We start from the raw sequence: 142,066 nt of genomic DNA, 5'->3' as shown, positions 1-142,066 counted from the left end.
TAATTCACACACACACACACACACACACACACACAAAACAAACAAACAAACAAACAAACAAAAAACAAAAACTAAACTATGTAATATTTTTACGTGAGTTCACCCTCTCAAGAATTATAGGAATCATGATCTTTTGGTATCTCCCATAACTTCTGTCATAATGGTTATCCCATTTAAAGGTCTCTAACTCATAGTATGGTATTTATCAATTGGCAATGTAGTACCTTATATTTATATAATGGTACTTTAACATTCAGTATTTCATTTGTTTCTGGTTATGGCCTCTTGAGTTAGAGATAATAGCTCCCAGTTACGTAGGAGGAGATTGATTTGAAGAAGATAAGTAACTGCCCCAAAGAGAAAAAACACACAAATTTATATGTCTGGACTTTGGGGTGACCTGAAGAGCAGGTGGACAGATGGCTGCTACCCCCAACAGCTGTTTGTGATGTTCATTTCCCCTGCTGTTGGGGAGGTGAGCAATGAAAGGCTGGCTTCGAAGGCTGGCATTCTCAGCCACAGCTAAGCTCACCTTGAACAGGATGTCAGCAAATGAACATGATTTTACTAATCTTCAGGTTTACAGTAAACCGGAAGAACTGACCTCTTCTTTTTATGGGAAGGCATGTGACCTGAGCTTGAGTAAGAGCCGGGGGAGGGGAGCAGAGCCTTCTGGCAAACCAGCATTGCATTTCCCCATCATTGCAACACTCTTTGGAGCAGAGGCTGGTTTTAGGGTGCTGGCTGGACACCTGAGAAGGAATGTGGTGCATCTCTACCACACGTGAGAGCCTGGACTGTGTGCATCTCTACCACACGTGAGAGCCCCTTGCATGAACCTTGTATTGCATCAGGAGCATCCTATTTGCATGAAAGATTCTTTCCAACAGCTCAGGCTGTGGTGCTCAGCCCCAGCTGCACATTAGCACCACCCAGGGAGCCTTGAAACCACAGGTCAACTGGGTCAGGGTCCCTGGTAGGGGAGGCCCAGGTAACACCAATGTGTGGCTGGGCTTGAGACTATTGGTGTGAAGTACCTGCCTCAGGTTATCCACAGGGGATCACCCTAAACCTGTGAGATCAAATTTGTGTAGTTATTGTCTTGTTTTCCCAGGCTCTGACAATCACCTTTCTCCTTGCAAGGAAGTAGAAACCTCACCTTTGATGAGGGGAGGGTCCACCTCATCAGAGAGTAGTGCAGGTCACAGCAAACCAGACCCTCCCCGGATTCAGACTCTAAGAACACCACGTCTAATGTTTGTTAACCTTTTTTGTGCAGTCAACTGCTTGGATCAGCATGTTCAGAAGTCCCCGGAGAGTGTTGCTTTGATCTGGGAGCGAGATGAACCCGGAACTGAAGTGAGGATCACCTACAGGTACTGTGTGCTCCCTCACGGCAGGCATCTCGGTGCCCCCCCCGCGCCCCCAAGGGTCTCCTGGGCCTCTGTGTCTGCTGTAGACACTGGCACCAGGTGCCTCTGCTGAACTGCTTTCCAGAATTGCCCAGTTTGGAGGAGGCCTGGCTTTCCTATTCACTTGGCAATGCTCGTTGTCTTCAGATTCCCATAGAAGGAACTGGTTCTTTGGGAACAATGATGATGAATGTTCAGGGCATTGGGGAGGCTGTTGGCACAGTTCTGTGAGTGTGTGTCTGGTTCTGGGCAGGTGTCCTGATTGTCTGAATATGAAGGAACATTGGGCATGTTCTTGCATCCCAGGAAGAATAAGCATGAACGCAAGCTGAATGAAATACACGCTGACATAATTATTATAATTACTCTCAGTGCACTTATAAGAGTGGGACCAAAAATAAAATCAAGTCTTTTAAAGAGGGGATACACCTGACATTTGTATTCTTTGACTCCTTAAATTCTTCACATATTCTAAGTGCCAAGCACCCTTCTGGATATTGTGTGTGTGTTGAGGAGTTTGAACAAACCTGCTGTCCAGGAAGAGTACTGGCCTCCTGACAGAGCTGCCTCCTGTGGGGACAGCCTTGCCTGGGGTCTTTGTCCGTCACTGCAGGGCACTGGGTCTCCTTTGCCCGGGAGTAAATCTCCTTTTGCTAAAGCCTGGAGGTCCCTCAGGTTCCCTGTACAGTACTGTCTCAGACCCATGATGAATCTAGTTGTGTGTCCTTTACAGCCACCCCCACTCCCCATCAAGGAGTGATGAGCACGATGATGCTCCTGGTGGGTGTCTTACAGCTTTTTATGTGCAATCATTCAGCACATTTCATCATGTGCCACTGTACCACACAGTCCCCAAGCACAGAGCGGTGTGGCTGGGCGGTCTGAGGAGTGTAAGGTTCGAGGCAGAGGAAACGGGAGTCTGGGACCAAGGCATGTTAAAGGAGGAAGTTTATTCCGCACTAGCGAGCGAGATTCATTACGGAGGAGGGTAGAAAAACCAGGATTAGAGGAGAAGGAGGAGGAGAAGGACCCAGCCGCACCGCCTCCCAGACTGGGGAGACAGCAACATGTGCAGCAGTGAACACGCCTTTTGAGGGGAGGAACAGGAAGGGGTGCGGCCCAGGGCATTTGGCACGCGCTGATAGGTGATTCAATGTCTCGGGGATGTCCCAGCCCCAGACGCGGTTACGTCATACTCCGCCCACCAGTTGGGGGAAGGGAGGATCTATCAAGGAGGTTACATTTAAGCTGAGGTCTGTTGATGAGAAGAAGCAGCCATGCCCAACTGGCATGGCTCAGTGGTCACAGCATGAACCAGGAGGTCACGGTTTGATTCCTGGTCAGGGCACATGCTCGGGTTGTGGGATCGATCCCCAGTCAGGGGCATGCAGGAGGCAGCCAATGGATGATTCTCTCTCATCATTGATGTTTCTATTTCTCTCCCTCTCCCTTCCTCTCTGAAATCAATAAAAATATTTTCTAAAAAAGAAGAAGCAGCCATGAGAAGAATGGGGCAAGAACTTCCCAGGCCAATTCAGAACACTGGGGGTCCTTATTCAGCGTAGGTCCCCGGGAACAGAAAGAAGGTGCTTGTGGCTGGGGTGATGGGATGAGGAAATGTGGTGGGAGGAAGGTTCAGAGAAGCAGGTCCTGACCCAGGGGCCTGAGAACAGCAGTTCCTCTCCTGCCACTCGGGTGACTGAGCAGGGGGGCGGGGGGGGGGCGGGCACTGGGCACCTCTAGTTTCCTGTTTGTTTCTTGAACTTGGGATATATCACCAAGATGGTAAAATTTGCCAAAAATGATAAAACTACTCATGTTGACCTTTGGGTGCAGCAAACTGACATTTGTTAATCTGCAGCTTCCAGTGGGCACTGCCCTATGCATCATCTCCTGTTTTTGCCAAGACCCTCAGCAGCCACAGCCCCTCATGGCCTTTCCAGCCTCTGCATCGACCTGTCTCCCACGGGCCGAGCTGAGAGCCTAAACAGATAAACCTCAGGCCCCATCGGACAACTGAGGCAGGTCCCAGGACACCTGAACACACTAGAGATTAGAGAGTGCTGCTCCAATAGACAGAATGGCTTCACTGTTCTTTACCATTATTGGCCCATCTTGAGTGATGTGTGATTCGTTAGTAAAAAGAGCAAGGCTCTATGGGTGGGGGTGGAGGAGCCTACCATCTGGATGCTGGAGATAAAGTGGTTCAGCCACAGACTGAATTCCTTCCATCGCTGCCTCAGGCATGCCTGGATCCTGGGGCAGGGGGCAGGTGGGCGATGGGTCACATCTTGCTGGGCATCGCCTGTGCACACACCGAGTGGGTGTCAGCAGCGTTCGACAGTCTGAGAGCTGGACTCAGCCTGGCCTTTGGAGATGTGTGGTTAATTGTAAACCTCGGGGAATTTTCAGGACTGCAGCCAGCGTGTTAAAGCTGAGGATAACTTTAGTTCCACTTCACCAAAGTAACCTTGGGCAAGCGGCAAACTTATAAGTGCAGGCCAACTATTCTCTCCAAAAATATGGAGATTTAGCCCAGAACAGCTTTATGTACTTTAGCTATCTTAGCACCAGATGGCTATTACTATTTACTGTTTGAGTAAAAAGTGTACGTACAGGTTGTCTAAAAGTGCAGCTAGTTTTTGAGAGACTTGGGTTATTGTTTTCCTGGTCATTTTTGACACAAGGTTTTCTTTCTGTCCCCTCAGAGTAAAGCCACCTAGACCCTGGTGCTGGCTGTCCTGCCAGCGTAAAAACTGCCACTAAAATAAAGTGCTCTCCTGTTCGGTGTTCCCCGTGGTGGCACCCAGATGACCCAGGATGGCCACAAGCCCAAAGATCAAGTTCTTCTCTAGATTCATAGCCTGGGCCCTTAAGGAAACACCTGGGGGTTGCTGGTGGCAGTGCAGTTTCTTGGGGACCATGCCCACCTAGCCGGTCTCAAGCCTGGGCGAATGTCTCATTCCTCAGGTGCCCAAAGCCTCTCACTCCTGGGTCTGCTGAATTTTTTGGACGAGGCACATTTCTGAAGAATCATTGTAGAGTTTGTTAACAAACCAACAGCTTCTGCCCCAATAACTATTGGCAACACCTTTATCCCACTCACAAGAATTACCACTGTTTTCCATATGTATAGGCAGACATACATGTGCATGCCCACAGGTATGTGAGTGTACACACACTACATGTACTTGCACATATACATTTTAAACATGCTCATTCTCCATTCTCCAAGTATATTTTTGTTTTTGTTGTTATTGTTAATCCTCACCCAAGGATATTTTTCCCATTTTTTTTTTTTTTTTTTTAGAGAGAGTAGAAGGGGAGAGAGAGAGAGAGAGAGAGAGAGAGAGAGAGAGAGAGAGAGATAGATGTGAGAGAGACATCGATTGGTTGCCTCCTTCACACACCCAGACTGGGGCTGGGGATTGAACCTGCAACCCAGGTACATGCCCTTGACTGGGAATAGAACCATGACCCTTGGTGCCTGGGCTGACACTCAACCACTGAGACACATCGGCCAGGACTCCAGGTGTTTTTATAAGCACCTCTTATAAGTTTTTATAAGCTGCTCTTCGTGTCAAATGATCTGTCCTGGAAACATTCTCCAGGTTTCAGGCACAGCCTCCTGCTCTGTTAGTGATTACTTAGCTGTTGCCTTCAACTGTCTACTATTCTGAAGACTGGTTGTATTTGTAACATTATCTCCCTCGGGTGGGAGAGGCCTGGCAGGTCAGCTTTGGGAACCGACCTGCCAGGAGTCCCCGTGTCCTAATCCTGCCCCCACCCCTCCTGCCCAACAGGCCCTGCTTTCTGGGACACCGGCTGGCACCAGTTCCGAGGCATACCCTGCCGATGGGCCGAGGCTGCAGGAGGGGGTGCTTCTCAGCAGTGCAGTAGGCCTGAGCTGCCATCTGCCTCTGGTAGGAGAGCCTCTCTGGCTGTGGTTTTTCGCGCTCCCTCCTGGAGAAGTATAGTGCTCGTGTCACTTCTGAAGTGAAGGGGCAGGAAGGCTTTGCTTGGCAGGGATCAGCCTGGGATAGTCCGCACACATCTCTCCCTCTCCCAGGAAAGAGGGCAGCCTGTGACCTGAGGCTGGAGCAAGGGCCAGAGGGCCACCCAGGCCCGTTTCAGATGTTGTTCAGAAATGGCCCGAGGACACTGTTCTCGCCTATGGACCAGCAGGACTGCAAACCCCTCTTGCACTGCCCGAGGCTGGCCACAGGAGCTCTCCAGCCTGTGCCTATTTTACACGATTGCCCTTCACCTGTAGTTCTGGTTGGCAGATTTCAGAGGCCCTGGGGGATGGGGATGTGGAGAAACACAGATCCGTTTTCTTCAGGGCAGTGGTGTTGGGGTCTCAGGTAGATTCAGACCCATGATGTGCGTGGGTGCCCAGAAACAGGAGAGAGCAGTCTGTGGGTGCCACGCTGAGAGTATTTACCAAAGCTTTTAAGCAGCTCATCTTTTGCCTGAGGTTCTTTATTTTTATTTTTTAACATATTTTTATTGATTTCAGAGAGGCAGGGAGAGGGAGAGAGAGAGAGAAACATCAATGATGAGAGAGACCACTGATTGGCTGCCTCCTGCATGCCTCACACTGGGGATCAAGCCTGAAACCCAGGCATGTGACCAGAATCGAACCTGGGACCCTTCAATCTGCAGGCCAATGCTCTATCCACTGAGCCAAACCAGCGAGGGCAGCCTGAGATTCTTTAAAGAGGGCTCTGAACTTGAACCCGAGTCCAGATGTGACCCTTGTAATTAAGCTGTAACAGGTTTTAACACTGTGGACCACAGCATCCTCATCTGTCACACAGGGATTAGAGACCAGTCCCGTTCCAATGCTAGTGGGTGTGGGGCAGTGCATGGTGTCATGCCCAGTGTTGTAAAACACAGAGTAGCAGAGCTGGGCATCTATGCTGCTCCAGGCAGGGCAGCCGGCGTCCTCTGGTGTGTGTGTGTGTCCCTCCCCCACAGACGTCCGTTCCCCCCCCCCCACCCCGCCCCCTGCCGTAGAGCTGAGTGTAGTTTTCACTGCGAGTCAAGCCCTTGGAGAGGAAGATTTCTGTGGTTGTTCCATTGGGGCCTTTTATTGGGGAGGGCCTCTCCACAGTGAGGAGCTGGGGGGCATCGGGCCCTCCACCCTGCCTGCCTCAGAGCTCAGGTGCCCGGGGATGGCTTTCTCCCTGGCTGTGCTGGGCCAGGCATTGGGCACCATCGAGACTTGATGCAGCCCAGTGCCTAAGGTGGGGAGGGCCCAGGAATAAAGATGGGGCCTGGCCCTGTGGAGCGCCCCTCTGTCCGAGGCAGCTAGACCAGCACACATGGGCAGAGGGAGCGGACGGGCTTACAGCCTAGAGGCACCTCCCCCAGAGGCTGGTTTGTGACCTTCCTGGGTGTCTTCAAACTTGGCCACTTATTAAGGTCACAGAAGTGGCCGGTCCTTGTGGGCGCCAGGGCAAGGAAGCAGGAAGTCTCACCATGATTGAGAAGGCTCTGGGGAAGTCCTGTGGAGGGTTGGGTTTTGGGAGGCAGAGGAAAGCGAGGCGTGATGGTGGAGGCAGAGTGGGTAGTGATACGCAAGCACACTGTTGGATGAGGCAGCCAGCGTGGGTGGAGATGGGAGGCCTGTGTTTCGCGCACTCTGTCCCCTGGCTGTGTGTGTGAGACCTTAAGCCAGTGGTCGGCAAACTGTGGCTCACGAGCCACATGCGGCTAATGAGTTTGAATAATTAGTTTGCCGACCATTGGACTAGACTAAATGTTACTGTGTAGTTGGAAGCTGTGAGGATTAGGCAATTGTGGCATATTGTGTGCAAAGAGGTAAAGGGTAGTATATGACAGTGGTCGGCAAACTCATTAGTCAACAGAGCGGTAAACCGCGGCTTGTGAGCCACATGTGGCTTGCAAGCCGCAGTTTGCCGACCACTGCCTTAAGCAAATCACTCCAGCTTTTTGACCCCCAGTTTTCTCATCTGGAAAATGGAAACACACTTCTCCTCCATTAGGTGGCTGAGTGTTAGCAGGACATGGGGGATCAAAGCCCAGAACAGTATCTGGGAGGATGAGGATCCATTTTAGCTGTAGGTTGATGCCAGTTGAAGGGAGGTCAGCAGAGGGTTTCAGATTTGACAATGGGGAGGGGACAGGGTGGCCCTATGGCTGCTGGAGCAGGAGAACAATCAGGTCCGCTAACAGGCTTCCCCTCCACCTTCTCCTGTGCCTGACCCTTGCACCTTGCTCTTCTTCTCACCCCCAAATAATTACTTCAGTAAGCAGATCCTTTATTAAAATATTGGGGCAATTGAGGGGAGGATCATAAACTGGCATAATGAGGTTGATGGGTGTGGTGATTGGTCACTTGTCACACAGGTCAAAGTTGATGTGTTCAATGGGCTCCCCTGGGTAGGGCAGAGAGGCCAGTGGCTTCCGTCCATGTGGTGTCCCAGCTTCTAGCACGAGAGGAAGAAACCCGTAGAAACCCGGTGTTCCTTGGATCCTGCTGGTTTTAAAGACTTTCCTTAAGACTTTGGCTCCTGGTGTTGAAGTGGAAGTGTTTTGAACCTTTCTGAACATAACCACTTATTTTTCTTTGTCCCTCCTTTGGGCAAGCTAAGGCCCCTGGAGTTTCATATTTAGAATGACCCACACCAAGAGTCTGTCTGCATGTCCTGGGAAACCTCCTCGAGGGACTTTCTGAGCAGTGGGAGAGGCTCACTTGGGGGGAGCACACATCCTTTGGAACTGGATGCTTGCTTCTGTGAACCCCCTTCTTCCATCCGGTGGTGTTGGGGGTTGGTTGGGCTGTGGGACGTGAAGGTGCACAGCCTGGTGAGGGGAGAATGCAGACTCTGGGGGTGCGGGTGGGGGCTGGTGCCAGCCTTTGCGGGGAGGGGGTGGGGGGAAGATTGCCTGTGCTCCAGGGTGGGTGGGGAAGGGCACAGGCTGTGCTGCAGCTGGCACTGGGAGCTAAGGCTTCCAGGACAGTGCTCTGTTGTTCCTGTTCGTGTGTCCCCTCTGCTTCTGGAGGCTCAAGACAGTGGGGTTAGCTGTGCTGTGGGCCTCACTGTGGGTCACACCACCATGCCCTGTTCCTGGTCCCCATCAGGACCTGCCCGGGACCAGGGCCACCAGGAACAAATCTGGGGAAGGCTGCAGTAAAAATCTCACAGCCAGGCTGGGAATAGGGCAGCCCAGCCCTTAGTCCTCCTGTAGTCATGGCTGACCCATTGGCCTGGGGCAGCCCCTGGTCAACTGTGTAGGAGCTCACACTGATGATCTCAGTTCATATTCATGGTGGCCCTTAGTTTTAAAGCCCAGGACCTGACACCCAATGAGCTTCAGGAAATCTCAAGCTCATCTAGCTAGAAGGGTCAGAAGTAGGGTTTGAACTCAGCCTTGCCTGGCTCGTTGGCTGTGCTGAGGAACCCGAGTCTCCCAAGGAGCACTAACTTGGTGACAGGCTCCAAGGCCTGTGTACAGAGCCCGAACCTGCTATGTGCAGATAAAATGCCCTTTCACTGATCAGGGCGATGTGTTCTAGATGTTGTCCTCCCCTTCTCCCTCCCCGCCCCTCCAGGAGAAGCAGACACACATGAAGTGTTAATACCAGCTCAGCAGGAGGGGACTCATCACCAGTACCAGGGGCTCCAGGTAGCTGGGAGGAGGGACAAGGCATAGTGTATGGAGGAGGCTGGGCTGTGGAGTCCTGGTGCTACAGTGGGACAGGGAGGAGTAGAAAGCACACATGCTCAAGTGGCATTGCACTTCAGGGTACTTTGGAGGCAAGGGGGCATCACTGCGGGCACCCGAGGAAGGGACAGTGGGTGGGTGCTGCATGCTCCTCAGGACAGGTGCTGTCCCTCTCTCGCTCCTCGCCATTCTTTCTCCTGGCCCTCCCTATGGCTATCTTGGATCCCATCTGCTGTGGTAACAGCAGGGGTGGGTGAGAGGCTTGACAATTTTCTGTCAACAAACCCAGTTAAACTTCCCCTTAGAAATTTGGAGCGAGGTTTCTGGACCACTGTCACATGAGAGGATCCGCATGCTCCCTGTCTGGGCTGCCACAGCCCCTTTCTCGCTGCTGATTCTTCTTGGAAGGTGGCTTGGGGGGAAGCCTTGATCGAGTTTATGCAGTGTGGGCATGGAATTTAGAAAAGAGTGTAAGGGTCTTGCTGATGCAAACATTTTCAGAAGTTCCCTGTGGTCTCCAAACATCAAGCCAGAGCTTGAGTGATGTGTCTGTTTGGCAGGATCTAAAGCAGTGTGATCCAGTCCAGGTGTGCCTGAGTCTTCTGGGAAGTTTCTAACAACACAACACCCAGACCCTGCTTGGGCCCTGAGCCAGGATCTCCTGGTGGGGCCTGGGGATTCGCATGTGCAAATGCATCTCTGGTCACATGGCGAGAAAGTATTTGTCAGGATTTAGTTGCAGAAAAGGGAAGTCAATTGCCACTCTTTTAAGCAGAAACAGAATTTATACCAGGTGCTTACAAACCCACCAAGGAGCAGCCTCTGGCAGACTCCAGCCCTTCCCTCTGGGGCAATCAGAATGGACTCACGAGACCCACAGACACTGCCAAGCTTTCAAACACATTGTTATGGCTTTGGTCTAAGGGTCAGGAAACCACAATTATTGCTGGCTCAGTTGCCTCTTGCAGCCAGTGGAACCTCTCCAGGCAAAGCCCAGCATCTCCTGATCACACTGGGTGGCAGCAAGACAGCAGCCCACCATGCAACTGCTCCTGCATGCAGCTCCCTGGGGCAACCCGAGGCACCTGCACACCTAGATGTGAGGCATCTGAGGTGGCGGATGCACCCCTGGGAGGCTGGCCTGGATGTGGAGAGAATGCCATGGCAGTTGCAGGCAGGGTGGGTTTGTGGACCCAATTCCAACTGATGCCTGGGTGGTTGATTTTACAGTGTGGACTGGGCCTGTACCTGCTCCGGTCCCAGGCTGCTTGGCTGGGGCCTGGTCATCCCTCCTCCCAGTGCAAGTGACAAGAATCTCTGAACCCCTCCTTTGTGCACCACAGCTGTTCAAGTTCTGTTCTAACTACTACGCTCCAGGCTTTACCTGTAACTAAGGCTTCCACCAGGGTGGGCCAGTCACGATTTATACTTGTTGTAGGTGCATTGGCTATTTTCCAAAAGGATTGTTTTTTTTCCTCACATTACAACACCCATTATTTTTCTAACCCTTACAACTAAATTATGGATAGTTTTCCTGTCTAATGTTTCACATGAGGAAGTCTTGGTCATGTTAGCAGCTGGTGCAAATGAGGGCACTTTTGTGGAACTGCAAAAGGGTGGTGCAAGGCCTGGGAGCACTCTGGAGTACGGGGAGCTAGTGCCCTGGAACCGGGCTGACCGAGCTGCACAGCCAGCTACAGTGGCCCAGGTCACAGCCTGTACGTAAGAGTACACTCCCTGACCTGGAAGATGGGAGTGGAGCCTGTGGAAGCCCAATTTCAGTGCCTTAAGCCCAGAGACAGGGGTCTGTGGCCTGGAAAAGAAGGTGACTTGTTATATAAATGTCTAATCACGGTTTTATACATCTAAAACTAATAGGATATTGTATGTCAACTATAATCAAAAGTAAATTTTAAAAAAAGGTGGTGACTGGGAGTGGAATAAAAGAGGCATGCATTATGTTCCTCTCATTGCTTCCAAGTGAACAGTTTTCTTTTTTAATATATTTTTATTGATTTCAGAGAGGAAGGGAGTTAGAGAGAAAGAGAGAGAGAGAGAAAAACATCAATGATGAGAGAGAATCATCAATTGGCTGCCTGCTGCACAGCCCCTACTAGGGATCGAGCCCACAACCAGGCATGTTCTTGACCAGGAATCCAACCTTGACTTCCTGTTCATAGGTCAATGCTCAACTACTGAGTCACACCAGCAAGGCGAGTTTTCTTTTATTTTTTTAACTAATTTTTTTTTTATCTTTGAGTTACAGTTGACATACAATATTATATTAATTTCAGTTATACAACATAGTGATTAGACATATATATATAACTTATGAGTGATCACTTTGGTAAATCTGGTATCCATCTGACGTCATACATAGATAGTCATTACATATTGACTATATTCTCTATGCTGTACTTTACATCCCGATGACTATTTTGTAACTACCAATTTGTACTTCTCAATCCCTTCACCTTTTTACCTCTCTCTCTACCCTTTCCTTTCCAGCAGCCATCAAAATGTTCTCTGTATCGCCCTAGTTGGTTTTGCTCAGTAGTTAGAGCATCGGCCCACGGACTGAAGGGTTGTGGGTTCGATTCCTGGTCAAGGGCACGTACCTCAGATGCAGGCTCAATCCCTGGCCCTAGTTGGGTCGTGTGCAAGGATGCAAACAATCGATGTGTCTCTCTCACATCGATATTTCCCTCTCTTTCCCCCTTCTCCCTCCCCTCCACACACACACTCAAAAAAAAAAAAAAAAAAAAATCAATGGAAAAAAATATCCTCGGTTGAGGATTAAAAAAAAAGAAAGCCCTCTGTCTCACTCAACCACAGTCTCTGCTGGTTTTACAGCCAGAAGCTGTGGAGACTTCTCTTTTCAGCACTGAAACCCTGGGCTGGGGAGCCTGGGGTGGGGCTGGGATGCTTTTATCCTCAGGGGCCGTGGTGGGCAAACTGCGGCTCGTGAGCCACATGCGGCTCTTTGGCCCCTTGAGTGTGGCTCTTCCACAAAATACCACGGCCTGGGCGAGTCTATTTTGATGAAGTGGCGTTAGAAGACGTTTAAGTTTAAAAAGTTTGGCTCTCAAAAGAAATTTCAATCATTGTACTGTTGATATTTGGCTCTGTTGACTAATGAGTTTGCCGACCACTGCTCAGAGGGGACCTCCACAGCTGAGATATCCCTGATTTATTTTTAACTGCCCATTCCACATCTCTGCCCCTCCTACCAGTCTCTATGTGGCTGCTTCTGTGTGTTTTTAGTTATAGGGCTTCTGTTCAGCTAGACTTCCGGCAGTTCTCATTGATAGTTGTTCTGTAGTTTAGTTGTAATTTTGATGTGGTCGTGGGAGGAGACAAGTATAGATTTACCTACTTCGCCATTTTGACTGGAAGCCCAAACAACTGTCGTTTTTATTAGCAATTATGTATTTATTATTAAATGAGTAATTATTAAATAAAGTGAATTAAATAATTAGCAATGATTGTTTTTTGTGAAGGAAGACATTGGTTGTAATGGCCTACGGGGCCAGCCTCAGTGGGGAGTCACAGGCTGTGTTGGGGGTGCTGAAGGCCCACAGGATTGGATCTGGTGTTATAGGGGCTCCTCTTCCCAAGTCCTGGCTCAGTCATTCAGGAAGTCATGCTGGTAGCTGGAAATGGAACGTGGTGGGACTATTTACACGACGATAACTGGGAAATGCTATAAATCAGGGCTTTCTTCCCTGAGAATATTGGTTATTAAACATTTGCTGGCACAACAGTGGACTACATGAGTCATTCTTGTTAGCAGTGTTGTGTTTCTCCAGGCTGCGACCCAAAGGCCAGGAAAACAACCTGGGCCAGAGGCAGTCACACTGAGTGTGCCCTCTGGATCCCCACCCACGTGGCTGTGTCTGCCAGAGCAAACTGGCCCTACTTACTTTCCTTTGGGGGTTCACTTCGAAGGCTCTGTGGAGTCCCCTTAAAGCCTGAGAAATAGAGCCACCCCCATCTGTGTCTGGTCTGAAACTTTTCGTGTGAACCTGGTATCAGAGGAAGTGGGGGATCCTCTTCCCCACTGTGTGTTGGCAGGGGTGGGGGTGGGAAGTGGGGGGGGCTAGCACTTCTTACGATATTCTGAGAAAAGAATTTTCTGGGACTCACATGGGAGAACGAGTGATTTTTATTTGTGTGGAATTAAATCCCTGCATTTCCAAAGACCCATATCCCTTAGGTCAGTCATAGAAGAAGTGTAGCTGGGGTTTCAACAAAGCTAGAAGCCAAGCCATTGTCCAGAGTGTCCTTTGCATGTGGGAGCCAGGTCCAGTTCAGCATCAGGTTAGCTGCTGTCCATTAGTCCATTGTGTGTGGGCGAATGCAGGGGAATAGGAGCAAAGGAGCCCACAAGCCCAGAGTCACATGACTTCCAAGAGAGCCAAGAGCACAAGAGAGCAAACTCCTTTGTTGAGGGCGTTATATATCCTGAATCTTCACATCCCCCAGTGTGATTGACAGCAAACGCCTTCTTTAGTCCCCGCAACTTGACTGGGCATTCGTCTCTTCCTTTTGTCCAGTCTCCTTCCCCCAGTGTTTTGCAGGGAACTTGCCTATGTCTGGCCTTCCCTTTGCTCCTTTCCTGTTACTAATCTAGTTGATTACAGCGGTATCAAGCCCACTTGCTCTGTTTTGTCGTTGCTGGTGTGGCCCAGTGGACTTGTGTGGAGCAGTAGAGACCCACCAGATCACACGTGGGCATGTAAACCTGGAGAGGGACCCGAACAACATTCTGTGACATATTTTCCTTCAACCACAGGGAAAAGTGCATGTATTTATAAAGTTAAAACCAACATCCTCTCTCATTTTCTGCCCGGGAAAGACCATCACTTCTGTGGCTTTCCTGGAAGGTAAACAAGCCTGCCGGGCAGGGGGTGAATGTCCTGCCAGGACACCAGCTGTTTTCGGGGCTGAGTTCCAGGCCAAGGTCCACCAGTGTCTCTTGTCCAGGCTGCTAGCCTGCAGGTGCCCCTGGAGCATGGGAACCTGGCTCCTCCTTCAAGTGATACGAGTGGGCTTTGCTCTAGAAAGGAAAGGACGTCTTTTCAGGGGACAAGACTCTGGTTGAAGGCCAGTTGCTGGGGTCAGAGGGGACATGGGCCCAGCCGGAAATTAGGCATTAATTAGGGAGGAGGACAGAGCTTTTCTGAAGTCTTATGGTTACTTCCATTCCACAAGGCTTGTCCAGAGGCCAGTGACATGCTAGGCCAGCCGTGGGCAAATTATGGCCCGCAGGCCGGATCCGGCCCGTTCGGCTGTTCTATCCGGCCCATGGAGCCGAAAGAGCGGAGGGTTCTCTTGCTCTCCCCTCCGCGGATTTATATAGGGAGACACGCCCCTGGAGAGCACAGTATCAGAGCATTAGCTAAAAGGGAGACCAACAACACTGTTCCCACTGAAGCTGATGTTTTAAAGACCAAAAACCTTTCAACCCAGTCTACATTGCCATCTACATCTACGTCCCGGGCATAATTTGGAAGTTGCACTAAAGGAAATGTTTAATTTACTGTTTACACATTTTGTTCTTTTCTATTTGTTTTAGTTTTAAATTATTTTATTATATTTAAGTTTAATTTGAAAGGCTTTTGTACCTTTCCTTTGTTAGGCAATTTTATTTTGCCTTTGCCATCTTCAATATAAGGTATGTTATTGTGCTATGATTCCTCCATTTTTTGAAGTTTCAAATTATAATAATTAGTGTTTACATTCTTCTTGTTAAAATGTTTGAAATGAATAAAACTATTGAAATTAAAAAAAAAAAGACCGTAACCCTTTTATGTAATGATGTTTACTTTGAATTTATATTAGTTCACACAAACACTCCATCCATGCTTTTGTTCCGGCCCTCCGGTCCAGTTTAAGAACCCATTGTGGCCCTCGAGTCAAAAAGTTTGCCCACCCCTGTGCTAGGCTGTGTCAGAGTAGGAGAGAAAGACATGCGATGTGGCATTTGACCTGGACACGCCCAGGGAGACAACCCTAGGACAGGTGGTCCTGAGTGTGGAACAGAACACTGAGTTATGATGGAAAAGGCTACCCCCAACCCAGTTCTCCTTCCTCCTGATTACAAGGCTGGATGTAATGGCAGTTAGCAGACTTTTAACACTTGCTGATTTCCGTTTTGAATGGGTCAGCCTTAGGTTCAGAGCCTTTAGTTTATTCTTAAAATAAATTTACATAGCCCGGCCAGCGTGGCTAGTGGTTGAGCATTGACCTATGAACCAGGAGGTCACGGTTCGATTCCCGGTCAGGGCATGTGCCCGGGTTGCGGGCTTGATCCTGGGTAGGGGGCGTGCCGGAGGCAGCCGATCTATGATTCCCTCTCATCATTGATGTTTCTTTCTTTCTCTCCCTCTCTGAAATCAATAAAAACATATTAAAACATAAATTTTCATAAAAATACCCTTCAAGAGATAAACCAAAGAACTTATATACTTATATGCATAGCCCATGGACACGGACAATAGGGTAGGGAAGACCTGGGGGTGGAAGGTAGGGACTGGGAGGAGGATATTAAGGGGAGGGGGATTGGAGATATCTGTAATACTATCAACAATAAAAAATATATTTTAAAAATGCCCCCCCCCCCCCACACACAATGTTACATATATAACAGGGGTGGTAAATGACAAAAATCCTGAAGTCCAGGCACCTTTGCCATAGAAAGGTGAGGGTTATAGAGGAACTTGTTGAGACAGGATCCTTGGAGCCAGGCCTAACCCTTTCAGTTGAAGAGCTGTGAGAAAGCCTGTGTGTCTCATCTGGAAAATGAGGCTGGTGTGAGGGTTAAATGGACGTGCAAAGGATTCAGAGCAGCACTGGGCACAGGACATGCACTTAATAGTTACTGTTGTCATTCCATGAGCAGGAATTATGATGGGTGGTAGGCAGATAGGAGGAGGGTGTTGTGGATAGTAACACATGGGGGCTAGGGAAGGAGCCAGCCCCCTCGATGCTGAGGAGGTCTGGAGAGGAGGTTTCTTGTGCTTAGTGGGTGGCAGGTGTGGCTGGAGGAGGTGGGGTTGCTGATGGAGACTGTGGGGTGATGCAGTGGGTGATGGATGACTGGGGTGCACAGTGCATAGAGGGATGGGTCTGCCTGTCTTCCCTCCAGCCTCTCGGAATCACAGGCCACAGGCTGAGTGAGTGCTGGGAACCTGCAGGCTGGTAACAGTCCTGACTGTGGATGATGTACCCTTTTTAGATCCACCCCCTTCCCAAGGTGAGGACTTCCCAATAGCCCCTGCCACAGGGACACAGCAGGTGGGCCATGTAGGTGAGGGCTTCGTGCATGGCGTTCACATGCTTACAAGGCTCATTCACTCTGAGTCAGTGAATAACACAGATACAGTACTTGCAACGTACACAAAACCAAACAGGCATTTTCATCCTCCGTCCTAAGGAGTGGCACTGGAGGTGCCTACCTTCTATGAAGGAGGCACCGATTTTCACTACGCTTCTTTTTCTGCCACTCTCTGCAATAATTGTGCCTGGGACCTCATATTTGATCCTTGTCTTCAGTCAGTTACAGCTGCTATAACAAAACACCACAGACTGGGGTCCTGTAAGTAGGAGAAACTTATTTCTCACAGCAGAGGAGTCTGGAAGTCCACATTCAGGCGCCAGCATGGTGACATTCTGAGGTTCTCCTCCTGAATCACAGCCAGCACCTTCTCACTGTGTCCTTGCACGGTGGAAGGGGCAGGGGAGCTCTGGGGGATCTCTTTTATGGGGGCACTAATCCCACTCCTGAGGGCTCCACTTACATGCCTAATCGCCTCCCAAAGGCCCCTCCTCCTGGTACCATCGTCTTTGGCGGTTAAGGTTTCCACATGTAAATTTGGGGGAACACAATAATTCAGACCATAGCAGTCCTCACATCACTCTGGAAGTGGGCCTTATCATGAGGCCATTCGGTAGATAAGGCAGCTCCCCTAGGGATATGGGGAGCTGGAGTGGGGACCCCATCTCTGGTCAGATGTTGTTTGGCCTGAGAGATAAACTCTGAGTCCAGTACTTTCTACAGAGCATAGCAAAGCCTCAAGGAAAATACATTTATTTTTTTGTAAGAAATTTAGAAAACAGGTTGTTCTAGTGACCCCCAATTCACTGGCTGACCCGGCATCACCAGTGGCAGTTTAGATCTTGAGTCCTGTGAAGCCTAAGTACGTCTGGGGCCTTCCTTGGAAAATAGCAGCTTTGGGAGTTTTCGTATTTAAGTGTGGCTACTGCTTTATATTTCACTGCAACTTTTGTTTACTAAATGCCATTGTCATGAAGTGAAAAAATGATGTGTGAGGAATTTGGTACTTGGTTAATGAGCCCATTCAGCTGAATTCCCTGAGCCTCTTCTATTCTCTCAGTGGAGTAAACAGCAGAGTGAGCAGATTCCATCACCATTACATCAGATTTAGTGGCCACAGTAATGTCTGGATCAGAGGAGTCTGCCAGCAGTCAGGGAGTTCTGAGAGGCGATTCATGAGCCATCTCCATGCCCTGCCTGGCCTTCCATGTTCTCCCTGTGTGAATTAGGTCCTTCCTCTGTGTTCTGCTTCCCCAAGCCAGTCCTTTCTTCTCTCACCACCGTTGTCTTTCAGAAATGGTTAGCTGAAGAGAATAGCAAATTCTAGAGAAGTGTACCAGGGAAAGATGAGCGTTCTTTCAATTGTTTGCATCTAGACCACGGAGTTAACCCTGCCCCTGTAAGCACTCGGTTTAGAGAAAAGAAATAACTGTCCATGAAGTGTTTTGTGTCTGTCACAGGCCTCCTACTCACATATCAACACAATTACCTGGGTTTAATTCTCTTATTGGCAGAAGAAAATGAAGAGAAAAGTAGCTGTGAGTTGGTTTATTAGTGGTGGTGGTCCTTTCTATTTGCTGTCTGAAAGGGGCAGGACATTTACCTGCCAGTGTGACACTGAGGTGATGGCAAACCTCGCCCGCCAGTTCTCGGTTTTGGAAGGTGGAAGGCATCTGCAGGTGGACAGTGGTCATGGTTAGAGCACAAGCTCAAGTGACCCTGGGCCTGCCAGGCTCTTGTCGTTTCAGGCTTACCTGCTGTTCCCATTACTTCAACAAATACCTATAGAGTATCCTGAATGAGCTAAGCTCAGTTCTAGACACTGGGAAGGAGGCAATAAATCCCCAGTCTCTGCCTGAGTAGATTGTACTCAGTGGGTACATCAGAGGTAAATCAGATAACTGGTGTTTATTTAATGACCACTAAGAGCCAGAGTAATTTTAGGGAGTGAGCAAATCATGCATTCCCCTTAAATACAAGATCACACACATGGCTTATCTTACTTCCCTGTGCTGTCATCAGGAAAGAGCTAAGGAAGGAAAGATACTTCCAAATAGTAACCATGAAAAAAAAAAAGCTTTATTTAAAAACGGATAAATGGATGCCGGTGTATTTCTTTCTCTTTCTTCTGAACTCCACTTCAGTGTGTCTTGCTTTGGACTGAGCTGGACCCGAGATGCCTTTATACCACCTGAGCTGGGGCAGGTATCATACTGGTTACAAATACTTATAGTCAAATTATGTCTTTAGGATAGGATTCCCAGCTGATGCTTACGAGTTAGCTATATAAGGCCTTATTCTCCCCACCCCCCCAAGGCCAGTCAGCATTTTACTGGTGTTAAGCACCATGCACACAAGGCCACATTTGTGTATTTGGTGACATTATTTGCATATGCCCAGGTTGAATCCTTGGCCCCAAGGAGTCTACATGGCAGACAAGTTTAGATATCTTGCTCAGTACCTGAATAATGAGTGTCATATTTCTCTTTGCACTTGAAAATATAATTTTAAATCATTTTAGTGCGATCATTTATCAGAAAGTTGTGCATGACCGTCCTTGGAAAGAGACCACAGGCAAGGAGGCAGCCAGTGCTTCCTGCAGCAGCAGCCCAAAGCTCTGGTCACTGAGGCTGTGTTATCCTTCTGATACAGAAGCAGTAGCATTTCAGTTTGTGGAAGTCTTTGAGAAGGCATGAATATCCAAAAACATGCTTTTGAACAATCTTTGAGTACTTGGAATAACAAGAGCATTTTAATAACATTTATTTTTTTAATGGTTTGAAGACTTAGGTTCGCTCACCATATTTTCCAGTGGGTTAAGTCTGAAGGTGATTGCTATTGAAAAGCAAAAGTTAAAAATGGGAAATCCAAGTTCAAAAAAAATAATGGGTTAGCTGGAAAGATGAGTAGAAATTGAAATAAAATTAAATAGGGACAAATGGACAATCTGGAAGGTCTGCTTTAAAAGAATTCTCTGACCAATGCAGGAAAGCACTAATTAAAGAGTAGCTGTTCCCATGTATTGGGGGATGGGGTGGGTTAGTGAACCCACTGAATTTGAGCTACCTGTGTCAGATGTTAAAATATTAATATGCTCTTAATTTACATGGTTAAGTTAGAGTTGAGGTCAGGGGTCTGGGTACCTATATTCTGAGTACCATGGGCATATACCATGGAATGTGGGGTACATTTGATAACCTGGAGGTATCTAGAGAGTGAAAATGGGGTCATGGAGGGCTGGACGAGAGAGCCTGGGAGATGAAAGGCTTCATGGGATAGTGGAGAGTATTCAGGAATTTAAAGGGCTATCATTGAATGACAAATTAGATTTATTCAGGGCAGCTAAAGGGCTGAGCCAGGACCAAGGGGTGGGATTTGAACAGCTACAAATTTTGGTCCAATTTTAGGAAGACTGCTTCTCTACTGAAGTGACAAAGAGGCAGCCCTGTGAGGTTTAGACTCCCAGCAGTGTTGTTGAAGCAGAGGCTGGACAGCTGTGATCAAGAATGTGACAGTGAGCCGTGGCTAGTGTGGTTCAGTGGTTGGAGCATCCACCTTTGCACTGAAGGGTCGTGGGTTCAATTCCCCGGTCAAGGGCATGTTCTTGTGTTGCAGGTTCTATATCCCCAGCCCTGGTCAGGTTACGTGTGGGAAGCAACCAATGGATGTGTCTTTCTCACATTGATGTTTTTTTCTCTCCCCCCTCCCCGCTTCCACTCTCTCTGAAGATCAATGGAAAAAATATTCTCAGGATTAACAAAACAAAACAAAAAAAAGAATGTTACAATGAGATTTCTAAACCCTGGGGAGGCTGCACCTTCTGACCTTCAAGGATTTCTTTGACCTTGAGGTTTATGGCTTTGGCAGAGTGGATAGGAAGGGGAATGAGCTTAGAGATATACCTGGATCAAATTTTTGATCAGAAATTTCTCCTCTGGATGCAGTAGGATTGTGCCTCTCTCCCAGGCCCAGCTCCAGCTCCAGCCCCTGGGCACATGTTGAGTCCCCTTGACCTTCCAGGGGACACAAGGGTTGTCTCAGGGTGGTCTCCAGACCCTCCCCCAGGACTATGGTTCAACTGCCCAGCTGTGACAGCCAGGCGGCATGTGCCCCTCTAGGGAACATTCACTCCTTCGTTTCCTTTTTGCTGCCTTGCTCCTCCTCCCTACAGCCAGCTTTCCAGTAGGCTCTCCCTGCTGCCTCAGCAGTGTGTCACCACACTGAGATGATAATGCGCGTCACACTCTCGTGCATGTACCTTCATCTCCCCAGTCAGACTTACTCTTGGAGGAAACATTCCTTCTCATTTCCTTGTCTGATGCCCCACTCATGATGCCCCATGATTCCTAGAAAGGAATTATTAACATCTTAGCAGTTCACTAAAGTGAGTTAGCTGATTTTAGTCATTTTAGAAAATGACTTCAAACAAAGATATCTGATGGGAAAGATAATACCTACTGAACGTTTGGCAGGGTCCCAGGTGGGTGATCCTTCTCATTAATACTTGTGACAGTTACACAAGGTGGATGGCGCCTGCTGCGTCTCAGTTGAGAAAGATAAGCTCCTGTGCTTGTGCAGTTGCTATAGAAACTAACACAGGCTTCTCTGTTGGAACAGTTCACATTTGTTTCTTGACTACAAACTGCTGCCTTTGGTCTGCAGGATGACTGGATCTCATCACCATTGATCTGTCACTCACACTCCGGCTCCATCTCCCTCGAGCACTGCCCAGAGCTATGGCCACAGCCCCTGCCCTGAACCTGAGGTTACACTCCACGTCATTGGCCATAGTTGCCGCTTCAGCACTATCGCAGGCCATCCCTGCCTCCTCCCCTGGATGTAGTCGGCGTGTCTCTGGCCCCTGGATTCTGGGGAACTTCAGTGTTGGGAGACATTGGGGGACTCTTTCTTACATCATAACATTTGGCAAGTGGTGGGTAGGGTGCTAACCTTTGTCCTCCTTCTGCAAGCTTTAAGGAGAAAAGATGAAATCTCACAGAAGAAGCGTGCTGGAGCCGCCTGGGCAGGAGTTGCTGGTGGTGGTGGCGGGGAGGGCGCTTGGGATCTGGTTCTCATCTGGTCTCCTGTATGATGGCTATGGGAAGAAGCAAAAGCCGCTGGAGGTCCCTGCCTGTGGTGGGGACCTTTCATTTTCCTTCTGCTGTAGTTCCCTGCGCAGCCTCTTACTGAGTTTTACCCTTTTCTGTAGCCCTTTCCTCGATGGCCCTTTGAACAAAGGGGAACTATGACAATGTTTGTCGGGGCCTTGCAGAAAGAACTTGGAGGAGAGTCTGACCTCTGGCCCACTGCTAGCCGCAGAGGCCACTGCTGCCCTGCTCGGGGCCTCTCAGAGCACCACAGAGGACAAGGGTGAGGTCCTGCCCCAACCAAAGAGAGTGTCACCAAACCCTTGTCAGTCAGAGACCCCACAGTAGGGTCCTTCTGCCCAATGTTGCTCACAACAGAAGAATCAGACTGTATTCAGTAAAGCAGAGCAGAGGCTTTATTCTTCGATCGAGGCACAGAGAAGGGCAAGCTTATGCTCTAAAGACACCTTCTCTCTGACTTGAAGAAATTAGGAGAGTCTTACAGGTTTGGTGACAGGTAGGTGGGTTCGGGGGTGAGGATTTCTGAGAAAAGGGTGGAGAGAGCTAGGAATTGCAGGGGAGTAGGAACAGCTTCTAAACAGGCTGGGAACATGCCTGGCCACACGTCACGTCTCATTCCTGTTAAGTCTCCACGCTGGGCATGATTTTTAGCATGCTAATGAAGGGGAGCTTGTCAAAAGGTCACTCGGGAAGGGGTTGCCAGTGCCATCTTGGATCCTTCCAGTGCAGACCAGTTTCTTAGCTGTGGTCTTGGGCCTTTTATCTGGTTCTTTCCTGCAGGCTTAGTTCCTCCTGGAATTTCCACCCTTTCCTGACTTGTTCAGTCAGCTCTTACTAGGGAATATGTTGGAGAATAAGAGAAAACAAGAAAGGCAAGCTCAGATCCTGATGGTACAGCAGCCCACAGCCTCAGCTAGGAGTCCCAGTCACAACCTCAACACCATCACAGCCACTACCATCTGCCCAACAGTAGCAGCAGTGGCTGTACCACCACCACCATTATTATTTCTACAGCCACAGCCACAACCGCCATCACCACCACCTTCACCAGCAGCCTCACTAGTACCTGCAGCATGGAGCCTAGCTGCCCCAACGCCCAGCCGAAGCAGCTGAAACATGAGCAGAAACACACCCTGTAGCAGCACCGAGAACACCAAAGAGGAATACAGGCTGTGGTGAACCAAATGGTAATGCTGGAGAAAGAGAAATATCTTTAAAGAAGCTGGGTTCTGATGAAGCTACCAACCCTATGTAGACACTAATCTGAAGCAGATGGTAAAAACCAGCACCTTTTGGAAAGCAGGAATTAAAACCAGGAATTTTATTCAGAAAAACAGTATAGACAAAAAGAATGGAAAGACTTATGAAAAGAAATCTGAAGAGAACCACTCTGTAGATAAGAGTGATCTTGTAGTAATTCCAAATGGTGTTGTAACAAATAATTCCGGCTGTATTACTAATGGTTATGTAGGCAAAGGAGCAGATAATGGTGGTAGTGGATCTGAGAGTGGATATACCATTCCTAACAAAAGGAAAGCTAGGCGCAATAGTGCCAAGGATTGTGAAAAACTTAATTTAGTAGAGGCCCAGTGCATGAAATTCTGTACAGGTAGGGTCCCTAGGCCTGGCCGGCGATCAGGGCCGATAGGGGCCTTCCTTCATTCTGCGCCGCACCCTGGTGGTCAGCGCACATCATAGCAAGCAAGCGGTCGATCCCCCGAGGGGACACTTTGCATATTAGGCTTGTATCCTATTTAATAAAAGAGCAATATGCAAATTAACCATCACTCAATGACACCCACCAGCCATGCCCACCAGCCAATCAGGAGCGAATATGCAAATAAACCCAACCAAGATGGCTACGGCCACAGAGAGCAGGAAGGAGGCTTGGGTTTCCCCGGCAATGGAGGAAGCCAAGCTTTCCGCCTGCCCTTACTGGCCTAGGCCTCCACTCAAGGCTACAAAGTTTCAATGATAGAAGATACATAAACCCAAACAGAAATGGCAGCAGCCACGGAGCTGGAAAGAGCAGGAGGCTAGGGTTGCCTGCGGTGATGGAGGAAGCCAAGCTTCTGCAGCCTTGGCTGGCCCAGGCCTCCGCTTAAGGCTACAAAGTTTCAATTATAGAAGATACATAAATCCCAACAGAAATGGCTGCCACCACGGAGCGAGCAGGAGGCTTGGCTCTGCTCCAGGCTACAAAGTTTCAATTGTAGAAGATAAATAAACCCCAGATACCAGGGCCTCCGCTTGGGTTGCCAGGGGGCGTGGCCGGCCTGCAAACCACCACAGGCCCCTTGCCCAGGCCGCCCCACGTCCCAAGGGAACCCCCACCCTGATCCAGGACACCCTTCAGGGCAAACCAGCTGGCCCCTACCTGTGCACCAGGCCTCTGTCCTATCTAATAAAAGAGTAATATGCAGATTGACCATCACTCCAACACACAAGATGGCTACCCCCATGTGGTCAAAGATCCTGCCCCCATGTGGACACAAGATGGCACCACAAGATGGCCAGCAAGGGAGGGCAGTTGTGGGCGATCAGGCCAGCAGGGGAGCGCAGTTGGGAGGGACCAGACCTGCAAGGGAGGGCAGTTGGGGGCAATCAAGGCTGCAGGGGAGGGCAGTTAGGGGTGACCAAGCCAGCAGAGGAGGGAAGTTGGGGGCGACCAGGCCTGCAGGGAAAGGCAGTTGGGAGGGACCCAGGCCTGCAGGGGAGAGCAGTTGTGGGGGACCAGGCCTGCAGTGGAGGGCAGTTAGGGGTGACCAGGCCTGCAGGGGAGGGAAGTTGGGGGGGACCCAGGTCTGCAGGGAAGAGCAGTTGGGGGGGACCAGGCCTGCAGGGGAGGGCAGTTAGGGGTGACCAGGACTGCAGGGGAGGGCAGGTAGGGGCAAACAGGCTGGCAGGGGAGCAGTTAGGTATCAATCAGGCTGGCAGGGGAGTGGTTAGGGGGTGATCAGGCTGGCAGGCAGAAGCGGTTAGGGGCAATCAGGAAGGCAGGCAGGCGAGCAGTTGGGAGCCAGCAGTCCTGGATTGTGAGAGGGATGTCCGACTGCCCGTTTAGGCCCCATCCCACTGGGATCGGGCTTAAATGGGCAGTCGGACATCCCTCGAGGGTCCCAGATTCGAGAGGATGCAGGCTGGGCTGAGGGACACCCCCTACCCTGTGCACGAATTTCATGCACCGGGCTTCTAAAATTATATATATATATTAGTATAAGACAAAATAATGCAACAAGAGACCAGTGTCTCAACCTTAAAACAGGGACTTGAAGCTCTCAATCCTGACTATAGTGACCAAGAGGGAAATCGAATAGATGGTTTGAAGCCCATCTTGCAATATGAAACTGGGCCTGGAGGAACAAGTCGAGGAAAACCTGCTGTGGATGATATGTTGCAGAAAAACTGATATTAAACCTGGTGTGAGCAGAAAACGTTTGATGATTGGCTCAGAGGAAAGCATGCTTCTGCAGTTGCCTCCAAAGAGGCCTCTTGGGCCCTATTTAAACCTCCCCAGTTTTTCTGGTGGACAACAGCAGTGCTAAAATAGTACCTAAAATAAGTTATGCAAGAAAAATTAAGGAAAACATCAACAAAACTGTACAGAACTCTTCTGTGTCACCACCTTTATCTTCATCCTCTTCATCATCTACTAGGAAAACTCAGACCCTATCTTCAAGTCGGTTATCCCAGGTCTCTGTGTCAGCGCTGAAATCTGTTACTTTGGCCAATTTTTCTAATAGCTCTGTTTTAGCAGGGACTGATGAAGTGTGTATTCTACAGGGCTTCAGCCACTGCTACCTACTGTTGGTAATATGCTAACACCCATCTCTTCTGGGACTGATTCAGTTCTTCAAGACACGAGTCTAATTTCAGCAGCTGTTGAATAAATTAAGTCTAGCCTTTTTATCTACCCTTCAAATATGCAAACTGTGCCGTTGAGCATAGCACACGTGGATCTACCCCAGCCTTGGGCAAACTACGGCCCGCGGGCCGGATCCGGCTGTTCTATCCGGTTCTTTTGCTCTCCCCTCCGCTCCTTTACTTTGAATTTATATTAGTTCACACAAACACTCCATCCATGCTTTTGTTCCGGCCCTCCGGTCCAGTTTAAGAACCCATTGTGGCCCTCGAGTCAAAAAGTTTGCCCACCCCTGATCTACCCTCTCAGACAGACCAGCATGACCTGAGGGATATCTTCCAGAATCAGTGGGGTTTATCACTTATACATGAGCCCAGTGCTGGCCCTGAGACTGTTATTGGGAAGTCATCAGATCATAAGTGATAGAGATGAGATTTCAAGGGGAATGTCCTCCACTTTGGTTTCACGGGGTGCTGAAATAATCCCCTCAGGAACTGAGCATCATGTGTTTCCCAAGGCTTCCGAGCTGGAAAAGTGGACTAGTCCTCAAGTCTGGGTAGCATTCTAAAATATGGGACCACTAGTGAGAGTGGAGCCTAATCCTTGGAACCCAGTCATATAGATGAGTTTGGGAAACAGAGTTTATTCTTGTATTATCATTTATTGAAATATTTTCCATACCGACAACTATAAACCTACTTTTGTCTCACCCTGTATGCATGTGCTTGTGTATGTGTATGTATATTCTTGTATTATCATTTATTGAAATATTTTCCATACCGACAACTATAAACCTACTTTTGTCTCACCCTGTATGCATGTGCTTGTGTATGTGTATGTATATACCCACTTCTGCTTTTCTCCCATTTCCTGCTCCACTCCAGAAAAGTGGGAAGTCTATGACTGCCATAGACTCTGATTGGGCTGGTTTAGGTCATGTCCTAACCCCTAAACCAATCAGTTTGTTCAGGGAGATACAGGGTTCTGATTGGCAGGCTGAGCCTCACAATAAGCCTAGGAGTGGAGGGTGGGGTCATGTGTGGGAGGGGAGAGGTGTGGGATAGTGGGCCACTAGCATAGTCTCCATCCAGCTGCACCCATTTAGCACTTAGCATGAAGAGAAATGGGGTGCTCTCACTACCCACCAACACTGCTTCGGGGCTGCGTGGAGGGTTACTGTCATACCTTCCCTTCTGACTCACTGTGGGTTTACAGAGTTGGAGTCTGCTGCATGAGTTTGGGTTGGGACCTTGCCTGGCAAGAGCCTTCCTTGATGCCATGGACTGTGTTGATTAAAAAGATGGGGTCTTGCCCTGGCCCATTTGGCTCAGTGGATAGAGCGTCAGCCTGCGGACTAAAGGGTCCCAGGTTTGATTCCAGCCAGGGGCACATGCCTGGGTTGCGGGCTCGACCCCCCCCCCCCCCCCCGCCAGTAGGGGACATGCAGGAGGCAGCCAATCAATGATTCTCTCTCATCATTGATGTTTCTATCTCTCCATCTCTCTTCCTTCCTCTCTGAAATCAATAAAAATATATATATATATATATATATATATATATATATATATATATATATATATAAAAAGATGGGGCCTTGCATTTTCCCACTGTCTTACTTATGAAATCTTTATTTTGGAGGTGAATGTTTTAAGAAGTCTCAGGGATATGATGATCTTGGCTTTGGATACTTAGAGTCTTTGAGAATCCATGCCCTACATGGACACAAGGACAGTCATTTTACCTCAGCAGTGTGATAATGAATCTTTGTCAATACTAGTCTACAGAGTTGAAAACATTATGTTCTAAAACGACCTCACCATGCAATAAGTATTTGATTGTCTGCTATCCTCTAGGCACTGGCTGTGCATGTATACAGTACTTGCAGAATGATTCCGCTCCAAATTTTCTGAGTTTTGGGCCTCCTCCATCTCTGATGGCCTTCTCTTCTCTGTGCCACAGGGAACTGTTGGAGACCACATGCCGCATGGCCAACACATTGAAGAGGCATGGAGTTTGTCGAGGGGACCGTGTGGCCATCTACATGCCTGTGTCCCCACAGGTTGTGGCTGCAATGCTTGCCTGTGCCAGGATTGGAGCTGTCCACAATGTCATCTTTGCTGGCTTCAGTGCAGAGTCCTTGGCTGGGAGGATCAATGATGGTAGGCATGTGGGCAGGGGGAGGGAGTGAGGGAGGAGCCCAGAGCCCCCTGGTCCTTGTTCGTTGGACTTAGAGACAGACATTAATAAAAGTCACAGACAATTGACAGACACTACCACTCAATGATCATTTGTTCTATGAGCTGAGATCCAAGTGTGATGGATTTAACCAGGTGAAGAAGGGAGGGAAGATTCCAGCTGGAGGGAACAGCATAGGTACCAGCTGAATGGTGAGAGGAGTACAGTATGCCTGAGGACCTGGAGTAAGCTGGTGTCACTCCAGAGGAGAAGAGATGAGGATGGGGATGTACAGGTGAGGTCTCACAGGTCAATAGCTGGAAGCCTTCCAATGTGAAGTATGATGAGGGACCATCTCTGGAGGCCTAGAATCAGGTATGAGAGCTTGTGATGTATCTTTAAGGCTTTTGTCCGCAGGTGAGTCAGAATTTCCTGGACAGTGTGCAGAACAATAGCATCTCCTTCCTTTTTTTGGTGTCAGAGTCTAGTGTTTGCATGGTGCCCCATGTCCATGCAGTCTGAACCCTGCTCCACTGAGATTCTAGAAAGAGTCCTTGAGCTGGCTCCCCAAGGACGGTGCCAAGTTCTGGGGGCCATTGGAGTTCTTACATTTTCATAACCATTTTAGGATCAACATTTTCGTTTCTGCCTTCCCTACATCACCCAGACTTCACTGCACATGCGCCCATCTTCCCCTTTGTTGGACCTCTTCCCCCAGTGATCTGCAGGGAATGGACTGGTGAGCAGGTGGACCGGGGAGTGTAAAGTTGCAGCTCCCTAGTGAAGCTGCCCAGATGACCATGCTTACAATGTCTGGCCTCCACGTTGCTTTCTTTCTGTTTTAATTTTATCTAGCTAATTATGACAATAACATCCTGACACCTTGATTTTGGCCTTGAGACTCTTAGGACAGAACCCTGTGGCTCTCACCTGGACTGTAGAACTGTGAGCTAAAAAATTATTGTTTGTGCCACTAAATTTATAGTAATTGGCTATGGGAACCATAGAAAATTAATACAGATGCTGATACCTGCTTAAAACCCAAGAAGGTAAATTGAATCCTCTCAAAGCATCAGGCTGATCCTGTCTGAGCCCCTGTGCTGTGCACTCACCCAGTACCTGTTGCCCAGCTATGGGGAACCACAAGGTGATATGTGCTCCCCCCGCACCTCCTAGGGACCAAACTTGTGCACACAGGCTCCTGCCCTGCACACAAGTAGAGGCTTTGGACAAATGAGCTCTAGGAGTGAGGCATGCGCCATGGGAGGCTGGGGAAAAGCTAAAACCCACTTCACAGGATTGTAGCATGTTGGATGGGCCAGGCCCATGTTTTCTCTTGGGTTGGGGGTAGGGCGGGGGGGAAAGAGGGCTTATTTGAGAAGGATCCATTTGAACCTTCTGGGTCATCTCCTTTCTTTTCCTGAAGGGAGCTAATCTGACTAGTCCCAGATTTGGGAGATGTAGGCTTGGAGAGTCTCTGACAGGTTCTATCCAACAGAATTTGTTTACACAAGGTGACTGATTGTGAAGGTTCAAAGAAGAGCGGTGAGTCAGGATCTCTGATGCCTGTATAGACCCTGCTGAGTTATCCAGCTGCAAAAGCCTGTGTAGAGAATTCTCAGGTAGCCCTTAAGGCTATGTCATTTCTAGGGCTCTTGGGAGGAAGAAAGAATGTGGGTATATTGCTTGAAATTGCTTTTCAGACTGAAAAGTTGAGGGAGATTCGTGCCTTAGTTAGGGCTGCCCTGGAAGCAGACCCTGAGGTGAGAGTTCAGGTTCATTTGGGAAGTGGTCCTGTAAGGTGCTATAGGGCACTGGGAGTGAGGCTTGGAAGAGGAATCAAATAAGAGCAACTTTCACAGTGCGTGCCCAGAGCTCAGTTCCACAGGGAAACCTTGTAATTTGATGCAACCACGTGTGTCAGGATAACCCCTCTACCCAGGGATGAGGGAGTGGGGTATTTATATTCCGGTTTTTGAGAGTCACTTGTTGAGGGCTGCTGGAGTCGGGGTTCTGCTTGTGGCTCCCAAAGAAGCCCTTGGTGCAGAGTGACTACAAGGTTGAAGTGATGTGCCTGGGGCCCCACTAGCCAGTCCTACACTGGATGGTTGTTCCAGGTTCTTCCTTAGGGAAGTAAAACCCCACTGTAACCTGATTTCCTCCAGGTCATCCAAGTTAAGGGCGCAGTGCAAGGTTCATTTGTGGTCCTGAGGCCTGGTTGTGTTTGTACATGATTCCCTGCTCTACCACACCCCCCCCACACCCACCCCAGATTAACCATGGAAGCTCTGGTCAGTCCGGCATTGCCACCAACCTGGCTGAGCCTGGCTGGTTCATTGAAGAGCACTTGTAAGCCGGGAGGGCCTTCCCTGAAGGTGAGGGTAGGGGCCAGCAGCTCCTGGCATTCACTTGGGGTGTGGTCTCTGTTCTCTGGCACTTTAGCCCTAGATAATGCACAGGGCATATTGGGGCTCGCTCTCTGGCTGCCCAGCTTTCTTGGTCTCTGCCTCATGGTGGCTGTGGCTGGGGGTGATGTGATGACCTCTCACCTAGGAAAGCTGCTGGGCAGGTGGAAGGCTGGAAGAGTTCAACTTCCAAGTTACTTGTCTCCACTGACTTCCTGCTCCTCCTCAGAGCTGGGAAAAGGCCTGGAGCTTCTATATTCTGCATAAAGATTGCAAAGCAGGCACACCCTTTTCTGTGTTGCTGACTCATTTACTCAGTATTGGACTTTATCACCCTCCTGTGCCTGGAATGTGTGTCTGCTGGTCTGGGCTGTGAGGGTCAAAGTGGAGAGGAAACTGATGAGAAATGTCTGTTGTCTCTGTCAGCAAAGTGCAAGGTGGTTATCACCTTCAACCAAGGACTGAGGGGAGGACGCGTGGTGGAGCTGAAGAAGATAGTGGATGAAGCCGTGAAGCACTGTCCAACGGTCCAGCATGTCTTGGTGGCTCACAGGACGGACAACAAGGTCCCCATGGGGCAGCTGGATGTCCCCCTTGAGGAGGTGGGTCCGCCTCGCTTTGTACAGTTCAATGAGGAGAGGCTATTGTTGGGTTATCCGGGTCTGAGTCTTGTCAGATTATAGTTTTGAATCTAGGTCCCCCTGAGATGTTCCGGGTGTTATTTTATGGGCTTACATCTGGTTGGGAAGATGGAACTCAAACACCACAAACAGTGAAACAGTTGATGTAACAGAAATGATTGGATTCATCCTTTTATTTTGCGTCTTCTTTGTATCTGGAATGGAACTAGGTTAGAGAAGATGAGCTTGGATCCCGTCCGCAGAGTCTCACAGCAGCGGGGAGAGGTGTTCTCTGGGGCGCTGAATGGAGGTAGAGGCTAACTGCCCTGGGTGGGGCTGTTTTTGTGTCCCCCTTCAGGCCATGGCCAAAGAGGACCCTGTGTGTGCCCCAGAGAGCATGGGCAGTGAGGACATGCTCTTCCTGCTGTACACCTCTGGGAGCACCGGGAAGCCCAAGGGGCTCGTGCACACCCAGGCGGGCTACCTGCTGTTTGCCGCCCTGACGCACAAGGTACGGCCTTGGTGGTGGGCAGAGCGTGGGCGGTGCTCGCCTCCCTGGTGGGATAGGGCAGGGGCCAGGTGGGGCTGGGTGTAGGGCTGGAACTCCTCCTGCTATAAAGCAGTGCCCGTGGGCGTGAGGGACTCCTGTGTCCCCGCAGTGAGTGTGCTCATGAGCAGTGCTGCTACGAGTCGTGGCACTGGCCCAGTGGAGTGGGTTGGAAGGGGGAGCCATGCTCTGTTTTTGCTGAAAGAGTCCAGGCCCCAAACCTGGACTCACTGCTGGTATTTAGCCCTTTGCACCTGTGCCTGTGCCGCCCATTGGCACGAACGCCTGCAGGAATCGGGCCCTCACCAGCTCTGACATACTCGCTGGTGGGGCCACATTCTGATGCTCAGGCCCAAGACACTTTGGCCTTCCTGGGCCCCTTCCTCTATTAAATAAATGTCCAAATATATAATATATACTATTATATTTTAAAACTTCTTTTAAACTTAAAAGATCATATTTTTCTCCTGATTTTAAGAGAAAGAAAAACATTTTCATGGGCCCCTAAAACAATTGCGACCTCTAGACCCTGCCCATTGGGACCATATTTTAAAAGTAAAAAATTTACTTGGATAAAGCAACTTAAATTTAGTATGTGGAAATTATATTACAGTGATCCATCTTTAGGGGTTATAAAGCTAACTCTAGGACACGTTTTGTTATTCCAATAAATCAGTTTAGAAATCAGTACTCATTTAAATGTTGGTGGAGGATTGCAGTTTCACATGGCATCCCTGGTTGCCTTGGGAAGTGGCTGACATTTCCAGGTGGGATTGGGTTTCAATATACCATCTGTGGACCAGACTCTCTCTGTTGCAGAACCAAAACTCAGCTCCAGCAGGTGCCAGCAGCAAAGGGAAGCGTCTGGCCAAGTGACTAGAAAGCCCAGGCCCATCCAGTCAGGGCTTGGACACTGTCCTGGGTCGTGGTATCTTCCCTGCCTCTGCCCTCCTCTAGGTCCATGAGGTTCCCAAACAGGCTATCAACTTGGCTTCCCCAGAGGCCAGAGGGAGCCTCCACAATCCCAGTCACTGTGGTCAGGGTGGGGGTGGGGGTGAAATATGCTGATTGGCCAGGCTGGGTCATGTAGGAGGTGAACTTCCTGGAATGAGAGTGGATGAGGAGCAGGTGCTGGGTAGCATGCACACAGCCTTCCCATGGCGATGTCCAGGTCCCACTGGTGGCCACTCACACCAACCGTAAGGATATGAAAGTGAGGTAGAAAGACAGATGTGGTACAGAACCAGGCTGAGCATACAGTGTGTTACACTTAATACAAATACTAGTACTCACTAACATAGTGGCCTCTGGCTGCTGGGAGACCTTGAGCTTATCACAGAACCTTTCTAGACCTTAATGTTCTCATCTGAAAAAACCCACCCTTTCTCAGTACTTGGTAGGGAAGTTATATCATGTAAGTAAAAATACTTTGGAAAAAATAAACACTGAGACAAAATACCAAGAAAGTCACAGAATGAATCAAATTGTTTCTATCAGTTTATAAAAAAACTAGAGGCCCAGCTCATGAAATCACGCGAGACCCAGACCTGCCTCGCTGCTGCAGGACTCCAGACCCCCCACCGCAAGACCCATCAATGCACCTCCTGGTGACTGGTCATTATGGCGTTACGGCCACTGGCCTTTTATAATATAGATTAATATTAGGGAAGCTAAGGTGAGAGATTCATCATTTTTTTTTTTGGCATTTTTAAGGTGTTTTTGCATTTCCAGGAAACTATCTACATGAACAAAGAAGTGTGGGAATATAAGGACACGCACCATCTTTTGCATTTTTTTTTAATACAATGAGATTTTGGGGGGAAGTATTAGTAATAGAACCTTTCAGCCATCTGTAGATAAGAGTGTGTGTGTGTGTGTGTCTGTGTGTACATGTGTATATGTATGTGTGCACCTGTGTTTGTGTGCACATGCAGAGGATATTAGGGTAGTTGGTTTCTTCAGGGAAAAGAACAGTTGACTCTGAAGGGATGATGGGAATGTGAACTGATTTTGGGAGTGTAAAGTCTTAGAAGCTGATGATGCTTGAGGCGTTTCTTGGCCTTTTATACTTTAATTTTTTGCAGTTTTTAAGGGTTTCAAAAAATTGTGGCATAACTTGCCCTGGCCGGGTAGCTCAGTTGGTTATACTGTCATCCCGATATGCCAAGGTTGTGGGTTCGATCCCAAGGTTATGGTTTCGATTTCTAGTCAAGGCATATACAAGAATCTATCAATAAATGCATCAATAAGTGGAACAACAAATCAATGTTTCTCTCTCCCCCGCCCCCTTCCTCTCTCTCCCTAAAATAAGCGAATTAAACAAAAACTATGTGTATTAAAAAATAATTTTTTAAATTGTGGTATAACAATGCAGAAAGATGCCCTTATACATACCACTCGGTAAAGTGTTCCCTGTGAGTACACACAAGCATGGGGCACCTTCAGCCCCTGGAAGGCCCTTCCATGACCCTCACGTGCAGTCCCCCAGCAAGACCAGCTCTAGTGTGACCTCTGCATGCAGACTGGCTTTGTCAAGCTGGGGCTTACACCGTGTGCACGCTGAGGGCTGGCCTCTTTCCCTGTCCTCTGCCAGAGTCAGCGTGTTGTTGCTTGTACTGTACCAGTAACTCTGTCTTTTCATGTACCCCTCTGCTCTCTGCGGCCAATAGAGCAGCTACATTGTAGTTATGGAACAGCCTTAGTGACGCGTGGAACATGAGTCATGGGCTCTGACAGCCTCTCCTGTTTCTGCAGCATGTGTTTGACTACCGGCCTGGAGACGTCTTCGGCTGCATGGCCGACATTGGCTGGATCACTGGGCACAGCTACGTGTTATATGGGCCCCTCTGCAATGGAGCGACCAGTGTCCTTTTTGAGAGCACTCCAGTTTACCCTGATCCTGGTGAGGACTGCGAACTCAAATAGGGTCCCTGGGAGAGAGCACCCTGGGAGACACAAGCATTGGTGGCCTGTCCGCAGTATTCCAGGGGAAGCACCAGCCACCACTTTAGAGACCATTTAAATGCAACTGAACACGAGTTCTATATTAATGCTACCTGGCTGATTTTTAAATTCACAGAAACATATTTTTAACTGATTCCTCACTATATCGTACGGGGTACCCTATGGGGGGTGGAGCTGTCCAGGGCCAGGTGGAGGCTTTTTACAAATGGGCCAGCATGCGGATGGGGGTGTGCCGGGGGTTGACTGCCACAGGGAACCCCTTCCCAGAGGTCTCCCTTCCCATCCTGGTGATGGGTGTTCAATGCAGGCTTGGATGTATCCAGTACCCAGTATTGTTGACTGATTTCTAAATTGGGTGAAAATAGGTACTGTCTGGTGGGCTCTCAGATGGACTGAATTGGGGTCCTTTTGTAGGTCGGTATTGGGAGGTGGTGCAGAGGTTGAAGATCAATCAGTTCTATGGTGCCCCGACAGCTGTCCGGCTCTTGATAAAATACGGCGACACCTGGGTGAAGAAGTACGACCGCTCATCCCTGAGGACTCTGGGGTCAGGTGAGCACTGCTCTGTCACTGGAGAGGGTGTGGGTGTTGTCTGTCAGAGCCACTGCAGGCTTCTAGATGGTTTTAATCACAAAAGCTACATGTCTGTGTCCATGGGTGAATTCAAACAATGCCAGACCCCATTCAGTAGGAAGCAGAGGCCTGTCAGCCCTTCCCCAGAGCCCACAGTTGTTAACAGTCTGGGCACAGCACTCCACACACTTTCTGTGCCCATCCTTATTATGGGCTTTATTATTATTATATTATTATTATTATCACTGTACCTTTCAGATCTGTTTCAGTGCTGAAATATTTTAAAAAATATATATTTTTATTGATGTTTAGAGAAAGAGGAAGGGAGAGAGAGATAGAAACATCAATGAGAGAGAAACATCGGTTGGCTGCCTCATGCACAACCCCTACCGGGAATTGAGCCCGCAACCTGGGAATGTGCCCTGACCGGGAATTGAACCAGTGACCTCTTGGTGTATGGGTTGATGCTCAACCACTGAGCTACCCCAGCCAGGCGGACTTCATCCTTACTATGAATCCTTACCAACTCAGTAAGGTAAGGGCTAAGCCCTTTCTTCAGTGGCTGCATGGGACTGCCCTGTGGAAGTCAGCTGCTGTTCCCTGAGCATTTCCATGATGTTGGGCATCGGTTATTCCCAAGCCCTGTAATAAATGTCATTCCATGCTGTGCACTGCTTTCACTCTAGATATTTCCATGCAAGTGGTTGCAGAGTACAGATTATCTCCATTTTCAGTTTTAACTGAGGTTGCCAAGGCACATGAAAGCTTTTGGGAAAGGATATGGGATTAATTCAGAGGGTAGCTCGGAGGCCCTGCCTGTTCTCTCTGCTTTTCCCTGATGCCCCTACACATGCTGCCAGGTGTGGTCAGGAAGGAAAATAAGGTGGGAAATAATAAATGCTCCTTGGTGAATACACAGATCTGCTTGGTGGTTTTTCATGGGATGTGTCTTTCTGCCGCTTTTCTCCATGGAAAAGGTAGCTCGGTGATAGTGTGCACATGTTCCTTGTCCGTGATGCAGGTGAGCGGCACTGGCACAGGACGTAGGGCCCTGGTTCACTCCCCCCCCCCCATTGCCTACAGTGTCCTGTTGCCCCCGCCAAGCTCAGGATGCCTACCCTCCCTCAAGGCCCCTCTCTCTGCTGCTCCTGGGGTTTCCTTGGCTGCTGTGGAACTTGGGCGGTCAGCTCTCGGGCAAACTGTATGTTTCATACCTGGGCAGGGCCAGCTTGGTGCTGTCTCCTGCTGTGGTCATAGCTCAGGCACCTTCTAGCCCTCACAGACCTCAGCCTTTGGTGTTTTGACTTCTTTTCATCTTACCAGTCAGCAGAATCTAGCTCACCCAAGACATATTTCTTAAGAGAATTTTTTAACTTTGAATTTTATAAGTAACACAGGAATAATCTTACTATAAAAAGCAAAACTCGGTACTTTGCCATGAAAGCTGATGTCCTCTGTGAGTGCTGCCCCAGGGGACCCTGGTGCTTGCATACCTTCTAGCATGTTCCTCAAAGGTATATTCCTGTGCAAAAGACACAGCTCGGCTCTGAGATGACTTCTTTATCATGAGTGTCATCACACTGTACTGTTATAATGTGATGTTTATTTTAACTCCACAATAGGCAGAGTTTTCCATGTGGCTCCGAAAACTTGCTCACACCCTCCTGTGGGGATTGCCATGGTCCTTGTAGTCACATCCCCATGGTTGGCTACTGGGGTTATTGGCAGTTTCCCAGTATCACCCAGTGCTGCAGTGGCATCTTCCTGCTTCCTTGTGGGCATATGTGAGTGCAGGAGCGATACACACAAAACCCAGCCCCCTGCATGACCAGCATGGAAGACCCCAGTCAGGACAGGCCTTGGTTAGCTGCTGCATCATGGGTGGTCCCAAGGAAGAGACAACCAGCATGAGAGTATTTCAGTATTTTAGCAAAAGTATGTCAAAACCTGCAAGTTCTGGCTGAATGCTAGTCTGGTGTGGGTGTTTCACTAATATAGTGTCTTAGTGTTAGGATTTCAGCATAAATTTGGGAGCATAAATTCAGACCCCAGCAGGTAGACACTGAGAATCAGCAATAGAGTCTTAGGGCATAAGCACTTTCCCCCTTTCTATTGAGGTATAAAATATAGTGAAATACACAATGTCAGGTGTTCAGCTTCAGAACTGTTTGCATATATGTACAAATATGTTACCACATGCAGATCAATCCATAGAAATTTCCAGTCCCCAGAAGATTCCCTTATGCCCCCTCCCAGTCAGGAGCCCTCAAATATGACCACTACTTCATGGTTCTCAGCGTGGATTGGTTTGCTTGTTCTTGAACTTCATATACATGGGCTTGTGCTGCATACGTTACTCTTGTGCCTGCTGTAGTTGCTTGGGGCCGTGACTCTGGGGTTCATCCCTGCTGGTGTTGGGGGTAGTGGCAGCTTACTCAGTTTCATGCTGTATGGTATGGTATTTCACTGCATGAATCTGTCACATTTTATTTCTCCATTCTGCTCTTGGTGGATAGTGTTTTAATTTTTGGCCACTGTGAACATTCTTGTTTGTGTCCATTTGTGGTGCACAGAGGCACCTGTTTTTGTGGAGTGCATGTCAGGAGTGACATTTCTACATAATAGAATAAACCTATATTAACTTTAATGTAATCTGCCCCAAACAGTTGACTAAAGGTGTATAGGATGTATGCACTTTTAAATATTAAGAGAAGTCGAGGAGGGGTGTTAATTGGGGAAAAAGGAGACTTACGTAAAACTATATATATATATATATATATATATATATATATATATATATATATATATATTAAGAGAAGTACCCAAACTGTTCCCCAAAATTGCTGCACCAAGTTACATCCCTACCATGCATGGGGTATTCCTTCCCCTACATTCTTGTTATTATTATTTTTTTTAATTTTTGACCCTCCAGTGGTAAAAACACCTCATTTAACTTTTATTTCTTTGATGGCCATAATGTGACAGATCCCAGTGCTTTTTTAAACCTTCTTTTTATGCCCTTGAGGAAAATTACAGAGCTGTTTTCCCCTGAGCAATCTATTCCTTTTGGGTTCGGGTTTATTGAGACCTGTTAATGTCTTTTTTTCTTTTGTGTGTGATTTCAGTGGGAGAACCAATCAACCGTGAGGCCTGGGATTGGCTCCACAAAGTGGTGGGAGATAGCAGATGCACCCTGGTGGACACCTGGTGGCAGACAGGTGAGAGTGTCTCCCAGGAGGGGCGTCAGGGCCCCCTGGGAACCCGTGCAGGGCTCGCCACATGGGCCTTTCCTGCAGCAGCTGTGCTCTCCTGTTACTGCACTGAGAGCACGTGGCTGAGCGCCGAGTGTGGGGGCTCAGGCGTGAGGCGTGTGAATGTGGGATCAACACCACGAACTCCTCAGCCCTCCACATGGGTGGTTGTTGAAAACCTGGTGGCTAACGCTCAGAGGTGGAGCCTGGCTTTGCAGCTGTAAGACTTGGGATGTGTAATGACTTCTCTGAGACTCAGTTTCCTCATTTGTAAAATGGGGTGCTCTCTCCAGGCTCTGAATGAGGATGAAACGAAAGGATACCATTCACTCATGTTGCCCAGGCCTGACATGCAGTAGGCGCTCAGCTAAACATTCACTCTGCTCATGAGGGCCCCTTTCTGCACGCGAGTGATGAGCATGAGCCCTGCTGTTTAAGGGACTCTCAGTCTAAACCTAAATTTTAGTGGGAAAAGGCGTTTTCTGTGGCATTTGGTTTAGATTTGCCCCCTCGTCTCTTGAGTATCTGACTTATTAGGATGTTTGGGACAGGAGACCACCACTGATGTAGCTGAGGGCTCATCTTTCCGGAAGCCAGAAAACTGGGGCGTTCCGAGTGGCTTAGTTCTCATCCATTCGGGAAGGCACAGGACCGAGGTTACAGCTGAGTCCCGTGAGGTATTGCCATGCAGGCTGACAGAGGGAAGAGAAATAATGCGACACAGAATTTGTGAGCTTCTGGTTTTGTTGTTTGGGGCACTGGTCCAGAAGCGATTCTTCATCTTCCTGTGAGAGTAGGTGGGCTCCACCTCTTCCACGGACGTGCGGGCGGGACCAGCGGGGGGCCGTGGAGGAGGAGAGGCAGCACCCACGGGGCTATGGAGCCACAGCACCTGGGCCGGAGCCCTCTGCCGGGGCCCACTCCCAATCCACAGTGGAGAGGACCAGGATCCAAGTCTAGTTTCATCTCAGAGAAAATCCTTGGGACAGTGGGGGCTGTTTCCTTGCCCCAAATCAGCAGTTCCACCCTCTCTGTCCCAGCCAGTCTGTCCCAGATTCTTGATGGCTTGGCCTGGATAAATGTGGCACCAGCCCCTCGGCCCATCGGCATTTCTTCCCTGTCATCCCCATAGAAACAGGCGGCATCTGCATCGCACCACGGCCCTCGGAAGAAGGGGCAGAAATCCTCCCCGCCATGGCGATGAGGCCCTTCTTTGGCATTATCCCGGTTCTCATGGATGAGAAGGTGGGTAAGGGCGTCCCCTCCTCCACGCACACCCCACTGAGCTCCCCGGTGTTTCTTCCTGCCTTCCTGGCCTCCGTTGCCTACTCGCCCTCGTCACACATGCCCAGGGCCTGGCAGGGGGTGGAAGGAGCCGGTGTCCTCAGCAGCGTGCACGGCAGGCTCCTCGTGGACACGGCGGATGCAATCACCACATGGGGCGAGCCCAGGTCCCCGCAGAAGCCCTCTCCAGGAGGGTTCCTCGCGGAGCAAGAGGCTCTGGACAGTTCCTTTGGGGCACACTTGCTATCTTTCTTTTCTCTCTCTCTCTCTCTTTTTAAATTGCTTTATTGATTAAGGTATTACATATGTGTCCTTATCTCCCCATTACCCCCCATTTCCCTACTCAGGCCCTCACCCCCCTGTTGTCTGTGTCCATTGTTTAGGCTTATATGCATGACACTTGCTATCTTTCTGTCTCAAGCCAAGCAGCTAGGAGAATGATACTGACTGTCATTTCTTTGCTTCTCAACCAGAATCTGTCCTTATTTTCAAAAGTATGTCTCCCTGGTCTGCAGGGGAACGTTTTGGAGGGCAACAATGTTTCTGGGGCTCTGTGCCTCTCACAGGCCTGGCCGGGCATGGCCAGGACCATCTACGGAGACCACCAGAGGTTCCTAGAGGCCTATTTCAAGGTTTACCCAGGTGAGCGGGTGCCTTTCCACACACTGCTGGAGCCCTGTTCTCAGAACCTGTTTCTAAGGGGACAGTGCCTGTGAGCGCCCCTAGTGCAGGTTCAGAGCAGGGGCTGTGAGGCCTGAATTTAAGTCCTGCTCCCTCCCGCTCTGCCTCCCTGACTTTATGTCTAAAATGGAAGAGACTCACCTCTGAACGTCCCGGGGTTCAGGGGTAGAGCGTGCAGACCCCTGAGCGCATGGCCCATGGTGCGGACTCCTCAGGCTCTCAGGGAAACTGTCAGGATGGCTGAACGTTTTCTGCTGGCCTATTTTTCCCACAGGTGGCTTTGTGTTGTTGGTTGGAAGTTTGCATGTATAGTATAGCTGTTGGAACCCATGATCTTTAGTCTTGAGTCTGTAAATGAGACTCACTTTGGGGGAAAGTTGAGTGCACTCCTCGTATGTCTTCTGCTCCCCAGGCGTTTGCAGTCTTGATTGCATTCAGTTGTGTCAGGGCCATCTGCCCTTTCCTAGCACACAGCCACATGGCACAGCTAGACAGTGTCTCCTGCAGGGAGGGCCAGCAGGCAGGAGGCTGGCAGAGTGCAGGGCTTCAGAGCTTCCTTCTGTAGAGCATGGCTGGGACACGGCCCCATTGTGTCAGCAAAGGAAGGATGCGAGCTCTGCTGGATCCTGGTTGGGAGGTGCTGGCTCTGAATTCCCTACTGGGTTGCAGGTTACTACTTCACTGGAGATGGAGCTCACCGAACCGAGGGAGGCCATTACCAGATCACGGGGCGGATGGACGACGTCATCAACATCAGTGGCCACAGGCTGGGCACGGCGGAAATCGAAGATGCCATGGTGAGCACAGGCCACGTTCGCCCGGCTGGGAGCTGTAATTTGAGGTGTCAGGTGTTCACCCTCCCACATATGTTGCCTTTTGCTTCTGTTCTGTGCAGGCGAGCCACCCCGCAGTGCCGGAGACCGCTGTCATTGGCTACCCCCATGACATCAAAGGAGAAGGTGAGACACGGAAGGAACTCTGGTCTCGCTCCCATCACAGCCCCTCTGTAAAGAGAACAGCCTCTGGAGGATGGTGGCAGGGTGTTTATGGGTGAAGCTATTGGTTTTCTTCTCTTTCAAGTGCAGATTTGGGGTGAGGAGGCTGAGCAGTATGCCTGTTAGACTAAGGCCTGGTGTCTGAGACGCTCTGGCTCTGCTGTCCTTTAAGGACATGCATCTGCAAGCAGCCCTGAGCTCTTTGGCTCCAGCTGAGCCGGGGCGTTCGCTGCTCTGTGCGCGGTGACTGACAGCACCATCACAGAGGACTTAGGATGAAACACCCTGCCTTGCTCAGCGCGTCTCCTTGCCCAGGCTGGTGCACAGACCCAGTGCCAGCTCTACAGCTACACTGCCAACCAGGCTGTGCCCAGCGGGCTCCTCTGCTGCTCTGGGACTCTTTTCAGAGGAATTTGACCTGTGGCTCCACTGCACAGCATCACGCAGATGGGAATGCAGAACAAGTGATCAGAAACGTCTTCTTTTTGTTGTTGTTAATCCTCATCTGGGGATATTTTTCTATTGATTTTTAGAGAGACTGGAAAGGAGGGGGAGAGACAGAGAGAGAACTATCCATGTGAGAGACACAATGATTGGTTGCCTCCCACATGTGCCCTGACCAGGGCCGGGGATCGAGCCTGCAACTGAGGTATGTGCCCTTGACCGGGAATCGAACCCACAACCCTTCAGTGCACAGCCTGATGCTCTATTCACGGAGCCAAACCGGCTAGGGCCAGAATTGTCTTCTTTACTGTGGACATACTTTGTCCCAAAGTCTGCTGGTTTCTAAGCAGGTGGGAAGGTGCAGGGTCACCTGAGTGTTGTGATGCCAGGGGCACAGTGGCCACACTGGCCCTGCGTGACCTGGAGATCCACTGACCCTGTGCTGCACTGCTGGGTGGACTGACCTCAGCTGCCCGCCGAGTGGTCTGGCCTGGGCGCTCTTCCTCCTGCCGTCAGAGACAGTCTGCGTCGTGTGTCCCAGAGGTCACCTCCTCCCTTCCATGTGTGCCACTGCTCCGTTATTTGCTCAGCGCTTGCTCTAAATTGGCCCTTTGTAAACATTAATATTTATTTCAGTTGCCATGAGAAGGCTGTGCCCATGAGGCTGCCTTCCCTTTGTTAACAGGAGATTGGGCTGAGGGGAGCGCTTAGGGACCAGAGTGGGTGGAGATGGGAGCAGGTCTTCATGTGTGACTCTCAAGGCCTTGGGCACTTCACGCTCCCGTAAGCAGCTCTCAGCACTGCTCCCTGGCATCCTAAGCAACCGATACTGCCAAGTTTTTTAATGTCTGCCAGGCTAGTGGGGGAGAATTGTACATGAGGAGTATGATGATAGGAATTTTCCCGATTTCTTACAAAATTGAGCATCTGCCCATTTGTAGTACATAACCCATTAACTGCTCTTGCGAAAGCTTTTGTGCATTTATTTGTGCCCATGCTTTCTGTCTGTGCTTCATCTCACCACTGTGCCATGCTTCTGCCATTGGCCTGGCTCACTAGTCCCTGAGGTCAGCCTTGCACGCCTCCTCCAGCCTTGCACGCCTCCTCTGAGCTTGCAGCCGACTCCTCCTCCCATAGCTTTAAAATTTGTGTCTGGGGACAGCAGCCAGAGCCCCTGAGAACCTCCTCCTTGTGGGTTTTGTCACCATTTAATCCTGACGCAGCCACGAGGCAGGTACTGCTAGCTCCCCAGATCCCAGGTAGAAATCTGTGCCATAGCGTGGCTAAGTGACTTCCTCACAGGTAGCAAGTGCCAGAATATGGAGCAAGAACAGTCTCCCCTAATCATAATTCTGCTCTGCCTTTAAGGGGTGGAGTGAAGGGAGAGAGCCAGGAGGGGAGGTATAGTTTTATTTTATATATTTCTACTGTGTTTTAATTTTGGTAATCAGTGTGTGTTGCTTTGGTAGTTTTAAAATTTTAATTAAATCCACAATAAACATCTCTCAGTGGGCCTACCCAGACAGCTCAGGTGTTAGCTTTGTGCCTTTCCTATGATCTCCAGTGGTTTGGCCTAGACTGTTTGGAATTTCAAATATCAAAAGGAGATAAAAGTGCAGCTCTTCCCCTCAAAGATCTCACAACCTAGTGAGGTGGGTATGGGGGACCAACAGCTGTTCACACATAGCAAGTGCCATAGCTGCATTCATGGACAGAGTCAGGAAAGGCTTCCCAGAGTCCAGGGTAGCTGAACTGGGTCTTGAGGGATGAATAGGAGTTTGCCAAATAGAAATGAGAGGAGGCTTTCAGGGAAAAGCTGTAAGTCTCTACAGATTGTAGTTTATTCAGGAAAGTCATTCATTGATGCATTTGACAAACATTTGTTGAGCACCTACTATATTCCAGGCACAGTTGTAGATACTGAGACACAGCAGAAAGTGAAAGAGATAGAAGTTCCTGCTCCCTAGAGCTGTCATGCTGTAGTGGCTAGAGATTAGAGGGGAGAGAAAGACATAAACAATATACATGATCAATGAGGAAACTACATAGTATGTTAGGTGATATGTGTCAGAAGGAGAATTCTGACACATATCATCTAATAAGTGTATTTTATTCCTATTCCTATACATGTTAGATATAGGAACATGTATAGGTATAGGAATAAAATACAAATAAAGAATAAGGAAGGCTGCACATACATATATATAAACTTTGTGTATGAGAGAGGAGGACATTGCTGGTCAGTGAGGCAAAGGACAGACTGTCCAAGATGGTGCTGGGACAAGTGACTAATCAAATGGACAAAATATTGAATTAGATCCTGATATCATACCATATACAAGATTATCCCAGATAAATTAAAAAGGAATGCATGTATTTGCAGTAGCCGTGGGAGCTCCAGTAAAGCTTTTCTGGAATGTGGTAGGATATTGACAAAGTGTCTGTGCTCAAGTATGGGATGGCCGTTGCCGCCCAGCAGACTCTGCCATGATGGAGCTGTCCATCATGGGGCTCATGTAACCAAGGAACTGCATTTTTTACTTATATTTTTATTTAGCTATCCACTGTGGCTAGTGCTTGCCATGTACCCACAAAGATGGTGCCATGTGCAGTACTACCTCACGGGAGCTGAGAGCAAACTTCCTATGAGCCCATGTTATAGGCTATTTCACAGGTGCAAGGACAGTGAGAGAGGATAAGTCCTGTGTTCAAGGTCACACACACAGCCAGTCAACACCAGAGCCATGGTGCCACGCTCTCACCCACCCATGCCCACCCACCTGGGACATTCAGAGGAACTGACAGAATCACTTCCTTTTTGAACAAAGACAATAATGCATTTTTAGGGATGCAACTAAAGAAACCAGCTGCTACAAGATCATCAGCATAGGATTTGAAATCCTTTGAATTTATGGTGATTTGTGTACAACACTCTGGCTAACACATCCTAAAATCTTGCTCTCCTTCCAGCTGCATTTGCCTTCATTGTGTTGAAAGATAAAGTAGGTGACGCGGATGCAGTGATAAGTGAGCTCAGGTCCACAGTGGCCACCAAGATTGCCAAGTACGCTGTGCCCGATGAGATTCTGGTGAGTGGACTTATGGCCTCAGGTTGGACTGCACTGTTCATCTACACCTTCTTCTCCTCTTCACACAACTAACATCACAACAAAACTGACACCAGCTGATTGGTTTCCTGGGTGGTAGGTGAGGGTGGCGGATGGCTGTATTGTCAGAGAGAGAGGGAGAGGGGCAGGGAGATGTAGTGGCATCAGTTTGAACAGCTTGCCTTTCCAGGGGGTAGTGCTGACCAAGACTAGATGCTCTCTTACTTTGGCATTTGGGGGCTGGTTACAAGGAGAAGAAAATTAGGGAAATGGAGAAACATGTGGAAAGTACCAGAGTTTTTCAGCCCCTGGGTGGTTTCTGAACACCTTTCCCAGTGCCAGCAAAGAAGATGCCGCAGAACCTATCTGAGGGAGCCTGTGTTGGAGTAGTTTAGTGGAAGAATTGGGTTACCCTCTCAGCCCCTTTAGCGTTTTATTCCTTCCTTTGTTACATTTCCCCCATGGTGTTCCTTCGCATGGAAGTGGCCCTCTGAAGCACCTCTTGGTGTGGCACAAGGTCAAGCTGTTGGCCTGGGGACCAGAGTTTCAGGGAGACCTGAACTCTCCTTGCAGGAACTGAACTCTTTCAAAAAAATAGGTCATTATTAAAGAACCCAAATACAGCTCTTAAGGTACTGCCATTGACCGTGAATGGGTTGCAGCTTTTGGAAAATGTGAAATGCTAAATTTCTACACACTAGCAAGACAACGTTTTTTTTTCTCTTAAGTAGCTCTCACCTCATACATAAGACAAAACCAACCCAAACCCAGGCCAGTAGGTAGAGACAAGCTGCTGTGGCATGGGTTTGGTTCTGTTGCTTCCTGGGGGCCCTCACTAATGTAGCTTATGGGAGAAACAGGTGTCAGCAGTGTGGCGAACACAGGGACAGGGGAACCCGGGCCTGGTGGAGGCTTCGGCAGGACTCGCAGTTGAGTCTGCCCTTTGGGTTGATACAGCTTCAGGTCCAGATTGTAGGTGGATGAAACCAGAGACCGTGGGCCTCACGATCCCCTGGGAAAAGCCCTTCTTACATCAATGCAGTCGGACGCTGGCTGGGGATGCGGGCACCACCTGAGATTCTTATATTGCACCCCTTCCTTGCCAGATAGTGAAACGTCTTCCAAAAACTCGGTCTGGAAAAGTCATGCGGAGGCTCCTGAGGAAGATCATCACGGACAAAACTCAGAATCTGGGGGACACCACCACCCTGGAGGACCCCAGCATCATCATGGAAATACTGAATGCCTACCAGGAGCACAAAGACAAGAAGGCTGCTCGCCAGTGATGGGCTGTGACCAAGACCCAGCGCCCAAGCCCCTAACTTGTCCTTCTAGGACATAGCTCTCCGTTGACTTGTTTTTAGATGTCCCAGAGTAGTGTCCTCCCAGCACGTAACCCCCACGGCCCCTCATGTAAAGTCCAGGCTAAAATCCCCTCCCCTGTGTGTTGGAGAACCCATGCGAGGATTCCGTAAAATTGGTTAGGGTCTGTTCTACTTGTCCTGAATTTGGTTTCCTTGAATGAAAAGTCCCTGTTGTCTCTGTTTCTGTGCCTACGCCAGACTGCACAGGAAGGTGAAAAACCTGGTGAAGTGTGCCTGCTCAGATGACTGAGAAGTAGAAGCAGGTAGGTTTTTTCCAGATGTTTCTAGATATAAAAGGTGGATGTATTATTTTTATACTTTTATATTTTGGAAGAATAACATGCAAACGTGGAATGTGTAGTTTTGCTTGTACGTGCTCTTTGTAACACCTGGAGTTATGAAAATCTTGTCTGCCTTCACTCGTGGGGAAACATGGAGAGGGTCGGGGTGCACTTGTAATGATGGTTTGGCATAGTTGGAACTGAATCGGAAGTGTTTGTACCTCAGTCTAAACACAGCTCTCTTGAGAATGCTCAACCTGCAGCATCCTTTTTTTTTGGTATAAATTTCTACTTCTCTTGGTTTGTGTACAATGAAACTCATCTTGTAAAGTGGTGGCACAGATGTGCTCACCTTTTAGTTCTAAAGCTGCTCCAGTCACACGTTCTGTTTCTCCAAGCTGTGATCTGGGAAGATTTCCCCTCCCCACTTTGGATACCTCTTGGTAGGAGGTCAGCATGCTCCAAATTTGTGGGGTGGTTCAGGGAAGCCAGTGAAAACTCAAGTAACTGAGAGCATGAATTCAGCTAGAACTCTGTCTGTCTTCATTCTGTCGTTGGGGCACAAGAATCATAGAGGCCCAGGGATGAGGGCTGGAGCCCTGAATCAAGTTTCTCCCTTTCAATGTGCCTTAAGTCCCCTAAGGTTAGCATGATGATGTAATCATCAAGTCAGAAAGTGTTTATTTATTAGCCAAGCGTGCCAGGGATGATGGTGTGGAGTACAGGGGAAGGTAGCCTGGAGGACAGGAAAGGTTATCCTTGTCTTTACCTCACAGTCCATAGTACCTTGCACCTGTGTAGGTGTTCAAGGAGTGTCTGGGGGTACTGGATACTTACTGTGGGCTGTAGCTGTGTTGGCCTCTGGGGTGATTAGGCAAGTACACCTATGGCACCAACAGAGTGGCCATTGGCTGTAGCACACAGATATACCGAGCGACGGTCTATTGTCACAGTGCTTAGCCACAGAAGACCATACACCTGGACCTGTCACATGTGTGGTGCACTAAGAAGACTGTAGTTATGGTGCTATTTATGAAATGGCTTAGATGTAAGCTTGCACAGTGACCAGGGCCTGAGAGTGATCTGCAGGGCAGCTCTAATAAAGTTTTATTTTGTTCATTCTCTTCTGTTTGTGGTGATGTTCTTGATCAATAATGTTGCTGGATATAATCCCAAGAACAAAACTGGAAGGGGCCTATTCACTCAAAAGAGAACACACACACACACACACACACACACACACACACACACGCACGCACGCACGCGCACACACACAGTCTATCGTCTGTTAGGGAGGAACTACACAATAACAGGTCACCCACCTTAGACTTAAGTTTACCTGTCTTTAGATGATTGTGCTGTCCAATACATTAGTCACATGTGGCTAGTTAAATGTAAATAAAAACAACAGAATAGAAAACAGAACAGAATAGGATATTCAGTTCCTCCATGGCAGTAGCCACTGTTCACACGTGGTCAGTAGCTGCCAGATTGGACATGTGGATGAGAACATTCCAGTCATCACGCAGTGTCTGGTAGTGAGTGCTGATCTAGAACATAGATGAGATTTAGGACACAAAAAGACCGCTAGGCAGCTGTGTCAACAGCACAGACTGCATACAGGAGAAGCCCAGCCTTGCTGGTGAGACATCCCATATAGCCCAGGTTGTCTTTACACTAGTTGTGGGTGGATGAGGTTTTCCGTGTCCTTCACTAGACAGAGAAACAGACGGACACATTGAACTGGTGCCATGAGAGGTGAGATGTGAAAGGCTGGTTTGGCTCCCCCCAAACCCGAACCCACTGTTGCCTCTAAAGCAGGAGCTGGGAGTGGCTGTTCCCAGGACGGTGATAGTTCTTGTGCCTCAGGAATGGGGGAAGGGAAGCTGGGGGGATTGTCAGGCGCCCACCTGAGGTAGTCTGGATGCACAGAAAGGCAACTCACTGGGAAGGACACACTTGTGCACCTCTGGGTGCTATGGGAAGTCACGGCAGGACTGCTTTTTTCTGGAATAGTCTGTATCCACCCCCTGCCAGGAGGGGCATTGTAAGAGGCTTACAGATAGACTGTTAACAGGTTAGGTTGTCCTTACTTCCCCTCTCTGGTAAAGCCATCCTGATTGATTTTGGGCCCCAACCTGTCCCCTACGTTTTCAGGGATCCACCCTGGCTGCTAGGGGGTTTGTGATGGTTATTACCAGAATCTCAGTCCCTGGCCCAATTGGCAAGTTCATGCCTGACCATTCAATGCTATCAGGGCCCCTCGGAAGCAGACACAAAGACATGAGCAGTACGCACAAAACAAGACACAGAGATGAGCAACGGTAGCCTTTTAGTCATCACAGGGCAGGGCCTGCCTGGGAACAGGGAAGTGCAGAAGACATGGAGCCCAGGAGAGATGCATGGAGGCCTGGCCAAGCTGCACCAGGCCCACCCTACCCCCAGACTTCACTTCCTGCTTTGGCTTTTCTATCTTAACTTGAAACATCCTGACAAAAACCTAAGTCACTGCTACTGAGAAGCAGAGAGAAGAGCAGACAGCTGTAGCAAAAGCAGAGGTGAGACACCTGATGGTGTGGAAGCACACAGAGGATGGAGGTATTAGACCAAGTTTAGAGACAGCTAATCTGAACATTAAGTAGATCTCAGGATGGCATGAGATTACATTCATAATAACCATTAAGTTCCCAAGGGAAATTATATTCATACTCAGAAAAGCAGTAGGCAGTGCCTGTTAAGAAGAACTCTCTTGCCCGGCGGGTGTGGCTCAGTGGTTGAGCGTTGACCTATGAACCAGGAGGTCATGGTTTGATTCCCCGTCAGGGCACATGCCCGGGTTGTGGGCTCCATCCCCAGTGGGGGGCATGCAGGAGGCAGCCAATCAATGATTCTCTCTCATCACTGATCTTTCTTTCTTTCCCTCTCCCTTCCTCTTTGAAATCAATAAAAATATATTTAAAAAAAGAATAATTCTCTTTTAAAGTGGCTAAAAAATAACACAAATGTCATGTCAAAGGGAAAATTCAACTTTCAACATGATTAGTTCCCAAGGGGAAATATGTTCCTATTAAATAGAAAAAAAGAAATCATGGCTAAGGTTCATGGTTTGCACAACATTTATCTAAAAGTAAGTGATAAGGTGATTCAGGCACACAATTGTCCCTGGTTCACACATAGCAGCTGAATTTGTGGGGAAGAAAATAGAATTCTCATCTCATTTCCTCAGCTTGATTGAGAAGTGGAGATTTGGCTGTGGCATTGTTATCATAGGTAGCTAGATATTAATGAAGAGAGCAAAGGGATTCAGACATTAAGCCTAATAAACTAGGGAGCTGAATCAAATACTGGGCCTGCTTTGCTAGGAAGCTGTAGCATTCATAGGCACCTCACATAGGGATCGCAGTATTGCTGGAACAGGGGGATTAATACCCCTCCCTCCCCATGTAGGGAGAAAAGACTGGCTTTCCAGTCTATCCAGGGTACAACTGGTCCATTTCTTCAAACTACAGGGGGAGGAATAAGCAATAAAGGGGACATTTCTTTATTGGGTGCATGCTCAGTAGAAGCCTAGATGGTGCAGAGGGAGGTGGTTCTTCGATAATGCATTCACAATAGGAACTAAGATGGCAACCATAAGGAGGAGGAGCCTAGCCTGGGAAAAGGATCAGATTGGATAGGGGACACAGAACCCTGGAAGATCTAGGAAATGGATTGGTTAGGGGAAGGACCAATGCAAGCCTGTAAAGGATTGAGAAATTGATTGGTTAGTTTGAAAGAGCGCCTAGTCCTTCCCAAGCCCGAGATAATATAATCCAAGCTTAACAAAGCTCTCTCTCGCCCGGTAACATGAGTTTGCTGGGTTTGTTGATGTACTCTCTCTCTGTAGCAACCATGGGGGCCTAGCAGCCACCTGGGGTCCAGCAGCCACACAGACTACAAGTATGGGCTCCAAGATGAACCTGGGCACTGCACCAGCCAAAGCACAGCTGGAAACAGACTAAGCTAGCCAGAGGGGGACAGAGACTAACCTGGACTAAGTCTTCACATGGCACAGCATTTCTAGACACTGGCCCTATGTCTGGGTCTGATGAAGGAAAGGCTGGACTTTTCCCACAGTGCGACAGAGCTGAACCCAGGATGGTCCTTTGGGTTTGCTCCAGCTTCAATATACCTTACCACAACACCCCAATTTCCCATGTGTGGGTCACTGGAAATGCTTTTTTTTGACCCCATGAAAGGACCCCCTTTCCACCGGCAACAGAATCACCATAAGCTGTGCTAGTCCTTGCAGAGCTGACTTTGACCACTACCTTTAAGACCTCCAATATTGTGAATGAGGACAGAAGTGCTTACATTACTGAGTGCTATATGCAAGGAGGTTTTGAGCAGGTTCTCAATTCCATCATCCATTTCATCCTTACACCTTCCAGGGCAGTGTGGATGAAAAAGGGGCAACATACTAAACCTGCATGGTGGGCCTGACGAACTCAGAGACCTAGCCCTGACTGGGCAGCTCAGTTGGTCAGAGCATCCTCCTGATACACAGCAAAGTTGTGAGTTCTATCCTGGATCAGGGCACAAACAAGAATCAACTAATGAATGCATAAATAAGTGAAACAAATCAACCTTTCTCTCTCATTCTCTACACCTTCCTCTCTCTCTAAAATAAATAATTAAAAAAAATTAAAAACAACAACTCAGAGACCTAACGTAACCACACAGGATGGTCTAAAATTAAAACTTTCTAACTGAAAGCCAGTCATGGCTGGTAGTCATGTCCTAGACTGGTATCTTTCCTGACAAAGGTCAGTCTTTACTTTAACTGAGCCTGTCTATTGTTGTTGTTGTTTTGCATCTACAATAACATACCTTTGGAATGTCAGGATAATTTCCTCTTTCCAGAACCCTTGGGGCACAATCTCCCACCAGAGCAGGAGAACTCAGAGCCCCTCATTGCTATTGTTACCATGCTACATGTTAGCTGTTTACTATCCTATACCCACCTATGTAAAAGAAGTATGTGTCTATTTCTTTTACTTTTTATCCGACCCCAGAGATTTCCCCACTTTGCTTTCTTCCATCTCCCTAAAGTATTGCCAGTGGATTTCATGTAACCCCTTATACCTCCTCCTTTGATTGTAATAAAATAAAGTTCACAATAGCCATTCTCTGGAGTATTTTCTCAATCTGTTGAGATTTTGCTTCCTGGCAATTGTCATCAGTTTGGCTCAAATAAACTCATAAAAATTCTCTACAGGTTTAAACGTTTCTTACATTGACATTTACTTGGCATAGTGCAACAGCTGGAATCCTGTTGGACCAGCTTGAAGACCTCGACTTATGCTAGCTTCTTGCTTTGCATCAGGTGAACTTGGATGAGTTCTTCTCAAAATTCTAGACTTCCCAGTTTTAAGGTAAGAGGCCTGACTTTATTTGAGCTATTTAAAAAGATTTCTTCAGGTGGAGCTAAAGGGTAAGGGTTGGGATAACCTAAGCTAAAGATAAGAGTTGAAAACTCAGGTTGGAGTTGAGATGGGTGGCTCATTTCAATTTTGGCTTTTCAATTGGAATTATTTATTGAGAGTTTGAACAAAACCTTTTGCTGGATAAATGAGAGTCTGAACTCTTTCAGCTCTGAAATTAATGGGCACTTCCTCCCTTCAGCTCAAATCTTGGGTAGTCTTAGGTGACTAAGAATCTCTGTGGAGGTATCAGAGGGCATCCCTCATGATGTACAGGAGCCCCATAGGAAATTCCAACTCAATTATTTAATAAAACTAGTGGCCCGATGCACGAATGAAGATGCATGCAGAATGGCCTTCCTTCCCCTGGCTGCTGGCACTGCCTTTGCTCTGGCTAGAGCAGCCTTTCCGCTCCAGCCCTGAGCTGCCTTTCTGCCTTCCCATGCTGCCCAGAGGCCCAGAGTGGCTGGGGTGGTGCGGAACGCCTGCGTTCTCAGCTGTTCAGCGCCTGTGTATGCAAATTAACCCACCATCTTTGTTGGGTTAATTTGTATACTCATTCTTGATTGGCTGGTGGGCATCGTGAAGGTACGGTCAATTAGCATGTTGCTCTTTTATTATGTAGAAGATAATTGAGTCATCTGGAAACACACACAAAAATGTTGGTTAGCTAGTGCTCCAAGTCCTCCAGCTGTATTTGACAGCCAGAAGAGAAACCAAGACATATAAGAGGGGTTGGTGTAACTTGGGAGGTTACAGCCTCTTGGATCCCAACTCATAAGCAGCACACTTCAACCTACCACACAATATCCCTAGAAATTTGTTCAGTTTGTGCAAACTAAAATTAACATGGGAAATTGTGCCTCCAAGGCTGAAAAATTCCAGGCCCAGCCCCTCTTAATACTTCCACAGATATACAATAAATAGGAAGCCTTTACTTGCAAGTACTCACAGAAATGGGACTAATTAACTAGAAGTGATAGCAACTTAAGACGGCCAAAATGGAACTCGTTTGATGCCTAAATTTTTTTTGCATACAAAATTAGAAAAAGCTGGCCCTAAAGTGAAACTGAGTAAATGGGAAGCATATCTTGATTGGAAATTAGAAGAATCTAGGAGAAGCACAGATAAAATCTCTTCTCTACAAGAAGTTGACAAGACATTTTAGAGACAGTCTCTGAACTAAGGAAGGCTCTGAAGCTAAAAAATGCCAACAACCCATTCTCCCCCCTACTGCAGCTCCTCCATTATATCCTTTGCTTTCTGAGCTTTCTTGTTTGGACTTGCCCTCCCCTCACTTCTTTCTTTCCCTTCTATCTTCTCTATATCTCCTCCACTGTCACTCCCTACTAACCTAAGGAAAAATGAGAATAGAAATTCTGACAAGGGTAATCCAGAAATTCTATCAGCTCCTTTCAGGGAAAAGCCAGCCTCAGGCAGGGGGAACCAATGATTGTATATACCAGTATTCCTTGGACTAGAACAGATTTAGGGAATCTACCTAAAGATTTCCCCGATTTTCTTTGGGACCCTGATGGGTTCACAAAATAATTTAATTTACCTGTTAGAACATGTGGTTCTGGCTATTCTGACCTATTCTAATTAATATACCTACTGGTTTCTGGGAGCAAAGCAACAGAATTACTAAATAAGGTTTGCTGGGAAACTCCTGTTGAGGAATCTGTTCACCTTCAGAAGGGGTATAGAAAACTAAAATGGGATTTAGAAAGAGAAAAGAGACAGAAGCAAGCATACTGATATGGGAATTTTGGACTGGAAACACGTGGTGGGATGGTCTCCCGGGCTTTTGTCGAAGAATGAAACCACGGACAAAAGGTGGTGCTATAGCAAAGTTGGAAATTTATTGAAGAACAAGTACAGACTCCCACATGGGGAAGGGGAAAAAGTCACACAACAAAGACTCCCATGTGGGGAGGGGGACAGAGTCCCACTGAGTCTCCCCACCCCTCGTTTATAAAGGCTGCATTGATTTGGTCACTATAGCAACTCCTGAGCTCAAAGGTCAAACCTCACATGGGACATGTGAGGCCCTCCTTTATTTTGTAAATATAGACCTTTTGCTACTCCCAGTTCCCTTATCATATGGAAATGTAACTGCTGCCTCTCCCACCTCCCTTGTCTTATGGAAATGTACCCTTTTGCAGCTTTGCAGCTTGTGCTTTTTTCCATGGAGTTTCTTAATTAAAAAAAAAAAAAAAAATCCCTAAACCTGCCTATTTCACCCCTAAAAATTCCTATTTCAATATGGTTGCTCTGAGGACTATGAGATGGCATTTCCCCTTCTGTTTACAATAGTTTAAGATAAATTGAAATTACCACTAAGGGAAATTACTAAGGCCCTAGTAGATACTTAGGCTACTTTATCTGTTCTTAACCATACCTAGTTAAGTTGCCTTCTCCCTCCGAATTAAGCTTCTATGAAAATAGTAGGGATATGTGATCAACCAATGAGTGTTCTTAAATCAGAACCAGTCTCCTTCCAACTAAGGAATGTTACAGGGCAACATATATTTTTACTGGTCAAATTGGCCTTAATTCACCTGATAAGGAGAGATTTCCTTGAAACCCATGACACTTGCATATCCTTTTCCAAGAAGGGTGAAATGCATTTAGAACTAAGTAAATCAGATACTGAACCAATTGGGAAAATAATGATTTTAAAAGAACTTCTACAAGAGAAAACTAATCTTGAGATTGACTGAACATTTGTTACAGGATATTCCAATACGACTCCAGTCACTGATATTCTTTATGCTCAAGTTGGAATTGAGCCCAATATACAAGATCACTTTTTAAAAGGGTCTTATAATTCCAAGTACAAGCCCCTGTATTTCTTCTATCCTTCCAGTAAGGAAAATCAATGGGAACTGATGGAGATTTGTACAGAAGCTCAGAGCTAGAAATAAGATTGTTATCCCCAATAAATTTCCAACTTTGCTATAGCACCACCTTTTGTCCATGGTTTCATTCTTCGACAAAAGCCCGGGAGACCATCCCACGTGGTTCCAAATCCACGTGCTTTATTATCAGCCATTCCTGTGGACTGTCATAATTTTCAGTAATAGATTTCTGTAGTGTCTTTTTTTTTTGTTTTGCATTCCAGTAGAAAAATATAGTCAATATCTTTTATATTCACCTGGGAAGATTGCTAATTTACTTGGACAATAATGCCCCAGGGATATACAGATTGCCCCAGCTATTTCTCCCAGATATTAAAGGCTGATTTAAATAATGTCCAATTTCCTAGAGATTCTACTCTAACATGTGGATGATTTACTTTTATGCTCTAGGACATTACTAGACTACCCAAAGGACACAATTTGCTTATTACAACAACTAGCTGTAAAAGGACATATGGTCTCAAAGGATAAGCTTCAATTTTGCTTACTTCAAATAAAATACCTTGGCCATCTCATACCTAAAGATGGGCTACTGATTAACCCTGAGAGACTCAGAGGAATTCTATCTTTTCCTCTTACAAAAACAAGAAATAGCTTAGAGGATTCCTGGGTTTGACTGGATCTTGTCTCAATTGGGTTCCAAATTTTTTATTTATGGCCCAGCCTCTACATGTCCTATTAAAGTCAAATGGACCTGATCCAATTCAGTAGAACCTAGAAGGGAAACAAGCTGTAAAATCTCAAAAGAATTATCTGAAGTTCCTGCTCTGGGACACCTAATTATAAACTTCCTAAATTTTTATGAATAAAAGTAAAGGAAATGCTTTGGAAATCTTAACTCAGAAACATGGAGATCATTATAGACCTACTAGAGGCCTGGTGCATGAAATTCATACACGGGGGTAGTGTCCCTCAGCCCAGCCTACATCCCTCTCACAATCCGGGACTGCTGGCTCCTAACCACTCACCTGCCTGCCTGATAGCCCCCTAACTGCTCCCTTGCTGGCCTGATTGATGCCTAACAGCTCCCCTGACAGCGTGATCATCCCCAACTGCCTTCCCCTGTGGGGCTGAGGGGACTAGGGGACTCCAGCTGGATGAGGCGGGGCTGAGGGGACTGGGTGCCACCATCTTGTGGCTGTGGGCGCCACCATCTTGTGAGGGCATGGTGGTCAATTAGCATATTCCCTCTTTATTAGATAGGCTAGGATATTAGTCAGCAACTAGATTCAGTAGCAAAAGGCTCCCTCCTTGTATGAGGGTTGTCTCTGCTACAGCCATGTTGTATAAACAAACAGAAGAGATAGTTATGGGCTCTCCTTTGGTTATGTTCCTCATTCTGTTGAATCTCCACTGAATTCTCATCACATTAAACACTACTGTCAACCGACTGGCTCTTGCTTTCTGCACCTAATCTTACTTTAACTCAGTGGTTGGCAAACTGCGGCTCGCGAGCCGCATGTGCCGCAGTTTGCTGCTCTGTTGACTAATGAGTTTGCCGACCACTGCTTAACTCGATGTAATCATCTTAACCCTGCAATTTTGTTACCCTTTTTACAGGATGAAGACACCCACAATTGTGTTTTGCTTATTGACCACCTAAGAATGATTTACAAGAAACTCCTATTGATAATGCTGACTTAATTTGGTTTATAGATGAATCTTATCTGAAAGATGAACAGGGACATTACCGAACTGGATATGCAATAACTTTTGTGGTGTGCATCATTGAAAGTCCTTATCTACCTGAAATAAGACCTGCCCAGCAAGCTGAACTAATTGTTCCAATTCAGGCTTGTCAATTGGGCAAAGATCAAGTAGCCAATATTTACACTGATAGTTACTATGCATTTGGTGTAGCTCATGACTTTGGAATGTTATTAAGCAGTGAGGCTTTTTAACTTCCTCAGGGCAGCCCATAAAAAATGTAAAATAGGTTGCAGAATTAGTAGATGTCATACAGAAATGAAAACAATTGACAGTTATCACAATTTTAAGACATTCTAAAGCTACAACCATGGAAGCAAAAGGAAATCATTTAGCCAATGCTGCAGCTAGGCAGGTGGCATTAAACAGTCAAATTATCCAGACCCAGGAATGCTCCTTGCTTTCTAGTAAATCAATAAAGGACTATCTTTTGCAGTTCCAAAACACAGCTGCAGAAGGAAAGAGGATATGGCAACAAAAAGAAGGAACCTTTGATCCAGAAATGGTACAAATCAGAAGCCAATTTTATCTATGGGGAATTGATGAGCTATACGTTAACATGTACATGCGCTAACACATTGGGGTCCTGAAAATATGATTTCATGAAATAAACAATATTACTGGAAACCTTCTGCTGTAGCTCATACAGTGTATAGCAGATGTTCTATCTGTCCAAATATAACCCTGGAAAATCATTCCATGTGTCCCAAGGCCATTTCCCAGATCCTTTTGATTCATTTGAAGTATGATAATTGGATTTTATCTAATGCCACCATCTAAAGAATACAAATATGTGTTAATTATGATTTGTATTTTTTTTTCCCACTGGGATGAGGCATTTGTTTGCAGGACAGCAATAGCCTTAACAGTAGGTAAGTTATTATTTGCAAAAATTATTCCCAGTTGAGGAATTTCCTCTGGGTTAGTGATTGAGGGATTCATTTCACTGGGAAAATAATTCAACCCATTTGCAATATTTGGCCTACTCTACAGTACTTCCCTTGTGCCTATCACCCCAGTTGTCTGGATCATGAAAATGGTACAATTACAAGTCAACTAAGTAAATTTTCAGAAGCTTTTAATAGCCCTAGACCAGTGGTCGGCAAACTCATTAGTCAACAGAGCCAAATATCAACAGTACAACGATTGAAATTTCTTTTGAGAGCCAAATTTTTTAAACTTAAACGTCTTCTAATGCCACTTCTTCAAAATAGACTCGCCCAGGCCGTGGTATTTTGTGGAAGAGCCACATTCAAGGGGCCAAAGAGCCGCATGTGGCTCTTGAGCCGTGGTTTGCCGACCACTGCCCTAGACCAAAAGCTTTTCTTATGGTGCTCCTCAACCTGAAATTTACTTCTTTTAGTAAACACGTATCTTATCTCCTCATTAAATAGTCACTGGTCACCTTATGCATCTGGATGAAGGGACATATAAAATCAGCCTTACTAGAAGAAGATATTCTGCATTATTATTAAGAATTTATTAACCAGATTATAGGGACTGATAAATTAGTGACATTCATTTCACAAGTGCGCTTCGGGGAGATGAAGACTTCAAAGACCACGACTTACAACCAGAAGATTTTGTCCATTGGAAAGAACATTGATTAAAGACTCTTTCCCTTTATTGGACGGGACCTTTTCAGGTCCCAAACTTCAAGTGGACATCTACCCCGGTCTCTGATTCTTGCCTCCACCTACAGTGGTGATCAAAGACTTCTTGAGGATGAAAAGTTGCTGACATCAGAGAAAGACATCTTTCTCAAAACATTGACAAGGCCTGTATACCTACAAATTGATGTTGAACTTTATTAATTTGGTTATCTATACCTGTTAATATTAGTCATAATAATAATTATACTTGTTCTTTGGGCTTTTCTCAAACCTTGTGTACATAATCCAACTGTTAATAACTGCTAAAGGTGTATAAGATTACATTTCTATTATCAATAATGCTCTTTTTATGGTTTCTCTTTTGAAATTTAGAAGGACTGCTATAGCAAAAAGAAGGAAAGGAATATATATGTTTTTAAGAGAAGTTAAAAGTAAGTAGTTTGTCCTAATAAGTTGGTTATCTCTGAATGAATAAGAGAAAAACTAAGAAGAATAAGGCAGGTTGTAGAAGGTTAGTGGCAAATAAATACTAAGAAATAAATTTTATGTATAAATTCTAGAACCTAATTATGGCAATGTACTTACACCCTAACCCAGTGGTCAGCAAACTGCGGCTCGTGAGCCGCGGTTTGCTGTTCTGTTGACTAATGAGTTTGCCGACCACTGCCCTAACCCAACAAAAACTACTAATTATATTAATTCAAATGGAAGCTAAAGTGGCTATAAAAACATGGCCCTCTATAACTGCTGCTAAGGCATAGAAAATTTACTTGTGAAACTTACTGTTCTTCTGGCCTCTGGAATTTTTAGATGGTAATTGTAATTTACAGCATTGTGTTCTTAGAGCCTGGTTCCTGTGTAAATCTTTAGGTTATCGTTCCCAATTGCACAACTAGCAGGAATCAGATAAATAATGAACAGCACTTGAGGGTTTCCAATGGGAAGCCAATGGGCCATAGTAAATGGAAACCCATCTCATGGTCAGACTGTAAAAATTGGAGGTATATGGTGTGCCCTCAAACTATAAGTAAATATACTAGATGCAAAATACGGAGAAGGGAGACAGCAACGCCTGGATCATGATAGCTAGTAGGTTAGAAATGATCCAGAGTATTTTTCTTAATGAAGGCCCTTAGACTTGACTGCCTCCCATATACCTGCTCTTTACTTTTGAGAAAAATTTGGCCTTGACTTCTATCCAAGGTCACAGTCTTGCCCCATCCCCAGTGGTTCATCACTCAGCAAGCCAAACACTGACACTAATAATTTTTAGGAATGAGCCTTCTTAGCACAGTGGGACCACATTATCTAATCCAAAATTTGTCATTAATGCATCCTCTGGACTGATTTATGACAAAAAGGGGGCACATACTAAACCTGTCAAGCTCAGGGGAGGCCTGTATGGCAGCCTTACAACTCAGAGACCTAAGTTAGTCTGAAATTAAAACTTTCTAACTGAAAGTGAGTAAATGGCTGGTAGTCATGTGCTAAGCTAGTATTGTAACAGTGGAAAATTGTAAGCCATTCACCAGTCTTTGACATTGTTTCTGTAAATGCTGACTCTGAATAATATGTAGGTTATAGATAAACGGCATGTTTGTATAAGAATCCTAGGAACTAACTTCAGAAGATACAGACTCTGACCTTCAGTCATCCCAGTTCTGGGAGATTTGCTGACCTTCAACCATAGAACCAGTATGACATAAAACCAGGATGATTGATGCACACCAGACTATCACTTGACCAGTTCTGAGGTCCTTATCGGAATGGCGTGTGCTGGACTGCACATAGACAATTTTTCACCCCCCTCTCCTTGATTACTTTGTTCTGCTGGAAGAACTGGAGGAATCCCCAGAAAAAGAGCTAAATGAAATGGAGGCAAACAATTTATCAGAAACAGAATATAAAATAATGATTTTTTAAAATTGTTTGAAGTATTACAAATAGTAGTACATATGTCTCCTTTTTTTTCCCCATTGACCTCCACCCGGCCTCCCCTTCCCCCCAGTACATGCCTTTACCTGCCCCCCGCCCCAGTGTCTTTTATCCATTGGTTATGCTCATATGCATGCGTACAGGTCCTTCGGTTGATCTCTTACAGCCCCCACCCCGCAACCTCCTCTGCCTTCCCGCTGTAGTTTGACAGTCTGTTCAATGCTTCTTTGCCTCTGTAGCTATTTTCCCCCCATTTCTTTCTTTTAAAAAAATCTTGCCTCTGCAGACTAGAAATAAACATATAATAACAAAAAATGTTTGAGTCCCAATTTCAATGTCCAACAGTTCTGAGTCCCCGTTTCAATGTCAAACAGTTCCTTAAGTGTACATGTCAGCAATGATATCTGGATGGTGGGCACATGGTGGCAATGCAGGTCTGACCCTCTCTGGTTTGGTCCTAGGCAACCTGCTGCATCGCACAGCTGCTGACTGCTAGCATGGCAAGGCGTCGTCAGCGTCTTCCATCTCTGGACTGTTTCTCCTCTTGTCTTTGTGGTTGGAGCAGACCTGTCAATTCCTCTCTGTTGCAGGAATCCACATGGTCTTGGAGTTGTTTTCTGAAAATATACAAACATATTCTCGACCAGAAGTTAATAAAGGAATCTTTTCTATATAATTGATTTGGGATCCTTTTTATTTTTGCCCAAATAATTTTCCTTTGTCTTATTTAGACACCATGTGTGTTTTTCATGGGTGTCTTGCTGTTAGCATTACAAATGAAAACTAATTTTGTAAAGTAAAAGTTTTCTAGATGTAATTTACTTATAGGATATTTTTCTTTACATGATATTATCCTACTATCCCCCCTTTTTTGATTAATGGAGGCTTTTGTAAATTTTATAATGCAGTCTTGATAACTTTAATAAAATAATGATTTTTAGAATGCTCAATAGTATGAAAAAGCACATAGAAGCCATGCACAAGAACCAGTCGGAAATGGAAAAAAAAAATGACATAGATGAGAAATAAAGAAAACCAAGGAAGGGATAAACAGTAGGTTAGAGGAAGCAGAGGATTGAATCAAAGACTTAGAAGATAAGAAACAGCATAAAATGTAACAACATCCACATCATAAGGGTACCAGATGGAGAGGAACTTGAGCAAGGCATAAAGAACCTGTATGAAGAAATAAAGACCAAAAACGTCCTTAATCTGGTGAAGGAAAAACTCACACAAGTTCAGGGAGGACAGAGAGTCCCAATCAAGATGAACACAAAGAAACCGACACCAGGAAACATCATAATTAAAATGACTAACATTAAAGACAAAGACAGGATCTTAAGGGTATCAAGAGAAAGACAGTCAGTTACTTATAAGGAAGCCCCCATAAGACTGTCAGCTGATTTCTCAACAGAAACCTTAGAGGCAAGAATGGAATGATATGTATAAGTATTCAAAATAATGAAAAGCAAGGATCTGAAACCAAGACTACTTTATCCAGCAAGGCTATCATTCAAAATTGAAGGTGAAATAGAAAGCATCTCAGAATTTTTAAGAAGGCTAATGGAGTTTATTACCACCAAACCAGCATTGCAGGAAAGGCTAATTGGACTGTGTGAGAAGAAGAAGAAATGGAGAGAGAGAAGAACATAGGCCTAAAAAATAAAAATGCCAATAAATAAGCGCCTATCAATAATAACCTTAAATGTAAATGGATTAAATGCTCCAACCAAAAGGCATAGAGTACCTGAATACAAAAGCATGACCCATATATATACTGTCTACAAGTGACCCACCTCAGAACAAAATATTCACACAGGATGAAAGTGAAAGGATGGAAAAAATATTCCATGTGAATGGAAATGAAAAAAAAAAAAAGCTGGAGTAGCAATACTTATATCTGACAAAATAGACTTCAAAACAAAGGCCATAAAAGAGACAAAAAAGGTCACTACATAATACTAAGTAGATTGATTCAACAAGAGGATATAACCCTTGTAAACATATCTTCACCTAAATAGGAGCACAGAAATCTATTTAAAAATTCCCGAAGGAATTTAAGAGAAGAGAGACAGCAATACAGTCATAGTGGTGGAATTTAACACCTCACTGAAATCACTGGATTGATCATCCAGATAAGGAAAAGAGTGATCTTACCACACAATAGATCAGATGGACTTAATTGATATTACAGAGCATTTAATCCCAGAGCTGCAGAATATACATTCTTCTCAAGTGTCTATCGAACATTTTCAAAGATAGACTACAGGTTAGGAGACAAAATAAGTCTTAACAAAGTTCAAGAAAATTGAAATCATGTCAAACATCTTCTTAAGATCACAATGGCATGAAACTAGAAACCAATTACAATAAAAATACTCAAAAACATTCAAACACACAGAGGCTAAATATCATTTTATTGAACAGTGAATGAGTTACCATTGAGATAAAAAAAGAAATAAAAAACTTGCTGGAAACAAATGAAAAAGAACACACAACAATCCCAACTCTGCGGCACACAGTGATATCAGTCCAGATAGGGAAGTTGATAGCATTGCAGGCATACTTCCAGAAACAAGAAAAATCTCAAATAAATGATCTTACCCTACAACTAAAAGAATAAAAAAGAGAACAAGAAAAACCCAGAGTAAGCAGGAGGGAAATAATAAAGATCAGAATGGAAATAATGAAGTAGAGACTAAAAATAAATAAATAAATAAAAATACAACAGATACAAAAAAACAACAACAACAACAAAAAACCACTGGGAAGAACCAAGATGGCAGTGTAGGTGAATGTCAGTGTTCACCGCCTCCCACAACCACATCAAAATTATAACTAAAATACAGAACAATCATCATTTAGAATCACCTGAGATCTGGCTGAATGGAAGTCCTACACCTAGAGAAGTAAAGAAGAAAGCACATTGAGACTGGTAGAAGGGGCAGAGGCACAGAATGGGCTGGTCTGGTACCCACATGTGGCGTCTTGTTGTTGTTATTTTTTTTTAAATGGAGAGATATCGTGGCTGTGGAGACCTCCCATAAGGAGCAAGGGGTCCCAGCCCCACACCAGATCCCCAGCCTAGGGTTCCAGGGTTGGGATGAGAAGTCCCTGTAACTTCAGGATGTCAGAACCAGTGGGGATTGTGGCTGATTGACACAGATGCTGCTGGAGACCCAGGCACATGGACTTAACTTAGACTCGATTCCTCTGGGCTCCAGTGCTGGGGTGGTGGCTTGAAAGAAACTTGGGACAATCAGGGAGGAACTGGATTATTTGGCATCAGGGCAAGAACTTGGGGGTGGCTTTCTCCCAGACAGGGGTGCTCGCAGGGGTCATTGTTCCCGTGCTGGGACTGCCCCCGTCATAGAACCGACTGGCAGCCATATCTGAGTTTCCATTAGCTTGGCTCACACTGTTCACTCTGCCCGGTGATTTCCTGAGAATTGCCAGCTTGGTTCTCAGGAGGTTGGGGTCTGGGGATCTGGGATTTTAATAACTTCCGGTTGTTTTGCACAGCTAGCCAGGCCCTGGTGACCAGCTTTTGGGGATCACTGATCAAGCCCAACACTAAATGTATTTCCTTCTAATTCAATGTAAGAAAGTGACCTAGATAGATCTTTCAAGCCAGGCAATAATATTTTTCTTTTATTTTTGGTGAAGTGTAACAAACAAATAGAAACGTGTGCAAAAAACAAATGTACAAATTAACATAAAACAAAAATCCGGTAACCCTCACCAAGGTCATGACATGAAACATTGCCAGCATGTTGGAAGTTACCCTCTACCCATTGCTCATCAAAATTTGTGCTCCCACTGCCAGGTCTCAGACCCTCAGGGTCCCAGTCCAAAGAAGGGTTGTTTTATCAGGGTTTTGCCTAAGTCTTCCCCACCCCCACCTCTCTCAGCTTAGAGCTATCTCCTAGATGTTTCTTGTGGATAGGCAGTCCTTCAGGTTATTGGTGGGGGTGATTCTCCAAGTCTCCAATCTTAGGGACACTGGATTCAAATTCTATCCCTCCCACAAACTGGATTGCTATATAGACTTCTCTATTTCCTATTTCCTCTGTAAGCAGCAATGTTCAACTTTGGCTTTTAAAAGTACCTGAAGCACTTTAAGCTTCTGATGCCCAAGCCACACCCGACTAATTGCATCAGAATTTCTGGGGTAGGGTGCCGACATCATCATAGTTTAAAGCTTCCCAGATGATTCTAATGTACAAAGTACTGTCTTATCACGATGACCAGTTGAAGTATTTGCTAGTGTTGCATAGTGTACACGTTTAGTTTTACTTTGATGTAATGTCTTTGAGTTCAGTCATTGCCACTGTGAAGGTCACAACACTCCTGTTACGGTAACTATCCGCTGGGATGGTCCTCCTGGAATAGTTGACTTAAGAGGAAGCAAACTGGCTACACTGGCTAAGAAGTGCTAATCTGCTTGGTGTTGTCCCTAAAGAGGTGAAAAGCCAGAGGGCAAGAATCCTACTCTGAATAAACCCAGAGGTAGAAAAGGGAAGAAAGCTAGATTTTGGCTGTCCCAGTACAGTATTAACAAACCAGTAAGTACTAAGGAGTTCAGAAAACATATTGGAATAATCAGTTTGCCAACTTCTCTTGCAACAGGGTGAAACTTTCTGGGTAAGAGCCCTTAACTGGGTAATCCTGAGTTGTCTAGTTTTCCTGCTCCTGCAGATCCAAACTTCTGCTAGGCAGCCTTCTGAATGAACAAACACACCAGTGGCCAATTCCTTTCCTAAAGGACATCACTTCCACCCAACCACACATACCTTTATTCCCACGAATCAAGGAAACCTTTAATGCTTACAGGTATGCATATGTTTATTCAAAAAGGCAGAGCATAAATAGGACAAAGGGCAATGATTAGTTGCTTTCAAGAAATGGTTTCTGGCCTTAATAAGTGACTCATGCCAAGCATGAAATGTCAGTTTAAGCGTCCCACGGGAACAAGGGACAGCTGAGTTCACTTTTCAACAGAGATAGCAAACATGAACATCATGCCCATGGCAAACGACTGCAGAACGTCCTTCCTACTGAATACCTTTTCCTTTCGAGTCTGTGTTGAGCTTAAGAATCTTCTTCATTAGGGCTATTGAGGTCTTTTTCTCCTGTTAGCCTCTTTATAGCCTCACCTCTACCCCTGCCTGCTTTCTTTTCACTGGGACCAACATAATTCCATGTGACAGTTCTACCCTACTCATGAAGCATCCATCTTATATAAAAACTGCTGTTTGAAAGTTTAACCCTGCTATCTGGCTTCTGTAAATTCTTGCTTGCTAAGACTACTCCCACTTCAGAGAGGCCATTAAACCTTCCCCAGACAAGGTTATCAGTGCTGGTGCCAGGCCAGGCCTCTGGTTAAGGTCTCAAGGCCCCAGCACATTCGGGCTCTTTAAGAACTTGCAAAAGGGGCTGGAAACACCCCATATTTGGGAGACAAAGAAGGTAAAAACATAAATAGGGAAAATTCCTGCATGTTGGGGCCCAGAATTTGAAAGACATTTTCCTCTGGACCCACACGTAATAAAAGTAACTCCATCTAAGTATTGCTTTGTTCTTCTTCGGTTTTCTGTAACACTCATGCTGACACTGTCTAGTCCAGTGGTCACCAACCGGTGGTCCGCAGACCACTGGTGGTCCGTGAGGTCCGAAAGGTTGGTGACCTCTGGTCTAGTCTGGTTCCCATGGAATGGTGGGTCATGGGATCCTGTCTTCTAACACAGATAATCAGCCAGGCTCTGGCACCTCACTGAAATTGGGAACATCAGATTCTCAGATCAGGAATCTGGACGTTGCACAGAGACTGTTAATTAGTGTGGGATACATCTTAAAATGCACATGACAGCTTCTCTCCCACTCCCAACCCCCAACAAAAAATCATCTGGCCCCAAATGTCAATAGTGTTGAGAAACAAAGCACAGCTATCAAAGTGTACCTCACCATGATTCACAAACAAACAAATGATAGAAACAAGGTATAGGGATCTAAGCTCAGATCATTTAACTCATTTAGCTCATTCAGACCAACTGCTCCAAGACTGACTCCTTCCAGTGACTCTGCTAGACCGATCCCTGACAAGGCCATCTGTGACTACATCAGCTCTCACATTCCAAGAAGACCCTTCCATAACTCCACTGTTTTGAGGAGCCTCACGGGGCCTCTGGTGCATTTCTTTGTTGCAGCAAGTTCAATAAAATTAGCTTGTTATTTTTTTAAAATGAGGACTAACTGACACCTAACATTACATTAGTGTTAGGTATACAACATAATTGTTCAACATTTGTGAGAGGATCACAAATCCAGTTAACATCCATCTCCATACATAGTTACAGATTATTTTTTGTGATAAAGACTAAGATTTATTATCATAGCAATTTTCAAATATGCAATATAGTATTATTAACCAGTCAGTATGTAGTACACTAATCTATATATATATAAAAGGCTAAGCAACTGTCTGACCGTCAGCTATGATGCACAATGACCACCAGGGGCAGACGCTCAAAGCAGGAGCTGCTGAGCTGCGGTGACTTGGCAGCGGTAGTTCTCTGGTGACGCATCCCAGAACCAGAGAGGAGGGAGTCCGATTCCAGGGTGTGTCAACCGAGAACCACGCTCTTGAACTCCGGGACTCCTCGGGGGATGTCAGAGAGGCGGTTTCAGCCCAATCCCCACAGGCCAGGCTGAGGGACCCCACCTGCTGGAGGGACCCTGCTCACTCTGCAGATGCCCTTCGAGTCACGGCACCACCCCAGCTGTGGCCGGCTGGGGAGGGACTGTGGGAGGTTGGCTCCAGGGCATGTCTGGCCCATCTCACCTAGTCCCGCCCCACTGGCCACCTTCTAATTAATTTCCTTTCAATGTGCATAAATCTGTGCACTGGGGCAGTAGTATTGTTATAATATTTTTTTCAGATATGACCCTGGTTGCTTTTGGTTGGAGGGCTTAAACACTGGGCATGGAATATAAATAATTCCAATGCAGGGGATTAAGTCCTTTAATTCAGGCATGTTCAAAGTGTCTTAGAAACAAAGAAATGTTCTGCTTGGGAGAAGGAGTAATATGGACAAAGGCAGGAAGGCATAGAATTAGAATTAGCAAGCAATTCTGAGTGTCTGAAACATGGGATTCAGGGCAGGAAAAATAATCTAGACAGGCAGGAAGGGTCAGATCATGCAGTACTGTTAAAGGTGTCCCTGATATAACAGCTACACTGGTTGTATTTAACAGGGAATGTAGTAAAATGTGACCAATGCCTGAATTTTATTTATTTTTATTTTTTTATATATTTTTTTATTAAGGTATTATATGTGTACATATCTTACCATTGCCCCCCCACCCCAATCCCATACATGCCCTCACCCCCCAATGTTTTGCATCCATTGGTTATTCTTATATGCATGCATATAAGTCCTTCGGTTGATCTCTTATTTCCCCCACCTCTCCCTAACCTTCCCGCTGTAATTTGACAGTCTGTTTGATGCTTTATTGCCTCTGTATCTATCTTTTTGTTCATCAGTTTATAATGTTTTTTATTATCCACAAATGAGTGAGATCATGTGGTATTTTTCTTTCATTGACTGGCTTATTTCACTTAGCATAATGTTCTCCAATTCCATCCAGGTTGCTACAAATGGTAAGAATTCCTTCTTTTTTATGGCAGCATAGTATTCCATTGTGTAGATGTACCATAGTTTTCTGATCCAGTCATCTGCTGACAGGCACATAGGCTGTTTCCAAATCTTAGCTATTGTAAATTGTGCTGCTATGAACATAGGGGTGCATATATGCTTTCTGATCGGTGTTTCTAGTTTCTTAAGATATATTCCTAGGAGTGGGATTACTGGGTCAAATGGGAGTTCCATTTTCAGATTTTGAGGAAACTCCATACTGTTCTCCACAGTGGCTGCACCAGTCTACATTCCCACCAGCAGTGCACGAGGGTTCCTTTTTCTCTGCATCCTCACCAACACTTGTCGTTTGTTGATCTGTTGATGATAGCCATTCTGACAGGTGTGAGATGGTACCGCATTGTCGTTTTGATTTGCATCTCTTGGATAATTAGTGACTTTGAGCATGTTTTCATGTATCTCTTGGCCTTCCTTCTGTCTTCTTTCGAAAGAAGGTCTATTTAGGTCCATTGCCCATTTTTTTATTGGATCCTTTATCTTCCTTTTATTAAGTTGTATAAGCTGCCTGTAGATGTTGGAGATTAAACCTTTATCAGTGATAATATTTGCAAATATGTTCTCCCATACAGTGGGGTTTCTTATTTTGTTGATGGTTTCTTTTGCTGTGCAAAAGCTTTTTATTTTGATGTAGTCCCATTTGTTTATTTTCTCTGGCTTCCATTGCCCTAGGGGCAGTTTCAGTGAAGAAGTTCTTTTGGCATATGTCTGAGATTTTGCTGCCTGTGGATTCCTCTAGTATTTTTATGGTTTCCCATCTTATGTTTAAGTCCTGTATCCATTTTGAGTTTATTTTTGTGTATGGTGTAAGTTGGTGATCTAGTTTCATTTTTTTGCATGTATCTGTCCAATTTTCCCAACACCATTTATTGAAGAGACTGTCTTGACTCCATTGTATGTTCATGCCTCCTTTGTCAAATATTAATTGTGCATAGTGGTTTGGGTTGATATCTGGATTCTCTATTCTATTCCATTGATCTATATGTCTGTTCTTGTGCCAGTACCAGGCTGTTTTGAGAACAGTGGCTTTGTAATACAGCTTGAAATCTGGTATTGAGATCCCACCTACTTTATTCTTCTTTCTCAGGATTGCTGTGGCTATTCGGGGTCTTTTTTTTATTCCAGATGAATTTTTGGAGAGTTCTTTCTAGGTCTGTGAAATATGCCATTGGTATTTTAATGGGGAGTGCATTGAATCTATAATACATTGCTTTGGGAAGTATGGACATTTTAATGATGTTGATTCTACCAATCCATAAACATGGTATGTTCTTCCATTTGTTTACATCTTCCTCTATCTCTTTTTTCAGTGTCCTGTAGTTTTCCGCGTATAGGTCTTTTATTTCCTTAGTTAAGTTTATTCCTAGGTATCTTAATTTTTTTTTGGTGCGATGGTAAATGGGATTGCTTTTTTAGTCTCTCTTTCTACAAGTTCACTATTGGTGTATAGAAATGCCATAGATTTCTTGGCATTAATTTTTTATCCTGCTACATAGCCGAATTCATTTATTAAGTCTGTTAGTTTTTTGATGGAGTCTTTCGGGTTTTTTATGTACAATATCATGTCATCTGCAAATAAGGACAGTTTTACTTCTTCTTTTCCAATTTGGATGCCTTTTATTTCTTCTTGTTGTCTAATTGCAATGGCTAATAGTTCCAGTACTATGTCAAACAGGAGTGCTGAGAGTGGGCATCCCTGTCTTGCTCCTGATCTTAGGGGAAATGGTTTTAGTTTTTGCCCATTGAGTATGATGTTAGCTGTGGGTTTATCATATATAGCTTTTATTATGTTGAGGTATGATCCTTCTATTCCCACCTTGTTGAGAGTTTTTATCAAGAAAGGGTGTTGGATTTTGTCAAATGCTTTTTCTGCATCAATTGATATGACTATGTGATTTTTATCTCTCAATTTACCTATGTGATGTATCACGTTTATTGATTTGTGGATATTGTACCATCCTTTCATTCCTGGGATAAATCCTAGTTGGTCATGGTGTATGATCTTTCTGATGTACTGGTGGATCCGATTTGCTAGAATTTTGTTGAGGATTTTGGCATCTATATTCATGAGGGATATTGGCCTGTAATTCTCTTTCATTGTGTTGTCTTTATCTGGTTTTGGTATTAGGGTGATGCTGGCTTCATAGAAGGAGCTTGGAAGTGTTCCTTCCTCTTGAATTTTTTGGAATAGTCTGAGGAGGATAGGTTTTAGTTCTCCCTTGAATGTTTGGTAAAACTCTCCTGTGAAGCCATCTGGCCCCGGGCTTTTGTTTGCCGGAAGCTTTTTGATGACTGCTTCAATTTCTTCCATAGTTACTGGCTTATTGAGCTGTTTAGATTCTTCTTGATTGAGTTTTGGAAGGATATATTTTTCTAGGAATATGTCCATTTCCTCCAGGTTGTCCAGTTTGTTGGAATAGAGTTGTTTGTAGTATTTTTTAACAATCCTTTGTATTTCGGTGGGATCTGTTGTTATTTTACCTCTTTCATTTCTGATTTTGTTTATTTGGGTCCTCTCTCTTTGCTTCTTGGTGAGCCTGGCTAGAGGTTCATCAATCTTGTTTATCCTTTCAAAGAACCAGCTTTTGGTTTTGTTGATCTTTTGTATTGTTTCTTTGGTCTCTATGTCGTTTATCTCCACTCTGATCTTTATTATTTCCTTCCTTCTGCTTACACTGGGCTTTTCTTGTTGCTCTCTTTCTAACTCTTTGAGTTGTAGGGTTAGGTAATTTATTACCATTGTTTCTTGTTTTTTGCAGTAGGCTTGTAGAGCTATGAACTTTCCTCTCAAGACTGCTTTCACTATGTCCCATAGATTTTGGATTGTTGTGTTTTCATTTGTCATTTGTTGCCATGATGTTTTTTATTTCTTCCTTGATCTCTCTGGTAACCCAGTCATTGTTTAATAGCATGCTGTTTAGTCTCCATGTGTTTGATTTCTTTGGATTGTTTTTATTGTAGTTGATTTCCAGTTTTATGCCATTGTGGTCTGAGAAGATGCTTGATATGATTTCTATCTTCTTGAATTTGAAGAGACTTTGCCTGTGACCCAATATATGGTCTATCTTTGAAAATGACCCATGTGCACTTGAGAAGAATGTATATTCTGTGGCTTTGGGGTGAAATGTTCTGAAGATGTCAATTAATTCCATCTGGTCTAGTGAGTCATTTAGGATTGATGTTTCTTTGCTGATTATTTGTTTAGAGCAGTGGTCGGCAAACTCATTAGTCAACAGAGCCAAGTATCAACAGTACAACGATAGAAATTTCTTTTGATGGCCAAATTTTTTAAACTTAAACTTCCTCTAATGCCACTTCTTCAAAATAGACTCGCCCAGGCCGTGGTATTTTGTGGAAGAGCCATACTCAAGGGGCCAAAGAGCCGCATGTGGCTCGCGAGCTGCAGTTTGCCGACCACGGGTTTAGAGGATTTGTCCAATGGTGATAGTAGGGTATTAAAGTCTCCTACTATGATTGTATTGCTGTCAATCTCTCCCTTGATATCCTCCAGGAGTTTTTTTTTATGTATTTGGGTGCTCCTGTATTGGGTGCATATATGTTTACCAGAGTTATTTCTTCTTGTTGGATTGCTCCCTTTAGTATTATCAAGTGGCCTTCCTTATCTCTTGTTATGTCCTTCACTTTGAGATCTAATTTGTCAGATATAAGTATTGCTACCCCAGCTTTTTTTTCATTCCCATTACTGGAAAACCTTTTTCCATCCCTTCACCCTCAGTCTGTGTGCATCTTTTTTTCTGAGGTGGGTTTCTTGTAGATAGCAGATATATGGGTCTTGTTTTTTTATCCAATCTGTTACCCTATGTCTTTTGATTGGGGCATTTAATCTATTTACATTTAAAGTTATTATTGATAGGTACTTCTTTGTCGCCATTTTTATTCTTTACCCCTGTGTACCTTCTTAGCTTCCTATTTCTTTTTTTTTACAGCAGACTCTTTAGCATTTCTTGCATTGCTGGTTTGGTGGTAATAAATTCCCTTAGTCCTTTTTTGTCTGTGAAGCTCCTGATTTCACCTTCAATTTTGATTGATAGCCTTGCTGGGTACAGTATTCTTGGATTCAGACCCTTCATTTGCATGATTTTGTATATTTCATTCCATTCCCTTCTGGCCTGATGAGTTTCTGTTGAGAAATCAGTTGTTAGTCTGATGGGGGATCCTTTGTATGTAACTTTCTGTCTCTCTCTGGCCGCTTTTAAGATTCTTACTTTGTCGTTGGTGTTTGCCAGTTTAATTATAATGTGCCTTGGTGTCGGTCTTTTGGGGTTCATTTTGTTTGGGACTCTGTGAGCTTCTTGGACTTGTGTGGGTTTTTTCTTCCCTATATCAGGGAAGTTTTCTGTCATTATTTCTTCAAACAGGTTTTGTATTCCTTGCTCAGTTTCATTTCCTTCTGGAACTCCTATTATATGCATGTTGTTTTGTTTCGTGTTGTCCCAAAGTTCCCTTAGGCCAGCCGTGGGCAAACTATGGCCCGCGGGCCAGATCCGGCCCGTTCGGCTGTTCTATCCGGCCCGCGGAGCCGAAAGAGCGGAGGGTTCTCTTGCTCTCCCCTCTGCTCCTTTACTTTGAATTTATATTAGTTCACACAAACACTCCATCCATGCTTTTGTTCCGGCCCTCCGGTCCAGTTTAAGAACCCATTGTGGCCCTTGAGTCAAAAAGTTTGCCCACCCCTGCCTTAGGCTCTCCTCCTCCTTTTAATTTTTTTTTCTAGAAGCTGCTCTACTTGGGTATTTTTTCCCATCTTGTCTTCTAGCTCACTGATGCGATCCGCTGCTTCTTCTAGTCTACTCTTGATGCTTTCTATTGAGTTCTTTACAGCAGCGATGTCATTTTTCATTTCTTCTTGGTTTTTCTTCATTTCCTCTTGGTTCTTACTCATATTGTCAAATTTGATTTCCATTCTTTTCAGCCACCTTATGACCATTTCTCTGAATTCTTTCTCTTGAAGGTTGCTTGCCTCCATTTCGTTTACTTCCTTTTCTGGTGATGCCTGCTTTTCTTTCATATGCAGGCTGTTTCTTTGTCTCCCCATGGTTTCTCTTCTCTGGATGTCTGGTTATGTAGTTCTCTCTCTCCTTATCCCAAGCGAAATCTGACCTTTCCGTGGTGGAGTGTAGAGCTCCTCTGAACCTGTGTGTTTGCGCCAATTGGGGACTGGTGTTCTGGGGCTCGCAGCTGTTCAGTGGTTGCTGCAGTTGTGGATTTTCAGGCTTCCGATAAGCTCCACTTTCCCTTTCAAGATGGCGCAGTCTCCGTGTCCGAGCCCGTAGCTCCGGGAGGGGACCCAGCCGCAGTGGGGGCTGCCTGGTCAGGGGAACCCCGCCTAGCAGTCCCCCACCTTCTCCTGGAGTTTAGCTGTCCCTTAACTTGCCAACAAACACTCCTTGTACGACCCTCAGCTGTTCTTTCTTTCTGCTCTGGGACAAGGCTTGGAACGCGTCTGTCTATTCTGCCACCATTTTTCTCCCCTCCAATGCCTGAATTTTAACCTGGGATCCCTGCAGACCTGGATTTATAGAACTTTTTACTTCCTTCATGCTAGTTCTTTATCTCTTTTTTTATGGAGCAGTCATGTGGGATTCTAGTGCCATCTAGCACTAAGAATGGTAAAGGCACATTTCCATCAGGAAAGCCTTTGAGTGCAATGGGGAAATTAATTCTTTTTATTTTTTTAAAAATATATTTTATTGATATTTTACAGAGAGGAAGGGAGAGGGATAGAGAGCTAGAAACATCGATGAGAGAGAAACATCGATCAGCTGCCTCCTGCACACCCCCCACTGGGGATGTGCCCGCAACCACAGTACATGCCCTTGACCGGAATCGAACCTGGGACCCTTGAGTCCGCAGGCCGACGCTCTATCCACTGAGCCAAACCGGTTTCGGCGGAAATTAATTCTTAATATTTAATTTTGTTTATGCTTTTTCTAGTGATGATCTACAGTAACAGGACTTGGTTTCCTCTGCATGGAAATCCTCTTCTCTTTCCCTTCACCAAATCCTATTAATCTTTCAGCATTTTAATCTGTCAAATGTTCTCACAAGATCATCCTATTCTACTTTAATGTAATTATTACATTTAAAAATTTAGCCCAGCTGGTGCGTGGCTCAGTGGTTGAATGTTGACCTATGAACCAGGAGGTCACAGTGTGATTCCAGGTTAGGGCACATGCCCAGGTTGTGGGCTTGAACCTTAGTTTGAGGTGTGCAGGAGGCAGCCAATCAATGATTCTCTCTCATCATTGATGTTTCTATCTCTCCCTCTTCCTTCCTCTCTGAAATCAATAAAAATATATTTGAAAATTTACATTTATTATGGTGAGCTGATTAAAGTTGTCTCTCTCTTGAGTTAAATACCCATAAGTGAGCAAATTTGTCTGTGTTTTGCACATCATCTTCCAGCACTCAGCACTGGGTCATTAAAATAGCATTAATGAACAAACTGATGATTATGTCATGTTTTTTACACTTTGTTGTTATTTACACCCTGCCTTTATAATTCCAAGGGTAACCTTTTGACATGCTAACTAAAATTTTTTAACATCTACTGAAATTGGCCCAAATGATCCTCAGGTTCTTTTGCCTGCCGCATGAAGCCAAACACAAGACACAGGTACTCCTAGAAGGAAAGTGATTTATTCAGGTACTGACTTCCTGAGTATATTGCAGACTCAGGCCTTAACAACTATCTTAACATCTCAGGGTAGGCAAAGGGCTTGTATAGAGGGATCATGGATAGAGGGAATTAAGGAATTTTGGTGATGTGCAATTTCACATTCCAGCTCTTGGGTGCTTTTGATACTCTCTTTCATGTGTGTCAGTGTCTGGTGTTTTGTTTTGTTTTTCTCTCAGTTTTTATTTCTCGGGATAGGATGTTGCAGGCCTGGCCAGCCATCAGCATTTGCTATACTCCTGTGTTTGAGGCCAATGAAAAGGGGACTCCTGGAACTCCTGTTGCTTGTAACATGCTTACATATGAAACTATTAATATTTTAGGCTATAATTTTTTTTACACTTAGAATATTTTATTGACTTTAGGTAAGCAGGGAACAATTTCTTGCATTTATACTTTTTAAGATATTTCACCTCATTGAAAACCAAGACAAATGTTACATTACGGACGTGGAACTTTCATGTGTTTGCTGCTCTCGGTTGAGAAAATGTCCAGCTCTTTCCTACAATGTGTTTCAGGTTTACAGCTCATCAACAAAAGGTGTATGCCCCAAATTTCCACTTGCTGCCATTGACTTCCGGCCAGAAACAAACTTCTTTGCAGCATTTATGACATTAGCATCTGCTACTGAGTTAATCTGCTGAAGGGCTGTGGATGGTGGCACGTAGGAGCCAGCAACGAGAACCTGAGACCCGACTTCATCCAGGAAACCTTCAGAAGACTCCACTGACATTAGGTACCCAGCTTTCAGCTTGTTCTTGGCAGCCTGGACATCTGTGCTGGAAAGGTTCCCTTGAACAATTGCTTTGACTTGGTTGTAGGCAGCTTTGATAACATCTCCAGCAGCTGCAGCCTGCGAGATAGTATAAATCCCAAAGAGCCCAGAATCTGAGTAACTGGCATTAAAAGCAGAAACGTCAAATGGCTGGTTCATCCCCTTGGCAACAGCTTGGTACAGAGAGCTGGTGGTGTTGCTGCCCCACTTGACATGTGGTCCGGTGCCAAGGACATGCTGGAAAACACTAAATGCATTTGCTTCTGCACTTCCTGTGGCAGCACTCTCTGCTACATAGGCTGCATGAACAAGACTGTCTCCATTCTGCTTCCGAATTTCACCTCCATGGTATCTGGCCTTTGCACCTGATAAACCAAGCCCACCCCACATGTTCAGAAACCGTTCAGCAACTTGCTTCAGAACAGGATGACTCACACCAAGTCCAACCAAAGCCATTCTTGCACTTGTAAAATGGTTCTGAACATAGTGATGTTACTCATCTGGTGTCACTTTTCCAATCCTATAATCAGGACAATACAAGGAATTAGCCAAGGCATTTTGGTAAGCTGCAGCATGCAGATTTTCAATGATATGAGCCTGTGGATTCTGAAGAGCCACAGCTTTGTTAATCCTCATCTGAGACTGAAGGGCAGCCACCTCCCAACGATGAAATTCAGGTGCTGTGGTGATATTGAGCAGGAACTCCATTAGAATTTCGATGTCATCCTGCAGGCATTCCACAGTGTAGGCCATGTTTTCTCTTGTTGAAGTCACACTTAATTTACCACCAACTGCTTCAATTCCTCGGGTTATCTTAAAAGATGACGCTCCTTTTGTAGTCAGACTAGATGCAAGACGAAGGAAATGAGAGGTTCATAAGTTGTTAAAATCCTTGTACCTACTGCCAGCTTTAATGAACAAACCAATTCTTGATGCAGGAGCATAGTTTTCCAGAGACTCAATCACTAAACCATTTGGTAATTTGGTAAACTCAAGGTCCTGAGGATGTACAGGCACTCCTGCAGGGGCAGTTGTGGCTTTCACTTTGGGAGCAACTTTGAGGGAATAAAATCTCGAGAAGGATCCGGCTCTGCTTAGCAGCTTCATGGCCCCAAATTCCTCTGACCCATGGTCACCGGCTGAAAGGCCTAGGCCAGTGGTCGGCAAACTGCGGCTCGCGAGCCACATGCGGCTCAATAGCCACAGTTTGCCGCTCTGTTGACTAATGAGTTTGCCGACCACTGGACTAGACTAAATGTTACTGTGTAGTTGAAAGCTGTGAGGATTAGGCAATTGTGGCATATTGTGTGCAAAGAGGTAAAGGGTAGTATATGACAGTGGTCGGCAAACTCATTAGTCAACAGAGCTGCAAACTGGCCTAGGCTATAAGTTTTTTGCCGACCACTGGCCTAGGCTATAAGTTTTTTGTTATATTCTTATTTTTGTATATTCTTATTTTTAATTCTTGACTAGTTAGTTAATTAAATGTGAGTTGTTGTTGTTGTTTTAAATATTCTATACCTTGTTACACCACAGCTGAAAGTCTTTTTGTAAGTAAGGTTTTATTGAGCCAAAAGTGCTAGCCAAAAGATAGGTCTTGGGGCATAGAATCTAAACGGGGTTAGCAGTGGAAGTGGGGTTCTTGGGACACTGCTGGAATAAGCATTTCTGGAGGCCCCTGTGGGAGGATGAGATGTGGTAGAAAGCTTTATTTCCGTGGAATTACATCCCTTCAGTAAAGCTAGAAGCAGAGTCAGAGTCTAGTTTCCTTTCCATGTTGAAGCTGGGTCCAGTACAGCATCAAGCTAGTTGTAGTCCATTAGTCCATTGTGTGTAGGGGTCGACATGGCATTAGGCCACACAGGAGAATACAGGAGGGTGTGCCCCAAGTCACAGGGGTACCAAAGGTCCTGAAAGCACAGGAGCACAAGAGCTTAACAGAGTTTCTTTGTTCAGGGGATTAAATATTCCAAATCTTCTTGCGTTTGCAATGGCCATGCCCATTTTGGCAAATTGATACTGTTGTAATTAACCTATCTTACCTAATAATAGACAAACATGTAAATTGACCATACTTCCTCTATGCCCACAGCCAATCAGGAGTGAGTATGCAAATTAACATGACAAAGATGGTGGGTTAATTTGCATATGCAGGCACGGAGCGGCCAGGCGGAGCGGGATGCCTGCTGTGATGGGGAGAGGGGAGCGGAGGGAGCTACAGGAGCGGTGCTCTGGCTGGGAGCGGAGACTTGGTAGCTCCTGGGCGGCCCGGGAGTGGGGACTTGCAGGCTCCCGGGCGGCCGGGAGTGAAGCCAGGGAAAGGAAGGCCTATTCTTGCATGAATATAGTGCAATAGGCCTCTAGTTTATTAATAACAGGAAGGGAGAGGCCAAATATTATATGTCATTTAGGCAGCTTCACCAGGAAGCTAAAGTTTTACACTCCCCAGGGAACCATCAGTACATTCCCCACAGATCCCTGGGGGAAGGGACTGGACAGGGAGAAGAATAGACACATGCCCAGTAAAGTTGGGGTGACCTTGGGAAGGTACTTGCCTGTCAGTCCCACCTGGGAACAGGTCATTGGCCAGAATGGTCACTGCAAGGGTGTGAAATTTGGGATATTTAATCCCCTAAACAAAGGAGTTTGCCCTATTGCTTTCTCTTATGCTCTTGGTGCGTTGTGCTTGACTCCTGGCTTGTAGGGCTCTCTTGCCCCTGCTTCCTGGCATTCTCCCAAGTGGCCATGAGCCATGTGGCCCCCCCTGCTTGCCTCCCCCTCCCACACATACATTGGACTAATGGACTACAACCAACTTGATGCTGAACTGGACCTGGCTGCCACATGGAATGGAAACTCTGGACACTGGCGTTGCTTCTGGCTCTACTGAAACCCAGCTGCACTTCTTCTATAACTGGACTAAGGGAAGTGGGACATTAGAAATGCAGATTTAATTCTATGCAAACAAAGATCACTCATTCTCCTGGGCTAGTTTCAGAAAATTATTTTTCTGAAGATATCCTAAGGACCCCACCCACAGCACCTAGTGAGGAAGAATTTACCCCAATATCTCCAATAACACAATGACCTCTGTTCCCAGGTGTGATTGGCAGTAAGCACCTTCGCTAGTCCCCTGAACTTTATTGGGCATGCATCTATCTTCTCTTTGCTCCTTTCCTGTTATTAATAACTAGGTTAATTACCAGCAGCATGGCTAGGTCGAAAAGACAGCATCTTGGTGGTCCCAGAGTATTGTAAGCATTTTATACATCAAGTAGGGGGAAGGGAGAAGTAAGTGGTAATATGAAAGAATTCACATGAGTTATAGGCAATGAAGTTGGGGAAGGTGAAATGGGCCAGCCCTGGGATGGTTGCAGAGATGGAATAAAGAAATGTCTGCTCTTGTAGATTGGCTGGGGGTAGCAGTCTAAAAAGCCCTCCCGTAAACAAGTGGGACTCCTGGAGTTAGATGTATGAATGAAAAAAAGGGGCCAAATACTACACCTGACAAGCTCAGGGGAGGTCTGTGTGTCAGCCTTACAAACTCAGAGACCTACAGTAACCACACAGGATGGTCTGAAAGGAAAACTTTCTTTTTAAAAAATATATTTTATTGATTTTACAGAGAGGAAGGGAGAGGGATAGAGAGTTAGAAACATCAATCAGCTGCCTCCTGCACGCCCCCTACTGGGGATGTGCCCAGAACTAAGGTACATGCCCTTGACTGGAATGGAACCTGGGACCCTTCAGTCCACAGGGCAACGCTCTACCCACTGAGCCAAACTTATTAGGGCTGAAATGAAAACTTTTTAACTAAAAGAGGTTCATGGTGGTAGTCATGTCCTAAGGCAATATTTTTCCCTAACAAAGGTCAATCTTCACCTTAACTAAGCCTGCTTATTATCTTTTTGTATCTAGGGTAACATACCTGATAAATATGCCTTTGCAATAACAAAGTAATTTTCCTTTTGCTGGACCCCTCAAAGCACAGGCACTGAACCTGCAGAGTGGAGACCAGAAATCCCCTCATTGTATGGTTATGCTAATTGCTGACTGTTAACTATCCTGTACACACCTATGTAAAAGAAGTATGTGTCTATCATTTTACTTTTTATCCAATCCCAGAGGTTCCCCCACCCATTCTCCCTAATCTATCACCAGTGGATTTCATGTAACCCACTTAACATATTTTCTTTTGATTGTAATGCATAAAATAAGGTGCAAAACCACCATTTTTTTCTGGAGCATTTTCTCAATCTGTTGAGGTTTTGTTCCCCAGCAATTGTCCTCAGTTTGGCTCAAATAAACTCATAAAAATCTCTATACATTTGAACATTTCTTATGTTTCTTATTGGTGCCTGGCTAAAATAACCTGTGGAAATATCCACCTGGAAATTAATCTGCAATTCCAACAGGCAAAACAGGAATGTGAGAAGTGTTTTGCTAACTGGTCAGCATCCATTAACAGACTAGCAGTTCTGTCTCTTTCACTCTCCTGCTGTATTTTAATTTAGAATTTTTTTCTTATCACTTTCATAAACTTTACCAAATGTCTATTGTAATCATCACAAAAAGATTTTAACGCTCAACATCTGGCCTTAACCATATGGACATTTTCCAGCCTATTTCCCCCTTAACCAGATCTGTTCAGACAAAGTATAATTTTTAGGTGAGGGTTGTTGCCCTGCTGTATCTCTGTTACAGGGCAGTGAAAAGCTAGGGAAATTTCAGGACAAGAATAGGGAAACCGAGACAGGAAAGTTAAAACAAGGCCAACCAGTGTGGGCAATTTGCAGCTGGCTTGTAATAACAAGCCATTATCTCCCCTAAACCAAGGACACTTGAGAGCTAATGGTTAAAAGCCTTTCTAACCAGAGACTACAGAAAAGGAGGGGAAAAGGGGAAAGGAAAAAGGGCAGTTTTACTCCCTAAGCAGAAAAGCCAGCAGTCTCAAGGCTTGGCAGGATAAAATTGCCAGGTGCTTCTCATGAATTCTGGGAAGGCCATAACAAAGTAAAAAGGGACCTTGAGAATTAAATGTGTACCAAAATATTCAGCAGAGGAATTCTGAAACCTATAGACAGGAAGGTATATAATGCTTCGGACCCCCACCCACCTCGCTCTTCAGATTAGCTGAGAGCCCACCTGCGCTTTATAAACCAGAAGTCTAGATTTGCTTGCTTCTGTAATAAATTTGCTTGCTTTAATAAAATTGGCTTCATCACAGCGCAATCATCTGGTGTTTTCTCATTTAAATTCATTTATATGAGAAGACAAGAATTGAGATTGGGGACAGCCCTCTCCCAGTGACTCAGGTGTCTGTGAGAGGTGCCTCTAACATCTCCAAGAATATGAACTTACTTTTTACGCTGCCTGTAGGAACCCCGTCTTTGACATCCAATAAGCTGCACCAGCCTCTTTACCAACACAAACCACCACCTCACTGCCCATGTGCACAACAGTTATTGTCATTCACCATCAGAAATGAAATGAAATGAAATGAAATGAAAGCAGGCAGCGCAGGGGCTGCACCAGGCGGCGAGCGTTTGGGCTCCAGAAGCCCGAGGTCAAGACGCTCACTCTGGACTGCAAACCCCCACGAGGCGGGGAACCGGCACCCCGACCGCTGGAAAGCGCCGGGAAGGCCCACTGAGTGACAGCCAGCAGGCAGGAAGGGGCGGGGTCAGAGTGCGAAGCTTGGGCGCGCGGGCCAGGAAGGGGCGGGGCGCGGCCGCCCTCTGAGCCGGAGTTTTGGCGTTTTTCCGTTTCGGTGCAGGCGGTCAGGCGGCGGTGACAGTTCCAAAATGAGCGAGGCGGCTGGGCTTCGGCAGCGCCGGCCCCCGCGGCCTCCCGTCGTCACGGACGACAGCCAGACCCCGGAGGCCCAGGATGGCAGGTAGGCCCGGCCCCCAAGCATGATGATGGCCGTGACAGCAGCAGGGTAAATGCGGTGCCAACGCGCGGCATGCGCCCGTGTCATGTAATCCCCTCGGCAAAACTCGTTTTACGGGGAGGAAACAGGCTCCGTCCTGGAGGCTTTGGGCCCCCTCTGCGCTCAGTCACTGCAGTGTCTCAGGCTCCGGGTTCGAGGCCGCCACGCACCGCACCTACCCCTTCTGCCCCCGCTTCCAGAGCGGTGGTTTCCTCGCCTTTCCCTCACTCTCCCTTCCTTTGCGCGCTGTCCTTCCCGCTGGCTCACCTGGTCCCCGGGGAGAGCCGCCTGGCCACTGCCCTACGTCTTCCCGGCCCCGCGCTCGCACCGTCCCGAAGGGAGGTCCGAAAAGATGTCAGGTCGCCGCTGGAGATCCAGCTCCTGAGGGCTGTCCTCTGCACCTGGCCCTTCTCGCAGGCGACCAGTCCTCACCGAGGCTTTCCGGAAAGAGTAGAGCTCAGAAGTGACTTTGTTCGGCAATTTTTGTGAGAATTCAGCTTTGCAGATTTCCCCTGATACGGACAGAGAAGCATAGGAAACTGTAGTTGTTGATGCCCGATGAAAGAAATACCAGATTTTTGGCCTTTGCTTCTTCTCTTAACCTTCTAGAATTTAAGTATGCCGCGTTTTGTTAGCTTAACAACTGAAGCATGATCCTCAAACATCTATTTCAATATACAATAAACTTCCATTTTTAATTTTGTGTCCCGAGTCTCATAGCTTTGAATATTTTGGTATTCAGGCGGCTCCATACAGACCAAGCTCAAAGCTGTGGAACTGATTGATTTATAGGTTGAGAGAAATAATGGAAATATTTATTGGTGTGCCAAGGGGTGTGGTACATACTGAATGAGGGACAGGTTGGCTGGGACAGACTGAATTTATTCACTGATGATAATAAGAGGGAGAGCTATAGCAGAGAGGACTGTTTGGGCTCTAAAAAGGCAATTCAATGAGAAGACTTTCTGGTAATATCTGACTTCTGGGCTCAGGGGAAAGGTGGGGAATATAACAGAGTTCTGACCTTAGCGTCACTAACCATCCTGGTTTTCCCCGGACTCATACTTCCAAGGACGCAGGACTTTCAGTGCTAATCTTGGCAGATCAGGACACATTGGTCACCCCATTGACTGTGGACATAGTGAAGCCATCCTCTGCTGATGACCGAGGGGCCTTTTAGAATGGTCATTCAAGGACTGGCAGCACTTTACCAGAGAAACGGTATATATCTGTAATGGTCTCTTTCATAGTGAGTTTTTTGTCAGCCGAGTTTTTGTCAGCCATCTTCCTTTCTACATTTATTATTATAATACTATAGTGTTTTTTAAAAATATATATTTTATTGATTTTTTTACAGAGAGGAAGGAAGAGAGATAGAGAGTTAGAAACATCGATGAGAGAGAAACATCGATCAGCTGCCTCCTGCACACCCCCTACTGGGGCTGTGCCTGCAACCAAGGTACATGCATGCCCTTGACTGGAATCGAACCTGGGACCCTTCAGTCAGCACGCTGACGCTCTATCCACTGAGCCAAACTGGTCAGGGCTAGAGTTGTTTTTTAAAAAATTGTTTTTGTCATGTAATTCTCTTCTGTTTTTCGTTTCTTTTGTGATCATTTTTAATAGTTCATTTAATTGTCTTCTTGATTACGTTGACTATTCATCACAAGACAAAAAAGCTTTGAGTATAATGGGTGAAGTAAAGGGATCTGAAGGAAGTAGAAATGTGACAGCTATAAAATAAACTTTATATGTGCTAAACAGGATAAAGAAAGCCTCGAAGACCTCTAGCAATACCTTGGCTAACTCCTGATTCTTGGCATGAAAGGTGATGTTAGTTCTTTCACTGATGAGGTAGGTCATTGAGGTCTGTGTGAGTGAAGTGGTTTACATAAAGTTACAGAGTATTGGAGTCAAAAGAAATGAAAATGAATGAAGAGGGATAGAATTGGCAGCTGGGCAATGATTGACAAGCATATTCTGTGTTTGAACTATAATGGGGAATGTAGTCATTAAATCCATTTATTCAGAGTGGAACATAGCACTTTAAAGTACCATTGCTAAGCACTTTAAAATACCATTGCGAGCTTATAATTAGTATTATTTGGCATCAATTTCTCCAGGTGCTTTAGAAACTTTATTGTTAGAATGATTGCAATACTGAAAATATTCCTTCCCTTTTGAAACATATTTCTGTCAGGGAAGAGAGAATAGCTGTCTCATGTCCAAAAATAACTGTTTAGGACTGAAGAGTGAATATATTGAAAATTTAATAGCCGTTTTTATTTTTATAGCTTTTTCTTCTTTTTTTTTTTAGAGTATATTTTTATTGGTTTCAGAGAGGAAGGGAAAGGGAGAGAGAGATGGAAACATCAATGATAAGAGAGAATCATTGATTGCTTGCCTCCTGCATGCCCCCCACTGAGAATCAAACCCGCAACCTGGGCATGTGCCCTTGACCGGAATTGAACCTGGGCTCAATTGCTTTTCCTAAATGATTTTAAAACTAATTACATATCTCTACTTGGTCAATTTTCCTTTTTCCTTTTTAAGACTGAAGAGTGAGCATGGCCCGTGGGGCTAAGTGGTTGAGCATCGACCCATGCACCAAGAGGTCACTGGTTTGATTTCCGATCAGGGTGTATGCCTGGGTTGCAGGCTCGATCCCCAATAGGGAGCGTGCAGGAGGCAGCCAATTGATATTTCTCTCTCATTGATGCTTCTATCTCTCTATTCCTCTCCCTTCCTCTCTCTCAAATCAATAAAAACATATTTTTTAAAAAATGACTGAAGAGTGAGAGAAGCAGTGTGGAGAAACAGATAGGGCTGTCATAAAGTCATGAAGCCATGAGGATTTAGGAATCTGGAGTTTTTTCCTTAGCCCTGTGTCCATAAGTGTTTTCAAAGGGCTCTTATAACTTCTTTGTTATTTTCAATGCTAATATGAGGACATCTATAGTCTAGGAACCCTAGTATAAAGGAATGTGAAAAATAAACATATTTGAGGTATAGTCACTCAAACAGATGGACTTCGTTGCTGTTTGACTTTCTCAGTTCCCAGAGACCACTTTGACACCTGGGGTTCTGGTCCTGCATAGATTTGGGGCTCACAGGTTTCCCACAAAAATCACGGGTTGTTTTTATTCTCACAGGGTCCAGTGGGTCAGGACTTTAGTCCTTGACTCGAGGCTCTGATGTCCTGTGTGCACAAGGGCTTAGAGAATGCCTTTCATATTTGGCTGGTGAAAGTACAGGATTGTGTAAATTGTGGTCGAGCCAACAGTAATTGCATTACTGTAATAGTCCTCTGGCACTTAAAGACTGTAGGAAATTTCATGCTCAAGACATTGGGGCAAACAAGTTGATTTCCCAAACTGTACCTGGGAAGGAAATTGTCAGCTCTCCTGAATGTGTCAGCACACACAGGGAAGGGGAGTATGATGGGTTTCGTCAGTAAAAATGGATAGGGATAAGTGGGGTGTCCTTTATTTAAGTTACCATAATGAAGGAGTGCTGAGGCAAGGGGCACACCTGGAGGAAAGGCAGAACTGTAGTTGACTGTGGGTTTGCAGGAACCAGTGAGATGGGTCTGTTAAAAAGTTAATGAACCTGGGGATAAAATAAGTGTGCCTAGAGCATGGGTACAGAAACCACTGCAAGGAACTTTGCACCAGTCAGGGACTCAGATGCCTCCAGGGAGCTGCAGTTCTGGTACCTACCATTTTCTGAGAGCTTTTTGTGTTCCAATCCTTGGTCTTAGCATCAGTCACAATGGTTCTTGTACCAACCGGATGTGGTACTGTCTGCAGCAAGTGTAAGGCTGGGGAGAGCAGAGTGTGTGCTTGTCTGAAGATTGGAAACCCTGTGCGGCCGCCCTGCAACTTTGGGTTTCGTAGGGCCAGATCTGCCGCTTTTTCAAGAGAAGCTGGAAACCATATTTTTCTGTGAAATCTTTTACTTTTTAGTTTTATCAGCTAAAGCCATTTTGTGGAGTGATAATTTTTGGTTAAATTAGAGTTTTGCCTTGAGTTTTGGGAACCACATTTTATGGAAGATGTTGACAAACTCTGAAACAATGAGAAAAGAGAATGTTCTGTAAGCCCCACCATCTGAGGAGCTCCAGTAGGACTGGGGATGCCTTGCTTGGAGACGAGAGAACTGAGGATGGTGTGACTTCAGACATCAGTTCTAGGGAGGGCTGCCTAGGAGGGCAAGGGTTTGTTGCTCCCCAGAGTAGAACTGCGACCAACCAGTGTAAGCAAGGGGAAAGTGTGTTTCTCAGAACGTGTTGCATGAGATGACATGAGCTGCGAAGGTCCCTGAGCCAAATGACTAGGGAAATGCTCTCTGTTCTGCCTTTGGACATTGACCATGCATACTGGCAGATACTTCTCTGGTCTGCAGGGTTCTGTGGGATCTGCCCCTGGCAGTGGCCTGACCTGTTCGAGCAGCTTCCTCTCACTCACTCTGCCTCAAACTCCCTGTTTTGGTTATTGTGGTCAAGGCTTCGGAATGGAGGCTTGAAGTTAATGCCTAAAGCATGTATGCTTTACTCATATGCCAGTGCTTGTTGAGTGCTACTGTGTTTCCTCGGCTTGCATTGCTTTGTCCCAGATACTGTGGAACCTCAGTTCTGAAACTTAATTTGTTCTGGAAGGCAGAACAACAGCTGTTAGGTGAGGTTTCACAGAGTATGTAGCAGGCAAGCTCTAAATGGCTGAAAATTTGCTTGTTTGGGCTATATTTAAAAATGATTGGATATGTAAAAATTGGAGTTTGGCATTGGAGGGCTTTTTGAGCTAATGGGTCTCACAGCCTGCAGTGAAGAAATACACAACTCAGGGGCTGATACACAGAGATGGTCTTTGGATCATTCATATAACATGCTAGCCCCATTTCAAGTGCTCAGTAGCCGCACATGACTAGTGGCTGCTATATTTCTATCACTGCAGAAAGTTACATTGGATAGCATTGTCAAGGAGTTTAAGTGTAAGGTGCTATTTCTAAAATGTGACCACAGAACTTTTTTTATTATTGACAGTATTATAGATGTACCCCATTTTCTACTTCTATGCCTCCCTCCACCCAACTCCTGCCCCACCCAGACCTTCACATTATTGTTTGTGTCCGTGGGCTAAGCATATCCTATCTAATAAAAGAGCAATATGCAAATTGACCACACATCCGCTATACCTACAAGCCACGCCCACCAGCCAATCAGGAGCGAGTATGCAAATTACCCAACCAAGATGGCTGTGGCCACGGAGAGAGCAGGAGGCTTGGGTTTCCCTGGCAATGGAGGAAGCCAAGCTTTCTGCCTGCCCTGGCCTGCCTTGGCCTCCGCTTAAGGCTACAAAGTTTCAATTATAGAAGATAAATAAATCCCAACAAAAATGGCAGCAGCCACAGAGCTGGAGAGAGCAGGAGGCTTGAGTTGCCCCCGCGATGGAGGAAGCCACGTTTCTGCAGCCCTGGCCTGCCTTGGCCTCTGCTCAAGGCTACAAAGTTTCAATTATAGGAGATAAATAAATCCCAACAAAAATAGCTGCAGCCACGGAGTGAGCAGAAGGTTTGGCTCCGCTCAAGGCTACAAAGTTTCAATTATGAAAGATAAATAAATCCCAGATACCAGGGCCTCTGCTTGGGTTGCCAGGTGGCATGGCCAGCCTGCAAACCACCACAGGCCCCTTGCCCAGGCCACCCCATGCCCCAAGGGAACCCCCACCCTGATCTGGGACACCCTTCAGGGCAATGAAAAGGGGACTCCTGGAACTCCTGTTGCCTGTAACATGCTTACATATGAAACTATTAATATATTTCTTTATTGATTTCAGAGAGGAAGGGAGAGGGAGAGATAGAAACATCAATGATGAGAGAGAATCATTGTTCAGCTGCCTCCTGCATGCCCCCTAGTGGGGATCGAGCTCACAACCTGGGCATGTGCCCTTGGCTGGAATCGAACCCAGGACCCCCCAATCCGCAGGCTGATGCTCTATCCACTGAGCCAAACCAGCTAGGGCTAGCCTTTTCCATTTTAATTATGCATTGTTTTGGTGTGGGTCTTGTTTAGTTCATCTTAATTGGGACTCTCTGCTTTCCGAACTTGTGTGACTATTTCCTTCACTAGGTTAGGGAAGTTTTCTCATTATTACTTCAAACATGTTCTGTATTTCTTGCTCACTTTCTTCTCCCTCTGGTACCCCTATGATACAGATTTTGTTACGTTTCATGGTGTTCCAAAGTTCCCTTAAAACTGTCCTCATGCTTTAAAAAAAAGTATTTTTCTGCTCTAATTGAGTGATTTTCTTTGCCTTGTTTTCTAATTATCTGATTTGATCCTCTGCTTCCTCTAACCTACTGTTTATTCTTTCCAGTGTATTCTTTACTTCAAATATGTCATTGTTCATTTCTGACTGGTTGTTTTTAATGGTTTCTCTATCCTTTTTCATGCTGTTAAAACAATCTTAAAACCATTACTTTATACTCTTTTTTCTGATGAATTCCTTGCCTCCATTTCATTTAGCTCTTTTTCAAGGGATTCCTTCTATTCTGTCATTTCAGGCCTGTTTCTTTGTTTCCCCATTTTTGCTTTTTCTTTGGATTTGTTTATATGCATTGTGTAGTTTATGGTCCCTAATCTTGTGGTTTGGTTCTCTGTCCTGGATGTCTTGTGGGATGCAGAGGTGTAATCTCCTTGATCTTCTGAGCTGGGTGCTCTAGAAATGTCCCTTTTGTGGGTTACATGGGCCCTCCTGTTGTAATTAGGTATTAATTGCTGTTTCTCAGCCCTCGGGCTGGTTGACTGTGAGGCTTAACCTTAACACATCATGCCAATTGTTATACAGGTGCTGACAGAACAAAATAACACAAAACAAGACTAACCCAAAAACAACATGAAAAAACAACAAACCAACACCACCAAAAACAATAAAAAAGAATAAGAAAACAGATGACAAACAAACAGAACAAAAATAATACTAAATGACAAGAGACCAAAAGAATTAGAGAAGAAAAACCCCCACAGAAAATAGAATATCAAAGAAAGGAAGACAAGTAGGGGACGTTGGGGGTTAGGGGGAGAGATCATCCAAAGGACTTATATGCATGCATATAAGCCTAATCAATGGACACAGACAACAGGGGGACGGGGGCTTGAATGGGAGGTGGGGGGTAATGGGGGAATAAGGACACATATGTAATACCTTAATCAATAAAGAAATTTAAAAAATATGACACAAAATAAAATGTGTATTTAAAAAGAGAAAAAAAAGAAAGGAAGACAAGAAAAGAAAAAAATAAGAATAAAAAAGTAAAGAAAAATAAATGAACTAGTAATAAATTTAAAAAAGTAACAATAATGAATAAAGTAAAATATAAAATAGGAAAAGAAAAATGGGAAACAAAATAAGAAAGAAAAGGGAAAATAGAATAAGAGAAGGAAAGAGAAATAAGAGATGTGAAAGAAAATAGAGAAGAAAATTAAAATACTATATAATAAAAGAGTAATATGCAAATTGACCATCACTCCAACACACAAGATGGCCGCCCTCATGTGGTCAAAGATGGCTGCCCCCATGTGGACACAAGATAGCTGCCACAAGATGGCCGGCATGGGAGGGCAGTTGTGGGTGATCAGGCCAGCAGGGGAGGGCAGTTGGGAGGGACCAGGCCTGCTAGGGAGGGCAGTTTGGGGTGACCAGGCCTGCAGGGAGGACAGTTAGGGGCAACCAGACCAGCAGGGGAGGGCAGTTAGGGGCAATCAGGCTGGCAAGGGAGGGCAGTTAGGGGTTACCAGGCCAGCAGGGGAGGGCAATTGGGGGCGACCAGGCCTGCAGGCGAGGACAGTTAGGGGTGACCAGGCTGGCAGGGGAGGCCAATTAGGGGTGACCAGGTCAGCAGGGGAGGGCAGTTAGGGGCAATCGGGCCGCTAGGGGAGCAGTTAGGCGTTGATCAGCCTGGCACGGGAGTGGTTAGGGGGTAATCAGGCTGGCAGGCAGAAGCAGTTAGGGGCAATCAGGCAGGCAGGCAGGCGAGTAGTTGGGAGCCATCAGTCCTGGATTGTGAGAGGGATGTCCCAGATTGGAGTGGGTTCAGGCTGGGCTGAGGGCCCCCCAAACCCACGTGCATGAATTTCATGCACCGGGCCTCTAGTATGAAATAAGAAAAGGAAATTAAAAGTAACACACATATACAAACATACACACCACCCACAAAAATGGAGTTCTTCTTTGCAGATTTTAATGCCTACTGTATTTGCCCTTTGGATCTGCTATTTTTGGGAGGTCACTGGATTTTGCTCTAGTGTTGCCTGAAGCTGGGCACTTGTTATGCCAGGCTGGGGCCTCCTAGGAGGTTCTCCGGTGCAAGCAATTGTCAGTTGCTGTCCCTGCCTGGCCTTTGGTAACCTGTCTGAAGCTTAGCAGGTCCAAAGCCCCAAGCCACCCCAAGCCCTCTGGGAGGTGGGGCCTCTGGAGCCCAAGGGCTGGGTCTACGTGGGGTCACGCCCCTTGAAGTTGCTCTCCCTTCTCCCACAGAACTGCCCTCTGTGGAGGCAGTTTAATCTGACTCAGATTGGAAATAGTAACCTTAACCTATATACGGGGTGGTGGGTGCTTCTCCTCCTTTCCAGGACTGAGCTGGCTGAACTCCCTGGGGAGGTTGAATGGACCTGCTTCCCCACAATGCAGCCATAGCTTCACACGTCTGTCCATCTCCAGATAGAGGCCCATCTGAAAGACAGTCTCAATATCTCAATACCTCAGCTCTGGCTCCCTGGCACCCCTTGCTGCCACACCAAGTATAGGGAGTAAAAAAAAATCAGCTCTGCTTGGCACTCCGTTCTCTTGCATGGCCAGCCTGACACTGGGCAGAGCCTCTAGCCAGGCTCCAACTGGGCCAAATATCCAAGACTCTGCACTGTCATACTGAACAGTACAGGCTCAGATTTCCAGCCCAGCACTGCTCCCCTTTGCCTTGATCACAGGATGGGGCAGACTGAAGAACTCTGCGCATGGTAGGAGGAGTGTCACCATGCTTTCTCGGTGGCAAGACCAATCCTCTTTCCTAAGCCACAGAGACCAGTCCCCGCCTGGCTCTCTGCCCAAAGTTCTTCCAGAGAATAGAGGGCCCCCTCAGTGTCACTTTTGGGTGTACCAATCAGACCCCTCTGCTGGCCCCAAGCTCTGCTGCTTGGCTCTAGTAGTCCTCTATTGGAGCGAACTTTTCAGGCTGGTGTTGTAACAAAGAAATCACTCTTTGCCTGGTATGGTGCGATCTGGGTCTCCTAGGTGTACTGAATCCCCACTGATTCTCACTTTCAACACTACGCAGGCTCCCCCTCCCTTTTCTTGTCACTCTGGATTGGGGATACTTGTGTGGGGCTGAGACCCCACACTTCCAGGGGATGGGGCTGCGCTGCTGCAATATCCCTTTTGCTTCCTAGTTGTGTACCTGTGCAAGTTGGCTCACCCTCTCCCCTATCTCCTTCTATCTTTTCTCTGAGATCCCTGCTCTCAGTATTTTAGATCAGCTACACGTCATCTGTTTTTTTTCTGGATGAACACTCTGCAATTTAGCTACAAGTCTGGTTTGGTGTTGGGAGCAAGCAGATGAAGCTTCCAGCTACTCTGCAGCCATCTTCCAGAACTTTTCAAGAGAGGCTAGCTGATGGTTAGCCAGTGGGGTGTTGATAGACTTCTCTCAATGGGGAGGGAGTTAGATAAAGTTGGTGGTGACCAGTTAGTTGCACCATTAAGAGGGTATTACCTAGATCTCTGGCAAGGATGGGCCCTGTGGGACACAGGTCATCGTCCCAGACCTCTGGTTGCCTTTCTAATTATAAGCCCTGTTGCTTTCAGTCCTGGCTTGACTTTTCTTTTCTTTCTTTCTTTCTTTCTTTTTTTTTTTTTGGAAATAGTGAGCCTTTTACCATTGTATGAAGGGGCAACCAAATATTTAAGCAGGGTGTCACAAGCTTTAAATCAGATTACTACTAAATTTAGATTAAAAAGATGTAAACTACAGTGTAGTAAAGGACAGTTAACTACAGGAGTCTAAGACAAATAACAGGATTCTGTTTTATGTAGAATCATTTTAGGCAAGGAAAAGATAAGATAGCCCTATGGTGACGTTGCACAATGCAGCTTCCCGCAAGCGACTGTTCCTCTGCTAGGATGGGGAAGGGTGATTACATCAGCCTCCTTTACGGACAGGGACCCTACCAGAATGCCCATGTGGTCAGCACTCACCTCTGACAGGCGCCTATCTTTACCATTTGTCTCTCTTTAGGGAGTCTGCTTTTTTTTAGAAAAAAGTATTTTTATTGATTTCAGAGAGGAAGGGAAAGGGAGAGAGAGATAGAAAACATCAGCGATGAGAGAGAATCATTGATCGGCTGCCTTCTGCACACCCCCTATTGGAGATCCAGCCTGCAATCTGGCCTTGACCGAGAATCAAACTGTGACTTCCTGGTTCATAGATCGATTCTCAACCATTGGCCAGGCAGGGATTCTGCTTTTAAAAGAACCACACAAAGTATTTGCTGTCATTTTTATAAGTAGTTATTTCCATTGTGTTGAAAGACTTTAGGCCACTTAAAGAAAATCACTTGAACCCTGGCTGGGTGACTCAGTTGGTCGGAGCATTTCCCATACACTAAAAGGTTGTGGATTCGATTCCTGCTCGGGACACATACTCAGATTGCAAGTTTGATCCCTGGTCAAGATGTGTACAGGAGTCAACCGATCAATGTTTTCCTCTCACATTAATATCTCTCTCTCTCTCTCTCACTCTCCCCCTCTCCTTTCTTTCCTCCTTTTCTCTCTCCCTTCTTCTCTATCTCTCAAATAAATAACATACCCTTGGGTGAGGACTAAAAAAAAAAAAAAGGAGAGAAAATCACTTGAGTTACAGATTGTCCCAGCATCTGTAGTGGCAGTTTGCATAGTTGAGTCATTGATTTCCCCCCCCCCCCCCCGGGGAGTTGTGAGGACATTTTGTTTGGTTGGTTTTGGTTGGGATGTTTTTAAAGAGCATCATAAAGATATTTATATATATAAATTATTAATGTGGGGCAGGGGCAAGGGGCATACATTGCAGAGGGGGGTGCACACACAGGGATTGGGTAGAGGCAGGGGTGGCACACAATGCTACGCAAAAACAGCCACATCTAACAGATGAAATAATCACACCAATGGGGCGGGGAGCGGGGGGTGGCCACAGGGGCTAGGCATGGGAGAGGGAGAAAGCAGGGGGACAAAAAGAGGGACCTGGTCCAAGACACTGTGCGCTTCTGCCCCCACCCCCGCCACCTCCCCACCTCTGCACACCACAGGAGCCTCGGTTTCCCATCTGTCCCTTCCTCCCTTTCTCTGCCCAGCTGCTGAGGCCCTGCAACTGAGCAGCACCCCTCCTCGCTCTGGGTGGCAGGCCGGGAGGGAGACTTCCAAGATCCAGATGCACTCTTGGGCATTCTCTTGATTGCAGGTTTACAGTGGCTTGTCACTTTCCTTTTCCAGGTGACTGTAGTAGTCCTCCTGGGCAGGTAGCGGCACACTGTGCAGTGGGTGATGGGCATGCAGCCACTGCTGCTGCTCCAGCGCCAGGAGCTGCAGCTCGGCGGACTGTGTGTGCATGGCCTGCAGCTGGTGAGCTGCTGACATCGGGGCAGAGAGGGAAGCTGGCAGGTCCTGGTAAGGAGCAGCAAAGAGCTGGTGACGAAGAACTTCATTCTCGTGCAGAGGGTGAGGAAGAAGGGGGTTGGGGAGGGTCCCAGCTGGGTAGGGTATCCGGGTAAGGTGAGACCCTGAGGCCAGAGGGTCAATGAGAGGGTGCACTGAGGCAGAGGCTGCATGGATGGCATCCTGCTGGTGAAGGTGCAGGTGAGAGTGGATGTGGGAGTGCTGGTGGTGATGGGGGTCACATTGAGCATCTGCAGCCGGGCCAGTGGGTCACTGCCCAGGGCTGCCACCCTTTCTGCATGCTGCCTCTCAGCTGCCAGACGCTCTGCGTAGGACATGTTAGGCCGCAGGGCTGGCCCCGCAGCCAGCACCAGACATTCTCTCTCCAGGGGCCCCAGACTCGGATGAAAGGGGAAAGGGTGCAGGCCAGGGGGGCCAGGCTGCAAAGCTAGGCCACCATGTGGGGGGAAGGGATCCAGGCCAGGCCCAGGAACCCCATGTAGGGGTTCCAGCTCGCTGGGCTTCACCTCAAAGCCAGGCTTGAGGCGTTCACAGAGGTCTCTTTCTCCGCCTTCCCGCTCCCTCTCCCGGGCTGCTGGGTCACTGCTGTACAGGGCTGGGACATTGTAACCCAGGAGTCCCGGGTCCACTGCCCCCAGGGGCACGTAGAACGGATGGTTGCGATTGCCAGGAGACATGACATGAGGCCGGGCATATTCACTGAGTGTGCGCAGGGCTGGAGTGTCAGGACCCAGGTAGGGGGGCACTGTAGCCACAGCACTGCCCGGCGCAAATGGAGGGCGATGGGGCACTGGGCCGAGAGATGGACACTCCACTGGAGCACGGCCCTCCTGAGCCAACTTCACGCTCCGCTCCAGCTCGCGTTCTTTCTCGTGCTCGCGCTCCTTTTCTTCGCGCCACACCTTCTCCACCAGGTTGGCCGCTTCTTGGCCAGCTTGGAGCCCTCCAGGGACACGAAGTACAAGTCGCTGCGCGCTTGAGTTAAAGCCGCGGTCCAGGTGTTTGTTGAACCCGGCTGACTGGCAAGGCTGGGCACGTCTACCACCTTGGGAGGGGGAGAGGGGCTGTGGGCCGCAGGCACTGGGCTCTCGGGGGTCTCATACTCCTCAGCCGGCTCCTGTTTGATCTGTGTGGAGTTCAGGGGCGGCCCCGAGGCCAGTCCGGCCGGCTGTGGCAGGGAAGACAGGCCCGAGGGTCCTGCTGGCAGCAGCGGCCCCGACCCCACAGTGGGCGGGCCTGGCTTGAAGGTCCCCGGGCCTGCGGGCGGCGAGGTGGGGTCCCCGTTCGGAAGGAGGGTGGTGACCCTGGTTTGTATCCCTTGTATCCAGGTGGGGTGGCTGTCTTGTAGGCCCCTGGGGATGGAGCCCTCTTCCCATACGGCAGGGCCCCAGGTGGGGAGGCCATCTTGTAGCCTGGTGGCGAGGATGCCACTGTGGCAATGACTGTGGAAAGTGTAGCCGAGAAGGTGGTGACCTGAGGCGCCGGTGGGAAGGGGTAGGGCGCCCCTTGGGGGCCCTGGGAAGGAGAGGGGTGTGAACATGGGTAGGACCCTTGAGAGGAGGAAGAGGAACTGGAAGAGGAGGAAGAGGTTGGGGGGCCACTGGGGCCTGCCTGGCTGTAGGTCACCTGGCTGTGAGGTGGGGGCAGGTGTGCTGGCCCTGGTGGGTAGGGCCTCAGAGAACCCAGGGAGGGAGACATGGCATAAGGGTGCGCATGGTGGGAATTACTGCTCTCCAGGGGGTGGGGATATGCTTTTGGTTGAGGGGACCCAGAGTTCCCATGATGCTGCTGCTGCTGTTGCTGCTGTTGCTGGTGGTGATGGTGATGTGTTGGGGCTGGTGGGTGGGCAGTGGATTGGCCTCCAGTAGGAGGAGGGAAGGGGCCTGGATGGGCATTGTTGTTGGCTAAGAGACGGCCATAGGGAGGAGGTAGTGGGGGACCCTGGCTCCACACAGCCTGGGATGGGAGAGAAGGCTGAGTGTACTTGGGTGGCTGATTAGAGACAGAGAGGCTTGTTGGGGGAGGGAAAGAGTGGGGATAACTGGGAAATGCGTGGGAAGCTGGGTATTGGGAGGCAGAGGAGGACGAAGAACTGGAAAAGGAGGCTGCTGCAGAGCTACTACTAGAGGACGAATGAGGATACCTCATTGGCGGGGCTGGGGCAGAAGAGGAAGCAGGGGGTAAAGGGTGGGGTGAAGGAGCAAGAGTGGGGCCCTTTTTTGGGCCAGGAGGAAGTCCCCATACCCTGCCCCATGGCATGGGGAGAGGGCAGATGCTCAGGTAGTGGCTGGGCTTCCAGGCCAGGAGGAGAGGCTGATGCATTGTTAAGGGGTCTCAAAGCAGGTGGGGGAGGCAGGTTTGGTGTCACATGTGGGAAGGTGGCTGGTGGAGGAGCAGAGGGTAGGTTTCCACCACCCACTGGAGCATTTGATGGCTTTGTTGGGGAAGCACCACCAGCCCCAGAGCTCGACATTGAAATGGGGGTGGTGGGTGGGGGGTGCTGCTTACCGCCACTAGGGTCCCCCACTGAAGAGGCAGCCCCTCCCCCCTTGGGACCCATTGGGGGTCCAGACAAAACTCCTCCACCAGCACCTCCAGGGTAGAGCTGTGGATGAGGGGGAGGGGCCCCAGGAGGAGCCTGGAACATTCGAGATGGGGGGGGCTCCATGGGAGCATGATATCCAGTGGGTGTCACAAAGGGTGGGATTCAAAACCAGGCTCTGGCTGTCGAGGGTTGCTGTCTGGCCGTGGAAGGGCGGGAGGAAAGAGTGGAGGTGGGTGGTAGGGGCGGGCTGGGCCCTGGGACAGGCCAGAAGACGAGTCGGAGTCATTCTCCACGCTTCCAGGGCTGTATATGCTGGGGGACGTGCTTCGGTTATCCTGGTCTATATCCCTGGGGTCACTGCTACCATCATCATTGAGGCTCCGCCCATCTAAACTGTCCAGATCCTAGGGGGACTGTGGCCCGGGGAGCTCCTGCTCTGTTTTGGTCTTCTTTGGTGCATTGGTCTCCTCACTTTCACTCTCTGAGATCTCCTCACTCCGGCCCTGCTTGCTGACCTTTGGGATGGAGGGTTCCTCTACTCGTGCCTTCTTGGCTGTCTGCCTAGACTTCTCAGCTTTGCCATCACTGCTGGAAGTGCTGACACCTCCAAGGGAGGTCCGGCCCCTCGATCTCAATTCTTCCCGGGGCCCAGGGGCCTCTTTCTTCCATCCACTCCTCATTGACATTGAGTCTTTATTCCGTCGTGTCTTCATTCTTCAGGCTGTGGAGACCCCATTCTCCTCTGCCTGGGCAGCTGAACACAGAAACTTCTCTGCTTCACCCCAAGTTCCCCACAACTGTGGCCTGGGAAGCAGGAAGCAGGATATCCAAGTTTCCAGTGTAGGCACCTGGAACTTGCAGGATCTGTTTTCAGGGAAGCCTGGCTGTAGCTCCGGACGGATGGCTGGTTCCGAGCAGGATTCGGGGCTCCGCTCTCCCTCCCCCCTCGACCCCCGAGCTAACCCCGACCGGCTCTCGCTCAGTCCCTTCCGAGCCGCCGCCTCCCTCCCCCTCGCCCTCCCCGCCCACCGCCCACTGCCCGCTGCCCGCCTGTCCCCATCTTGCCGCTCGACCCCTCCTGACCTTCCCCAGGCCGGCGGGCCGCCCGAGATAGGTCCTGGCCCCTCGCCCCAGAGAAAATCACTTGAGTTACAGATTGTCCCAGCCTTTGTAGTGGCAGTTTGCATAGTTGAGTCATTGATTTTTAAAAAAATATACATTTTTATTGATTTCAGAGAGGAAGGGAGAGGAGAGAAAGAGAGAGAACCATCAATGATGAGAGAGATACATTGGTCAAGCCCACAACCTGACCAGGAATCGAACCAGGGACCTCTTGGTTCATGGGTTGAGGCTCAACCACCCAGCCACACTGGCCGGGCTGTTTTTTTTTGTTTGTTTTTTTTTTAAACCTCTCTGAAATATAATTAACATACCATAGAAATCTACCCATTTAAATTGTTTAACGATTTTTAGTACAGTCACAGAGTTTTGCAATAAGCATTACAATCTAAGTTTAGAACATTTTCATCACTGTTAACCTTTCAAAAAAATTGAGGTGAAATTTACATAATGTAAAGTTACCTTCAGAGTGTACAGTTCAGTGATGTTTAGTGTTGGACAATCACCAGCTCTCTAGTTTCAAAACTTTTTCATCACCCCATAAGAACACCTTATACCCATTAAGTAATCACTCCCCATTTCCCCTTCCCACCAGAATGTCCATCAGCAGATGGAATATTGTTGAGTCATATAAAAAGAAATGAAGTTCTGATATCTACTGCAACTTGGGTGGACATTGTAGCATTCTGAGTGAAGTAAATCAGTCATGAAAGGTCAAATATTGTATGATCCCATTTGATCCCATAATATGAAATGTTCAGAATAGGCAAATCACCATTAACTTTTGCAGAGAGTGTTTCAGACCTTGACTCTGAGGGCTTTAGGTCTGGGTATTCTCTCCCTGCCTTCCTGTCCTTGTCAGGCAGCGTTGCTAATGGTGATGGCAGGCTTAGAATCAGACCTGGCACTCAGTCGTGTTCTTCCAGTTCTGTCAGTGGTCTGCGGGCAAGCTCCTCGTGCTTCTCTGTCCACTTCTCTTGTTTGTGAAGTGGAGAGATACACAATTCCACCTAGTTACCCATGTAGAGCACATTGCATGACACGTCCTTATTATCATTTATCATTACTTTTGTCACGGTCCTTACTCCTTTCCTGCCGAGGACCTCTCAGGTTGCATTAACCTGCTATTGTATGGGTTCATAGCTGATCTGTGCCAGACATGCATTTTCACGCACTGTGTAATCTTGTACCCTTGATTGGCATCAAACAGTAACCTTAGAAGAAGGTTGTGTGGCCCTGGGGTTTGGAGACAGGGCTGGGAGAGAGGGGTTATCTGCTTTTTGTCCTTCCTGGAGTCTGGGTTCTTTTGGCCTCTCCCTACTGGGTCGGTAGGACTGGACCACCTCCTTTTCCCAGCAAAAGGGGTAAAGGCCGACAACTTGGCATCTTACCTGGCCAGGGGTGAGTTCTGAATCCTGTATGACTGAAGAGAAGGAAGTTAGCAACAAAATTTGTTTTTCCTTTTATTAGAAGGAAAATAGACACAGATTAGGAATCTCATTAGCAAAGGGGAAATGTCAAAAGGAAAAAAGAACTGGTTAGCACTGTCCCCTAAGCTGTTCTGCTCTGGGAGAGAAAGTAGCAAGAAGAAACCAGGCTGCACCTTCAACTTTGCTTGGAAATGTTCTCAGCTAGATGTCCTGGTTCATCATTTACAAGTTCTGCTTTTCACATCACTGCAGGAAACAATCCAACCAAGCGTTCTGCCACCATTTAACAAGGACCTGCTTCCCTCCAGCTTCCAACTTATTTCTGACATCCTTTGAAGCCATCACCAGCAGTGCCTCCAATGTCCATATTTCTGCCAACAGTCTATTATTGACAATTTAGGTATTCTCTAATATGATATATGTTTCTCTACCATGCTCCTCACTCACTTCTTTCTGAGCACTTGCTAGCTGGGTCTTTAGCAACCATGTTTCTACTAACAGTGTCTTTAAGAAAATACAGACTTTTTCTGCCCTGCTTCTCAGAATTCTTCTATCCTCTACCCATAGCCCAATTCCAAAGCTACTTCCACATTTTAGGTATTTGTTATAGCAGCATCTCATTTCCAGATGATACAATTAGTTTAATGAGAAAAATGTATTAGTTTTCTATGGCTCTGGTGACAAATGACCACATACTTAGTGACTTAAACAACACATTGGTTATCTTACAGTTCTAGAGGTCACAAGGCCTGGGTAGATCACCTTGCTGAAATCAAAGTGCTGCAGGGCCGTTCTCCTTTGTGGAGGCTCTTGGGGGTAACCTGTTTCCTGCCCACTCAGATTGTTGGCAGAATTTAAACACTTTTCAGTCGTGTTGTTCCAAATGTCTGTAAGGTGACATGAAAGCCTCTCCTTCGCGCCTCCTTTTTCTTTTATTCCCTTTGCTTTTTATTTCCACCTATCCCCTATAGAAACAGAATGGCTTATTTTCTTTTTTGCATTTAATAAAATCATGCATGTTCAGAACTGGGCAAGACTTTGAGGTTCCCCGCCCCAATACCCCATTACACAGAGCAGAGCTCATGGGCTTTGGGTGAAGAAACTCACATATAATGGCTTGGCTGGTTGTTGGGAAGTTAGGACTGGCATCCAGGCACCCACATTTCTACAGGTTTATGCAGCAGAAGATTATCCTGTCAAAATCAAGCAAAACACTCCCCTTAAATCATTTGTTAAGTGTGAGTCTTGATTTTTTTTCTTTAACTCACTTTTTTTTTAATAGAAAAAGATTATCCATCTTAGCAGCTCATGATTTTATTTGCTTTAAGTTAATCTTAACATCAAGTGTTTAGTAAATTTGAATGCACTTAAGAAAATAATGATTTTGTAAAGTTTATTTAGTAGCAAGAGGCAAAATGTGCTCACTTTTTTACCAAATGAATAATGATGTATGTGAGGATCGTTTGAGAGAAATTTTAATCACTATTGGTCATTTGTCCAAAAACTTAATGCAGGATTCCCAAGGCAGCTTTCAGATCTTCCCAGGGCTTTAGTAGTGCTTCCTTGGACTTGCAATTTTATAGATTCTTTGTAAATAATTGTCAGTATCTGTCAGACTCTTTAGGGTGGAAGAGCTGGGATTACCTTTTCAGTTCTTAAAAATGTGATCAGCAAATGACTGGGGAATTGGATACTCAGGAAATTGTTTTCCTTCTTCTCCTTCATGAATTTGTTTCTGTTTCTTTTATTCATAGAACATGAAAATCTTAGGGACACCGTACTGAGTGTTGCTGCTTTGAATCCATGAACCAGGAAATAGTGGCTTTTGGGAAACACTTGTTTTATCTGTGTCTCCCTCCCTTTATTGGAAGGGATGAATGTGTCTCCCTTCCTTTATTGCAACTCTTTATTCCCATTACTTTTTGTGTTCACCAATGCTGCGCGTTTTCCTTCTTTAAAACTGCCAGAGGACTCAAGATAATCCTATCTCACTATCTGGAAAATAACTGATAAGAGTGCCTCAAACATCTGGGGAAAAAAAGAAACAGCAAAAGCATGTTTGCCAGTCCTGGTAAACAGTACTGAAGTTTCATCACATGCCATAGAAGTCAAGGGCCTCGTGGTGGGGACACTGGGTGAGAGGCTCGCCCCTGCTGAAAGGACTTTAAAACCAGCCGAGCTGGTCATTGTCTGCGCCTCTGCTGATTGCCTTTGTATATATTTCATTTCTGGCAGCTCCTTTAGCGGCAGAGTTTTCCGAGTGACCTTTTTGATGCTGGCTGTTTCCTTCACCGTTCCCCTGCTTGGAGCCATGATGCTGTTGGATTCTCCCATAGACCCACAGCCTCTCAGGTGAGCTGTCCCAGCAATTTTTGGGAGGGATTGCTCAGCAAAATATAATAGGCTGGGATGATTTCTAGAGTAACTAAACCAGTCTGATCCGAAAGGTAAGTTATTATGAGAAATAGAAATTTGTGATTTTTTTTGGCCTCCATTTTATGTTGAATTAGATGTTTCACAGGATATATGCATGCTATTGCCCATGTTATTGTTTCAAAAATAAAACTGTACAAACCAAAAACAAAAATCAGGAAAACCCCAAATGAGAGGAGCTTAAGTATTAGACACAGTTAGTCTGAATTCATATGAAGTGGCAAAGGCACACCCACAAACAAAGGTTAAATTTAAGTTACCTTGTTTAAGTTTTATAAATAACTTACTTAAGAAAACAACTTGTAATTAGTCACCTCTTTTTCCTAAGTTCCCTTTCATCTTTGGGGATCTGTGAATAATGCAGTCCATTATAACTTGAAAAAATAGTATACACCTGGGGAGTTCCATGAAATGTATTCACATTTTTAATTATAGTAATTCTGAGCCAGGCTTCTATTGATGTGATTGATGATGTTGATGTCAAGGTGGTATAAGAGGGTTGTGCAGTCTGGTTCAATAAGTTTCTTTTTTCCCTTGCAACTGCCCAGAGGGTTGAGCTTTCTGAAGTTTATTTTAACTGATCTAGGCAATGTAAGATTTTAAAAACTTCAGAAAGAACCACATCTTACAATAGAGTAAATATAACATGTATAACTGTATAATGTGTTTGTGTTTTGTAAATAAAACTTAAGGTTTTATTTTGAATTCAGTTCACACAAAAAAAATTTCAGTACTAGTATGCTAGAGGCGGGTATCAGATACAAAGAGGACACAGTTTTGACCTTAGATTGACATATGTGTACAAGAGTCAACTTTTTGTTATTGGATTTAGAATTGGTAAAGGTACACGGTATTGTTAAAACACACTTAGCTTGCATAAGATTGAGAATGGGGGGAGGCTGGACACTGTAGACCCATAAGTATGTTTGCTCTGTAATTCCTGGTGTGCCAGTGTTTCCTTGCACATGCATTTCCTCCCAAGGGCATGCTGGGTGTTCTCTCTAAGAGGGTTCTGGGACACTTTGAGGGGAGGGGCCCCTTTCTTGCTAACCCCTCTCAACATGTGGAAGGATATGGCTCAGCCCACCCCAAATAGAAACTGACCTGACTTTATTTGGTTGGCAAGGCGAGAAAATGAACTGTGCCCACAGTGGGTATCAAAGTCTGGGCTGGGAGCTAGTCTTGGGAAAGAGGAGGAAAGTGGAGAGAGCAGGTAAAGATGGAGTTTCTGAGTTGGAGTGGGAGGGATGGAGCTTAAGTGACTGAAGCCCTTTAATCTCAATAAAGGTGAATTTAGGTGTGGAAAGAGTGGTGAAGAAATTCAGAGGACTGGTGTGTATTCATGCCCAGAAACTGAAAGGAAACATGGCCCAATAAGGATCTGAAGTTGTGTAAGTGAGTCCTGCCTGTGGTGTAGCTGGGCCTGATGAGGAAGGGAGGAGAAACTAATGAAATCGGTGTGGTGGACAGGATCTCTCCCACAGACTCAGATTCGGGAATGACTTACTCAAAAATTGGAAGCATGGGCCCCAAAGTGCAGAACAAAAGCAGGAGAGTGGCAGAGATTGTAAGAACAGAAATAAACCGAGGTTTGGGGAAAATGCTAATGACAACAGCAAAAAAGCCTTTTTTAAACTCTCTTCAGAGCAAAAAGAGCAAGGAAGAGAGAGACCCATTGAGTGAGTGAGGACAATCATCTCCCAGCCTAGGGGGGCGCCATGGTCAATGGGATCAGGCCAACTGGCAGGTGGGAGGCCAGCAATAGCAGCGCCTTGGGGAGTCTACTTTTGTTATCAGATGAAGTGGGGGGTCCTCTTTCCCACTGGATGCTGCTGGAGGTGGAGTCCTTATGATACTGCAAGAAAAAGAATTTTCTTAGACTCACACAAGAGAACAAGTGATTTTTATTTGTGTAGAGTTAAATTCCTGGGTTTCCAAAGTTCCATTTCCCTTAGTCCAATCATAGAAGATGTGTCACCGGGGTTTCAGTAAACCTAGAAACAAAGCCAGTGTCCAGAGTTTCCATTCCATGTTGCAGCTGGGTCCAGTAGAGCATTAGGCTGGCTGCAGTCCATTAGTCCATGGTGTGTGGGTATCCTCATAGTGTGGGCCACATGGGCGAATGCAGGAGAGTGCACCCCAAGCAACCAGAATCCCAACGGTCCTGAAAGCACAAGAGAGCAAATTCCTTGGTTCAGGGGATTAAATATCCCAAATCTTCGATCCCTTGCAGTGGTCACGCCCAAACTGGCCTACCACTTCGCTCTCCAGATGTGATTGACAGCAAGCACCTTCCCTATGTCACCCCAACTTTATTGGGCACAGGTCTAACTTCCTTGTCCAGTTCCCTGGAGAAGTATTAAGTTGTAGCTTCCTGGTGAAGCTGTCCAAATGACATGCTTCTAAGGGCTGGCTTCCCCCTTTGCTCCTTTCCTGTTATAATAACTAGTTTAATTCCAACGGTATCACTTTCAGGGTGCTAAATGACCTCTGTGTGAGCTTAGACATTGGCTAGAAATCTCTGAGAAATCCGAGGACAGACAGACCAGGGACAAGGAAGGGTGGAACCCTTCCAGGGCAGGTTGTTAGGCAGTTAGTTTCAGTTCTAGGGAGTCAAGTCGCCTGGAAGGTGCAGGGCTTTGGCAAACACCCGCCATGCAAAACCACTTTCTTTTCCTTTTTGGAAGATTGGAGGCCTATTGCAAACACAACAATGTGACATCCTGATTTCTGGAGAATGTTGACCAGTGTCTTTCAGCATACATTTGGCACATGGAGTTAGCAGGAGTTGGGATTAATATGAGTTAATGAGTTAACAGAAGGTCAGTGGCCTTAATCAGAGTCCACATAGTCTGGCTGGCTGTGAGTGTTGATTTGGGTTTCCTGGGGCCACTCTTCCTTGGCACTTCTGCTGCCCAGCTGCAGGACTGGGGACCCTCTCTTGCCCATTCTTTGCATTTCCTCAGATAAGTGTTCTTCTTGTCTCCTTATTGAGATAATACTCAGGTTCATTGTGGGCAGGGACAGTGTGTGATTTACTGATTAGTTGGATTCTGCAAATATTTCTGGAGGACTTCCTGTGTATAGGAAATTAGGCAAGATCCAAGGACTGGGTGAGAGGGCTGATGTCAGGTGTACCCTCCTCTATCCCTGGGCTTTATGGATGTATCAGTATTGTTCAATCTTCACATATACAGTTGGGAAGTATGACCTTTCCAAGGTCAGAATTTGAAAGCAGATGTGTCCAACTCTATAGCCCAGGCATTTTCACCAAATATGCAGGTTGCAATCCTACTCTTCCTTTGGAACTAAAACTAGTAAAGTCATAAATTTTTTTAAGCAGGTTGAAAGTCATATTGGGGGGGAAGTGGGGCAATTTAATTTGGGGGAAGTTGTGCTGTGACCTGCAGAGGTGCCTCAGAATGGGTGGCAAAGGTGAAGTACTTTGCCAGCAAGGTAGAGAGCTTGTCTATCACTCCACATCCTCAGCTACCACCTCACCCTTGGTTCTCCCACTCTGGTGGGCTGGCTAAGAAACTGCCTTGGTGGAGGGCAGGGTGGGGAGGGAATTGGGAGATAACCACCCCTTCCCACACTCCCCTCCCTCCCACTCCTGTTGTGTTCATTGGGAGCCTCCTGTGTGCCAGGTGCTTGGGATACAGCAGTGAAAAACACAGAACAAATCTCTGGTCTCATGTGCTCGGGTGGGGATAGACTGACAATAAACAACAGAAGTGAGAAGCTGAAAAGGACTAGAGTGGGGGGGCTGTGCTTTTGGGGGTGCTGTTGAATATTAAATTGGATGGTCAGAGCAGGCCTCACTGAGAAGATGAGGGTGGAAGGACTTAGGATGGAAGATGCCTGCTACAGTTAAGAACCAGCAGGGAATGGCTGGTGTATAGAGGGGCCGAGTGAACTACTGGGAGAGGAGAGAGAGGTGACAGGCCATATGGTGTAGAGCTAAGAGCCACAGCAAGGACTTAGGCTCTGGGTGAGATGAAGCCATCACAGGGCTTTAAGCAGATAAATGCTGTGATCAGATTGTTGTGCTCACATGGGCTGCAGGGTTGAGAATAGACTGTAAGGGACAGGGAGGAAGCAGGAAAAAGAAGATGGTGGCCTGGACCAGGGTGGTAGCAATGGACATGGGTGAAGGTGTTCAATGATGTCTGTCTTTTGGAGGTGGCATCAGCATGATTTGCTGGTGGATTGGGAGAAAGTGTATTTGCATGTGGGTCAGAAGGATCTAGGAAGAGGGCAAAGTTCCCGAAGCCCAGTCTGAGTGAAGGGAGGGAGGCAGGGCTCAGTGGAGGCTGTTTTCAGAGAAGTCAGGTGGGTCCTGAGTGGAGCGGGGAGCTTATATTGGACGATGGGGAGGTGGAGCCAGTTCCTGGACTGCTTCCTCTCATTTCTTTTGTCTTCTCCATGGAGCAAGGTCATAAATTGTGAGAGGTCGACAGGACTCCCTCCATCTCCATTGGACTTTAGTGGGAGGGCAACCACTGGGTGTATAAATGTCAGGGTGTGTGAATCAGAGGGTATGAGAAGGTCTGACCTGCTGTGAGGCATTGGACCAGTGATGAGAAGTTCAGGTGAGTGGAGGCCCTGGGGTGCTCTTAGATGGCAGGTGATTGCAAAAGTTCTTGCATTAGCTGTATTTGTATTTTCATTTTCTAATATCCTAGAATTCTAAATGTATTTTCTGTAGACAGATCCCTATAATTGCACTATTTTGCAGCTTCAAAGAACCCCCTCTCTTGCATGGTGTTCTGCAACCAAATACGAAGTTACGACAGGCGGAAAGACTATTTGAAAATCAACTTATTGGGCCAGAGTCCATAGCAAATATTGGGGGTAAGTAAACCCCTGGAACTGTGGAGTCTGACTGGGTGCCTTCGAGGCTGTCTGTTGCTTGAATGGGGGCTTTTAGGAGCAGCCAACTTGGAGGAGCTTTCAACATCGTTAGCTATGGATGTGGGATGTGTGTGCATGTGCTTGTTGAGCAGACACCCCGCGGGAGCATCTCGGCTCTCTGAGTTGTGGGCCATTTTAGTCCTTGGGTGATTTGAGTTCACGCCTATGGAATACTTTATTCTACTCAAAGTATATGACCCATTAAAATGGAAGGAAAAATGAAAAATGCAGACATTGATGTTTAGTTCATTTATCAAAGTTAGGTAGGTATTTCTTGACAGGACATTGTTTCTTAGCTTGGTTTCTCTTTGTATCAGTTTCATTTTTGAAAAGAATATAAACGATTCTCAATATTTCCACCAAACCTAAGAACTAGAATTGGGTCTAGTTCTAATATTTGAGTATTAAGCTTTGGAATCAGTCAGTGAAAGATAAATACCACATGATCTCACTCATTTGTGGAATATAAAGAACATTATAAACTGATGAACAAAAATAGATACAGAGGCAAAGAAGCATTGAACAGACTGTCAAACTACAGTGGGAAGGCAGGGGAGGGTTGGGGAGGGGGGGTAAGAGATCAACCGAAGGACTTGGATGCATGCATATTAGCATAACCAATGGACACAAGACACTGGGCGGGGGGGGGGGGGGTGAGGGTATGTGCCAGGGGGTAGGGGAGGCTGGGGGGAGGTCAATGGGGAAAAAAGGAGACATATGTACTACTATTGTAATACTTTAAACAATAAAATAAAATTTAAAAAAAGATAAAGGAAAAGGTGCTATACTTAGAATGGTGTGAGGATTTCTGAGCAGCTGAACTAAGCACTCTGCTCCTCGTTCCAAAGTCCAATACTGCGAAGTAGTTGTGGACATTGCATTGGGGGTGCTCCTCTGTTTTGTTTTGAAAACAGGTCAGAGCCGCTTCTCACATGACATTGACCACTTGTCTTTCCCAAACCTGCTGTTGGATGCAGGAGCCCAAGACTGGTGCCCACCCCCACCCCCACCTCCCAGTATATTTTCATTGATTTCAGAGAGGAAGGGAGAGGGAGAGAGAGAGAGAAACATTAATGATGAGTGAGAATCATTGATTGGCTGCCTCCTGCACAACCCACACTGGGGATCGAGCCTGCAACCTGGCCATGTGCCCTGACCAGGAATCGAACCATGATCTCTTGGTTCATAGGTTGACACTCAACCACTGAGCCACGCTGGCCAGGCAAGACTGGTGTATTTTTGCAATTGTTTGTTTGACTTGCAAAGTCAAAATTGTTTCAAGAGTGATAGGTACTTCATGATAGAACTTCATATTTCCTCTAAAAAGACATTTATTATTAATACATTTTACAAGTTTTGTGGGTTTTTTGGGGGAAGAAAAATAAAATATTGGAAATCAAATCTGGAACTGGGAGGAGTTAAAGTGATTTTTTTTAAAACTTTCAAAGAGAATGCTTTTCTTGCTTTCCCCCTTTTCACTTGGGCTAACATCTCATTGTATTCTGTCACCAGATAAAGGAGCTAGTTATCTTCTTGGTGACATTTCTGGTTAGGTACAGAGGGGCCTATCTAGTTAGCCTCCTGCAGGTGTGAACCCCAGGGAGGCCCCCAGGGACTCGTTGCTGCTGCCTCACTTGGAAGTTATCCTGAGGGATGGCTGGCGTGTTGCTGACATTGGAGGGAGGCATCAGCCCCAGGAGGTACTTGAGTAATCAATCACCAATTAATGTGTTTTAATTAAAAAAATAGGCTTTATTTTTTAGAGCAGTTTTAGGTTCACAGTAAAATGAAGAGGAAGTACAGAAATATTCCATATACCCCCTCCCCCCACATATGCACAGCTTCCCCCATTATTAGCATTTCATACCAGGTGGTATATTTGTTACAGTTAACACATTATCATCACCCAAAGTTCATAGTTTACATTGGGATTCACTCTTGGTGTTGAATATTCTGTGGTTTTGGACAAATGTATAATGACATGCATTCATTATTTTAGTATCCTACAGAGTAGTTTCACTGTCCTAAGAAATCCTTTGTGTTCTGCCTAGTTATCCCTCCCTCCCCTCAACTTGTCCTGGCAACCACTGATCTTTTTATTGCTTTTATAGTTTTTGTCTTCCAGAATTTTATATAGTTGAAATCATACAGCATGGAGCTTTTCAGATTGGCCTCTTTCACTTAGTCATATGCATTTAAGGTTCCTCTATGTCTTTTCATGCCTTCATAGCTCTTTCCTTTTTATTCCTGAATAACATTCCATTTCCTAGACATATTACAGTTTATTTATCTGTTCACTGATTGAAGAACATCTTGGTTGCTTCCAAGTTTTGGCAATTATTAATAAAGCTGTTATAAATATCTGCATGTAGATGTTTGTGTAGACATGTTTTCAACATATTTGGGTAAATGCCAAAGATCATAGTTGCTAGGTCTTGTGATAGGAATATATTTCATTTTGTAAGAAACCACCAAACTTTCTTCCAAAGTGGCTATCTTGAAGTCAAGTAGTGACAGTCCTCTGTTGTTCTTCAGTATAGTGTTGGCTATTCTAGATCTTTTGCTTTTCTATATTTAAACTTTATAATCAGTTTGTAGATATGTATATTAAAAGAACTTGCTGGGGTTTTTTTGGAATTACTTTGAATACATAAATCAAGTTAGGAAGAACTGACATGTTGACAATATTGAATCTTCATATCCATAAACATGGGATATCTCTTCATTTATGTATTTTTTTGGTCTTTCATTAGAGTTTTATAGTTGTTCTCATATAGATCTTCTACATATTTTATTATATTTAAACCTCTATATTTCATTCTTTTGGATGCTAATGTAAATGGTATCCTGTTTTTAATTTCAAATTTTACTTATTCACTCCTGGTATATATAAGAAAGTGATTGACTTGTATATTATCCTTGTATCCTACAACTGTGCTATAATTGCTTATTAGTTCTAGGAGGTTTTGTTGTTGATTCTTTTGGATTTTCTGCATAGAGAATTTTGTCATCTGTGAACAAAGACAATTTTATTTTTTCCTTCCCAATTAGTATCGATTTTCTTTTTTTTTTTCTTGTCTTATTGCATGAGCTAAGACTTCTAATACAATATTGTAAGTGAGGGTGAGAGGGGACATCCTTGTTTTAATCCTTATCTCAGTGGGAAAGCTTCTAGTTTGACACCATTAAGGATGTTAGCTGTAGTTTTTTTCTTTTTTTTTAATAGATGCTCTTTATCAAGTTAAAGAAGTTCCCCTCTATTCCTAATTTGCTGAAAGTTTTATCATGAATAGTTGTTGGATTTTGTCAGATGCTTTTTCTGCATCTACTGATATGTAATTTTTCTTTAGCCTGTTGATATTGTGGGTTACTTAATTGATTTTCAAATGCTGAACTAGCCTCACACACCCCGGATAAGTCCCAGTTGTTTGGGTGTATAATTCTTGTTTTTATTTTTATTGATTTCAGAGAGGCAGGGAGAGGGAGAGAGAGATAGAAATATCAATGATGAGAGAAAATCATTGATGACTGCTTCCTGCATGTCCCCTACTAGGGATCGAGCCCGCAACCCAGGCATGTGCCCTTGACTAGAATCGAACCTGGGACCCTTCAGACAGCAGGCCGACGCTCTATCCACTGAGCCAAACCAGCTAGGGCTGGGTGTATAATTCTTTTTACACACTGTTGGATAAGACATGCTAATATTTTGTTGAGGATTTTTGTATCTTTGTTCATGAGAAATATTGGTTTATAGTTTTCTTATAATGATTTTGGTTTGGGTATTAGGGCAATGCTGGCTTTAAAGAATGAATTAGGAAGTATTCCCTCTGTTTCTGTCTTCTGGAAGAGATTATAGAGAATTTGTACCATTTCTTCCTTAAATGTTTGGCAGTAGTATTCACTGGTAAACCCATCTTAGTCTGGTGTTTTCTGTTTTGGAAGGTTATTAATTATTGATTCTTTTCTCTAATAGATATAGGCTTAATCAAATTATCTTATTTCTTCTTATATGAGTTTGGGCAGATTGTGTCTTTCAAGGAATTGGTTCATTTTATATAGATGAACAAATTTGGGGGCATAGGGTTGTTCATATTTCTTTATTATCTTTTTGGGGTCTGTAGCGATGTTCCCTCTTTCATTTCTGAGATTGATAATTTGCATTTGCTCTTTTTTGTTCTTATTTTGGCTAGAAGATTATCAATATTATTGGTCTTTTCAAAGAACTAGTTTTTAGTTTTGTTGATTTTCTCTATTGATTTTGTTTTTAATTTCATTGATATCTGCTCTAATTTTTATTGTTTCTTCTGTTTATATTAGATTTAATTATTTTTTTTTTTTTTTTTTGGTTTCCTAAGATAGAAGTTTAGATGATTGATTTTAGGTTTCTCTTCTAATATATGCATTTGGTACTGAAAATTTCAAATTACTGCTTTTATTGCATTCTACAAATTTTGATAAATTGCTTTTTATTTTATTTAGTTCAAAAATTTTAAAATTTCTCCTGAGATTTCTTCTTTGACCCATGTGTTATATAGAAGTTTGTGTTATTTAATTTCTAAGTATTTTGGGATTTTTCCAGATGTCTTTCTGTTGTTCTAGTTTAATTCCATTTTGATCTGAGAGTAGACATTATGTAATTTCTAGCTTTTTAAATTTGTTAAGGTGTGTTTGTTATTCCCCAAAATGTGTTCTAATTTGATGAATGTTTCATGTGAACTTGAGAGGAATGTATATCCTGGTATGCTTGATAGGTATTAATTATATCCAGTTGATCAGTGGTGCTGATTAGTTCAACTATATCTTTACTGATTTTCTGTGTGCTGGACCTCTCCATTTTTGATAGAGGGATGCTAAAGTCTCCGACTCTAATAGTGGATTAATCTTTTTCTCCTTGTTGTCCTATCAGTTTTACCTCATGTATTTTGACAGTTTGTTATTAGGCACATACACATTAAAGATATCTTCATGGAGAATTGACCCTTTATCATTATAATGTCATTTTTTCCCCCTTGACAACTTCCTTGCTCTGAAGTTGGCTGTCTGAAATTAATACAGTTATTCTAGATTTTGTTGGTTTAGTGTTAGCATGATACATCTTTCTCCAGTCCTCTGTTTTTAACTTATATGTGTCTTTATATTTAAAGTGAGTTTCTTATAGACAAGGCATAGTTGAGTACTTTTCTTTTTTTTTTAAATTTACTCTGACTTAAAAGTCTCTGTCTTTTACTTGGCATGTTGAGACCATTGATGTTTAAAGTACAAATTGGTGCAGTTGGACTAGTAGCTACCATATTTGTTACTGCTTTCTATTCATTGACCTTATTTTTTGTTCCCAAGTTTGTCTTCTATTCTCTATCTTTTGTAGCTTTTATAGTTCATTCTATTTTCTGTTTTTTTTTCTTAGCATATTAGATACTGTTATAGTTTTTTTAGTGGTTGCCCTAGAGTTTATAATAAATATTTAAAACGATGTAATGTTTCATGAATTTGCATGTTGTCCTTGTGTGTGGCCATGCTAATCTATTTTTCTAATTTTAGTGTATGTGCTGCTGAAGTGAGCACCTATTGTGCTTTAATCTTATCCTGAGGGACCTCCTAGCAATTCTTCTCTTTTAGTTGGATCTGATCAGCCTCAACAGCAGACAATGATGTGAGGCAGACATGAACATGTGCCCCTGAGTGCTAGCCCATGAGCCTACTTTCTTCTGAAAGTAGAAAATCCTCATGGTTTTATTACTGCCTGGTGTCTGTTGCACCCTTGCTTCAGTGTTAGGTTCAAACCCACAGGCAGGTGCCTCAAAACCCCACAATTTTACTGCTGCACATTTTAAGGACTTTTTGTTCCCAGATATCACTTCTCCTTCATCTTCAGAAATGCCTTTTCTTCTCTGGAGATGAAAATGGCCAATAAGTCACATATGTTTTAGAAGAAGGTAATATGATCACAGTTCTTAGGTGACCCCAGTAACACTCTTACTCTTTTTATTTTTTTAAACAGATGTGATATTTACTGGTACCGCAGATGGCCGGATCATAAAAATTGAAAATGGTGAAGTAGATACCATCGCCCGGTTTGGGTCGGGCCCATGCAGTAAGTTAGTCACAGTCCTCCCGATGTATGCCTCGTCCCGTCATTCAGAAAGGTGCCAAATGGCCTTGTGTAAGTCAGGTTCACCCTTGGAGAAAAAGAGCCCTCCCTGATCATCTGGCGATAGGCTGATCTGGGTGTTATCAGGTGCTCTTCATTTGCTGGTGGTCCTTGGACCTCATGGTGCCTGGTTGTCACCCTTCATTGCAGTTTCCCAGCGAGGCAGTGGCCTTGGCACCTGCTGCTTACTCTTAGCTCCACCCCTCTCCATTCTGCAGAAGCCCGTGCTCACTTTTGAGGTAACTTGAAAATAAATAGGTTTGTCGGAGTGCTACCATAGCAAAGCAGTCGGCTTTGTCATTACTTGGATACTTAAATGTGTTTCCTGCATTAGCTTCTTAGGAATTTCAGCAGTGTCATTCAAAGTGAAAATACCCTGAAGTCACTCGAATTTTAGAAAACTAGGGTAGAAAAATCTTACTCTTTAAACACTGGTAGTCCTGACTTCTTCTTCTTCTTATCATTTTTTAATAGCTGAAATGTTTTTTTTTAAATGATGCATTTTCATTGTGAAATGCAAACAACACAAAAGTACAAAGAAGAAAGTAAAAATCACCCCAGAGTCTTCTCAGATGTAGTTGTTACTAACATTTTAGTGAATCACTTTTCAGATATCTTTCTGTTCATGGATACTCACAGCCACCCATGGTTATATGGGGTGGACTCATACTTTACATTTGGTTCTTTAACCTGCCTTTTTCCACTCCATATTTTGGCTGTAAGTGCCCTCTGGTAAGCACCCTGCAGGAAGCACCCCTCCTTCTGCTATAACCGCCTCTGCAGTGAACACTCTGCAGAAAGCACCTTGTAGTAAGCATCCTGTTGTAAGCACTCCTGCAGTGGAGTCAGCACACCATTGTAAGCACCACAGTGGGCACCCCACAGTGGTTACCCTGCAGTAAATATTCATTGCCACAGTTTTTTTAAAATCCTCACCTGACGGTATGTTTTACTGATTTTAGAGAGAGAGGGGAGGAGGGTGAGAGAAAGAGAAACATCCATGTGAGAGAGAAACCTTGATCAGCTGCCTCCCGAATACGCCCGGACTGGGGATCAAACCTGCAACCTAGGCATGTGCCCTGACCAGGAATAGAACCTGCAACCTTTTTGGTGCTAGAGACGGCACTCAACCAACTGAGCCACACCAGCTAGGGACCCAAAGGTTTTAAAAGAGTGTAGGTAGTAGAGCAAGAGAGTTAATCTAAGGAATAAAATAGAACTCTCCCTTTATGCCTGGTGGAGAGAAAACCATCATGCTACTAGATGGGCAGAGTATTCAGATCAGGCCATTGGGATGAACCTCCCAGCTCCTGAGGTTCAGTGGGGATTCTGGAATCGAGGCCTGGGTCCTGCTGAAATCCCTGTGTTAACTGTTCAAGTCTTGGGATGCTGATATGAACATGATTCTTGGGTACCAGTTGCTGTGTGTATGTCCAGATCTAGATTCTCAGGTGGTCCATCTGGACATGCTGGACAATTCTCCTAAATTCTAGGTGCTGGAATACTGGGGTGTGGGTCTGTATCCCATGGCATGGTATATAGAACTATGTATAAATTTAGGAAGGGATGGTGGGATGAGGTGCTTGTACACTAATGCGGGCACAGACAGAATCTTAGACCAGCCACTGATTCCTGTCCATTTGTTTCCTTAGAAACCCGAGACGACGAGCCTACTTGTGGAAGACCCCTGGGCATCCGGGTGGGACCCAATGGGACCCTTTTTGTGGTTGATGCATACAAGGGACTATTTGAAGTAAATCCCAGGACACGTATGTGACAATATCTTATTTCCTTTTGTGATGATTTCAGATTTTTTAAACAATATGTGCATAAGTGAACTAAATAGAATTTGTTTAATACAGTCAGCTGGAGACTCTAATATTTCTTACTCATTGAATAATACTGCAAGCATCACCTTACAAGTATCAGCTAGTATAAACAATCATACAAATCCTTACTTGTGTGCATTTAGTCAGTACCCTAATTTCCTCCAGTGTTTGTGTTTTAGCCACAGGTCTCGAGGACTTATTTTGCAGATATTAGACTTCCTCCATCCATTTTTATATTTCTGTCTCTCTTTTTTAAAAAAATAGTATTTTTATTGATTTCGGAGAGGAAGGCAGAGGGAGAGAAAGGTAGAAACATCAATGATGAGAGAGAATCATTGATCGGCTGCCTCCTGCATGCCCCACACTGGGGATCGAGCCTGCGACCTAGGCATGTGCTCTGACTGGGAATCGAACTGTGACCTCCTGATTCATAGGTTGACCCTCAACCACTGAGCCACACCGGCTGGGCTTTCTGTGTTTCTCTTGATGTATTGTCTTCCTGTTTGTTTTCCGCATCTCAGTCTTCTTTTATCCTTATCCTTTGTCTATGTATTTTCATTTTCTTTCTCTAGCTTCTCCTCCCATTCCTTTCCCCTGACTGGTCATGATGTCATCTTGACCAGTGGTATAACACTGGGAGGGACGTACCATGGAGGAGTTTGTTATCGTGGGTGGTGCGTGGGGCCCTGGGTCCAGGCACTGCAGACCAACTGCATGGGTCTGTCATGCCATTGGCTGTCTGTGCGACTATGCAATTTACTTAGTCTCTCTTTGCACACTTTCCTCATCATGATAGGGATAATGTAGTAGCCTGCCTTGAGGGATTGTTGTGAGGATTTAAATGATATACATGGAAAGAGTTTAACACTCTATAAATGTTCTACTATTTAAAAAACCTACTACTTTTTTAAAAAAATAGTTTTTTATTGATTTAGAGAGAGAAGTAGGGAGAGGGAAAGAGAGAGATAGAAACATTGGTGAGAGAGAAATATTGATCAGCTGTCTCCTGCACACCCCTACTGGGGATCAAGCCTGCAACCCGAGCATGTGCCCTGACCGGGAATTGAACCGGTGACCTCTTGGTGCATAGGATGACGCTCAATCCACCGAGCCTCACCGACCGGGCTACTCTTATTTCTTTATTTAAAAGCAGATGAGTAGAACATTTTGTATTTCTCTCAAACAAACAAATCAAATGTTGCCTTTTACCTAAACTTTTAAGTCAGTTGGTCTCCATAAAAGAAAGTTCCTCATCCTCAGGGGAAGGGTTTTGCTTTAATGTAGTCTAAAAATATTCATTAGCTAACTGATCAAAGAAAGGAAGACACTTTATTATAAGAAGGAATACATTTTTTGACATATGGAATGGGGAAGTTCATTTTAGTTTTTCTTTTTAAATCAGGCTAATTAATATTTCAAAATTATTGTGATATGAGTTCTTAGAATGAAAGCAAGTCACTCTCTTCTTTCCTTCCTTCCTTCATTTCTTTCCTTTTCTCCTTTTCTCCTTTGCTACGTCAGGTGAAGTGAAATTGTTGCTGTCCTCTGACACACCCATCGAGGGGCGGAAAATGTCCTTTGTGAACGACCTTACAATAACTCGGGATGGGAGGAAGATTTATTTTACAGATTCCAGCAGCAAATGGCAAAGACGAGATTTTCTGCTTCTGGTTATGGAGGGAACGGATGATGGGCGGTGAGTGTGTATTTCACATCTTCTGCTCAGTGAGATCATCAGTCAGGCAAGGTAGCTTTAGTAGAGCTGATTGCTTCTAGAAATCTTTGAAGTGTTTCTGAGTATAATATTTCAGCATTTAAGATAGGACCTTAATGGCTTCTGGAAACGGGTGATGGATGCAACAGAACAGAGCAAGGTGACCTTACTTTCTCTTTGATGCGATGAATAAAAATAGGCCTGTCTGTGTGAGGATGTGGTCTAGGCAGTCTGGGAGAGACCTACAAGCAGGCCTGGGTTTTAGGTCGTCTCTCTAAAGGGGACTCAGGTGAGGCTGGAGCCATGGTGGCCCTGTGGTGTTGAGCCAGCTCCCAGACAGTGAGAGAATGATTGGGGGATGTCTGAACAGGATGCCTGAGGCTGCCGTGGGTGGAGAAGGGCTCCTAGGGGCCAGCCTGGGACCAGGTCTGAGCAGGGGACCACCAGGGGCCTTGTCACTCCAGCGTGAGGCTGAGTCCCTTTCTGCAGGTCCCTGCCCAGAGGTGAGCCAGGCTCCAACCCAGCAGGGGTGTTGTGGACTCCAGTGTGACCCTTTGCTGTTGGCACCCACAGCCTGCTAGAGTACGATACTGAGACCAAAGAAGTAAAGGTGTTACTGGACCAGTTGCGGTTCCCTAATGGAGTGCAGCTTTCTCCTGAAGAGGACTTCGTCCTGGTGGCAGAGACGACCATGGCCAGGATAAGGAGGTGCGTGTGGCATCTGCTGAGTGGTCCGTGTTCACCAGAGAGCCTTGTGCACAGGGTGGATGTGGAGGTGTCAATCAAGAGAATTTGAGAATCGACCGGGCACCTTCTCCTTTGTGTAATAATGACAAACATTACACTCAAGGATGTGTTTTCTTTTCCCCATGTCTCGGCCTACTTGAGTGTCGCAGTGTGGGAGAGTCTTAATTTAATGCTGATGCACATCCCACGTGCCTTCCCTATCAGTGGGTCTTGGCCCCCCACCTTTTCCCTAAACTGCATCTAGCTGGGCCCAGTGTTCGAGTGCCTCTTTCAGCAGCTGCACTTTTGTTCATAATGGACATATTATAGTTGTTTCCATAAATTTATTGGAACCAAGACTAATTTTGTGGTTGGCTAAAATTTTTTCTTAAATTGGGGGGCTGCTGCTCATATCTACTTGGGTGAATTTTTCAGAGTCTACGTGTCTGGCCTTACGAAGGGAGGGGTCGACCTGTTCGTAGAGAACCTGCCTGGATTCCCAGACAACATCCGGCCCAGCAGCTCCGGGGGTTACTGGGTCTGCATGTCGACCATTCGCTCCAACCCTGGATTTTCAATGTTGGATTTCTTATCCGAGAGACCTTATATTAAAAGAATGATTTTTAAGGTAACTGCAAACTATAATTCTAAGATCCAAAATTATAATTAGAAGATGCATCTCAATAATGAGTTTGATTTCTAGTTTGATTTATAGCTCTAAAAATTCTAGTTCTGCTTGTAATATTTAGTACTTTTAGTGATTTCTTTAAAACACCGTTTATTCTTCAGCATGACATGAAGCTTAAACATTTGGACCCTTTGATTTTTTTTCTTCTGGTTTTCTGGTCTAGTCGTTTTTATCATCACCCTCACCATCATGACCTTTTGGTGTCTCTACCCTGCCTGTCAGCCTCCCCTTCCTGCTCTGAGATGGCTTTTTAAGGCCTCCCTTCTCCTCCAAACCCTGGATCCCGGCCTTCCCCCTCCCTGTCAGCAGCTAGCACTGCTTCTCCTCTAAGGTTACCAGGTGCCTCTTCCTGTGGCCATACATGTAACTCACTCACCTTGGACCCATGCTGCCCTGCTCTCTCCTCCATTCTTGGAACCTCCTGCCAGTCACCCCTCTCCATAGGATTTTGCCCTTTGACATCTTAGCACACCGGATTCTTCCCCATTTAAAACAAATCATTCACCCTTGCCAATGGCCAGCAGACCATTCAACACAGCCTTTAAATGTTCATCATCCTACCCTTTCTTTCAGTGGCTTCCACGAAATGCCCCGAATGTAAAACACATTTTACAATGGGGACAAGTCACTTGCTGATACAGATACTTCCTTCATATAGAAATTTTATTTTCTGAAAAGCTTCTTTTCACAGGATGAATAGTATTTGAAATTGATATTGAATATTTGTATGGATATTAAAATATTTATAACTTAAAGTCCTGAACGGTAGCAGGCAGCAATTACTGAGGCCATGTGGTGCCAGGCCCTGTGTTTAGGCCCCAGTGAGGGGCTGCATACACCTGCTCGGTCAGGCTGTTCCAGGGCCTTCAGTGTTGTTCTGAGTTTAGTGGTCAATGTAGCAAATCCTGATCTCTTCAGAAATAACACATCATCCTCTATGTATGGTTGGCTTCAGGGCCAACATCTGTTTCCATTGGAATCTAGGAGGAGGCAGAAGGGTAGGGTGGCAAGAAGAAGAGTTTCGAAGATCACACCAGCTGACCAGATGTGGTCTCTGCTTCAGTTTCTCCATCTGTCAAGTGGGAAGAATAATAGCATTTCATTACGTGCTGAAAACATATAATGTGAATATGCACACAATGCCCTTAGCTGAGTGTAGTAAGTGTTCAGTTTCTAGCCCCCTTAGCTTTTCTTCAGCCAGGATGTGGCCCCTTGGTGGTGCGTGGCTGTCTCTCCCTTGATAGAATGTGTGCTTCATCAGAGCAGATACTTTTTCTGTTTAGTTTACTTCTTTATCCTCAGCACCAAGAACAGTGTCTAGCACACAGTAGGCACTCGGAAGTTTCTGTTGAGTGAATGAGTGATTAGAGAGCTGAGACCATAAGTATGAGGTAGAGCTGGAGCAGTGGGATGTGTTCCTGGTGATGGAGAACATGGTTGGGGTCCCTGGGGCAGGAGAGCTCAGCATCCGTGTGTGACCTGAGACATGACAGACGGATAGCAGGTGGGAGAAGTGGGTGAGGATCCCGGCCTTGTAGGAGGTTAGATTTTATTCAAAATGGGATCAAAGTCATTGGGGATTTTTTATTTTTGATACAATATTAGACATAGGAAAGTAGCAAGAAAGGTACAAAGAACTTTTTTCAAGAACTGTTTGCAAGTAAGTTGTTGCCTGATGCCCCTCAGATACTTAGTGTATTTCCTACAATAAGGACACTCTCCCTCAAGACCACCTGCCCAGAAAGGAACGTTACATGAACGCCTGCCACTGTCCAACCACACAGCCCACTCAGGTTGCTCCGGTTGCCCCAGGGATGTCTTTTAGTTATTCAGCCCAGGATCAGACATGGCCTCCAGTCAACACACCTTATTCTCCTGCGGTCTGGAGCAGCTCCTCAGTCTTGACCTGTTGGAAGGTTACGGGCCAGTTATATTTCAGCGTGCCTCTCTATTTGGGTTGCCAGGTGTTCCTCGTGGTTAGAGTCAGGGTATGCCTCCCTGGCAGAGAGACCACAGAGTGCAGCTGGGTTTTTAGTGTGCCCTGCAGGAGGTGGGGATGCCACCATGTCCCATGCTGGTGGTGCAGCGTTCATCACCTGATTTGATGGTGAATGCCAGCTTCTCCCCTGTGAAGCCACCCTTTTCCCCTTTGTAATTAATGAGTATTTTGTGGGGAGGCCTTTACTTTTTTAAATTTTATTTTAATTAATTAATATTATTTAATTTATTTATTGTGGGGAGGCACTTTATAACTAAGTAAATATCAGTATTATCTCATGGTTACCTATTTTACTCAGTGGGTTATACACTGAGTGGCCAGATTATTATGATCTCTGAACGCATAGTAATCTGGCCAGTCAGTGTGTGTGTGTGTGTGTGTGTGTGTGTGTTAATATATTAGAGGCCCAGTGCATGAATTCGTGCATGGGTGGGGTCCAGCCAGCCTGGCCAGGGGGAGAGGACATGGGCGGTTGGCTGGCCTGCTTGCTGGTCGAACTCCTGGTTGAGGGGACAATTTGCATATTTTTATTATATATGCCTTTTATTATATAGGATATACACTGAGTGGCCAGATTATTATGCATTCAGAGATCATAATAATCTGGCCACTCAGTGTATAATCTGTTACTATCATTATTTATTTGTTATTTCAGAGAGAGGAAGGGAGAGAGAGAGAGAGAGAGAAATGTCAGTGATCAGAGAGAATCATTGATTGGCTGCCTCCTGCATGCCCCCTACTGAGGATTGAGCCCGCAACCCCAACATGTGTCCTGACCAGGAATTGAACCATCCTGGTTCATGGGTTGGCGCTCAACCACTGAGCCACACCGGCCGGGCTATCATTATTTACTTTGATACTTAGATTGTCCAGCTGTGGCCACTGAGAACCCTTCAGTGTGGCTCCTTAGCCTTTGGACATACACCTATCATTCTTGGGGTGGTTCCTCACTTCCTGGCACCACATGTTCAGGCTCATCTCATCCTTTCCCCATCCCAGCTCTGGAATCAGCCACTTCCTCAAGGAGCCTGGTTCCTTCTAGAGGAGATCTGGGGCTAAGTGCTCACATAACTGCTCCCAGGCCCCCGCATGGACAAAGAAGGGAATGTATTTTGCATGTGTAGTCATACATGTATTCACATATATAATGTACATACATTTACACCTACATTTATTTATCATCTGTTTATTTAAATTGAAAACCATAAGTAATGCTGGTATCTCTACTTCTAGCTTAATACCATAGGATCTATTCTAGTTTTCTCCCTTTCTTATTTGTACTTCCTTTTTCTATTAGCGAGAAACCTGGATCCCCTTATCCTTCATATCTATTTGATCAGATTCCCCAAATGTCACCAATTTGTAGCCATTGTCCCCTGTCACATGGTCTCTGCTAGGGCTCTAGCACCACCCTGGGCCTTCTCCCTCCTCGTGGCCATGTTATGGGGGCAGCCTTTCTCCTGAGGAGCTCTGATACCTGCACAAGCTCCCCAGGTAAACACCCTCCTCATCCTGCTTAAGCTCTGACACCCTACTCCGCGTCACTGTCCTTTCCCTTCCCTCAGTGTGGACTCTTTCTCACCCTGTTCAGACTGACTCTCTGGACTAGGCCACTGGGGTTCTCCCACCCTCTGCACACACCTGCCTCACTTGCCCCACAAGCTGCTTCTTGACTGAACTGTTTGAGAGGGGAGTAATGTGTTACAAAGAAGGTTGTAAAAAGATAACTGTAGCTGCTGTGTGGAGAACAGCCTGTAGCAGGGTTCCACTGCTTGGGGAGCCCATGTGGAGGTGGTTAGAGTGGCCAGGAGAGGCGTGGGCAGAGCCCAGGGAGGGGTTGGTAATGCACAATAGATGACAATACCCCTGGGTGCTGGCTTGTAGGCTGGAGAGAGAGGGATTAAGTGTGAGGGCTGAATTCCTGGCTTCAGCAGCTGGTGTCAGGAGCCCCATCTCCAGAGCTGGGGAGTCTGTTGAGTTTGAAGAGCTGTTAAAAAATCCTGGTGGAGATGGGTCCCAGGTAGTGAGGAATTTAGCTCTGGGCATCGGACATAGAGGCAGAGATTTGAGAGCTTCCTGGGAAAGTGAATAGTTAAACTAACGAGAAGGGATGAGATCTCTTAGGTATAAGATGGCTAGAGGAGGACCTATGGCTGAAGGGAAGCGGGATTTCATGGGTCCTAGAAAGCCTTATGGAATATTTTGAGCTATAATGCAACTTTGATCTATCGCTATAGAACCTTCTAGACCACAGTCGACTTGTATGTCTATTTGAATGTTTCCAGTGACTAGGAAACATTATTCATTGGACATTTGTAATTGTGTGACTTTTCCCCCTTATATTAGAAGGCAGAACTTTGCTTTTGATTTTCATTTGCTATTCTTCTGCAGTGGTGTCCTTTGTCATCATTTTCTATGTGTTATCCTTCTGCTCTGCCAGAAATTTATGTATTCCACCATGTTTTTCTTTGCTAAAACCTTTCAATAGCTCCAGGAGCCTCTTGGCCCGGCCCAGCCAGGGGCTAGGCTCCTGGAGATGCCTGCTCAGAGTGGGAGTGTTGATCTCTGCACTGGCTGCAGGAGAGCCTAGAGCTGCCTCATGTCTCATAGGGCAGGGACTGTACATGTGACCTGCTGAGGTTTTTGTCTTTAACATGAACTGCTTTCAGATCTCCATCATTTGCACCTCGCACAGTTGAAATATCTTAAATATAATCAGAGGGCTTGGCATTTATTCCAGTCGGGCTGTGCTGGTTTTAACCCGGCATTCTGGGGTTGATGTCACGCTAAGTCTCGGCCTCATGTTGTGTCTTCCTCATATGTGATTTGTGCTTTTGTGTTCATCCAAGGCATCCAGAGATACCTACATTGCAGGATTGGGGGGCATCGCATAAGGGCTGTTGGATAGCCACTGTCCTCGTGCTGGGTTAGCCTTGCCTCTTGTACGCAAGTAACAGGAGGCGCCTTGGCCTAATCTGCTCCAGGGAAAGGGAAAGGCTGGGGGAGACCTGCGTGGGACAGGCCCTCTTCTGGGAGTAGGGAACTGGTTTGACCTGGCTCTGCCCTATGTGGCTTCCTCGTTACTGGAGGAGCTGGGCCCTTTCTAGATGGTGAGGGGCTGTGGGGTCTGTTAAACAATAAAATTCAACTGAATAAATTTTAAAGAGCTTATTGGCTTTTTTCCAATGATTCATGAACTGGGCAGCATGCATTCTAACAGATGAAAAGCAGCTCCAAGAAGCTGTACAAAATGAGAGACTTTCATAGGTAGAAGGGAACAGGAATAAGGATGTCACACTAAGCAACAATCATGTTGGTGGCTGCAAGGTCACTTTTCTGTAGGGGGCGCAGGGGCGGTCAGGCAGATGACCTAACTAGTGCTCATCAGGAGACTGATTCCTGACTGACTGGCTTAAGATTCCATTTCTGGGGGAGCCTAAACTGTACATAAATTAAGTCTTGGTTTGGTGACGTAGGCTTACTATCAGCGATTCCATTGGGGGCCTGTTGTCTTGTTTTTAAAAGGTCGGATCTGCTCACATTCTTTTAGTCAGTAGGTCAACTCACACTGTGCTTCCCTTCCAGCTGTTTAGTCAGGAGACGGTGATGAAGTTTGTGCCACGGTATAGCCTCGCCCTAGAACTCAGCAGCAGTGGCACCTTCCAGAGAAGCCTGCACGATCCTGATGGGCAGGTGGCCACCTACATCAGCGAAGCGCACGAGCATGACGGGCACCTCTACCTGGGCTCCTTCAGGTCCCCCTTCCTCTGCAGACTCAGCCTTCAGTCTCTTTAGCCACCCCGATGGCAGCCCTGATCGTGGCTGTGCCAGGAGTTGGCACATGGCACCACCTGGTCCAGGAGGCACCATGGACACAGCCCTTTTCACCTGTAGCACTGTTCCTTGGAAGTGTGGTGTGACCCTGGGGATGTATGTGCCCCTGTAGGACAGACTCACCTGGTTTGACTTTGCACTTAGAGGGAAGCATAGCATATGCCATTGGAAGATAAGTTCATGTAAAGCCATTTTCTCTAAAAAAGATCTAAGTACGGCAATTCTCTAGGACTTGGGGGACATCTTGCACTTTTAGCAGACCTCAGGGTTTTGATGGATAGAGCAGTAGATGAGTTGTCCAGGCACTTGTTTTAGCTACTGGCTCTGTCCTGCCAGCCTCAGTATCTTCATTATAAAACAGGGTAATGCCTGCTTATGGGGAGGAGCAAAGGAAGGGCAAGGAGTGCTCAGTGCAAAAAGTGCCTGTGCAAGCACTGACCTCAGCACGACTTCTCCAGAACTGTGCAGGGCACGGCTTCCCCGCCCCCCCCCCCCCCGCCCCGCGCGCCCCCCCCCCCCCCCCCCGGCCTTTTCCTTCCATTGCTTCCACCCCCAGCCTCCGGCTCATAGCAGGGGTTTTAAAAAACTCCTGAGTCCCATCATATAAAGGCAGGGACCTGAGTAAGTGCATAGGAGAAGCATGTTATTTCAAAATCTCCAAGAGGACTACCTGGGTCACTCTCTGAACAACCTACCACACGTATGAATGACCCAGCATTGGGGTGAGTTTAGGGCAGTCCTATATACACTTTTGTTCCTCATCTCTAGACCCACAGGTGTGAATAGTACGGGTGTTAATATCATTTTTGCTTCAGTGTCAAAAGCCCAAAAGTTGCTATATGTCTACACACTGGTCATAATTTTGTCAGGGAGACCTATGTAGTGACGATAATTAAATAAACCTTTATGCTGATTAGCCCCTTGTGATGGTGTTGCCTAGGAGTTTCTTCTCTACTTTAAATATAATTATCAGTGACTGGAATCTGACTCCATCCTGTGCTGATGTGAGGATTGTTTTGGCTGGGATCATGTTTAGGGTCAAGCAGTTCCTCTGGGTTGGTCAGGACCTCTCAGGGGCAGCAGCGGCCTCAGGCCATTGCCTCCCGACCTCCATTCATTCTTGGGTAAGTTGATAGTACACTGTTCCCTATTTTCCAACCTACAAAGTGGGGCTAATATCTGTTTCTGGAGAAATGTCCTGAAGGACAGTTTGGGCTTCTGGGATAGTTTTTAAGAACTTAACTAGACAGTATTTTAAATAGGTAATGATACAATTCAAAGAGGATTGAGAGCTGTGGTAAAATCTGAACCTTTGTGTCTTGTTCCACTGGCTGGCCTCCAACCCCTCCCCTCCCTTTTCCAGTGCAGCCACCTCTACTCCTTGCCCTGGTCAGCATGATTTTGGGGGAAGGAAGTCTGGAGTCTAGTGGTGGACTCATCTCGTGTCACCTTCCTCTGGCTGGCTTTATGTGCAGCAACTGTAGAACCGCGTCAAAGACTGGCTTCAGTCTAGTTGGTGCAACCCGTATTGTCTCAGATGAATGACTTACTATTTATGTAACTTTATAAGAAAGAAAATTGAGTAGTGATTATTAAATATTTTAAATAGATAATGTTGTACCCCATATAGCAAGTATATAAGAATAATAGGGTAAAACCCCATCATTCTGCCACAAAAATCAATTTAAATGTTTGGGGCCTAAATAAGTAGACATCTTTAAAAAAATTTTTTAAATTGATTTTAGAGAGAGAGGAAGGGGGAGGGATAGAGAGATAGAAACACAAAGAGAGACACATCGATCAGCTGCCTCCAGCATACCCCCACTGGGAATCAAACCGGGAACTCTTGGTTCATGGGTTGGCACTCAACCACTGAGCCACACCAGCCGGGCGTAAGTAGACTTCTTGATTGAGAAGAAAGGGGTTTGTTTTTAGTGCTTAATTTTTACTGTTACAAAGAAGCTGGTAAATTGCTTTTCACAGTTTTCAGCAAAGGAGTCTTGATTTGATTTAGATGTTGATTTTTTGTCTCAAAGTGTCATTTCCTGTATCTTATTTGGTAGTTTACCATGGTGAGGTGCAAAATATAGCCTTATTAGGTTTGAATATGTGATACGCTTTTATTGTAAACAAAATGGATTTGCTCTAATGTGAATTACTAACATGGTTTTAAAATTAAATCAAATTGTTCATTCACTGTGTGCCTCTTTATTATCTATCATAAAAACTCCATTACAATTCATTACTGCTTTTTATAGGACAGAAGACCCATTTTGATATTTTTATTATGACTATACACTTGCAGAATGTGTTTAGAAAGTGTTTTCATGTACTCGGACCTTTTAACGATGCAAGGAGATATGGCCTCATTTTTCAGGTAGGAGCTGAGGCTGGTCGTAAAGGACTTGCCCAGAGTCACAGCCAGCACACAGCTGAGCCAGGATCTGTTCTGTGACTCTGGAATCTGCTGGGGAAGCTGGGAGACGAGGCTGGGTGGCGTGAGGGCCTGGCTGTGCGGTGGCCACCACCCAGCCTGAGGGTCAGATCTTGGCTGCACATCAGAGTTCCCTGGGCTGCCCAGCTCCCTGGGGTGGGCTGGGCATTATTGTGGTTTAAACTTTCAGAGGTGGTCTCCATGGGTAATGGTGAGACTTTCATCACAGTCTGAGCTTATCTGCAACCTCAAGAGGGCCCAGGCTGCGTGAATGTCTGGAACAAGGGGCGCCTGGGGTGGAGGGTGGAGGGCCGTGGCCAGGGAAAGCTAGGTCACTTAGGACAGGACTGCCAGAATTTTGATGGTTTTGAGAAAGTGCTTCTTTTTGGTCATAGTTCTAGTGTGTTAGAATACTGGGCACTTAACTTTGCATGTTCTCCATGACAATAACATCAGGTGATGGTACAGGTTCCCCCTGAGGCAGAGTAAAGCTGATGAGTTTTTAAAAACAGAATTGGGTTTGCAATTCAGGACTTGAGGTTGTCACTGGTTGACATCCGCCACCTGCGGCAGGTACACTGTCTCCATGTGGGGCTTGGTTTCCTCTGTATTGCTGAGAGGGTGCTGTGTGTTTGAACCCAGGGCTCGCTGGCTCCTTCCCCGGTGGGGCTTTGGTGTGCTGAGTCCCGAGAGAACAGTCTCTCACTGTGGTCAGAATTAGGAGGATGGGAACATTGGGCGGAGCCCATAGTCAGTGTACACAGTACCTGCTCTCCAGGAAGTTGGGGCAAAATGTCTACAGGGGTTTGTTTAGTAGACACATCTTTGCAGGGGACAAAGGTACGCCAGCTGCTGATTTCCAAATTACAAGGCAGCTTCACCCTGGCTTGCCACCCAGCCCCTTCCCTTCTGGTGTCACCCTGCAAGGTTTAAGAGTTATTTGAAGACAAGCAATTACTTCTGTGAGGGACATTGGGATTGGGGTTGATAGAACTGTGGGTGCATTATAAAGTAGAGCCCCTTTCTACCTGGAATTTGGGCCCTGAGGACCTCAGGGAGGGAGGGTTTGCAGAAGCCTGAGGCTGGGGTACATAGTCCACTGGCTTCTGTCTTGGTTGGTTTGCCATAGTTCTAAGACTTTGCCAACTTATAGGAGGCAGTAAATTCCTGGACCCAAGTGGTGGTGTGAAAATCATGGGTTTAGGTTAGGTTTCAAAGAGAGTTCTGAGATGGGGATTGAGGCTTTCTTTTCCCTGCCAGGAGGGAAGGTTAGCCCATAGCCTTCTGGCTGGGCAGGGGCGGTGGAGGGGTGGGGAGGCGGGGAAAGAGGGTTCAAATGCAGCTCCTAGCAGGGGTGCTGAGGCTGCGAGGCAGCTCTCCCCGACAGCTTCCTTCGTGTGAATTCTCATTTCTGACCTGCCTGTAAGGCCAGTGGCGTGGGGCTGTCTGGAGGTCTGAGTAATTTTAGGACAGGCCTGGCTTTGATGAGCTCTGGTCTGTACTTACGTGTAAGCGAGGACTGACTGGGAGCTCAGAATCTGGGGTCCTCCTCATTTGCTGCATTATCTTGCATAAGTCACAAAGGCCCCCGTGAGCCGTGTCCTGAAGCCCGCCCTGCTTACACTCCTGGGGTTGGTGCTCCTGCCATCTTGTTTATGTAGGGGGTCAACAGCACGGAGCGAACTCGCTTATCTTTATGAAAGGACTGCCTTCAGGGCCCTTTGGAATCATAGGATAAATTAAATGTCTTGTGTCATAGTTGCTACCCCTGTCCTTGAATTAAATGACCAGAAGGAGGTGAATCAAGGCAGCAAAAAACTTTGAGGATTTGGAATTATAGTTTTCTGTCATCACTGAAGGAAGCTGTGGATCATTCATTTTGGTTATTCACAATCAAATTTATGACGTGTGCTAAATTGCCATACATATCTAATGTGGATTTCCTTTTTCCTGTGAATGATCAGGTCCATGTATTTTTTTAAAGGCAACAACATATTTTGTATCAGCCCATAGTTTGAAGAGGGCCTCGGCAGGAAGAATTCCAGAGGGGGTCCTGCATCTACACCAGGCTTACTGGCACGGGGTGTCTGGGGACATCTCTGAGTGAAGCCTCGGGGCTCTCAGCCTTCGGCATCTCCTGGGCTTCTGCTCTGTAGTCCAGTTTTATACCCTTCCAGAGCAAGCGCAAGGCCTGTCTTACACGGATGCTGGGTCTCCTCCTGTGTCCACCCTTACCTTGTCTTCCTTCTCCTGGGTGGGTCTGTATGGGTGCTACCTCTCCTGGGTGAGTCTGTATGTGGGGGTGCTCCGTCTCCTGGGTGGGTCTGTGTGTGGGGGTCTCAGTCTCCTGGGTGGGTCTGTGTGTATGGGTGCTCCGTCTCCTGGATGGGTCTGTGTGTGGGGGTCTCCGTCTCCTGGGTGGGTCTGTATGTGGGGGTGCTCTCTCTCCTGGGTGGATCTGTGTGTGGGGGTGCTCCCTTTCCTGGGTGGGTCTGTGTGTGTGGGTGCTCCCTCTCCTGGGTGGGTTTGTGTGTGGGGGTGCTCCGTCTCCTGGATGGGTCTGTGTGTGGGGGTGCTCCGTCTTCTGGGTGGGTCTGTGTGTGGGGGTGCTCCGTCTCCTGGATGGGTCTGTGTGTGGGGGTCTCTGTCTCCTGGGTGGGTCTGTGTGTGGGGGTGCTCCCTCTCCTGGGTGGGTCTGTATGTGGGGGTGCTCCCTCTCCTGGATGGGTCTGTGTGTGTGTGGGGTGCTCCCTCTCCTGGATGGGTCTGTGTGTGGGGGTCTCCGTCTCCTGGGTGGGTCTGTGTGTGGGGGTGCTCCCTCTCCTGGGTGGGACTGTGTGTGGGGGTGCTCCCTCTCCTGGGTGGGACTGTGTGGGGGGGTTCTCCCTCTTTTGGGTGGGTCTGTGTGTGGGGGTGCTCCCTCTCCTGGGTGGGTCTGTGTGGGGGTCTCCCTCTCCTGGATGGGTCTGTGTGGGGGTCTCCCTCTCCTGGATGGGTCTGTGTGTGTGTGGGTGCTCCCTCTCCTGGGTGGGTCTGTATGTGGGGGTGCTCCCTCTCCTGGATGGGTCTGTGTGTGGGGGTGCTCCCTCTACTGGATGGGACTGTGTGTGTGGGGGTGCTCCCTCTCCTGGGTGGGACTGTGTGTGGGGGTGCTCCCTCTCCTGGGTGGGTCTGTATGTGGGGGTGCTCCCTCTCCTGGATGGGTCTGTGTGTGGGGGTGCTCCCTCTACTGGATGGGACTGTGTGTGTGGGGGTGCTCCCTCTCCTGGGTGGGACTGTGTGTGGGGGTGCTCCCTCTCCTGGATGGGTCTGTGTGTGTGGGTGCTCCCTCTACTGGATGGGACTGTGTGTGTGGGGGTGCTCCCTCTCCTGGATGGGTCTGTGTGTGGGGGTGCTCCCTCTCCTGGATGGGTCTGTGTGTGGGGGTGCTCCCTCTCCTGGGTGGGACTGTGTGCGGGGGGTTCTCCCTCTTTTGGGTGGGTCTGTGTGTGGGGGTGCTCCCTCTCCTGGATGGGTCTGTGTGTGTGTGGGTGCTCCCTCTCCTGGGTGGTTCTGTATGGGTGCTCCCTCTCCTGGGTGGGTCTGTGTGTGGGGGTGCTCCCTCTCCTGGGTGGGACTGTGTGTGGGGGGGTTCTCCCTCTTTTGGGTGGGTCTGTGTGTGTGGGTGCTCCCTCTCCTGGGTGGGACTGTGTGTGGGGGGGTGCTCCCTCTCCTGGGTGGGTCTGTGTGTGGGGGTGCTCCCTCTCCTGGATGGGTCTGTGTGTGTGTGGGGGGTGCTCTCTCTCCTGGGTGGGTCTGTGTGTGGGGGTGCTCTCTCTCCTGGGTGGGTCTGTGTGTGGGGGGGTGCTCCCTCTCCTGGGTGGGTCTGTGTGTGTGGGGGGGGTGCTCTCTCTCCTGGGTGGGTCTGTGTGTGGGGGTGCTACCTCTCCTGGATGGGTCTGTGGGGGTGCTCCCTCTCCTGGATGGGTCTGTGTGTGGGGGTGCTCTCTCTCCTGGGTGGGTCTGTATGGGTGCGGGTGCTCCCTCTCCTGGGTGGGTCTGTGTGTGGGGATGCTCCCTCTCCTGGATGTATTGCTGAGAGGGTGCTCTCTCTTCTGGGTGGGTCTGTATGGGTGCGGGTGCACCCTCTCTTAGGTGAATCTCTGTGGGGGATGCTCTTCCTGGGTGGGGATGTGTGGGATGTTATCCCAGCCCCCTATTGTACCCACTTGTCTAGACACAGCTGTGCGTTTGCTGAGTCTCAAAGGCTGCTGAGAGGAGTGAGTGGACATCCCCCGTCAGAAGGAAGCACAGCTGGCAGGTGGACGCCCTCTGTGGGGTGCCCCTATCCTGTCAGTTCATGGAATGGACATAGGCTGGCCTGTTTCTGGCTCTCTGGTCTCCAGTATGTTGTGTTCATGGAGTAAAAGCCCTGGGCGCTTTGTGGAAGTCACCTGGACTGGTCAGGCCCTCAGTGAGGGGGCTCCTCACCACCCTCCTCACCTTCCTGAGTCCCCCTGTAGCAGGTAAAGCAGCAGCCATTGCTTTGAGATAGTCAGTTCTTATTCATGTTTATTTATAACTTCATCCATGAAAGGCCAAGATGCTCAATAGCAGCTGAATCCCTTCGTCCAGTGCTGCAAGTATTCAGACGAAAGGATAGATCTCGGGCTGGCATCGGGGACCCAGGGCCTGGGTGGGAGGGGCTCCTTCAGGAGTTGAGTACCCAAAACATTTCCATTGGAGGATTCAGTCCTGTATGTTCACACTCTGAATCCAGGCACACAGCATCAGTAGAATTAGCTTAGAAGAGAATTCGAAGTATTTATTTTAACTGTGGGCTGGTCACTCTTCCATCCCAGGTACTCTGTAATGAACCCATGGGCACTTCCATTCTGCTTGCTGGGAGATACTACTTCAAAAGTGACAGCAGCTGTAGTATTGCTGAGAGGCAGTCAGTGACAGTGGAGAATGGGCACCTCGAACCTCTGGAGCCAGGGGATGACCCAGACTTCAGAGTAGCAACTGAGAATCTGAAACAAAGAAGGGCACCCTAAGAATAGTGCTGCCTGCTGCAGGGGCCACCTGCCTCGCCGAGGCTGCCACTTGCAGCTCTGCAGTTTCCAGTGCTGCTGCCTGTGTGTGCATGCACATATGTGTGTGCAAGCACATGTGTGTGCATGCATGTGTGTGTGCACGCATGTGCGTTTGCCTTACTGAGGAGTTCTCTCCTTGCCCTGAGGGGCCTTGTGAAAAAATGTCAAACCTATAGACATTGAAAGAATAATGCAAGAATATATACTTTTGCCTTTAGTTACAGATTCTTAAACATTGCTGCATTTGTGTATATACATTTCTGAATTATTCGAAAGGTCTTTTTTTGCTCTAACCTGCCCCCGAATGTGGATGCGCCTCTGAGGAGGGGGTGTCCCCTCTATGTCTGCTGTGTCTGTAGGATCCTATTGGACACTGGGAGACCTGGACTCAAGAGTGAAATCTGGAACTGTGAGGGTAGGGAGAGGATGAAGGAGTGTTTCCCAGAGCCCTGGAGAGGGGGTGGGGCTAGGAAAGTGGCGAGGGGTCTGAGGAGTGAAGCCCCTTTGTTTACCATCTTTAAGGTGTGGTTGGTCTGGAAGTCACAGTTGTCCAGACTGGGGTGCTTGGTTTTCTTGCAAGTAGTTCTGCCAATTTCCATGTCCAGCATGTATTTCAGGCCTTTCACTATCTAAAGAGAGCAGAGGGCAGGGCCTGGGTTACTTGGTTCGACCCTGCAGGAGGTGGCTTTAAGACAGGTGGTGAGGGTGCCCTGATGGGACTGGTCCCTGCCCTCTGGAAAGGGAGTGAGTGGTGGAGAGGGGATGTGAACATACACGAACCGCTGTGGGAAGAAAGCCTGTGACTGGACCCCAGGCCCCTCCCGGTTCTCTCCTTTATTCACTCCTCTCATTGCTGCTCAGGGACTTAGCTCTTGGTTCCAGGGGCGAAACGTGTGCTCTGTGTCCTGTCTTAGGACATTTCCGTCCTGCCAGGTCTCTCCATCAGGCATCAGGAGGGTGGCAGAGGCGGGTTGCCGTGGGGCTGCCCTGGCCTCAGGGCAGTGGTGAAGTCCTGCCCCTGGCCCCTCTCCCATGCCCTAGTCACCCACAATCACCTGCGCTGTGTGGCCTTTGCATGGGGTGAGGGAAAGCAGTGTGTCTGCTGGCTCCTCACCATTCCTGGCAACAGAGTGGGCATTTTATTTTCAGTTACAGCCTTTCTTCACTTGGATGTGGCAACAACCTGGTCTTGCCCCACCACATACCAAGTGAAACCCAGTCCCCAACGTCACAGAGGGATGGATAATGCACCCCTTCCTCCAAGGGCTCTTGGGCACTCGGCTCTGGCATCTTGCACTTGCAATGGTCTTGCAGGAGGCCACAGCCTCACACGGTCTCTGGAGCTGTGTCCTTGGAGTGACGACACTCGGGCTATTTCCATGGAAACCTTATTAAAAACCCTTCCCACACCAGACTGCCTTCTGGAAAATACTTTCCTAAGTATAAAAATGCACTGCTCGCCCTGGCCAGTGTGGCGCAGTTTGTTGGGCGTCATCCCAGGCACCGAAAGGTTGCCGGTTCCATTCCCGGTCAGAGCACATGCCTGGGGTTGCAGGCTCGATTCCTGGTAGGGGATGTACAGGAGGCAGCTGATTGATGTTTTGCTCTTGCATTGATGTTTCTCTCTTTCTCCCTCGCCCTTCCTCTCTCTCTGAAAATCAATTTAAAAAATCTTTAAAAAAAATACACTACTCTTAAAAAATTTGCAATCGCCCAAAAGAATAAACACAGTTGTAAAAATCACCTATAATTCTGTGACCCAAAGGTAACCAACCATTAATAGTATGTACAAAGTGGCAGCGTTTTTCCTCCTTCCCGCACCCACACCCATGGGAATGTGTGGGTTTTGTCCAAAGCCAGCTTCCCACAACCGGGAACTTCCTTTTGAGTGGCTGTACAGTATCCCTGGTTTTAGTAAAGGCAGAGACTGCCGGGCAGCCCCGTCGTCATTGTGGCTCATCACTATTCTGCAGCCCTTATCCCAAGCTGACCCTGTGTTCTCAGGACACAGATGAGCAAGACCTGGCTCTGCCCTGTAGAGTCCCCTCTAGATGGGAGATCGCTAAGCCATCCCGTGACAACTTCACAGGGTGTGACACTGAGGCAAGGCTGGTGGAGGAGGGGTTTGTGTGGGGGGAGGAGGGGGTGCATTTTGGGCAAAGCTCATATGTGAAATAAGTCCAAGGTGGAGAATGTCAAAAGGTCCTGTGGGGCTGTGGCTCTGGTGAGGGGGTGAGGCAGGGGTGGGACCTAGGCAGGGGCAACTGTGGCAGGTGGTGCAGTAGGCCCCTCCAAGGGGCAGCATCTTCATCAGTTTTGTTCCTGTTGCCCAGCTTCTGGTTTCTCCCCACCCAAAGCCTTCAGCAGGCCCCTGTCTAGTCCCCGTTTCACCCCAGCCCACCTCTGTGCTATTCCCAGTGGCTCCACCCAGAAGAAGTTGGTTTCAGTAAGAGATGGTCCCAGACTTTTTGTTCAAGTCTGGTGACACTGGTGGCCTGGTTGTAGGTTATCTGTGGCTGCCACTGCCAGCCTCCTGGCCTGTTTTGTGTTCTAGATGGCCAGGGCGCTAGAAGGTGGGCCCCTGTGGGGTAGGAGCCTCTGCAGCCTGGCCCCAGAGATGCTGGCCATCAGAGCCTAGACCCTCACCTGGACCAGGGCTCTGCTGACATGGGACTCCTTAAACAAGAAGATGTCATTCGTGCAGTTGTTGAACCTTTCAACGCTGTATCTGGCTGCTTTGAGGACTCCTGGGTCGTTGGTCTTGATTGTTTTGGGAAATCCTGGGTTCACACCTGAGTGAAAGGTCTGGGAACAAACATCTGAAAGAGAAACACAGAACCAGACAAGAACATTGTTGTTGGTGGGGCCCTTGGTCCAGAGTCATGCTTCACACCTTGGTGCTCAGTTCTCTCTGCTCCCAGTGTGGTCCCCAGCCCCTCCTGCTCGTCCCTCATCTGCCTTCCCCTCACCAATCTTTCCTCCCCTCACCAACTACCCTCTGCTCTCCTGTCCACCCTCCCTGGCCCATCCAGCCCTCACCCACAGTGCAATTCTTGTGAATCCCCATGGTTGCCCTTACTGAAAGCTGAGAACCAGGCAAGGTGGGTGTTACAATGATGGATTAGATACAGTTCCTGCCCCTGCCTACACAGCCTCCTTCAGAACCCAGGGTTATTTCCAATGCGTGTTAAAGAAAACCTGAACATGTCTGCAGGTGGCAGAGCCTCAGGACAGGATGTAGCTTCAGGGTGTCAGGAGAAGTCGCTCCAGCTGTCCTTCAAAGCCGACATCTGGCCCCGACTCCTCAGCTTGTCTCCAACAAGTGGACCACAGGGAAGTGCCCAAGGCTGGTCCTGCCTTCTCACTGACAAGGAGGCTGCTGCTTTCCTCCACCTCAGGGGCTCTTGTCAGCATCTCCCCAGCTTCCAGGCCTCGCTCCTAGGGGCCCAATTCCCTAGGCAGCACCATAGCACCTGGTGCTCCTCACCTGTGCCACCTCTTTCTGCACGGTTTTGGGTACACGTCTGAGGACAGGGCCAGGCCTGGGTGACTTCATCGCACATGGCTCCTTTATGGAGCTGGCATGTGGTGGAGGGAGGGAGAGAGGCCTGGACTTCCTGTCCCAAGGAGGCCCATGTTTGGAGAAAAGATGGGAAAAGCAACCTAAGGGGCTTCCCCTACCACCACACCCTAGCCTCTGACAGCCAGGCAGAACCAAGGACCCCGGCACCCTCCTCGGCACCCCACATCCTGCCTCCCAGCTCTCCCAGCAGCAGGCCCAGGCAGACCCGAGGCTCCTCCCTGAAGAAGAACCTGATCTCACTCCTTTGTTCAGTCCCCACGGGCTGAGCCCTCTTCATCCTGCATGTGCAGGGGGTGCAGAAGCTTATGTTCGCTGGAGCTCATATTCCGCAAATAAACAGGCAAGAAAAACATTAGCGCGGCGAGTGAGGAAAGGCAGGAGTTGTGCAGGGATTTGTCCGCAGGAAGCAGGTCGGGCTGAGCCATTTACACGGATCCGGATGGAGGGCCTGAGAGTGGGCCATGGGCAGAGGTGTTCCAGGGCTCGCTCCAAAGCAAGGAGGGCGTGGGGAGAAATGCTCAGAGGCCAGGCTGGCCCGGTGTGGGTGTGTACTAATCCAGGTTATGAACATTGGCTTTTATTATAAAAAAACAGGAATGTAAAAAACTCAGAGCATGCATGAATTGCAACATGGTCGCATGAACATAGCCTTTTCTGGTTGGTGGCTCCTGTTTGTCAATTTTACTACAATGGTCATATACTACTTGTATATTAAAAAGTTAAAAGTTTCAGGGGAAAATCTAAATAAATCAGAGGGAGGTTGTGTGGGAAGAGGGTTTTTAGGTCTGTGAACTGCTTCTCTTTACTAAGACTTTCCCCAGATGTTCCTGAGAAATTAGCACGGTCCAAGCTGAGCTGTCCCACAGGCTGGCAATGAAGGCAGCAATTTTATTTCATTGGCTAAATTAAATGGTGTCAAGGTCAGCTTTTCGGTGGCCCAGCTGGTGTCAGGTGCTCTGCAGCCACACGTGGTGGTGACTGCCATCTGGGCCGGCAGGGCCTTGGGTCCTGCAGAGGTAGGTAGGGTTAGCATGCGGCAGGGGTGCCCAAGCAACAGGAAGTGGAGAGGGGGTGTGAGGGCAGCAGCAGCGCCAACCGGACAAGCTCCCGGCTTAGAGATTCTGCTGCCGTGAGCTCCCCCACTCATTCCACACAGAGTCCCTGAGATTCTGCTTTGCAATAGTCCAGCCCTCCAATGACATCCTCACAGAAGCGGAAGCCTTCACTGGAGGGGCTGAAGATTGAAGCATGAGAACTGTTTCTGTCCCTTGAGCTCCAGGAGCTGGGCTGCTCAGGCTGCGTCGGGCCTGGAACCTTCCTTTCCCGGCTGCCCACGTGGCTCCTATGCCCGTGCACACTGATGCTAACAAGGTGGGGACGCTCCTCCTGGGGCTGTGCTATTGACTCTCGATTTTAACAAGAACTGTTTGGGGAAAGAGCTTGGTTTCTGCTCATCACTGAAGTCTACACAGCAGTTTCTAGTTACTACATGGTCCCCTGCCCCCCCACTGTGGATTCATACATGCATTGCTTTTTCTGATTGTAAGCTTACTTGTTTTGGGTAGGAAATTTGAAAAATACAGACAGTTTAACAAAAATATTATATCTCATTCCCTCCAAAGTAACCACTGTTAACTTTTTAAATAAAATGTATTACTTTTAATTTTGCTTGAATTTAGCAGAATTAAAACAATGAAATGAAATCGGGTGAGGCTGAACCTCCGATGAATATGTAATGTTAGTTTCTAAGTGATTTCGGTAAACTTACAAAAAAGTTATGAAAAATATTGAAGTTGCTTTATTTTTAGTTAACTACATGTTTCCTAAAATGTCAGTTTCAAGTCAGCACAGGGGTCCAAACAAACAATAAAAGCTCCATTTTAAATTTTACAAAACGTTGAAAAGTCACACCAGTTTTAGGATAATTCAAGAGAAATTAACAGGGAAGGGCTGATCATGAAGGAAAAGATCCCAAAGAGGCAACTCCCCTTCAGGGAAGAAAAAAAAACAGGTCCCTGGACCCCAACCTGGAGTCAGCCCCGCCTGCCTGCTGTCCTCTGCACTGTGTGGGGCCTGTGCTTTGTGCAGGGGAGCTGAAGTTAGGGGCAGGGGAGCAGGAGAAGCCTGCTCTGCAACCCCTTCTCACACCTCTTCAGGGGCCGTGCTTGGGTGCCCATTCTACAGGTGAGGAAACCGAGGCTCAGAGGAGTGCAGGGCACGAGTTCTAGAGACCATGCTCTCCTTTTCCTCATTCAAGAAGTATATTTTGGCAGCGGCTATGAGCAATGCCAAGATGACTCTGAGACTAGGGAGTCCACTGTACAAGAAGGGAGGCAGTATGCAGGCCCGGGCTGGGCCCATCCAGGAAGGTGACTGTAACCTGACCGTGAAGGAGAGCACTGAGGGAGGGAGCTAGGGGTGGGGAGACCAGTGGAAAGCGGTAGCAGGAAATGACCTAGATAAGGAGGGGAGAGCAGAGTGTGACCTGGTGGCCGAGTGCAGCTTTCCAGCAGCCTAACAGGTTCATTTTCCCTAAGTTCTGCAGGGCTTGGGGGTGGGGGGGCGGCGAGCTGCTGGGGGCTCTGCATTTAGGTGAGTGCAGCTTAGTGCTTAGGCTTAGGGAGAAGCCAGATGCCCAGATGGTGCCACCCTAGGGGTCTCTGTCACCCCCATCCCCACGGGAAGACCCTGGGATCTGTTCTCAGAAGGTGGGGGGAGGCTGTGGGAGCCTTGGGGCCAGGGTGGGGGTGAGGGGGTGGGGGAGAGAACCAGGTCTGGGATTGAGTTCCCATCTCTGTTCCACCACCAGACAGAGGGGCCCTCAAGCTCCTTGTTCCGAGGCCCGCATCTGTCAAATGAAGGACTTACTTGAGAGGATGGAAGCTGGGATAGGGTGGGTGGGGTGGGACAGCCTGGGGCTGCCAGGACTGGAGAGACTCAGGAGCAGGGCTAGGGTGGGCGGCTGCAAGCACCCCAGGCTCAGTGAGCGTGCCTTCCGTGTCCATGCCAGTCAAGCCTCGCTAGGGCCCAAGGGGCTGGGTTATTGACCCATTTCATGGGTCAAGAGACTGACACTTAGGGAGGCTCCAGGCTCCACAGCTACCAGGCTCAGGGAGTCTGCGTGTCCCGAGGCCTGCATGTGAGTGTGGACTCTAAACCCTCCGTCTGGGGCTTGGTGGCAGAGAGCAGGTCTAAGGGGCTGGCCGGGCTGGCTGAGCAGGGCTTCGGCAGGGAGGGGTAGGCGCAGCGTGGCCGAAGTATATAAAGAAAGCTCTGTTTAGTAGGAAACACCAGCAGAGGGGGCAACTCTGGTGAAAGGGCGCTACAAGTCGGCTAAGGATTCTCCATGCGTCCTGGACCTGTCCCTGCTCTGTTAAGGGACGAAGCTGAGGCAAGCAGAAGGAACTTACATGTAGCATGAATAACTGCATCCAAGACAGCTGAGAAGGCAGGTACCGCGTCCCTCCACGAGCCCCCTCACTAAGGTTTGAGGAGTGTCCTTCTCTGGTCTGAGCACCCTTTTTCTCCCCCTGGCTTGTCCCCTCCTATGGCACTAGGGGGGCACAGGATGACAGTGGCACCCAATCAGGACAGGCTGGAAAGCAGGGGGGAGAGGAGGGCTTCACTGTGTGAGCTAAGAACAAAGCTCTGGGAACCGGAGGAGGCAGGGGAACCTGTTCCCATAGACAGTGTCACCAGGAGGGGGGTGACCCCTGCACGGATTGAGAGGCGCTGGGGCTGGCCCCTGGTACTGGTCCTGCCTGAACACCCTCCACTTGGTCTCCTTGGCCAGCTCCAGCCCCTCCTGAAGAACGCGGAGGGCAGGAACCAGCCTCCGCTTGGGCATTGCCCCTGCTCCCCAAGCAGCGGCTGTGACCCGAGCAGGTCATCCAGCCTCCAGCACCAGCTTCCTCGGTGGTTAAAGGAGGTGAGACAGGGGCCCTCCAGGTCATCACCATCACCCATGGCCTATGCTTCTGGTGCTGGGAAGGCATCTCCAACTCCACGTGTGTGTGTGTGTGTGTGTGTGTGTGTGTGTGTGTGTGTGTGTGTGTAGGCAGGGGGTCACTGGCCGTAACGGGGCAAGTCGCCAACCTTAGCTGTGCCTCAGTTTCCAGAAGCAAAGGCTACCCCTCTCTTCCTCCCCTCCCCCCAGCACTGGCCAGGCAGGAAGGGTGACAGTGTCTGATCACCAGGTCCTTAGAGCCGAGTCACAGGGCAGCAGCCAGCAGGCAGGAATGGCTGGCATCAGATAGAAACTGCCGGCCCACACCCATTCCTCTGTCCCCATGGAGGGTCGTGGGGAGCCTCCCCTGGATCAGGGAGCAGCTGAGAACAGAAGTCTTCCCTCATCTCAAGGTGGCACTCAAACCCCATCCCCGAACCCTTAGGGCCCCCTGGAAGGCAGCTGCCGCCAGCCCTGGCCCTCCGCCCCCCCCCCCCCCCCCCCCCGGCCTCGCAGCTACACCTCTGCTGGGGCTGCCCAACCAGGACTGTGCTTCGGGGCCTATGGGAGGAGGAGCTCATGGCACCTGGCTCCTACAGCAGCCTGGGCATCGTGTCCGAGAGAGGCAGAACCCAGGGGACACCCTCCACTTACCTGGGGACAGGTCCCCCGTGGCGCTTAAGACCAGGCTGCCCAAGGCAAGCAGCGCGCAGGCCGGCTGCATAGCTTCGGGGAAGGCAGTGCTGGCTGTGGGCCTGGGGGGGCGGTGCTGGGGCGCATGGTGGGGGACCCTGCAAACTGCCCCGCCCAGAGGGGGCTGCCTGCCTTGTTACTGGCAGGGGTGGTAGTTTCTTGCTAAATCATTTGACCAGAAGCTCTTCATCTCCACATCTATCGGCTACACAGTCAACCACTTCCTTTATTCAAGTTTCCAGGGTGTGATGATTCTTTTTTGCAAGGGGAGGAGGAAGAGAAATGAGACCTGTGAACAAACCACCTCTATCTTCTACCCTCAAAACACCCAGAAGAAACACTGCATTAAAAAAATTAGCAGGGATTTTCAGAGGCAGAATCACTTGGATTTCCTTCTGCAAACCATACTTCTCAGGTCCAAGACTCCTCTTTTCTGAGGTTCTGAGTGGCCCCCTGCAGACTGCCTGCCTGCTGGCTGAGTGGACACCCCCCACCCGGAAGTGGACCGGCCTGCGTGTGGGAAGCAGCTGTTGAGTGCAGTTTCAGAGGATGGATGTGGCCAGCCACAGGCTGCCTCTGGTGATGTCTGTACTGGAAGCGGGAGAGGAACAGTGTTTGCTGTCTGATGGGTCATGGCCTGGCTTTGGCTCAGAGCTGGTGAAGGAGGAGAAAGAACAGTGTGGCCCACAGGTTCTAGCCCCGGCAGAGTGCCCGTTTACCTGCCAGTAGTTAGGACTGAGGCTCTGGAGCCAACTGGCCCAAGTTTGTTTAAATCCAGCTGTGAATGTTAAACCCAGGTGGCCTTAGGTGTGGGGCAGCCTCAATGCTTCAGCTCCCTCTGATGGGTTGTGGTGAGGATTTAGGACTTTCTCAATGCTAACGCTCAGGGCCTGGATGGAGCCAGCTGTATGGGCAGTTCATGGGCAATGCAGGAGATGCCGGAGCCTCAGTGTTCCCAGCGCCACCTGGACAGTGCGTGTAACGCATCCCTCAGGAAAGGGGGTGGTAGGACGGGCAGACTCTCTGAACCAGAACTTGCATGTTAACACTATCTAGGGGAAGATCTTCCCCCGATGGGTCCAGATGGGTTCTACTGGATTCCAGGCAGGGATCTGGGTTTGTGTGACTCGGGTAAGCCATGTAATTTGTTGGAGTCCCCCAGGTTCCTGGCTGCCCTGAGGACTGTTATCAACAAAGCGTGATTAGCACAGTGTGTGGTGCTTGGTGACATTTAGTAATCCATGGCGGCTGAGGCAGCTGGTGTGTTCTGCTGGGCCTGCTCTGCCAGAGCTGACCTCTCACCTTCTGGCTGTCAGCAGCTGTGCATGAGGACTCCAGGGTGGTGTCTCCTTGCCAAGCTCTGTGCCCTGATCACATGTGCCATGTCTGGGATTCGTTCCCCGCCGGGGACTGGGCTGGAGGAGAGAAAAGTGCACACAACTGGTGTTTGCCCAACTCGGTGGCAGTTTGGCCTTAGGGCTCGCTGTTGGTGCTATGGGCTGTTTTTGCTTTCAGAAGCATTGGGCAAGGCTCAGGGCGGTTTGGGACTTTCCTTGGCCACTGTCTTCTCCAGCTGTGGCTCTTTGGTCTGTGAGTGTGGGGAACAGTCCTCCACGTCTCTAGCCCTGCCCCTCTCAAGCTTGTAGGGAAACTACGGTACAGGGAGGCCCTCATTCTGTCACAAAATGCATGGCAGGAAGGAGCGGATGTCACACCGGCATGGTTAGAGGGTCCTCCAGGGAAAATGTACATGAGTGTGTGTGTGTGGATAGTGTCATATATGTAGATGTGTGTGTCTGTTTGCATCTCTGTGTGTATACCTGTGTGTCCAGGAGTCTATCTTTGTTTCAGTCTTGATATGGTTTGAAAGTGAATGTGTGTGTTTTTCTGAGTGTGTAAAAATGAATGTGTATGCGCTTATGTGCATGAGTGTGTATTTGTGTAGGCATGTTGTAATGGTTAATTCTATATGTCAGCTTGACTGGGCCACGAGGTGCTCAGATGTTTGGTTAAACGTGATTCTGGGTGTGTCTGCGAGCACGTTCCTGGAGGAGACTGACATTTGAATCTGTGCGCTGAGCAAAGCGATTGCCCTCCCATTGTGGGTGGGTTTCACCCAGTCAGCTGAAGACCTGAGTAGAATTAAAGGCCGCGTAAGAAAGAATTCTCCGTCTGACGTCTTCAAGCCAGGACACCGTCTTCTGCTTTCAGACTCAGACTCAGACTCAGACTGGAACTGACACCACATTGGAACCGGCTCCACTTCTCAGGCCTTGGGACTCCAGCTGGAACTATGCTATTGGCTTTCCTGGTCAGACCTTTTAGCCTCCCAACTGTGGGAGGCAGTTCCTTAGAGTAAATCTCTTAACACACTCACACATACCCAACTGGTTCTGTTTCTCTGAGAATCCTGACTGACACATTTGTGCACATGTATCTCTGCCTATATGGATGTCTATGTACGTAAGTGTATATTGTTTGTGTATCTGTGTCTCTTTGCTTGCATGCTGTATGTTCATGTGTCTGTGTATTCCTGTGAATCTGGTTGAAAAGCATTATATTTGTACCTCTGCATGTGAGCATGTGTGTGCACACATGTGCAGGTGTGTGGTTGTATGCTATATGCACTATTTCTATTCTATCCAAGGCATGCCTGAAGTGCTGTGGAGGTGATGGGCTCAGTACTGAGTCTCATTCATTCATTCATTCCTCATCCATCCTTTAACCCCTTTCTACTGGAAGTGTGGTCCCTGGACCAGTGGAGCCAGCATTTCCTGGGAACTTGATGGAAATGCAGATTCTCAGGCCTCGATACATCTTATGAATCAGACTATCTGTGAGTGGGGCCCAGGAATCTGTTCACAAGCTCTCCAGGAGAATTTTTGGCCTCTAAGGTTTAGGAGGCACTGATTGAACCCCTTCTATTGCCCCTCCTGTCCTCCTTTCTTATGGATATGCATAATGTCCTCCTGGCCTCCATGCTGTGCCCACTGCTGGCTTTGGTCAGTTGTCATCTCACCATGTGGAGAACATGGCTTGGCCCACTAACTGGTCATACAGCAGGGCTCCTACGTGAGATTCCTAGTCCCCAGGGGTGTAAATGGATGCGGGAGGGACACAAGGTGGGTGAGGGAAGCCTGCGGCTGAGTGAGGTCAAGGAGTGTGCACGCTCTTCTTCCCCAGTGGATGTGAGCACTCTCTCAGACCCATCCCTTTGCTGGGTGGGAAACCATAGACTGTGGTTTTGCCAGAACTTCCAGAGCCAGGACTTCTAAGGCCCAACCCACACAGCTGGGAGCCTCCTGTCTCTGGCTGGGTGAGCAGGAAGTGCTGTCTGTCTAATTTGAGCAGTTAACAGAATTATAGACGTTGGTGGTGAGAGGGGGTTTGGGTCCCCTCGTCCCCAGGCTGGGTCACCTGGAAGCTCTTCCTTGCCTCCTCTTGGGGTGAAAGGAGGCAGGTGCAGTTTAGGTGGCAGGGACCCTGGGCGCCCCCTCTCTTTGAGTCTCCTCTGACGCTTTTCCTTCCTGCCATCTCATTTTTTTAGCTCATGGGACATAGCTGGAGGCTACACAGTTGATTAAACAGTTAAATTTCATTTCAAAGGGCACATCTCGGCACAGACATGTTGCTGTGTGAACTTCCAGGCAGGCTCTGCTCTCAGGGTACTTGACTTTTGCTTCCATCATGGATCTCTTTTGCAATTTGAAAGGAAAATCCAATGAAATGTATTGTTATTAGATGAGTTATCAATTGCTGCATAACAAACGACCACAAATTTATCAGCTTAAAATAGCACACATCTATTAGCTCACAATAACTATTGATCAGGATCTGGGCACAGCTGAGCCGGGTCCTTTGCTTCAGGCCTCACCACACTGCAATCCAGGTGCATTTGAGGGCTGAACTGGGAAATATCCCTTTTCAAGTTCAAGTGTCTGTTGGAAGCCACCAGTGTGGCCATGTGCTTCCTTAAAGCCAGCAAAAGGACAGTGCCACAGGTCTGCAAATAAGGGGGCAGGCATTAAGAGGGTAACCTTAGAATATGGCTGCCACACTTACCAACACTAATACAAACACACATTACTCTCTCCACTGAAGATGCCTGCAAAAAATAACCCATGAAGTGCCAGTGAGCACCTTTAGATGCACCTTCTCACTAGAAGGAGCCAAAGCTACTTGGAGAAACAATGGTTCCAAGCCAGGGCAGGAAATGTACAAGGTGAGCCTGGAACATGTGGTCTACCCAGAGATCAGGGAAGCCATTGAAGATCATCAAGGTCATGTCAAAAGAACTCTCAACAAACAACAAGTGTTCCTCAGGATGTGGAGAAAAGGTAACCCTTGTGCACTGTTGGTGAGAATGCAGATTGGTGCAGCCATTATGGAAAACATT

General features: G+C 46.8%; 5 protein-coding genes and 1 pseudogene across 8 annotated transcripts in view; 3 read left to right on the top strand and 3 right to left on the bottom strand.

The window, feature by feature from the left end:
- The window catches only part of ACSS1 (acyl-CoA synthetase short chain family member 1), a 58,677-nt gene extending 11,443 nt beyond the window's left edge, over positions 1 to 47,234 (top strand). Inside the window, exons 2-14 of one of the 3 annotated variants that reach the window (XM_080686950.1) lie at positions 1,280 to 1,376; positions 27,376 to 27,575; positions 30,423 to 30,598; positions 30,975 to 31,127; positions 33,918 to 34,065; positions 34,542 to 34,679; positions 37,826 to 37,918; positions 39,084 to 39,196; positions 39,751 to 39,877; positions 40,586 to 40,713; positions 40,812 to 40,875; positions 44,326 to 44,444; positions 45,569 to 47,234. In XM_080686950.1, coding sequence (XP_080543076.1) covers positions 1,280 to 1,376; positions 27,376 to 27,575; positions 30,423 to 30,598; positions 30,975 to 31,127; positions 33,918 to 34,065; positions 34,542 to 34,679; positions 37,826 to 37,918; positions 39,084 to 39,196; positions 39,751 to 39,877; positions 40,586 to 40,713; positions 40,812 to 40,875; positions 44,326 to 44,444; positions 45,569 to 45,748 — 1,736 coding nt within the window. In that variant the 3' untranslated portion in view covers positions 45,749 to 47,234. Of the gene's footprint in view, positions 1 to 1,279; positions 1,377 to 27,375; positions 27,576 to 30,422; positions 30,599 to 30,974; positions 31,128 to 33,917; positions 34,066 to 34,541; positions 34,680 to 37,825; positions 37,919 to 39,083; positions 39,197 to 39,708; positions 39,878 to 40,585; positions 40,714 to 40,811; positions 40,876 to 44,325; positions 44,445 to 45,568 lie in introns of all 3 variants that reach the window. The other 2 variants (XM_080686951.1, XM_080686949.1) reach the window with 2 other exon arrangements.
- LOC308255838 (FMR1-interacting protein NUFIP2-like) lies at positions 21,692 to 25,376 on the top strand (annotated as a pseudogene). Its single transcript has 3 exons — positions 21,692 to 21,816; positions 22,569 to 23,163; positions 25,072 to 25,376. The product of its transcript is annotated as an FMR1-interacting protein NUFIP2-like (transcript).
- Positions 47,235 to 74,674: 27,440 nt separating the features above from the next.
- LOC308256345 (cytochrome b-c1 complex subunit 2, mitochondrial-like) lies at positions 74,675 to 76,063 on the bottom strand (the record flags this gene model as incomplete). The annotated part of the gene is given in 3 exon segments (XM_080684593.1): positions 74,675 to 75,421; positions 75,425 to 75,802; positions 75,806 to 76,063. Coding segments are annotated over 3 exon segments (1,356 nt in total). The 5' UTR covers positions 76,037 to 76,063.
- Positions 76,064 to 80,512: 4,449 nt separating this feature from the next.
- On the top strand, positions 80,513 to 124,135 carry APMAP (adipocyte plasma membrane associated protein). The gene is made up of 9 exons (XM_080684485.1): positions 80,513 to 80,825; positions 99,890 to 100,006; positions 104,826 to 104,941; positions 111,000 to 111,092; positions 112,802 to 112,918; positions 114,500 to 114,674; positions 115,266 to 115,400; positions 115,854 to 116,046; positions 121,691 to 124,135. The coding sequence occupies exons 1-9, from the start codon at positions 80,734 to 80,736 to the stop codon at positions 121,898 to 121,900; spliced, it is 1,248 nt and encodes a 415-aa protein (XP_080540611.1). The 5' UTR covers positions 80,513 to 80,733; the 3' UTR covers positions 121,901 to 124,135.
- On the bottom strand, positions 92,332 to 95,936 carry LOC308256277 (atrophin-1-like). Its single transcript, XM_080684484.1, is given in 9 exon segments — positions 92,332 to 92,778; positions 92,781 to 93,479; positions 93,482 to 93,537; positions 93,539 to 93,587; positions 93,590 to 93,829; positions 93,832 to 94,799; positions 94,801 to 95,257; positions 95,260 to 95,509; positions 95,513 to 95,936. Coding segments are annotated over 9 exon segments (3,456 nt in total). The 5' UTR covers positions 95,819 to 95,936; the 3' UTR covers positions 92,332 to 92,347.
- A 4,765-nt stretch (positions 124,136 to 128,900) lies between the features above and the next one.
- CST7 (cystatin F) lies at positions 128,901 to 137,870 on the bottom strand. Its single transcript, XM_080684594.1, has 4 exons — positions 137,632 to 137,870; positions 132,095 to 132,267; positions 129,961 to 130,077; positions 128,901 to 129,385 (listed from the first exon to the last, which is right to left on the bottom strand). Exons 1-4 carry the CDS (start codon positions 137,699 to 137,701, stop codon positions 129,308 to 129,310), a joined length of 438 nt encoding a protein of 145 aa, XP_080540720.1. The 5' UTR covers positions 137,702 to 137,870; the 3' UTR covers positions 128,901 to 129,307.
- Positions 137,871 to 142,066: the final 4,196 nt, after the last annotated feature.

The sequence above is a fragment of the Plecotus auritus genome (genome assembly GCF_963455305.1).
Source record: "Plecotus auritus genome assembly, chromosome: 8".
In the NCBI taxonomy this organism is placed as follows: domain Eukaryota; kingdom Metazoa; phylum Chordata; class Mammalia; order Chiroptera; family Vespertilionidae; genus Plecotus; species Plecotus auritus.
Note: the sequence above shows the minus strand (reverse complement) of the source record. Positions and strands in the feature narration are given on the sequence as shown.

Coding starts and splice junctions, on each gene's coding strand:
- APMAP (XM_080684485.1), top strand. CDS start 80,734: ATGAGCGAGGCGGCTGGGCTTCGGCAGCGCCGGCCCCCGCGGCCTCCC. Junction 80,826..99,889: donor CCGGAGGCCCAGGATGGCAG/GTAGGCCCGGCC, acceptor CATTTCTGGCAG/CTCCTTTAGCGGCAGAGTTT. Junction 114,675..115,265: donor GAGGGAACGGATGATGGGCG/GTGAGTGTGTAT, acceptor TGGCACCCACAG/CCTGCTAGAGTACGATACTG.
- CST7 (XM_080684594.1), bottom strand. CDS start 137,701: ATGCAGCCGGCCTGCGCGCTGCTTGCCTTGGGCAGCCTGGTCTTAAGC. Junction 132,268..137,631: donor CACGGGGGACCTGTCCCCAG/GTAAGTGGAGGG, acceptor TTTCTCTTTCAG/ATGTTTGTTCCCAGACCTTT. Junction 130,078..132,094: donor TCAGCAGAGCCCTGGTCCAG/GTGAGGGTCTAG, acceptor TGCTCTCTTTAG/ATAGTGAAAGGCCTGAAATA.